This window comes from Oryzias latipes, chromosome 11 (genome assembly GCF_053564925.1).
Source record: "Oryzias latipes strain Hd-rR chromosome 11, Olatipes_Hd-rR_3.1".
Classification (NCBI taxonomy): Eukaryota; Metazoa; Chordata; class Actinopteri; order Beloniformes; family Adrianichthyidae; genus Oryzias; species Oryzias latipes.
The window spans coordinates 18,635,848-18,750,510 of NC_136247.1; the positions used below are offsets into that span (position 1 = coordinate 18,635,848).

General features: G+C 38.0%; 2 protein-coding genes across 2 annotated transcripts; one reads left to right on the top strand and one right to left on the bottom strand.

The window, feature by feature from the left end:
- Positions 1–595: 595 nt before the first annotated feature.
- satb1a (SATB homeobox 1a) lies at positions 596–16,213 on the bottom strand. The gene is made up of 11 exons (XM_011480855.4): positions 15,759–16,213; positions 15,095–15,324; positions 14,636–14,812; positions 14,431–14,557; positions 12,979–13,102; positions 11,920–12,031; positions 9,866–10,398; positions 9,084–9,281; positions 8,004–8,159; positions 3,611–3,814; positions 596–3,264 (listed from the first exon to the last, which is right to left on the bottom strand). The coding sequence occupies exons 2-11, from the start codon at positions 15,309–15,311 to the stop codon at positions 2,434–2,436; spliced, it is 2,679 nt and encodes an 892-aa protein (XP_011479157.1). The 5' UTR covers positions 15,312–15,324; positions 15,759–16,213; the 3' UTR covers positions 596–2,433.
- Positions 16,214–32,629: 16,416 nt separating this feature from the next.
- On the top strand, positions 32,630–103,244 carry kcnh8 (potassium voltage-gated channel, subfamily H (eag-related), member 8). The gene is made up of 17 exons (XM_011480853.4): positions 32,630–32,912; positions 54,748–54,981; positions 59,011–59,142; positions 62,504–62,631; positions 63,849–64,086; positions 64,186–64,343; positions 69,117–69,321; positions 71,796–72,005; positions 74,400–74,599; positions 78,336–78,585; positions 84,112–84,326; positions 85,516–85,560; positions 86,599–86,688; positions 86,802–86,950; positions 88,617–88,723; positions 88,955–89,034; positions 102,424–103,244. Exons 1-17 carry the CDS (start codon positions 32,837–32,839, stop codon positions 103,012–103,014), a joined length of 3,108 nt encoding a protein of 1,035 aa, XP_011479155.1. The 5' UTR covers positions 32,630–32,836; the 3' UTR covers positions 103,015–103,244.
- Positions 103,245–114,663: the final 11,419 nt, after the last annotated feature.

Here is a 114,663-nt window from a genome sequence, read left to right on the forward strand (position 1 = left end):
AAAAATGTTGAAGTTAATGAAAGCAAAGCATTTAAGAGGTAAAAGACAGACAACACTGGCAGCAGTAGGAGACATGTGATCGGAAAGAAACAGATAAACAGATACACGGCTGATCAAAACAATGGACCATTGTTGTGCTGGCAACGGTGACACTAATTCACCCAGTCATGTACTATAAGAGACTCTTCAGAATTAAAACACAGACAAAGACTGTCTAATTCAGTTAGTACAGCTTTTTTTGCAGCTGTTTTAAAATAGTGCCCTGACAAATGTTGGTTTTGACTCTGCTCTTCTTTCTAGGTCACATAGATTGCCATTATAATTAGTTCTTTAAACTATTAATACATGTCTGTTAAGTATACCCAAAATCACAAAATAGTCTAGATTTCCTTTTAAGACCGAAACTGTTATTTGTTTGTGTGCGTGAACATTTCGGGCCTTCTAGCTATGTTAGCCTACCATGACATGAACCTCTTGGCAACCACTGCAAATTGTCAGTTCAATTTCCCTTTCCTTCGGAGTTTAACAAAAACAGTATTTTTTGTTAAAAAAAATCAGATCCCTTGCACAGACAAAAGATAAGACATTTAAACCATTTTGTCCATTTATCCACAATTTTTATTTTGTTAAGAAATGTGATTATCTTGCATCATCCAAAACCAGTTTAATGCTTTAAAATCAAAAAGGTTTAAAGGATATAGTATATGTGTTTAACTAAATTTGGTTGTGTCAGAAATTTACATTTGCATGCATGGTTACAACTACTTAAGATAACTATAACAAAGAATACATTTTGTTCTTTATTAAGCTCAACAAAACAAGATTTGTTTTGAACAAACTTGGGAAAAAGGGGTGTTTGATTGACTTAGATGATTAATACTTTGTCTTTCTTTCATTTTCCTTTTTTTAAATACAGCACAACTTTTTATTTCTTGCATTATTTTTACACATACACAATTTCAGAGGTTACTTCTATAAATAGGAGCAGTTTTTGTGTCAGTAGATATGATGAACACAAATACTAAATTGGAGATAAATGAGAAAATCCTTTTTCCGACTGAAAAAAAACAGAGCCCAAAAAATATTTACAAGAAAAATATGAAGATGGATCGTATTTGAAAAAAAAGTCTGGCAGTGCCATTGTTTACAAGGCATTTCTGGCATAGAAGGTTTTGGAAAACTTACTGAAGAAATGTAAGCTAATTAATCTGAGGCTGATTGTATTGGTTCCCACTACTTGTCACATGTACCTATACAGGAACTATACAATAACAAATTTCGTTTTTATCACAGTTGATTCTGTCAAGTGCATTGAGGATCCTTGAATAACGGAAGAGTTTTTTTAAGTAAATACATAATACTACAGCGACTTTCACACGCACTGCACCTGGGTGGTAGTATCAGCCTTTTACAAAAAGTAGTCTAATTAAGTTTACAGCAAGTACACTATACTAAAAGCAAGGCAGTGTACCTAGAGTTTACTTTTTGTGTACTAACTATATATTGTGCCAATTTAGTCTGAGGAAGTATCCAGTTAGTCCCACACTACCAGAGCATAGTCTGCAGTAGACTTACTAAACTCATACTCAAGTATACTTAATAAAATAAACTTAAAGTGTACTGCTTTTTGCTAAGGATGGTGCCTATTCAATTTCCTTTTCCTTGTTTTTGTATTTTAGTCAGGTTTTGTGTTTAGGTCATGCATATGAGTGTTTTTGTGTATATGTGCTTTCATGTGTACACACCAGATCATAGTTTTTGCCCATCGCAGCTGCATAGGTACCGTAGCCTTTTAGGTACCGTAATTACCCCTCTGCAAATTTGTCCTTGCTTGATCCCCTGTTGTTCTTCCTCTTAGTCATGGTTCAGTCTTTTGCTTAGTCACATTTGAGTGACTAAGCAAAAGACTGATCTCTGATATGTTCAGGTTTAATTTTATAGGTTTATGTGCAGAAGACTGCTTCCTGCCTTTGGGTACTTGTAATTCCTGATGGTGGAAATACTGATGCTGGGATGACTACATGTGTCAAAAAACCTCAATGGTGCTAACAGGAATTCCAGCCTTCTTGCAGGCTTTACTATTCCAGTATTGATGGAAAATATCATGTACTCTTTAAACATTTTTATTAAAACACCTCAATATAAACACAGATCAAAACCACAACTTTTATGCCGAATCCTTTCGAAAATTCTTTGATTAGAATATAGTTTTCGGTGGAACAAAACATTAGCAAGACAAATTTTTGATATCCTCTGGTTTTCATTTTTGCAAATTAGCTAAGTCTGGCTTTAAAAGATTGAGGGTAACACATGCTTGTCACCATATTTTTACAAAAGCACAGTGAATCTCTACTAAAGGATTAAGTTTGAATTGCATTCAGACGGTTTGTGTGAAGAAGAGTGTGTTGGTGTCAATGAAAATGTTTTGGAGAATCAGATGCCACTCTCCTGCTCTTCTTTTATTTGGGGAACAGTCTGAGTGCTGACGTCTGATTCTCTGACACCAATAATCTGACCATTTTGCTTTGTTGCATTTCCATCCCTTTTCAGTTCAGGAGTAGGCAAGTCAGCACGTGAGAGGTCAGCTTTAGTCCAGCCTTTCTGGTCTTCTTGGCCACATGTTGGACTGTGGTAGTAATGTTGGCGTTGTCCTTGGTCCTGGCTGTTGAAGAAGTTAAGGATGGTGTGTTTGGGCAGGCCCAGCTGTGCAGCAAGGGTGTGAACTGCTTCCTCATCTGGATTGAGGCCCACATCTTGGATGAAGCTCTGCAGGATTACTAGGGCATCACTAGACACGTTAAGCTCATCCAGTTGGATATCCTCTTTAAAATGTGTCTTGGAACAACCAACTGCTTCGCCCTTCTCGTCACTCCTCATTCGGGTGAGTTTTGCGTAAAGTTTTTCCTTAATATTTACAATTTTCCTGTCTCCAGTGATCTCACCAGTGTCTCCCTTTACATTTACATCACCCCACTGCGCACCGCCCTTATCTCTCACTGTTCCAATGCCGCCCCAGTCCCCACCCATGTTCTCAATATCCATTGGTGACCCATCAATCCAGTCTTTGGTATCCCCTCTTTCAACACTGCAACTGCTTCTGCGCTGCAAACGTACTCGGAAATGCCCCCAGGTGGCCCCAGCCTCAGACTCAGCTGGTGATGCAGCACACGGTTGCCGTGGAGACAGGTGAGGTGATGTTTCTGGCTGAAGGGGTTGCAGGGGTTGGAGGTGGTGTTGCTGTGGCATCACAGAGTTGCGCTGGTACTGAAAAGAGAAGTAGAATTTGAGTAAAATCCAGATGTTCTAATATATGGTCTGTTAATTGTGGGCATGACTGTTCCATCATAAAAGTTTAAAAATTAATTTCATGCAAAACACTTTTGTATGTTCAAGACAAACATTTCTACAGGCAGTTATTTAATATATTATGTACTATTTCTTACATTATAAATTTGAATAATTTAAATTTGTGATTTAATTAATGAGAACTTTTATTGAATTTATATTTCTTTTTTTTAAATGTTTTTTATAATTTTATTTTATTTCATTTGTTATTCCTGTGGTTTTTCCTCAGGGAGTGTCCACAGGGAAAACATCATTGTCTTCTTACCAGTGTGTTGTCATTGTTGAGTAGTGTGAGCTTGTCAGTGCAATGCTGCTGTGAAGTCATGTTGTTGCTCTCTTGCTCATAAATAGCATCCCTTTCAGTCTGGGGTAGGCTGAGAAATCGGCGAATCATGCACAGGTTCTCCCATAAAGTGCGGTTTTCTGGGCAGGGGTCCTCTTTCCAGCGCAGAAGCTCACACAGCCAGCCCTACCGGAAGTACATGACATAGAACAGGAGTGGTTAAGATGGTTGAACGGGTTTCATCCAGACAGTTAAGGGTTTCAATCTATGCAGCAATGTATAGATTTTTTTAAAGTTATCTCTGCTACATGCAATGTTTATGGAAAAAGCTTAAGGGGGTATGGTGTAATTGATAGTAAAATACATAAAAAAGTTGGGCTTGGGGGCACTGCAAAAATCACATTTTTAATGGGTTTCTCTCAAACTCTCCATAATATTTTCTCTGAAAGGCAACATAGATTTAATCCAAATAGTGAGCACAGAATGTGAAATTATTTAAAATCAGAGCATGATCATAGTACCTGTAACTATTTTCCAGCAGGACCATCTGTTCAAGTCAATAATTAAGTAGCTTTTCAAATTACTCTCAGCCTTCATAACACTTTGAACGTTTTCTGCCATTGGATAGCAGACATGAAAAAAGCTAAACAACATAATTTTGTGTGTAATTTTAAGGAAAGGCATAACCACATTAATGCCTTTATATGTTGCCAATAGAACAAACAGAAAAAAAATTGATAATATCAATGAAATCAGTTCATATAACTGTCTTCCTGCTGAAACTTACCAATCTGTACTAGGTCCTTCAAAAATATAGTCCCTAAACTAGTTTATACTTTCATCAGTAAGCAAATTAGGTTGTTTTAAAACTATCCATCCGTCTTCAATACCCGCCGAATCCCTTTCGGGGTCACAGAGTTGCTGGAGCCAACCCCTGCTACTGCTGGGTAAAGGCGGGGTACACCCAAAACGGGTCACCAGTCTGTTGCAGGGTCACACACTCACACCTAGAGACATTTTAAAATCACCAATTAACCTGTGAAACTTTTTTTGGACTGTAGGAGGAAACCAGAGTCCTCAGAAAAAACGTACACATAAACAGGGGGAACATGCAAACACCACACAGAGAGGACCCAGTTGGGATTTGAACCTTCTAGCTGAGAGGCTCCACCGTGCTGCCTGTTTTAAAGTTATGTAGAAATTATTCGTACTTTCTCAAGAAATTATTTAATAAAAATTACTATTTTTAAGAACAAAAATAACTGCAAAACAAAAATGAAGATGAATAGGATTTTTGACCTTACAGTAGTTTTACTACTGTTAGTTACTGTTAACTAATTTTTTATCATCCCATTCTTTAACCCCTTCATGCCAAAAATTATTTTGAAATATGTAAAAAATAATTAGTGTTTTTTCCATTCAAGGTGATGCCAAACTAAGTGAAGTCCTGGATTTAATGATGCATTGCCAATTAGTGACATACAATGTGAAGGGGTTAATATATCTAATAACATATCATTGTTTTTTTGCCAATACTCTAAAACTGGTTCTAACTGTAAAGTTTGAGTCGTGATATAGAAAGGACAAATCCACTGTATCTAAAATTAGGGGTGTCAAATTATTGCATTAATCGCGATCAGTTAATGACAAATTAGTGCATTTTTTTAATAGTGTTCATCTAATTTTTAATCCATAACGTTTATCTATTATGTAAGGAATAATGCCCTTTGAGGTGTCCATTATCATAAACTGAGAAACAAAAGTATAGCCCTGATAGTGTCAGATGGTTGCTTCCACAAAGTCCATTCATTTCTGAGAATGGACACCTCAAAAGGACATTATTCCACTAATACCAATTAAAAAAATAAAATAAAATATTAGTACTTTAATCTAGTTATTATTTAGGTTTAAATTGTTATTCACAAAAAGCGGACTTGATATACGGTGCAGCGTGTTGTCGTGGTAACGACTAAAAAGCCTACATTGACCTCACTCAGCAGCAGCAGTAGAAAGTGGTATATATATTCTAGAGGTGCATGATATGAGGAAAACTATTTCGATATTAGTGATCAATATTGCGATGACGACATAACTTGCGATAAATGAACAAACAGCAAAAACAACAAAAACACTTCCATTTCACAGCAAAAGTTTGATTTAAATAAGAGTCAAAATACCTTAAATTATTTTAAGATATTTAAGGGGAACATCTAACATAAAAGCTCCATTTGATTGGTCAACAACGTTAAGGGCTCCATCTGATTGGTCAAATGCATGAAGGGATTTATTCAATTCATGAAATAGTTCAAGTTGCCTTAAGATTGTTTTAGCACATGTAAGGTTTACCGTTTATTGCAATTTTTGGCGACTTTTGCGATATGCATATTGCACGGCTTGATATCGCGATAACGATAACTTTGTGATTACTTGTGCAGACCTAATATATTCTAATGATAAGTTAAACCAAGCATAATTTCAGAGGGAAAAGTTCACCTCTTATCTTTTGTTTTTGTCCAGTCACAACAAATAAAGTCCAAAGGCTAAATAGTTTAATTCCTTCGGTATCACCTCCTCATGTCTCATCTCCTCCTTCTAATGTATTATGTTAGTGTTAATAAGTTTGTTGTCAAAATTCTTTTGGACTGATCAGACAAGTGTTCCTACTGTTTTGTGATGTATTGAAGCAGGGCACTCTGGACCTGATTTACACCTTTGTGGTGTAAATGTAAAGGTTGGAAGTCAGTTAAAATAAACTTCGTCAAGCCACTGTTTTAGTTGAATTTTGATTTTTTTACTGCGCCATAATGTCACACAATGTGACATGAAAGTCCCTGAAAATGAGGCTTTTTCACAGCAATTATTAGGTTAGATTAAAAATACATTAATGAGATTCATTAATTACAGGTTGTAATTAATTAATCGCTCAAAAAAATTAATCGCTTGACAGCCCTATCTAAAATAGCTTTTTATTTTAGTAGCCTTGGTTCAAGTGTTAAAAGATGAAGTTGGTAACACTGTACTTTCTTATCTTAAAATTTGTCTTTTTTCAGCATAAATCTTTTGGCATCATAGGAGAGAAAAAAGTTGTTCGTACTGGATAGAGGAACATTAACAAGTTATATGCATGAACTGTAACAAGATTTCACACACATATCGCACAGATGAGCACACACCTGGCCAAAACCCAACTTGAGCACACAATGCCATCCAGATGCATGGTGCAGATAGAGCAGATAGATCCAGCATGGCTCTGACTGCCAAATAACTTGGTAATGCAGAGATGGAGAGAAAGCAGGAGGGACGGAAACAGAGGATGCGTGTGGGTGTGGGGGGATGGTAAAGCACCGTACGGGAGGTTATAAAGGCTTTTTAAACGGCATGAAAAATGTGAGGTTTGCCAAAACCCAACAAAATAACCTGATGGGTTTTGGACCAGCTGTTTGCGCTAGAATGGCTATCGAAGGACCCCTGTAAGTGTTGATGTAGAGGGATATTACAGGGAAAAAACAAGTCTAAAATTGTAGATGTGCTCAAGAGGAGGAGGAAAAAAAAGAGTCGACTAAAATCCCCCCATTTCATGAAGGGAAATTATCTTCAAAACAAAAGGCAATAACAGGCTTATGGGGCTGCCATAAAAATGAGAACAATAAACACTCAAATCATGCTTTTGTGTGTTTTTGTGTTGGTGGATTTGTGCATCTGTGCACGTTTGTGTAAATTGTGTGTGCTACCATGCACTCGTACAGAACATCTGCATGTGTAAGTAAGCAGTGTGCATGTGTGTATGGCGACTATTAGAGCGATAATTTAGGCCACAATAGCAGTCTGATGCACTGATAATAGTCTTCTACAAAGTACAGCTGCTGGTTGATTATCTGGGCTTTTCTCCATACACGCACACAAACACACAACTACACCCCCACACCCCCACACACACACACATCTATCTGTTTCAGCTGTTGGGAGATAATCACAAAAACTAAATGTTAAGATTAGTTTTTTTTGGGTCTGTGAGTTTTATTTGGTTCTTGTCTTTGCCAGTTTTTTCAGTTTTAGTACCTATTTTCCTGCTCTTTTGTCATGTAAGGATTTAGATGAGAACATTTGTGATATACCATCATCAATATCTACTACGTTTATGTTTCTGGTTTTCTTCGTTCAGCGTTTCATTGTCTTCTTCAAACCTCAGACCCTTTTTGTTTCCTTGAGGATTTTAAATTCCTAATTGTTGATGATTGTTTTTGGTTCAATTCCTAAATAAATACTGATTCACACAGAATTTCATTTATCTTCCATAAGCTGCCTACTCTACTTCTGGAGCAAACTTCTACAAAATTAGTTCTGATGTGGACAAAAGTAGTATCTAATGCAATACCTGACTCTTGGAAGCAGCGACCTTTGCAAACAAAGCCTGAGACACTTTGGCTCTCTTCATTTCATGCTGAATCTCCTCGTATATGGAGCCATTGACATGGAGAACGCAGCTGTCTGTCCTCAACCCTCTCTCAGATGTAACTGGGGAAAGTCTTGCCTAAAAAAAGAGAAAAAATGTTTTGGAATATTGCAGTGTATGCAGAGGGAGGAGTCAAGAACAGCAGCTTAGACACAAGTTTGAAAAATGTTGAATACATTTAATGTAATTTTTGGATAAATTAAAATCCCCAGAAGAAACTTTTGTCCCCAGAAGAGACAAAACTTTTGTAAGACAGCCTAGTTAAATCACTATTTCTTTCTAGGTTTATAAGATCTCGTTGACACCACTGGAAAAGAAAATGACAAAATATGGGCTTTCTTTTCAATCTTATTTTTAATTGGTGGAGAATGACGGTAAACTTTGCTATAATTGTGCAATAAAATGTTTGCTTTCTAAAACTAACATCAGTGCTAACAATTGTGCAGATTTATCTCTGTACATTTGGATACCATGTTTTGTGCATCAAGTGCATTGTTTCTAGATTCACTTTTCTGGGTCAAAGATCATTGCTGCAACTGCAGAGCACTCAGGTCTGGAGGAAATATACTTTCTAGTGTATTAAGCTCTATATTCAGTGTAATTTTAGTCTAAAATTTTGTTTACATTTTTTTGGACTAATGATTATGTTTTATGACATTTAAATGTCATTAATGTCCCGGTTTAAAATGGAAGAGGCTTTTACAGATGCTTTGTAAAGCACGGTGCAGCAGAAGGCATCGTTCACTGCCAGATGCTGCTGTCTCTACCTGCTCTGCTTAGCCTGACTCTCAGACCTAATAAAGAGTGCCACAGCATCCTATTTTTACTGTACTAAGATAAAGTCGGAAAAAAACCTAAATTGTGATATTCATTTTTTATGCTAAAGCATGCAAAAATATTGAAATAGATAATGATTTGAATGCTCCCTAATGCGAATAAAAAGAAATACAAAAAGACAAACTTGACATTCTGTGAATTGCCGTCTCGCTGATGCTGGCTGACCTGTGTGGACAGTGGGGGTGTGTTATTGCAGCTGGGTGTATATCCAGTCAAACTCCGCTCCTTTTCCTCCTGGTATATGCGCTCCCTCTCAGCCTCTGGGAGCTGTAGAAAGCTGTGCATGGCTCGCAGGTTGACCAGCAGAGACTGGGAGGCATGCTTTGGATCCTCCTCTTTTCGCAAGATCTCAGACAGCAAGCCCTGGAAAACACACCCAATGTAATACTCTTGACGTGTCAAAGCATATTCAACAGAGTCCTGGAGTAACTTTTTCAAAGCATATAGAATTAAGATCTCAAGAAAATTCAAGTTTTAGCCCTTTCCTTTAAGATTGCATGTATACATTCTTTCCAGAATGTTAAAGAAGTTACTTTTGGTGCAGAACTTAGTATAGCTCCTCCAACCAAAGGTGACCCAAAAAGGATGAAAAATAAAAGTGAGAATTACAAGAATTACAAATTGAAGGAAGGAGAACGCTGTCAGAGGTGAAAAGAAGGAAGGACGCTGAGATGGAACAAGAGGTAGAGGGAAAAACAGCATTTCTCCAAGGGTTTGTGATTAGTTGGCCAAGCAGCTGCTTCAGTGCTGGCACCAGATTTATACTGCAGAGAGCTGGCACAAACATACATGCACACTCTCATACACAGGGGGGAGGGGGCACTGCGGCACAGCCAATGCCAACGTGCCAACCATCACTACCAGAAGAAAAACTACACATGGAAATAACTATAAGGAGTTGCAAGGCTTGAATTTTAAAGGCCCTTTTTCCAACCGCAGTTCCATACCTGAGTCCTGTTAAAAGCTACTCGGGCAAAAATGGCTTGAGAGATGCCCGCTCGCTTCAGCTCCTCCCTCACACACTGGTAGATGTCAGCTGGTACGTCTGCTGAGCCGACAGAAGACCCAGTTGGTGTCTGACTTTGCAGCCCTGTGGATGAACCTCCTCCAAGGCCACACTGTGGCTGCTGTGAGGTTTGGGAATCAGGGGCTTTAGAAAATACTTTGGCAGGCGTCCTTCCCACAGGAGGGTGGTTGAGATACTGCTGTGGTGCGGATGGGAGGCCCTGGCCAGCTAACATGCGGCTCACAGCAAACTGCTGGTTGAGATACTGCACCATCACCAGCTGCTGTTTGGCCATTTGGGGACTGAGGGGCTGAGTTACCAACCCAGGAGGGTGCAAACCAAGGCCAGAATGACCACAAATGTTCGTCATTGCTCCACGAGGGAAAAGCAGAGAGGTCTGGTCAGCTGGGCTACCCGTTACTGGCTGTGGCGTTAGCGTGAGGTGTGTGGACTGCTCGGAAAAACTGTCAATCTCTGGTAAGAGGAAAGACAAAGAAATGTCTGTTATTGACAGAAATGATAACTAACACATGAGTTGTGAGAGAATTTGTTTAGTAAACATGCAAACAGGGAAAATTTGAAAACTGATCAAATCTCTAAAGCTTATATGATTTTTTTAAGGATACAATTGAGTGAAAACACAATGTAATGGAATGTAGCCGCAAAATATTTACTCTGAAGTTACAGAAGTCAGATTCCATCTTTGGTACCTTTTGAGAACGATTGAGAAATGCAAATGATTTTCTGTTTATTTAATGGACAATTTTCAAAAGTGAGTTTAGCTCGGGAAGCTCATTTGCTCTGGATTTACCAGGTGATCTGCATTGCTTGGTCATAACATCTCAGAGTCTCCATCCAAACACAAGTGGAGATAAGCACAGTGTGGTTAAGCTAGGCTGTCTTTGCTTAAAGTCAAGAATGAAACTTTAGGATCTTTATCCATTCACAAAAGTCACTGTGTTGTGTATGTGTAGTCCTTTCTAATATTTAATGCAATTCCTTTTTTTCTATCATTGAAATACTACAATTACTGGCTGCAACACTAACCTAAAGCATGATCATGCTAATGCTGTGCTTAACCCTTAACATGACTCTGCCCATAGTTTTTGTAACATTCTTTTCTCTAAAGATGCGTGTTATGATTACAGCTCAAATGAAGGAAAATGTTGCTAAACACACCTATCTTTTTATTTGCAAGAATTCATATTTAACCCCTTCGTGCTGTATGTCGCTAATTCGCAACGTATCATAAAATATAGGACTCTACTCAATGTAGCATTGACTTGAATAGAAACTGTATTGCAATAACTTTTATATAATTGGAAGTAAAGTCAGCATAAGGGGGTATAAAGGAAAATTGAAATCAAATGTAAAAAATTAGTCTAAAATCATATTTGCCAGCGATAATGGTGTCAAAGCTAGATCATCACTGAAGGTGTTTGAATCTCTTCTCTGCTTTTAAAAGTGGCACCTTACTTCTATGATGCTCACAATGAAATTGCAATGCAGGGACAATGCTGGCCAAAGGCTGGCAAGATAAACTTCCATTAAAAAAGAAGACCTCTTTTGAAGATAGGTAACACTGGAGTGATCGATATCTGTATCAATGAAGTTCCTTTCATATGAACAATTCTATTTGTGACATGGGCTCCATGTAATCTGTTTCAAACAGTAAATTTAGAATGTCAGACTGCTTTTTCAAGTGCGTAACACTCAATCTTGGTTTATTGGAAGAACCTCAGGTTTACTGACATTTGTTATCTTTAGTTTATTGCGTCATATTTGTACTTTTTCTAAACCCTAAACCCCTGGCATGCAAAATACAATGGACAAAATTTAGGAGTCAGAATTATTCATATTTATACTATCATATAAATGCATAAAAATAGATTATTTCAGAAGTTTAATCTATCAAGATCACATTTACTTTTGTGAAGGATGAATTAGCATGCACAATAAAACTCAAAAGCACGCTTTATAATTAAAATTCCTCACCCTTGAAGTATTTGGACTTCTTGAAGTGCTTGTACCATCGGCCAAACTCGTGACACTTGGCAGCTGAGACGTTTGCATAGTAAGTGCTATTTACAATTGATGATATCATGCTCTGAAACAGAGGAGAAGAGCCTCTGGAAATTCATTGTTTTCTGGGTGCCTGCAAAAGGCAGTTCGGGTGCCTCAGCTGTTCTCATGTCTGATGTTAATGAACTCAGATCTGTGTTATTAAAAAGACCCCCAGGTAAATAAGATAATAAAGACAGATGAGTGTGTCAGGATGCATACGTGCATGTGTGTGTGTTAATAAAAAGCACTAGAGGTCATCGGGGACTACGGTTGTCTCTCACCCACTGACACACACTCACACTCTCACAGCTTTTCCCTGAAGACCATCATGTGCAATCTTTACATCTGATTACACCTTTCATCTTCTCATATTTATTTTAATCTGCTTCCCACAAACAAGCAAGGGGGGGTTGGGAGGGATTGATGGAATAGACGAGGGAGGAGGGACCAGCTTATATCAGATCCTAACTCTGCACAGAGGGAAGGAATTTTTAAATTTGAGACAAGCAAAGTGAGTTTTTTTTTCTGTAGATGTCCAACTTTCCCTCAGGCAAAAATAAAATACAAACTAAGTTGATAACTATGAATATTCATAAAGAGCCGCTTTCCCAATTGCTGCATGATTAATGAAAACTATTGCTTCCATTGTGTCTTTATTTGCTTAATTAAATGCATAACATGTGAAAAAAAAAGCAGACATGAAAGAGATGTACAGACAGTCTGAGACAGACAGGCTGGTGATGGAGCCAGAATGATGGCAGCCAAGACAGTGAAGCTTTTTAAGAGATATCCATCTCTCTTTAATTCTGTCTCCTGTGATCCGCTCCCACACCTTATCTACTGCAGCATCTGGTCATCTTGTGCGACTACTGGACCATATACTTGATCATAAACACTCCTACACAAACACGTGCAGAACAAAGACACACATTTTCTCCTTTTCTTTTCCCTCTTGTAAGTGCATGCTGGCTTTATTCGTGTCTGCTGTACCTGTGACAGTGGACACTCCTTGGCCAGAGAGCTCTGGTTCATTTCCTTCAGAAGCTCCTTCAGAGCATTTCTAACAGTGGAGTGACTCCACTGCTCAGGCGGCAAGTCTTCCAGTTTAGGACAGCTGGTTATAAAATCAAAGACAAAAACAAAACCCCAAATCAATTTTAGAATCTCTTATATAACACAACTCGACTACATCTTCCATTGCACCCCCTTATAAATCCAGATTATTTCCCATGTCTTTAAACTGCAACAGATCCATCAACACAATTGCTTTTTTAGTCTAACAATTTCCAATGTGACAAGCAAACTCGGCTTATTGTGTTTGATTAACAAGAAAATTGTATATAAAAATTATATGTACAATCCATGTTAAGCTGCATCTAAATCCGAACAAAAGAACTGTTGTAAATTTATGGACTAACAACACATAAACCTATACTCCCACTAGAGAACTAACAAATGAACAATACATAACTTTACAATGAAAGTGCACACTGAGGATTTAAAAGGAAAATACATGAAAAGCCCATCTGGTTTTATTAATTTTTTTCATATAGAAAATGTAAAATTTGAAAGACAAGTGTTACTTATGGCGGACCGGAAGAGACCAATTGAAATAAATATATACGCAACACTGAACCATGGAATAAATAAATATGTCATGAAATATTTAAATGTGCTTTTTAAAGGAATATTTTAATGCCACACATATATATTAAACATTTATTTATTGATTTTCAATTTTATTTATTTAATGACAATTTAAAAAAAGGAATGATACATTTATTCAGTAATTTAATGGCGTATATATTTATTTGAATGTGTCTCTTCCGGTCCTCCACAGTTAATAATCTTCTGCTTCACTCCCATCTCATATAAAAGACAACAAGGACCTAAAGATTGTATTTTCCTGAAGTACTCAGATTGAGAAGTGGGTTTATTCATTGTTTCTGGTCTGTGTGAAATTCATAAAAATAAAAACACAACTGGTTGCTTTGAGCTTCATCAGAAACAGTTGTTTTATTCTAAGATTAATGCAATTTAGCTATAGGAAACTAAAAGAAATTGAAAATTCCCTGAAATATGTTAATTTTAAAGCTTAATTTATGTTGTGTAGTAACAGATCTAAGTTTGCCTTGGAATGGCAGTTCATACATTCTTCTCTGATCTCTTCTCAACAAAGCATTTTCATCCAGATAACTATCACTCACTAGATATACTCTCTGTAAACCCTTCTTCTACAAAAAGTGGATAAGAAGTTTATTCAATAAGTTTGTCTGGCACCAGCAGTCCTTTCTCTGATGCTACTTCCTCTCCATCAGGTCATCTTGATCATCAATGCATGTCTACATTAATTGAGCTGCTGCCATGTGATTGCTTAACAAGATGTTAACATCAATCAACATTATCTGGTGGTGAGAAAGAGGTTGAATTGAGCTTTTCTACCTGTGCAGCTGTATTTTCAGGGTGATAACATGGTGAACATCCTGCAGCATGTCAGCCACCGTAGCATCCGGAGCGTCTGTTACACAGGACAGAGGTACTGGGTTCCACCTGCCAACCTGGATCAGACCTGCCAAAGGGGGAAAGCAAAGCTGAGAACAATTCAATGTTTGTGTGTGTGTAACTGTGTTTGCAGAGTGTTGTGTACCTTTAGCCTGTGCTGCAGAGCTGTGAGAATATCCCAGCGTCAATAAGGCCATCTCAATCAGCTGATTGAACAGCAGGTCTCTTTTGACCAACACAAACTCTGCATGTTCTTCATTTTTCTCGACTTCCAAAACAGTCTCCCTGTGTTCTACCACACAGAATACTGGCAGCAGGCTTCCTACGATGAAATACATAAAATATCAGAAGGTTCTCCAAAGCCACATTTTGATAATTAAATACTGACTAGACATACTTTTTTCCTCTGAGTATCATTTGTGTTTTTAAGCTTCCGAACTTTCCAAATCCATTTTTATAGCTGACTAAATTAAACTTCTAGTCTTCATGCATTACATGGGTATGTACAGTTCTGACTAAAAACAAAAACAAAAAAATTCTAAGCATTCTAAGCAAAATTCTAACTATTTAAGTATTTTTTTTTCATTCTTTAAGGTCTTAGTACCTTTGGTGTGCCAGTTTCTGCCTGTCGACCTTGCTGTGGCGGGTTTTTGTGCAATACCGGGGGTTTTGGCCACAGGACTGCCCTGCCTGCTCCACTCTGGTGTGGAGGGTCCCATCTCGTGTTGTTCCAGTCGAGCCAGCTTATTTGGACGGGGTCCAGGGTCTACAGCTAGCTCACCTCCCTCTGCTTTCTTGATTTCATTGCACAGTGGATCCATCTGTGAGCTTACACTTATGCACAGACAATCACAGATTTAAAACAAAGACCTTGACATGCCAACGGAACATTTACAATTTTACTTGATCGATTTTAACTTTTGCAGAAAAACAGTTGGTTGCTTAATTGGTCATTAAATACACAGAGCGCACGTCGCAGCCTGTTGGAAGAAATAGGGTAATATTTTTCATTTTAAAGGTAAACCTTACAAATAAACCTTGAAAACCATGAATGGGAATGACCTTCAATCCGATGCAGAACTTAGAATAACCCCCTAAATCCAGTTAATATCCCGTGAATACTGCAATCAGTTCCCCCTTACAAACCAGCTGTCACCAGCAGGCGCGCCGCCGAAAGCGACAGGATTTCTTTTCCATTTTCAGCACCTTGATGAGTGCTAATTGTCCCACGTCTGCTTGGGTTGAAGTTTGATCGAGGTTAGACCAACCTGTTTGTGCGCACCGCGAATTTCTCTCATCAATCAGCAGTCCATCCCTGCAGACAGCGGCTGGATCCATGTGTTGTGTTCGCAATCCGCTCCTCCTGGCTGTCTGCGCGCGTAACGCTCCTCCGGTGCGTCCTTTTCTTTCTTCTGAAGAACCGCTGCTGGCATCAAAAGATTGATCTCGAGCTTAATGGATGGGTGTTTGTGTCTGTATCGTTCCCTGCTTGTGGACAGCGCTGCGCTCCCCGCTAAAGCGAAAAATTGGCCTCGGCGCAAGTTCACAGCGACCACCCATCATCTCTCCGGAGCGCCGTGGCGAGCCGCGTCTGTGGATCAGGCTGCATGGAGAACAATGCGCGGACCGCTCCTGCTGGAGTGCATTTCCGACCATGCAGTAGGCTGCACCACTGACTCCGGGACAGCAGTTGTTGGTTACACTTCAAGGCGCTGAGGAGAGTGAGGCAGAGGAGGGTCCCTCCCCTCCCCCGCCTTCCTCACTCTAACACAACACACACTCATGTCTGTAGTCTCACAAACACACAGCCCCAGCTGCATTAACATATGGTGTAATAATGAATTCACTCGCGCGCTCTGCAAATGTATTAAATGTGACAATTGCGCATAAATCTATTTATTACGTTCTGCCGCATGCTGTGTACGCGCTTGTTATTGTCTTTAGGGTATTGGAGCTCTCTATGGCAACAAAGTGGAAGCAGGACAAGGTGGATGAGTCTGAATTATATTAACTTATAAGCGCACACTGGCTCACATTTGACCCAGACAGCTTTCACTATATGAGGTAAACAAGATTTCAGGTTAAAATCAGAATAGTTATATCAAAACTTGACTGCTCTGTTGGTATGTAGATACTATTTAATTTAGTTTTTAATCACTTCAATATGTACTAATAGGTTAAGCTTATAATGGGATTATGATATTAAAATTACACAAAAGTGGATAATGAAACAGAATACTACTCAAAGATACTTCTTCAAATTCAATAGACTACAGATTAGCACTGCAGCCGGAGTCCAAGTAGATAGAAGCTTAATTTAATAATAAGCTTAAAACATGACAAAGATACAAAAAAAAAGAAAACATGCGAAATGGTAAAGGGATGGAGAACAAATAGAAACCATGGACTTAAAGTTACTTAAAAGTAAATAAACAAAAATAGAAGAAGATGGTTAATTGCAAACTTAAAGCAGGTGTGTTGTGGCGTAGGGGGAAAAAAATCATAAAATAAAATAACACAATTAAATACAAAACACAACTAAAAATTAACTTGATCTATTGTAAAAGTGGTCTCCCAGCGGTATTTTAATTATGATTATGTTGTTTTAGCCAAAATTTAAAAAACAGTTTTGTTTTCTGGGACATAGTTTCTGCAGAGCAGCAGTAGTTCATTACAAATTCAACTCTGAGTTGTGGGCAAGACTGTTGGTGTGGAGCAACCGTGCCTCCACATCCTCTCCCCTTTGCTGAGAGTTCTCTGTTTACATGATCCCCCGATAGTTCATGACCAGCTACGTCAAAAATGATCTCTTTTTCTAATTGCATTCTTTCGTCTGGTCCTGATTTGAATACAGAAATTCTCAGAAATGCCATTTTGAGCTTAATGCTATTAATATATGTCCTCCACAATCAGAAAAATGCCACAAGAATTTTTAAAAACACAATTTTCTTTTCTTTTCTCATTTCAAGCTTTTCTTTTCACCTATCATCATAACAGTGGTTGACAGCAATACAGAAAATAACATTTTATAAAGAACATAGTCGATCATTTGGTGGATCATGGGTAACTTATATGACTGGTTAACAGTCTGTAGTGCTTTTTGCTGCTATCAGTTTGAAACAAACTTAAAAAAGAACATTGAAAATGTGAGGTGACATTTCTGAAAGTTGCATCCAAGCATCAGACGTGTAGATCAAATACTATATCTTCAAACTGTGTCAGGGAACTTTTTGAAGATCTCACAAGGCTAAGAGTGGTGTTGGTGCTTGAGTGAAATGGAGGCAAACGCAGTCCTGGAAGATACGACTTATAGACTCACGATTTTAGGTCTATCTTTGCTACCGGCACGTATCTGTTTGGATCCTGAGAAGTGAAAGTGAATGATTGGAGAGAGGGAGCAGCCTCTGCTGTACTACTTTTGACTAATTAAACAAAGTGAATTAGCTATCTCCCCAGCCAGAAAGAGTCACGGCTGGTTAGACATAACTCATCGTGACTAATTCAGAGAGAGATGTCACTCAGCTGGGTGAAGATGTGTCTTTGCATCATCCCACTTACACCTCTGGGTATGTTGCTGTGAGTTTTGGAAATGTTGACTTAAAGTTTAAGAAAGGGTAAAATCCTCTATTTCCTAAACATGATGTAGTCTTCACAGCATTTCTAAAGACCCATTTGGATGACAATTTTGTTTTACCACACAGAATGTGTGGTAAAACACATTAACACGATCATGTGGCATCTTTCTGATAATGGAGGGTATGTATAAAGAAAATTAAGCTTAAAATTACATTTCCGAGTATTATGTTATTTAAATTGTTATGAATCAGGAGCAGATGAAAAACTGCTGTTTGAAAAAGCTTGTAGGTGACGTTAAACCTACTACGGCAGCCACAAGCTCCCTGCTCCGCTCCCTTTTGATGCATCCACTTGTTACACGGCTTGATAGCTCCAATATTGCTTGTCATTTTTGTTGCATTAATGTTAAGTTTTGGGTGTGAGAGGCTGTAAGTTAGTGGGAGAGAATGTAAACCGACAAATGATGGGAAGGGGGCAAGCAAACTCTGAGCAAACAGTCCCACTCACAACTCAGAGGGGAATTTCTGATGAACTCCTGCCGCTCTGCAGAAACTATGTCCTAGAAAACAACACAGGTTTTTTTGTTTTTGCCTAAAAACAGCATAATTAAAATTAAATGACCACTGGGAATGCTTTTACAAAAGATGACTGGTGTAGGACTATAAGTGAGGGAAACTCGAGTATATAAGGAGAATATATAAGACTGTTTTGTTTTTAATAATCAAATATTGTGCCAAAAACTAAATGAGAAACAGTACACCCATCGTTCAGTAACATTACAGAACCATGCTTAGCCTGGAAGTAATCTCGTGTGCATCATCTGGTCTTCATAACACTGTGAACCATTAGGCCCATGGAATACACAGCTGAAGCTTCTCCATCTTGTACTGCTATACAAACATTTTATTAGTCTGTATGTGGGTTGAACTTCATCAGAACCAAAAACAACTTTCTTTTTTGAAGCCATTCAGATGTAGTTTCTCTTCTGTGCTTATAATAATGCATTCATTTTGGCCATGCTAGCTGCAGGACAGATGGTCTCCCATTTAGCTCAAGAAAGTACTTTATAATCAAATCTAATATGACTCAAAGCTGAAAAAGACCCCTAATGATCAATCTTCTACCCCCATGCTTGACATGTGTTCATGCTCACTCGATACTGTAGCTGCTTTTGCAAATTGGAGAGTATACTGTATATTCTGTTACTTTTTTGTTTCCACATTTAATCCTTCAAAAAAAATTGAATTTGTCATCATTTAAAACATTTTAGCATGCTAACTGGAACCTGTAGAATCAAACACAAATGAGGATTGTTACCCACTTTTGTTTTAGAAACATAGAAGCTAACTGTCTCACATCAAAACTCTTAAATTATTCAGGGACAGTTTAAAACCCAAACCGCACTTGTCAGGAGCAACATCTGTTCCCGTATGATTATCGCTGACGTCTCCTCTCCTCTGTGCAGAGCTTACACACACCTGAATGCTCCAGACCAGCAAACTGCCCTAACCTCAGCTTTTACAGAGTTACTCACACCTAATGATGATCACTTAATGAAGAGCACTTGATCAGCAGCACCTGGCTGCTGCTTCTCTTTCAATTGCCATAAAAGCACTAAATGTATCTTTTGATTTCCATGCAGTGTTTCTGAATAATGTCTGTTTATGACAAAACAATGCTGTGTCACACATTGTTTTATTTCTATGTCAATGGATGACTTGATTTTTTAAAAACTTCATCTTTACAGATGAGAAAAAAATTACACCTGACTTGGGGAAACAGAGAAATGTTTTTAAACAGAATCACAGGAGTGGATCAGTGAATATTCTAGGTATGCCGTCAAGTCTGTGTGAACACGTGGCTTCCCCTCTGTCACCTCCTGAACTGCTGTTTTATCACTGGCTTAGTACTCCGTCGATGAGGCTGGCATGCTAAATGATAATTAAGACCATTACACGGTCACAGAGCATGCGAGCGGTGCAGGGCACGGCTCCCTCAATTGGAGCCCTATCTCAAGGGACACCCTATTACTTGCGCAGTCGTGTATCTCTCCAAATTAGGTTAGAGTTTCATTCCACCTCATTCGCCACAGATGTGATGTGGTTATTATAAACTCATGATATGGTTAGTGAGTCTGCAGCCATTAGACGAGCAGGCATCGCAGGGAAATGGCTTCCCAACACTCAGAATGATATATTTCTGTCTGATCTCAAGTACATTCATGCACACATGTTTCCAGACAACACAAGACAGTGCAGAATTCATAAAGGACCAAAAAAATGAAGATTAATACTTGTTTGGACTGATTACAGGAGCAAGGCTGAGCACAAACTATATAGATATACTTTTTATTGTAACGGAAGAGTAAAAGAAACAAAAAGGAAAAGACATCTTCAACTTAACCTATAAAAGCCAAGACTTATATTCCTCAAATGAAAATTATGTGGGACGAACTACAGATCAAGTGGACCGCAAAACACATTTCTGATATTTTTCTGTTACACTGGTTCTTTTTGAGTTAAAATAAATATTTATTCAACTTCTTTAAGGTGAGCATTTTCCATCTCAAATTGGAGAAGAAAATCATTTATATTATTAACCCACGGATTTTGATATTCTCTCTTATGGAAGACTGGAAGAGACAAATTTTGAAATATACACGCTATTAAATTATTAAATAAATGTGTCATTATTATTTAAAATTGTCATTAAATAAATAAAACTGGAAATCAACAAATAAATGTTTAAATATATGTGGGATTCGAATATTAAAATAGGAATTATAAAGCACAGTTAAATATTTCATGACATATTTCATTATTTCATGGTCCATTGTGGGCTGGAAGCGACAAATTGAAGTAAATTTATTTATTATGAAATTATTAAATAAAGGTTATTAATTATTTGAAATAGTCATTAACTAAATCATATTGGATATCTATTAATAAATGTGTAATTATAAATGGCATTAAAATATTAAAATAGCCTCTAAAAACACATTTCAATATTTTACGACATATTTAATTATTTCATGGTACAGTGTGGGCTGGAAGGGACTAATTAAAACAATATATTTAATCTGAAATGATCAAATAAATGTGTTCTTAAGTTTATTAAAGTGTTATTAAATGTGCCATTCTTTCATAAAAAATTCCATTTTAAATGATTTAAGAAACACGTATTTATTTAAGTTTTTCAAAAATAATTTGTCGATTTAAGTAATAATTTTAAGGTCCGGTTTGCAGCATTTCTTTATTTTATTTGATAAACTGTCCCATCAAACTCAGTGGGGGGGCTGAATTCAGATCATCTCTACTTCAATGCTTTGCGGTTTTTATTCCTCATCAAAATACTTTTCAGGGACAATTGATCAGGGGAGGCACGTGAGTCAGTACCACACATTGCCTCAACCCCAGGTACGAGCCAGGACCCACTCCAACCCCGACCCCCCCCCCCCCCCCCCCCCCCCCCCACCACCACCACCACACACACCCACACCCAAGCCCAGAAAACCGCGCAGCACCCCAGCCCTCCCCACCCAGGCACTGGACCCGACCCCCCGACCCACAGAGCCCCCATCGCCCCCCACCGGGCACCGGAGGCCCCGACCCCCACCCCGAACCACGGCAGTAAGCCAAGGAGCAGCGACGACCAGGCCCCCCACCCCCTAAGTCATGGAGTTAGCTTTGGGAGACCAGAGAGACTGAATTCTTTCAAAGTTACTTGAACTCAGGTGAGCGTTTATGTTCTTCTAAAATGGATGGTGGAATGTAAAAAGAAGGAAGGAGAGTGCCCAGCCATCCCCAGACCAAGACCCCAACCAAGAGAGTAGCCCCCCCGCCAAAGTTACTTGAACTTTGGGCTGACATTTTTTCCAAGCTTATATGATCAAACAGCAGATTTCTGTATTGACTTATATTTATATTTTTCTTGTTTTTCCAATTTATTAAAATAATTTTTTTAGCAATACAAAGTTATGAAAATGATAGATACTAATCCTCCTCCTATATCGATGGCACTCATGTCACCAAGCGCACAAAGTGACGGTGAAGCCGTGATTGAAACCCTAAGCCAGACTGATAGATCGGCACATACCTGCTGCCAGAGAGCCTGGACAGGCGTGCAGAACCACAATGCATGCATGTAACTGTCGGGTAGATTACTATCACAGTGCTCACAAATGTCTGAGTTACTGAGACCCATCTTGAACATCCTCTGTCCAGTGTAGTAAATTCTGTGTAGAGTTTTGAAATGGATTAGCTGCAGATTTGGACTTTTTGTCAGTTTAAAGGTGTTTAGACAAAGTTCTGACCAGAAGCTTTCATCTGTGCTGATGCTTAAATCTGCATCCCATTTTGTTGTCGGAAGTGAAATATTATTATCTAATTTACATAAAAGTTTGTATATATTGGAGAGAGTTTTATCCATTTCTAAAATTAATCAGAGAGGTAACTGCTTCTGGTAGCTTTAAATCAATGTCTTTGTATTTAAACTTTTTAGTAATAATTGATTTAAGTTGAGCCGGTTTAGCTCGTGCTGGTTTACGGTGCCTTCCGTCCATGAAACCAGGGTTTGACTCCGGGCTGCTCCCTGTTCCCTTCTCTGCTTCTGTGCCGGTCCCAAGCCTGCTTTGAGAGGGTTGCGTCAGGAAGGGCATCCGGCGTAAAACATTGCCAAGTTTACCATGCGACTCATTTGCTGTGGTGACCCCTGATGGGAAAAGCTGAAAGGGAAACAGTAATAATTGATTTAAGTTGCTGATATTCCAAGAAGTTACTTATTCCATGTTTGTCTTGTAATTCCTGGGGAGTTATGAATCTTCTATCAATAATTACGTGCTGTAGTTGTTTTACGCCCCTGCTTGCCAAGCTGGGAAGAGTATTTTCTTTTGTTTATAAGGATGTCCGGGTTGTTCCAGATAGGTGTCATTTTGCACGGTTCAATGGATGATTTTGATATTTTGAGAAATTCCCACCAGGCTGTTAAAGTAGCTGTCACGAACTGGTGGTGGAGGACCCAAATGCAGGAGACCAAGCTTGATGACAGGAACTAAAACATTTAATTAGCAAACTGAAACATGACAAAAATATGAGGGGAAACAAAACTGTGACAAAACAGAGCAGATGACCTGACAAGGATGAACAGAAACCAAGACACTTAAATAGGCTGAGGGTAATTAACTGAACTGAAGACAGCTGTGGATCATGAACCTGAAGGTGTGACTGACAAGGAAACCAAAAACATGACAAAGAAAACCAAACCACTAAATCCTTACAGTAGCATTTATATTAATACTTTAAAAACAATCCTGTTTTTCAACTGTTTGGCTAATAAACGGTAGATCTGACAAGTTGATCTTTTCACATAACCCCTGTTCCAAGTCTAACCATGAGTTGGTTTCTGGATTATTTTTTAACCATTTTAAGATGTATTGTAATCTATTTACAAGAAAGTATTTGTGGAAGTTAGGTAATTCTAAGCCTCCACAGCTTTTTACAGATTTTAAAGTTTTTAGACTAATTCTTACAGGTTTTTTGTTCCATAAAAAGGTGTATATGAGTCTAATGTTTTGAACCATTTTAGTGGCGGTTGTGTGGGTATCATTGAGAATAGATAATTAACTTTAGGTAAGATTTTAATTTTAACCGTGGCTACCTTGCCTATAAGGGACAGAGGCAGGTTGGTCCAGCGTGTTAGATCGTCCTGTATGATTTTCAGTAATGGCGTGTGGTTAAGCTGCACCTGTTCTGATAATTTGGGGGGAAAATAGATACCTAGATATTTGATATTTCCTGATCTGACTGGGATCGTGAGTCTTTGCTCCGCATTACTGTTCAGTGGTAATAAAACAGACTTATTCCAATTAATGGAGTAGTCTGATATGGAGGAGAATTCATTAATGATTGTTGCTGTTTCATTTACAGAATGTAAATTACTTAAAAACAGTAATATGTCATCTGCATAGAGACTAATTTTATGATGGCTGTGTTTGGTTTTAATTCCTTTAATGCTCTCATTCTGTCTTATTGCTTCAGCTGGAGGCTCAATAGATATAGCAAAAAGAGAAGGAGAGAGTGGGCAACCCAGTCTGGTTCCTCTTCCGAGAAAAAACCTGTTGGAAGTCTGTCTATTAGTTCTAACTGATTTCAAGTGATTGGTCAGCCTGATAACGTATTGCGTAAACCTCCAGGAATGATTGGTGACGAGAGGGGCGGGACTTTTCAAAAACAGCTATCGGCTAAATCGCTGTACCGTCATTCTCATCAAAATGTCTTTAGCAGGATCAAATAAACACATAGAAAAACATTTCATGAACTTTCATATCCCAACCATTCAGTGCTTTATCGGGGCCTTTTGCATGAAGGCAGAGCTGATATCCCAGCGATGGTAAATCTTTTTACATCGGTGATGAACAATTCTCCACATAATGTTACACCGCTTTTTATGTCTAGGGGGGCTTAGATGAACATGACATAAAAGTAATGTTTTTTCAAACAAAAACACCAATGGACTGTCTCCATAAAATAACTGATTTATTTACAAATTAATAAATATCAAATGATAATAACCTCTTAAGGTGAAGCAAAAAGGCTTCAGGGGAACTGTCACACTGTGATGTGACAAGAGTGGCCTGGTGTACATAGGAGGCAGATGACTCTTAAGTTCAGGAACAGGTTTTATTCTCTGGTCTCACACTCTGGCTGCACAGCTCACACCTCCCCTCCACACTGAGCTCCTTCTCTTTTATGGGCTCCAGTTAATTGGCTGGCCACACCCAGGAAGGAAGTCACATTTAAACAAACATTTCAAATAACAAAAGATAGAAATGTCTTGTAAATAATACAGTTAAAGTCCTGCAAATAAAGACATACATAAATAAACAAACTGAAATCATTACAACAAAATGTATATACAAAGAAATCCAAATTCTTTCCACTTCCTGTGCCCAACTATTAAACAGGAAGTAAGGCCTTGGCCACCATTTTGTTCCTTGGGCAACAGGAAGAGAAGGTGAGAAACATTACAAAAATCAAAGAGGTGATTATGCATTATGTGTTTAAAGGTGATGAGTTATGACAGACGGGTGACAAGTAGAAAACGACTTTGTCACAGGAACTAAGGCCAAAAAATAACTAACAAAACCCCATCTAATGGAAATCTGAAATCTTACCTGTGAATGAAAGAAAAGGGAAATAAATGATATAACACAAACCTCCCTAAACTAACATAAACAGGAGAAAACATGAAAGAAAATGGCAGTTCACCCCTACAGCCTCACCTTAACATAACTACAAACAAAAGACTGCTCTGAGTGGCCCTGAACACAAAACCACAAAGTGCAACATAAAATAAAGAGTACCAGAAAAACTGCAACATGTCAAAATCTACAAAACTGGTGGCAAAGAACACCAAGCTGCAGTGGAGACAGGTTGCAGCAAAGCTCCCTTCTCACAGGCTGGAGGTCCACGTGGTGCTTTTAAAGGCTGCCTCCATCAGCTTGGGTCCAATGGAATCCACACACTTTCCAGCACCACATCTGAAAATAATCAGACACAGAGACACAAAGATCCACCAAAACAACGAAGTGCCACTATGATACAGAAAAAAATACTCAACACAGGAAAAAAAAGAACGAACAAAACCAAATACGACCACAGCCATACCACAGAACAGCTGACCATCTTCCCCAGCAGTGAAAAACACTGGAATAGAAACAGTTTTTTGGCCTTTGAGTTTCTTATTGCCATGTCTTTTCATATGTAGTTTCATTGAGGTATGAGAAAACCAAATTATGAATATAACACATTCCACTGCCCATTTTGCCATTACAAGGGTGCAAAGCATGCTGTGGACTACCATATGGACAACCATTCATCCGTGAAACACAAAGGTACACTTAGTCTTAGTTATGAATCTTAAGTATGTAAGTCAGAAGTAATTAAATATGTTCATTTCATTCCTAGAATTCACAGTCTTCAAATGTGGTTTAGGTTGCCAGGGAACATCCCACTTTCACCGTTGCTATTGTCTGGCAACATTTTTGATTTGATTTGATTATTTCAAGCATTAATAGTAGTCAATACAATAAAATGACAGATTAATCAAACTCATTACAGAAATGATGAAATGCATAAATTAAAAAAACAAACAAGACACACTTAAGCTATTTGATTCGTTACAAATAGGGATCATTGACTAAAGTCAAGTAGAGCTTCATTGATTGCTTGACTTGCTTGAGTAAGTCACAGTTTTTAAAGAAAAGACAACAGGGGATCACAGCACCCACTGGCCCCAACACAGCCTTCAGAGCCCCCATTGCAGTCCTTAGAGCCTCCATTGCATCAAAAATGTTAAAAGAAAGGTGTAGGATGCAAAAAATGAGTTGTCCTTACTGCAAATTGGATTCAAAAAAAACTTAAAAAACGCACTGCAGGAGGAAACAAACAGATAATTGACAGATCGAGTCAGTTTGTGGATGTAAAAAATAGTGTGTTTGCAGCCTTGTCTGTACATGTTGTGAAGAAAACCTGAGGCTGAGTTATAAAATTGTGCATGAGGTTGACCTGGCTCAATAGAGGATTTGCCCACAGAAGCGGATTGCAACCCATAAGTGACACCATGTCAAATATCTACTGTACTGCCCACGAGCTGTCAACCAAAATGTCACTCTGTCTGAGGAGGCATTGGAAATTCAGCCTCTCTTCTGTTCTGATAGGTCTTTTGTGGTTGGAAACGTTTGATGTTGTTTTCCATCTACTGAAGCTAAATTATTCAGCATTTGTGTTAAATAGTTTCGTTTTTACAATAATGACATGGTAAGACAATATCTAGAGTCTTTTCAATTTTTCTCAAGGTAAGCAGTGCTTCTGTCAAGCCTCTGTTTGCCATCAGTCTATTATTCTCAACAACACTTCCACAGCTTCTGTATAAGATTCAATAGCATCATTTACAGAAACTCCTGTACCTTGGGGACTGACATAGTGCCAGCATCAGCATCATAGTGCCAGCATCAGAATTGTTAGGTCCATTCTAGTCAATACCATAGCCTTCATCAGTCTGAATAGAAAAATAGCAAAAACATTTACTTCATGAAGCTACAATTGTCTGTTGGCTGTCTGTTGGCTGTCAAAAAGCTCTGTAACACTGCACTGGCTCGGTTGTTCTCAGCCAAGCGGCTAAATCCATCTACACCACCATGAACACCAAATCTCCACCTGTCAGGGACGTGTGAACATGGAGAACAGCACAATTCTATAGTCAATTATATAGATACATTGTTTATCTTCTAATATCACTGACCTGATTAACTTATGGTTGACATCTACCACATGTGATAGATGAAAGAGCCGCAACCAGGGACAGAATTTTGCCATGGTCTTACAACATGGAGCCCGAGACGTCTCATGTAGACTCCCTCTGCATCAACTCTATGTATAGAGCCTTGCAGCCTTGAAACTTAGGGCTATAAAATGAAATATATGTAAATACAATGGCAACTTATTTTTTTATTTACAAGACCATCCACTGAAGCAATTCCTTCAACATTTCCTTATTTGAATTTAAAAAACTGTCACAACAAAACACAATGTAGTGACTTGTGTCCAACTGCTCCAGTTAAAAATCACTATGCACATGTACATAGTTTACATAGTTTGAATACATACATATACAAATATATGTGCAAAAAAAAACAGTCCTTTTACTCTCCTTGAGTGGCGTCTCTCTAGAGCTCGGGTTCTCTATCAGCAGTCTGGGAGCTTGAGGATCTGTGCAGTCCCTATCACTGCACCTCTCATGCATGTTCCCTGAGAACATGCATGAGATGTTCTCAGGGATCTGCTGGAGCCACTCCTAGTTTCCAGGTTAGTGTTAGATCAATGGCAAAATTCAACTTTACCACCACTGCTCAACCACAAGAGGCAGCACACACACAGTTTTAGACTAATTTCAAGAATTAAACAAGTTTATATCAAAAAGTCAAAAGTTTGCGAAAGACCAACAAACAGCACTGTTGAATCCCCATTATGATGTGAGCTAACATGGGTGGATCGGCCACTCAGTTCAAAACACACACCAGCTTCAACATACTACACAACTTACTTATTGCATAAAAATGTAACGATAATTAAGTTGTTAGTTTCGGTTAAGGCAAATGCATGAATAAAAGTAGTCTCATACCTTAAACTGAATTGTCGCATGCGTCTGGTAATGGGCCTCCTTGATACCACGAACATCACAGCGATTTCGACAGCTGTCATCCTACAAAAAAACCAGGCACTTCAGAAATGTAAATAGGATTTCAAAACGCTAAACACCCTGTTCATGGTGTGCCTTTTGCCTGTCGAACCCTGTGACGAGAGAGACAGTGTAACACTTCTGCTACATTTTCAGTCACTGCTGGGTCAGTGTCCACGTCAGAAACTGCAGAAGTTATTCCAAAAACCTCAAACAATTCATCCATCTAGCATAATATGTGTTCTAGGTTTGGGGACTCTGATTCCACATAGTCTGCAAGTTCAAAAATGTCTTTAACCAAGTTGCTATGAATATCATGGAAATACATTGAAACCACCGTGATAAGGTTTACAGTGCTGTGGAGTAGAGATGATGATGCCCACTGAGATTGATGGGACAGTTTGACGGATAAAATAAAGAACTGCTGCAAATCGGACCCTGAAATTATTTATAAAAATCATATAATTAATAAAAAATAAAACACTAAATATATGCATGTTTCTTAAATAATTTGAAATTTAAATTTAATTAAATGTTGAAAAATTTAATGACACCTTTAATTATTTATTTCCAGTTTATAATAATTAATTGCACATTTATTTAATAATTTCATGTTAAATATATTTATTTCAAGTAGTCCCTTCCAAGCCACACAGGACCATGAAATAATGAAACATGTCATTAAATATTTAAATGTGGCTATTTTAATCCCACATGTATTTAAACATTTATTTGTTGATTTCCAATTTTATTTATCTAATTACATTTTTAAATAGTTAATGACAGATTGATTTAATAATTTAATGGGCGTATATATTTATTTCAATTGCTCCCTTCCGATCTTCCATTCTGTCTTGTCTGCTTGATATTTGGTAGACTAAACTTGAAGAATGTGCTGATGGGACATCGTCAGTCATTTGTAAATTTGCTGTCCACTTTAAAAATATCTTCATCCATCCATCCAATGTATCCATTCTCCGAACCTGCTGATTCCCTTTCAGAGTCATGGAGTTGCAAATTTCAAAATTCAATGACCTGTAAATTTCTCTGTGAAAAACCAGTGTGGCACAATACTCACTGGATGGGCAAACATATACCATAATGCATTGTGTTTGCACGGTTTATTATGAAATATGTATGGAATGCGTTAGTGTATCGGTATGCACAAGTATGTGTGTGTAAATTAGCTTATATATGTGGTGTTCAGCTGTCTGTGTGGATCTGTATGTACAGTATTAAGAACATTTGTAGGTTTATGCAGACAGGGGCTGTTCTATCTATTCATTCCTGTTTGCATGGATTTGAGTGTGTAGATGTGTATACCGGTAATTGTCCACAAAAATGCAGCCCTTTTTAAAATGGCTGCTTCCATGAAATCTTAAGAAATACTTTTGGTAGGAATAGTTTTACTAATTTATGGGTTGGGTAACTTTTGTCATATGTTTATGTTTTCTTTCTTTATATTCAATGTTTTTTTTCTGCTGCACTCTAAAACCTCTATTGCTTCCCCACTTTATCCTATCTTAATTCCTTTCTTCTTATTTGCCTCACTCCCTCTTCTTTTACTAAGTCAAAAATGACTGAATACAATTTGTTGTTCCAAATATAAAAGGGGAGTAAAACAGAGAATAAAACAGAACCCCGAATGCCACAATAAAAACTGTCCAAAAAAAAAAGAAAGCCCTCGGAGTCTGTTTGTTCAGCTGCTGGACTGGACGAATAGAAAAGAAATATGTTTGTGTATGGACAGTTTATGGTCACATCTGAAATCTGTTAGATGTTTCATGCATTAGTCAAACATGCAACAATATTCTACCTCAACAATAATCGAATTGATCAAATCTGTTTACTTTAATAAATTCAAACTGAATAAAAATATCCCTAGGGCACCATCCTTAATTGTGAGAAGAAAATATTTATTCATTAATATAATTAATTATTAGATAATTGGATACCAACTTCAATAATAGACTTTTTATGGATTTATTCATGTCAAACTGAGGGTCATTTTTACTACCTTAAGGGATTTTACTACCAAGAAAGAAGTCTCAATAAAACTGTCCTTTGAATATCTATCATGACAAGAAACAAGACAGTCACATCAAGGATAAAATATTTGACATGATGGAGGACTACATGTATTAGCAAGCAATCAAATGTATTGATTAACAGTGAGTATTCCAGTATTAGGCTATCTTGGTCTGACAGTGGAGCAGGAACTGCTGTAAACTTGTCACTGAAGGCCAGAAGGGTTCATGAGAAGGAAATCGGAAATATTCTTTTACAGAAATCACATCTATTTTGGTCCCCAAACGCACCTTAAAAAGCTAAATGTAAATTAATTTTTGGGGCATAACGATATTTGTTCCAGCATTTTTCTAATGATGATCCTTTTTTTTTTAAAAAGACATCTCAGGAAAATATGAAATTTCTCATTGACTGACAATCTAAACACTTAGTCTGGTCCAGTGCTGGAGCTAGAACATTTGATATGGGGGGAGGGTGGGGACATAAAGTTGGAAAATGTGTTTTTCTGTTTAGTCATTGATTCATTTACTTTTGTTGTAGTTGTTGTTTTTCAATTTTAAATTGTTTTTTGTTCCTGAACAGTTGTTTGTTTTTGTTTTTGGTGTGAACTTCATTAGTTATTTCTGTATTTAGAAAAAATTTGTAATGTTTTTTTATAGTTTACATGTTTTGCAGACCGCATGTTTTTTACACTTTTGCAGCTGTATTTATTTAATATTTAATATTTATTTTTTTATTTAATAAGAATCTAATTTCGATAATAATTTTTCATAATAATTTTAGTAATATTTTTAATTATCTAATATAAATGTCAATTGTGATGTCCTTTATTGATGTTATATAGATTATTTCTGAATGTCGTGTTGCTGCCACAGAAATGAAATTTCCCCATTGTGGGATTAATAAAGTCATCTATCTATCTATCTATCTATCTATCTATCTATCTATCTATCTATCTATCTATCTATCTATCTATCTATCTATCTATCTATCTATCTATCTATCTATCTATCTATCTATCTATCTATCTATCTATCTATCTATCTATCTATCTATCTATCTATCTATCTATCTATCTATCTATCTATCTATCTATCTATCTATCTATCTATCTATCTATCTATCTATCTATCTAAAATGAGAACATCAGAGTTTCAAAATGTTTTAGTATTGAGACAAATAATTTGAAGGGCAATTTAACGACTGATTTAGTTATTTTTGCAATGCCCAAAGAAGCTTGTATTGATGATTTCTTAATCTGTGTCAATAAAGATACTATTACTCAAGGATTGTGGGGGCAAAGCTTGTTGGTGGGTGGGGGGAATCTTGTCCCCCTGCAGAGATATCTACATAGGAACTTAGATGCTGATTTCTGCAAATAAGTAAGCAGTTTCTGAAGATGCAACATCACTTCATGCGGTCAGTTTGTAGTAAGCCTTAATCTCCACGAGAGGGCAGCAAAGTAAAAAAGGTGCGCTTGTTCAACGTTCTGAGCTGTTCCTTCAAGAAAACTCAAAATTAGGAAAAAAGAAAACAAATCCTGGAAAGTTTTGGAACAAACAAGAAAGCTGCAATGGACCTAATTACACTAAAGCATATTTTTTAGGGTGAATTAAAAAATATAAAAATTCTAATTTGAAGAGACACATAATTTTACACTTGATTCAAACATTAATAAATGCATATGTTTTTGAGAAATTTTATCATTTTTCTGGGCTGAATTGGATTACGTTATATTTTAATGATAAAATAAAAATAAAACAAAATACCACTAGATGACGCTAAAACGTGTTTTCCATACAATCGTCGGTCTATTGTCATTAAATTTTGTTGCTCTGTGACAAAGTGCGCATTCGTTTACTTTATTATGATCATTATTTTCGCTTGTTTTTTTAATTAACATTTTGAAGTCTGTATAGTTTCTGCATTAATGTTACTTCTTGCTGTTGCTCTCTGCCTCTCCGTCCTTTCTCTTTGTTCAGGTGTAGCGGTCTGTCTCTTTTGAATCCTTTTTTCCCATCTCAACTTTCTTTTCACTTTCATAGATCACAGAAGAGGAACTGTCTACCCTGTATTATAATGCAAATCTGCAAAGAGAATGATTTATACAAAGCAGAGGGAGTGGGGAGAACAGGAAAAGCAAGTTTATTCGTCTTCTTGGTGAGAAACTCACTGTAGTCGCAGATGCAGTTCAGACAGCTGTGCAGAGACGCTCCCACAGTGATGCCACAACATCAGCAGCTCTGAAAATCTCACGTGTTCACCGCTTTTTACCTGAACTGCAACTCTGGGCTTCCTCTCACCCTGTTTCTCACACGCGCGACAGACGCACGGCTGCGCGCATCACGCACATCCATCTACAGCCCGGGTTTGCTTTGTGCTGAGTTGACTGGGGAGCTGGTCTCACAGAGCCTCGGCGTCTTCACGGAGCAGCTCACGTATATGGACGACTTACACCCTTTTTTCCCGGCAACTTTAATGGGGACTTCCACGATCAGCAAGGAACATGCCTGTGATGAAGGGATTATTAGCGCCACAGAACACGTTTCTGGACACTATAGCCACACGGTTTGATGGCACTCGTAAGTTTTTATTCAACTATTTCATTGAATTTTCTATTTTTAAAATTTGTATGTTTCAAAATTTACCCTAAAGCCTATATAATTAAAATGGCATACTTAATGGCTTTCATGTCTTTGTTCTCCAGAATTTCCTTTTATAAAATGTGCAAATACATTTCAGTTTAGCGCTTAAATCAACATTTTCCCATTGTTTCAATGAACTTAATAGTTTGGCATTCATTCTGGGCCTGAAACAACAAAAACCAAGGCGCTTGGTATGGAGCTGTCCATGGTTCCTCAGCTTTCAGGACCACGGACAGCGACAAAGGAACCTTTGCGCGCTCATGCCGTCTGCAGATGTGCAGAACTTGTTTACAAGTTTTGTCCGGTAATAAATGCTCGTCTTCCACCTGCTCAGCAAGTTTGAGCAGCCATTAATGTCTCTGCTCGTTGACTGGCAAATCCCATTGATCACATAGGGTTACCACCCCATTCATTGAGAGTCATATTAATTAACGATAAATGGTTTGAGAGAGACTCTCTAGCCAAACTGAGAGAACACTGACATTTTGTAGTGTGGTTTAAACTCAATTCCAAGGAGGATTTATCACAAAATGGGACAGCTTCTCTTGTTGTTACAGCTGACATTTGCTGCAGGTTCAGAACACCTAAAGGCTTTCCAGTGTTACATCAAAGAAGTTGCAGTTGTTTGTTCTGCCCAAAGATATTCTGTAAAGCACAGCTAGATTTTAACGTCACATGTTGTGCTCTTTATTTCAGAACTGGTGAACTAAATTTCATCAAACCATACTCAGATACTTCAACTATTCATTTCTTTTTTCATTAGAACACAAAAGTCCAGCCATTGACTCTCACCTGCATGAAAACACCACATGGTATTGCAGCAGAATTGCATTCACACTTTTTTGTTCATCACATTTTTCCTGGTTGGGCAGAGTACAAAAAGTACAAACAGGCTATATTTGGATAAAAATAAAAAGTAAATAGACTGCCTAGCCTGAAGCTTTGTCCTTACAAAGACAATCCCTCTAGATTTGTAGTTAGTCAAGCTCCAAAGAACGAAGTGCTGTCCTTGACTGGAGGAAGGAAATTAAGGTTGGGCTTGAAGTGTAAGATGGAGAGGACTGGAAGCAACAGAGCCTGACGAGACAAATTAGGTCCGTTGGCCTGGTCAGGAGGAACTGTAAGAGAAGAGACAGTGTTTACTCCTGTGAAAGTCCATCTAACACAATCGGAAACTGATAAGTCCTGGAGACAGTGATGAATGAGGAACTCTTTATCGTCACCGGATGTGAGAGAAGGCTTGGATATTTAAAGTCAACTCTTTCACAGATTTCAATTGTTCTTCCCCTTTAAAAACATGATAATGTCGTTGATCCTTCCAGAATTTATAATGTTTATGGTTAAAAAAATGTATTCTGTTTTACAGAATAAATACTTTCCAATGTCGTTTTGAGAAGTGTGCATTTTCTTTTGGCTCCATTAATCCAAAGGTTTTTATGAGTTAGTTTTGATTTTTATAAGGTATTAGGAATAGATTAATGTTGCACTTAACAAACAGTTGCACACTTTTCACAAGTACATTTACTAAGTATTATTGTTATTTCATTACAAACTTTGGGCAATATTTGTTAATAATCAGTGGTTTCAATGCATCCCTAAATCGAAAAAAGGACAGAAAAGTGGATACAAAGAAACGATTCCACTTTGAATCAAAACAGTCTTTTACACTTATTTTGAGGATCGTCGCATTTCCAGAGATATCTTGAAAGTGTGATTGAAAGATTCTATATTGAAACAGAAATTTGTGCATGAAATGGTCAATAATCTTTGGCAGTTAGGCTCTGGGCCCGAAACATCTTGCATTTTTGTGATGACCTTGGACCATGTGAAGAGACCCCAGATCCTAGACTCTGATGGTAATTTGGAGCCCAGACCGCTCCGAATCGAGGAGGCAGGAAGAGAACAGGGCGGAGATGGATCAGCAACGTTTCTGGAATTCGGATAAACAAACCTCTAAAGGCAGGAATTTTGTTTGTGATTCTCTGTGAAGAAAGTGAGGACATTGGCTATTGGCTCAGAGTGAGGACTAGTTGATGAGTGACGAGTGAAGTGAAGAAACAACAACCCAGCGTACCTGAAGATGAGGTCGATCTTCCCTATTGAAATTGCGCCAAAGCTCCACTTACATGAAAGAAAAAAATCTTTTTTAGTAACATGATCAAAGCAAAATAAATCATGTTTCTAGTTATGTTTTTTTTATTTTAATTTTTATCTTTTTTTATTTTACTGTAAACAATGTCACATTTTGTTTTAATAAATTGAATTTATATTTGGAAATTAATTTTTGTAATTACATTTTTACCCCACAAAAAAAGTCATTGTTGACCTGTCCACCCATCCCTTCAAGGGTTGCCACAATGAATTAGCTTTCACTGATTCACACAGGTGGTTTGTGTGAGAGTTTGTTACACCGGATGCTGTAACCCTGTATTTTATCCAGACTGGGGACCAGCACAATAACCCAGTTTCCCAAACATCAACCAGTTATTTTAACTCCTAAACCTTTTTAATCCTCTAATTGTTTGTTTCTATTTGTTTATAATTCAAATTGGATAAAAACAGAAATTAAGAATTGAAAGATTTTTTTTTAAGATGAGGAAATTAATCTATTCAGGACCAAACTATATAATTGAAACGTTGCGTTGTAGAGATGGAGAAGATATGAACGCAACTGTGCATTAACATGCACGCCAAAAACGTCAAAGATAAATGTCCCAAATTGTTTCAAAATTATGTGAAAGACATAATTTGCAGTTTTACAGTAAATGATGCTAGTTCCACAACCCATTTTGATGGAATGTATTTTGCTTTGTTTAGATGCTGCTTTAGCACTTTGTCCTGATGTTATATAAAAAAAACAAGATGCCATGAATTTTTATTAATTATTTATTTGGGGTTTTTGCACCCTACAGTCAATCATTCTGTCACAGATAATGTTTTGGTAGAATAACTAGCTTTTACTACATGGTTTGTTCCCCTAAGAGCTGACCAATAGAAAACCTTCTGACTGACCATCTTGTGTCGTTAAATGTCAGAGAATCTGGTAACCCTGATAATCTTATATTTTCTAAGACAGAACAGATTATGTGAGATGGTTTCGTAAGAATGCTGCAACACCTTCTGTCAGCTTTACAACCGTGTGCCATCCATATGACGAATCTAACCGTCTGTCCATCACTGCTTTTGAAAATCAAGCATGATGCTTTTTACATTAGCACGTTGTAACCAGGCCACAGCATTTCCAAATACAGTCTCTTCAACTGGAAATGGAATTTGCTTAATTGATAGGGAAGATGCAAAATACAATTGAGTAATCACTGAAAAACTGGCTTAATACTGTAGAAGTTACTGATTACATAATTTGGTCATTTGTGATCTCAGATTCCAGTTTGAATTGCTTTGTGGCTTAAATACAGTTTTAAGGTATTTGTATTCATTTTTGCAAAATTAACATTTAAAACTAAATCATTGAACATCCTTTGTGCCTTTAAAGCAGTAATTTATTAGCTTTTATGCTGGTCAGTAGTAACAATTACATTTATGCAGTTACCGTTTTTTTTTTACAAATTTAATTCTAAAGAACAGTTTTACTGCACAATGTCTTTAATTAATTAATTCATCTTCTAATCCGTCTTTTGTCCCTTTCGGGGTCACTGTTCTGCCCGAGCCTATCCCGGCCACTTGCTGGTGAAGGCAGGGAACATCCAGGTTTCCAGTCTGTCGCAGGGTCACAATCACACACCCATGCACACTCACATTCATACCTATGGACAATTTAGAGTAACCAATTATTGTTATTGAAAGGTGGGAGGAAGCCGGAGTCCCCTGACAAAACCTACGCATGGAGAACATGCAAACTCAACACAGAAAGGTTTCAGGACCCCCAGCCAGGACTTGAACTTGGGGATTTCTTGCCTCGAGGCAAGAGCGCTAACCACTGTGCCACTATGCAGCCCATTTACAATGTCTTTTACTTTTTAAAAATATCTTAAATATATTCAAAATTAACTCTAACTTTGTACAAGAAGAAAAATGAAATGAGTCTACATCTTAAATGAGGAGAAAAAAGATTGAAATGTTAAATTTTGATAATTCAAACATGCATTTAAAGGGCATATATTACGCCTTTCTTAAGCCTTTCAGAATAAACTACATTCATATGATAATTTATTACCTTTGGCACACTAAAGAATGATTTATTTTTATTAAAGTAGGTGTGTGTTAGATGGTGGTGCTGGCAGCACAGACTCTTCCTGGAAGGGGCTGTTCTTCACTTTTCTACGTCACAATGTGAGAACCCGCCTGCTTTCGTGGGCTAGGAAAAGGTTTGGAAATTAACATTATAATAGACTTAAAAGCTCAAAAGGTTTATTTTGCATAATATAGACCCTTTCAAAAAATCAGAATTTCTGAATTTGACAAAAACAAAAAAAAAATATACTCAAAGAATTCTGAATTTATTCTTCAAATCAGTGAGAGCCTTATTGTTGCCAAGGAGACCGTGAGCATTTTGAGACTTCATTAACCCTTTAATAATGGAGCTTTAACGTACTGTATCTCTTCAACTGTTTTTACGTAATCAATGTGAATAAGCTGATTATGCTTTTCACTATTTCAGAAGAAAATTGGATCAACAGTTGAAGAGTTACAGTAGTCCAAAGAGTTAGAGCTAAAGCTATATTATAAAAGTACTTGACTTTTATTGTTTTGCAAAAAGTCTTCTCTCACTCATCCATTTTTTGGATATTCTGTCTGTCTTTACTCCAAACCAATTATGACAGTTATGAGACGTCTGAGAAGTGAGAGGACATGCAGCAAAAGACCACAGGCCAGGAGTCTGACCTTTTCCCACATGGTCTTTTAGCTCTTTGTAGATGGAGTAACTGCCAACCAGCTGATAACTAGTGCCATTAAACTAAAAGGGAAACCTTTCTGTTTGAACAAAATACTTGCTGACTGAGCCATTTCTGTCAGCCACTGATACCCCCCTCTATGAGATAAGGGTACCACATTGAGCTGTCTACTAATTTAAACAGACAGTGAAACATTCGTAAACAAAGGATAGTGTGAAAAGGTGCTGTCTGCTCCCCGTCCTACACCATTCATCCAGATTGCAATTTTCGTTGTCTCATCACAGTCTAGTTCCACCTCCACTATAGGTAATTACCATTGCTATTCCTCATGGCAAGACTTGGTGCACACAAGACGGCTGTTTAAATATCTCACAGTAAAAGTGAAAGAAAACTGTTTAAAAAAAAAAAAGATAAGACGACAGAGGAAAACAGTGCACTGCAAAAAAAGCCCCCAAGATATAAGTCAAAAAAATCCTTTCAATTAAAAGGAAATCTTCAAGTAAGGAAACAAATCTAATCAATGAGACACGTTAATTAAACTACAATTATTTTGCCATTAAAAAACTTTCTTTATAAGATTATATTTCAAACAAGAGAGAAAATGAGACAATTTTTCTTGAAACAAGGGGTCTTTTTACTTTTATTAAGTTTCATTCTGACCATTTTTTGATATATTTTCAAAGCGTTACAGGTGGTCTTTTAATTCTGGTGATGCCATTTTAAAAAAAATTTAAAATTTAAAAAAATGTTTTTTCTAGGATATAGTTTCTGCAGAGCAGCTGTAGTTTATTAGAAATTCAATTCTGAGTTGTGGGTGTTACTGTTGGTGCAGAGTAAACCATCCTTCATTTCCCATCATCTATCTGCTTATGTGCTCTACCCCTGGTAGTTGCCCAGTGCAACCCCAACATAACATTACGAGTGCAACAATTTAAGGGCAGCAATATTGGAACCATACAGCCATACAGTTTTGAGCCAGAGACCAGCTCAGAAAAGGAAAACAAAGATTTACTGTAAGCGGATGCATCAGAATAGAGTGGAGAAGGGAGCTTGTGGCTTACCAGATGTAGCTCTTTTAAATGGCATTTTTTTCATTTACTCCTGATTCATAGCAATTTGAAAACAAAAATACTCAGATGCAATTTGAAGCTTAAGTTCTTATAAATGTCCCCCATGATCAGAAAAATGCCACAGAACATGTTAAAAACACCAATTAACACAATTTTCTTTGTGCTAAGCGGTAAAACTGCTTGAGAATATTTTAAATTCTGCAATTAGTGTATTAGAATAAAAACAGACATTTACATCCTACTAATTAAATTCCTTTATAGTCCTCCCATGAAATTTTTTAAATAAAAACGTTCCCAGTGGTTTACTTAAAATCCCACAACCTAAATGTGATATTTCATGTTTATCTGAAGCCTCTGTTTCTAAAAATCTCCTCTACATGGGCATGGCCATTGGTACTGAGCTGAGTAGCTCCGTCCTTGATCCCCCCTTTCTGCAAGCTGGGTCTTGCATGAATAAAGAACTTTACACAACGGGAGGGGTACAAAAAGAGACTGAACGTCTCTGTTCTCAAAAGTTTATCTTTAGGGATAAAGAAACTGTGAAAAGTGACATAATCTTGGTTCCAAACAAATGTGTGTACAAGACCCTGCTGTTAATAAAATTACACTTGAAAAAGAACTTTGATAAGCGCGCAAAAAAATGCTTTAAAATGACATGATAACTTAGGCTACATTTCAGCAGCAAGCAGCACTGGCTGCAGCTCAGAACTGATTTGATGCTAGCACATGCAGATTGTTAAATTCCCTTGCACAGCAAATAGAATGAAAAGCCATAAAGAAAGTGACTTTAAATGCTAATTATATTTAAGAGTAGTAAACATCTCTCATTGTCATCAATACACACAGCCACAAGAATAAAAAAAAAAAACAATTACAGTAAACCCTAAAGAATTGGATGCTGGGAATTCAGAGAAGAACATTGCTCTCCCTTGGCTCAGTCAATCCACAAACCCTTTGACCTGCTATAAGACTGAGGCATCTAATTGCAGAGGATGAAAGACTGCAGAACAAACTGCTGCACTAAAAAAATATTTAGCAAAGTTTACTGCTGTGGAAGACAACCTGGACTAAAACTGTAAGAACCCTTAAGTAGAGGGCTACCAGCTATATTTTTCATTATAATTTTAAAAACTTGAGGTTTTTCCTCACACAGAGGCTTAAACTGAAAGAAATAATGAGTGCAGTTATGAGACTGTGACGGAGTAATCAATCATTATTGACTGCAGGGGTGGAGTGTGCAGACAGCGTCTCATCACTACACTGGCTCTACAGTGTCGGTTTTGTCCAAAGTATTCTTCGTGTATATTTTTCAACTCTGTAAGAAAACAAAAGAGTCTGGCATCAGTCTTGCAGAAGCTGAGGCTACCTTCTGTATGATCCAAAGAAGGTCAACCCAATTATTGTTGAGAAACAAAAGGCAATTTATTTCTCCATATACTAAATCATGTAATATTAAAGCTTCATACATTGTATAACATGGAATAAATAGCCTGATGCTTGATGATGCTGTTATCCGCTAGAGATGGTGAAGTAATCTCTATAGCTACGTTCACATCGTCCTTGGCAATGCACGTTCAAGCGGCCACTTCTAAAGAAAGGTCTATGTAAACATGTGTATATGCGCTTTTCAGGCTTCCGCATTCAAAACTCTTGTGCTGCACAAGTACGACTGTTTTCGAGCTTTACATACAAAATGCACGGCCATTGAACAGGTGTGGAATATAAAACCAGGTGTGACTTTGACCACTTGGGGACTTGGATTTGGTAGTGATGTAAGGATGGTGTCCCATTTAATTCACAAAAGTGCCAACTATTTGAAAATTGAACATGAAGAAGAAATCAATAATTGCAGTTTGTGCCCAGCTGGAAATTTATGTGAGCTGTCATATTTCGGAATAAAGCTGAGAAAGAAAATACCTGGAGCAAGGTTTGTGAGATTTGCACCGCTTCAACATTATTCAGCAAGCCTCTTCCAACTCTAGGTGACAGACATGAGCTAATAGAGAGCAGAAAAAGAAAAGAAGAAGAAAACCCCTCCCTGCTTGTCCAGTGTGAACACCATGGGCTGAATGCGTGTTCAAGAACCTGCATACAGTGGGGCAAAGAAGTATTTAGTCAGCCACCAGTTGTGCAAGTTTTCCTACCTAAAAAGACAAGGGGGACCTAGTGAATGACCTGCAGAGAATTGGGACCAAAGTAACAAAGGCTACCATCAGTAACACACAAGAATGCTGAATTGCATCTAAAGAACACCATACCTACTTTAAAGCATTGGGGTGGAAAAATCTTGTTTGGGGATTTTTTTCGGAAAACGGACCTGGAAGACTGATCCGTGTAAAGGAAAGAATAAATGGGACATGTATGGACAGATTTTGAGTGAAAACCTACTTCCCTCAGCAAGAACTTGAAGATGAAACATGGCAGGGTCTTTCAGCATGACAACAATCCCCAACACACTGCTGGGGTATCGAAGGAGGGGCTTTATAAGAAGCATTTCAAGGTCCTGGAGTGGCCCAGCCAGTCTCCAGATCTCAACCCCACAGAAAGTCTTTGGAGGGAGCTGAAAGTCTGTGTTGCCCAGCGAAAGCCCCAAAACATCACTGCTCTAGAGGAAATCTGCATGCAGGAATGGGCCAAAATACCAGCAACAGTTTGTAAAAACCTTAACACAGAATATTTTTGACTGCTGTCATTGCCAATAGAGGGGAATATAACAAAGTATTGAGTTGAACTTTTGTTATTGACCAAATATTAATTTTCCACTATAATTTACAAATACATTCTTTAAAAAATAGACAATGTTAATTTCTGGATTGATTTTTTTCCCCAAATTTGTCTCTCATATTTGAAGTATACCTATGATGAAAATTACAGGCCTCTCTCATCTTTTTAAGTGAGAGAACTTGCACAATTTGTGGCTGACTAAATACTTTTTTGCCCCACTCTACGCGGGTTCAAAGACAAAACCAAAAGCTCAGTTTATTTAAAACAGAAGAAAATATGTTTATTTAAAAAATGGTGTTCATCCCCACAACACCTGAATTTATCTCCAGCTTTAATACAACAATTTCCTGTTTTGATGAAGGCGTCAAGGCCTTAATCATTCTTCTTTTGCAACCATAGGGGTTTGCCTGTATAATTTTTTTACAAGACAAAGGTTTTGTTTTAATTCTTTAATAAGAACCCATTTTCAAATACTACACACAGTAGCAGCAATTCAGCAGAGAACTCTTTGGCTTTAAGTGCTTTTGATCAAGTATTTCATGAAAATGGTACAGAATAGCCCCAGCAGAAAAATGTGCTGTAAGGTCCCCTGACTTCAATGTTACTGTGAATGTTACTGTGAGCCCGTTGGCTTTTCAATCAGACATGGACCAGATCCAAACGATAGGCTTGGCATAACAGAAGATGTTCTGCCTTGTTAAGCCACCTAATTAGCGAGATTCTTCTCCTAATCACTGTGTCTAATGGACTGTCCTCAGCAATCGACAAACCGGGTTTCTCCAGGGGAAGTCCAGGCTTGTATGTTCATTTTTAGACTCAGTTCATTTTTTGAAGTTTAACTTCAGGGAAGCCACACGACAGACGGTTTTTTGTAATTGATACGAGGAAACGACAGACAGACTTCCAATGAAAAATGGAGGGAGTGTAAATTGCGAGCTCTAATGGCTGGTGTAATCTTTCTTTTTGCAGGAGCTGGGGGAATGTATGATGAACAGCCACAGCGGTGATTAAGGCTGTGGATTTGTGTAATGATTTTCTCTCTTAATCTGTATGATGTGAAAGGACGGTGGCGCGGGTTTGCGCTCCTTTATCAACCTATGTGCTCTCATACAGATCGTCAATACGGACTCTACAGTTTGTTAAAAACTGAGGAAGATTGAAGTATGTGACAATATCTTACAATTCTATGCGGCTCTGTCTCCACAAGACAACTGTACGGTTGTAACCTTGGTTGCTATGGTGTGTGTGAGTGGTTACTGTGGCAACTGCAGAAAGACTTTTTTTGTGGTTATGTAACAGATGAAGCAGTTTTTTAGAGGCCTGCATAAATTCAGGCAAAAAGGGTGAGGAGGTCTCTCCATCCATCTCCCCACTTCTGCACCGATTTTCACCACACTCTGTCTTTCATCATTTGACTTTTCACGGGTCTATCTTACTTGCTTTCAGCTTTACACTTCCTCCCCTCACCCTCCGCCCTCCAAACCCATCATCCCTCTGTGACAGTTATTCTCTATACATTTATATCTCATCTGCTTTCTCATCCATCTGCTCCTCTTCCGGGGTGTGTAGTTGTGCCTGTCAGTTGCTTTTTCCCCTGCTTGGTCACCCATCACAAAAATTGTTGCTGTACCTTAAATAGCACTGGGGTGAGCTTCAGAAAGTGACTGAGGCAGGTGAATGTGCACACTGGGCATTTTGTGAGCTCTTCATACACCAGTTTCTCAAGTCAGGGGTGTGAAGGAGAATCATTAAAGATCTAAAGTTGGGAAAAAGTCTTCAGCACACAGCTCCAGCTAGGAGAAAGGTGCAATGCTTTCTTTCACAGAAAATAAAGTGGCAATAAAAAAACCCTAATCCCACTTTTCTTGGGTTCCAGCATCTTCCATGAAGTCACAAAATTAAAAACGTTTTAAGCAGAAAGAAGAAAAAAGATATAAGTATGGTTTTATTTTGTTTTTATCTTTTTCTTTTTATCATCTATATGTTTACTTAAAAGAGTTATCTAAAGATTAAACTGGCCTTTCTTAAAACAATTCAATAGAATACATGATGTGTTTTTTTCCTTGCTATCAGTGAAGAATATCTGTGACCAGGAGTATTTGACTTGGTAACATTTCTTTAAATAAGTGTGATGTATTGCCCTTTTGAGACAAATTTAAAGACCTTCTCCAATGAAATTCGTGTTGTTGGTGCTTTTCTCATGATGTAGGTCACATGCAAAGAAAATGCTTAAAATTGCATTTCTGAGTATTTCTTTTTTCAAATTATTGTGAATCAGGAGCAGACACGAAAATGTAGTTGGAAAAAGCTTGTAGCTTTTACGTAGACTAGAGGCTACAATGGCCGGGCCCCAAGGTCCCTGCTCCATTCTGATTCATCCACTTGTAGACAAATAGATCCATAAACGCCTTTGTGTTCCTCGTCTGAGCTGGCATCTGGCTCAAAACTGTATGCTGGATAGCTTCAGTATCGCTCACTATTGCTGTTGCATCGCTAATGTTAGGTTGGGGGTGTGAGGGGCGGTAAGCTTGCAGGAGAGAGTGTGAACGGAGGAATGATAGGACGTGAGGGCTGGCTTAGACCACGCCAATAGCCACGCCCACAGCAGGTAAATTTCCAATGAACTGCTGCTGCTCTGCCAAGGAGTTGTAAACTGCTGCTCTGTGCCCGGGTCTCACCTCTATGTTGCCAGGCAGCACAACTGATGCTAGCAGAAATGTTCGAAGAAAGAAGAGTGGCTCCGTCCAACGTGGGATGGATGCCATCTCGCCGCATGAGTCCGGGCTTTCCTGAAAATGCACTCCAATTGTCCATAAAGCCAACGCCATTTTCTGGGCACTATCTAGCTAACCAGAGGTTAAATGATGAAAAGTGGCTGTACATTTCATCACTGACTAAGTTCGGCAGGAGACCAGAGAAAATTACAGTGTCTGACATCGACTTAGCCAGGTTACACACTGATTCTACTTTTAATTTGAGAACCTCTGATTGTCTCCGTCGGGCGTCGTTACCTGCGTGAATCACGACTCGACGGAATCTGGACTTACAACTGGGCTAACATTAGAAAGTTTCCCTCTATGTCACCAATTCTAGCCTCCGGATAACACCTAACTGTAGCAGCTGGGAGCTTTACGTGTCTAACCATAGAAGAGCAGATAGAGACGGCTCAGCGGGTGTGCCACTGAAGGGAGAGAACCTAATTGAGCAAGTCTCAAAAATTGGGGGCAAAGCTTTTTGCTGAAGGGGTATCAGCCCCCCTCCCTCCCATTACCCTGCCCCTGTGTTCACACATGGTGGGCTCAGTTGCAGTGCTGTGACAGGTGAAGTATGTGCTGAACAGTTGCTATTGTAGATCTGTGATCACACAGAACATGTGTTTTTGCTTTTCTGAGGGGCCCCAAAAGCAGGACTGATCCAAAAGCCCAAACATGTATGAGGAGAACATGCAAACCTCACAAAAAGAACACAGCCAGGATTAGAACTAGGGCCGTGCTGTGAGGCAAGAGTGCTAACCACTACACCACTGTGCTAGATCTTCTTTAATTTTCACTTAATTTGTAACCAATGTTTAAATGCCACCTGAGGTTTATTTGGTTTTGGCGTTAGAGTGTGGGTTTGTTTGTCCGTGGTTGTTAGTGTATTTTAAATGGTTCTGTTCAATTTTCTCAATCTCTCGCACTTCTGATGACCTTTTTTGAAATCTTCCCCCCTAAATTAGCATCCTTCTTTAACCCTTTTGCGTTACACACAGATTTATTTGTGTTTTTGGGTTGCCTAGTTTTACATCTCAGAGAAAAAACTAGATTTTTTTCTTTTCCTTTTCTCCTTTTTGTTCTGTAAAAAACTGTCTGACACAAGCTCTCAATTCCTCCTGTTGTTGGTAAAACTATCATGCAATCCTAAAAAGAAGCATTGCTGTAACAAGCTTCTACGCCACAGTGCATTAGTGTAGCTGTACCCATTAAAGTGTGTGAAGGGTGTAGCTTTGACCCATTTAGTGGAGTGGTACTTACCTACTGAGATTTAAATTGTTCTTGTGACTGAAATAACACAGTGTTGTTGTTTTTTCTTGTTGTTGTTCCCGTGACAATTTCTTGACCTGACACCTTTATTGCACAAAAAATATATATAATTTTACACAATGTAAATAACAATAATGTAAATAACAAGTGTTTTTACTTTAATAATATTTACATAAATGTCTGTCGTGTGACCTAATAAATCCATTTCTGATGTGTTTACAGCAGTCAAGCATTAACTTTCTGTTCAAAGTGTTTCTGCTGCCAACTCTGACAAACTCCTAATTAAAAATAGTTTTTACCAGTTCAAACACTTAATCTGACACATCTTAAATTCAAGTTGACAATCTCAATTTATGTAAGTGTTTCTTTGTAATATTTCTATTGTTTTCTAAACTTGGTCTTAAAAGTAATTCATTAAGCTTTGCAGCATCTTCCATCTCTGTGTTCTTTTTTGTTTTGTTTTTTGTTTTCTGGATCCTTTCTTCTGCCCTCTACTCTCTCCATGCCTGTGGGATTTCTCCAGCTGCTGTCATGCAGCACTGTGAGCACAACTTGAGATGATCTATGGGTTTCTACATGCAAGCAATTAGCCAGAAAAAAATCAGAAGTACCTGAAATAAGTGGAGATGAAAAGGACAAAACAGAAAAAAAATGAGAAAAATGTGTTTTTGAAAAAAGAGGCAAAGGATATTTTTAAAAACACAAAATCTGAAATGTAGCTTTGTTTTGGTTTGTAGTAAATAAAAAAACAGACGTTGTAGAGACCTTTCTAGCGAGCATAGGGGGAGTAAACAGTAAAGAAAAGAGATGGATCCTGGTGAGGAAAGAAGTCTGGGTTGAATCCAAGTATGGATAGATGAAGAGTAATTAGATAGAGGGATGGAAGGTAAAACATGGCTAACAGTGGAAGGGAGGGGAAAGAAGGGGAGAAGGTTGATGGGTTAAGGATGGAGCTAGAATGAAGGGAAATTGGTGGAGGGAGAGAGGGAAGAGATGGAGAGATAAGAGGTACAGCAAGGTCATATCTAATGCTGGTGGGAGTGCAAAGGAGAGATGGAGAGAGGGAAAGTAGGACACCAGCAGGGATGGGGACAATATAGCATGGATAATAATGGTTCTATATCACTTATGATGACCCAATAAAGTAGCAGTCTTATAGAATTCAACATATGTGTAAAAATATATTTACATTAGTATTTTACATTTAAAAGTAACTGGATTTCAAAGTAATCTGAGTATTTCGTCTGGTTATTAATGATATAGAGAAATTATGTGAGCAGCTTTTAAACAGAAAGTAGGACGGCCATTTTTACACAAATGACTATGTTACAGTCTCTAAAGACCCACTCCAATGAAAAATGTAAAAAATTTCATTCTTATGATCATGGTACACACACACACACACCCCCATATATTTATATATATATATATATATATATACACACACAAACACTGAGCATTTCTTTGCCTTCACTCTGTGGTCCAGCTCACCCCAAACCATCTCCATTGGGTTCAGGTCCGGTGACTCTGGAGGCCAGGTCATCTGGTGCAGCACCCCATCACTCTCCTTCTTGGTCAAATAGCCCTTACACAGCCTGGAGGTGTGTTTGGGGTCATTGTCCTGTTGAAAAATAAATGATGGTCCAACTAAACGCAAACCAGATGGAATAGCATGCTGCTGTAAGATGGTGTGGTAGCCATGCTGGTTCAGTATGCCTTCAATTTGGAATAAATCCCCAACAGTGTCACCAGCAAAACACCCCACACCATCACACCTCCTCCTCCATGCTTCACGGTGGGAACCAGGCATGTAGGGTCCATCCGTTCACCTTTTCTGCGTCGCACAAAGACATGGTGGTTGGAACCAAAAATCTCCAATTTGGACTCATCAGACCAAAGCACAGATTTCCACTGATCTAATGTCCATTCCTTGTGTTCTTTAGCCCAAACAAGTCTCTTCTGCTTGTTGCCTTTCTTTAGCTGTGGTTTCTTAGCAGATATTCTACCATGAAGGCCTGATTGACACAGTCTCTTGTAACAGTTGTAGAGATGTGTCTGCTACTAGAACTCCTGCCATGTCTGAGGCTGGTGACTCGGATGAATTTATCCACTGCAGCAGAGGTGGCTCTTGGTCTTCCTTTCCAGGGGCGGTCCACATGTGAGCCAGTTTCTTTGTAGCTCTTGATGGTTTTTCTGACTGCCACTCGTTTTTCTGTACTTCGCTGCTTTTTTCTTGCCATAATACAAATTCTAACAGTCTATTCAGTAGGACTATCAGTTGTGTATCCACCTGACTTCTGCACAACACAACTGATGTGTGGAGGTGGTGGAGGACCCAAAATGCAGGAGACCAAGCTTGGTGACAGGAAATAAAAAATTTAATAAACAAACTGGAACATGACAAAACTATGGGGAGAAACAAACCAGTGAGAAAACAGAGCAGATGACCTGACAAGGATGAACAGAAACCAAGACACTTATATAGGCTGAGGGTAATTAACTGAACTGAACACAGCTGTGGATCATGAAACTGAAGGTGGAGTGACTGACAAAAAGTAAAACTAAAACATGACCAACAACAAAACCAAACCACTGAATCCTTACATGATGGTCCCAACCCCATTTATAAGGCAAGAAATCACACTTATGAAACCTGACAGGGCACACCTGTGAAGAGAAAAACATTTCACATGACTAGTCATGAAAATAAAGAAAACTCTTTGAATGAGAAGGTGTGTCCAAACTTTTGGTCTGTAGTGTAGATCAAAAGATGATTGGAGTGGGACTTTAAATGGCTCAGTTTCTAAATGTCCATACAGCATTACATTCTTTGGACAAATGGTGCAGAGACCTATATGAGTGTGAGGATCTGTCAGAGTGTACAAGAACTTTGCTGTACCTTCTCTTCTCACCCAACATGGACACCACAAGCAGTATCAGCTCTTTGAAGATTTCTGTTTAAGCTTAACTTAGTTCTAATTCCAACATTGTTCGGTGGCACTCTGGGAACTTCAGTCAGTAGACAGGCTATTGTTAGGGGTCACTGACACCCCAGCAGTCCTGCTGGTACCTCTGTCCATCTTGCCTGAGCCAAACATTTTGGGCTTCACATCTGACAGCCAGTCCCAAAGCTGAGACCTGCATCCCCATCTGTTTGAGCCATTTAGTGAGCGCACTACTGCTGACTAGACATGCTTTTTTGTCCTACGCTGTCAAGTAGGAATACCACTGTTTCAGTTCCACGGTCCTCCTTGCTTACTGGAAAAAATAGCATGCATTTTTAATCTATTTTCAACATAAAATAATTTAAATAAAATGAATTAAAGCAGCCATTTTATTAGATTTACAAAAAGGGTTCGCATTCAGCTATTGTGTGGCTTCTGGTCATGCTTTCATGAGTGATTACACCTGGTTCTAGTATAAATTATCTAAATGCGTAATGTAGTTTGGGGGTTTGCATGATTCCCGGGATAGGGGTTTAAATCCCGGTTGAGTTCTTTCTGTACATTATCTCTTTTTATAAATATGTGGGTCATCTCTCATCATTTGCTGTTCAAAAACGTGTTTCTTGGATTCTATGGTGACTCTAAATTTGAAGTGAGAATGCATATTTGTGGCCCTGCGATGGATTCATGTCCTGTTGAGACTGTTCCCAGTAGACACCATTGTGGTGTCAGTTACTCCCATTAACTGTAAAAAAAGCACTGGACTGAGTGACTCCTCCCCTTTGCGTTTCAAACCGGAAGTACCCACTGGCTCTAAGAAGCCACAATCCCATGGACCTCTATTGAGAAATAAACAGATATTTCTCAGTCACTATATGTGTCAGAATAACCATTCTCTTATATCTTTATTTAAGATGTTCTTGTCAATTATAGTTTTTATGATATTTTTTTCTGTAGTTCAAGTTATTCAAATTATAAACTGGCCAATCAGATGCCTCAGTGAAAGTATGCGACCTCATGTCGAACGTTTGGAGTGTTTGATTGACAGATTCTCACAAAATGGCTATGAAGTGGTGGGGGTGTGGACTTTCAACAAGCTCAATCCTGGCGAAAGTGATTGCCACAGAAACGTTGACTCAGACCGATTTAGACCAATCTCTGCTTACTGACAATTTTTGGGCTCCAACATGGAAATGTCCATATTAAGAAAAAATGATGACTGAATTGACTTCTTTCGTTTGAACTGGAATTAGTTAAATTTTCATAGGTGACATCACACTCACTCGGTCCAGTTCTCGTATACAGTCAGAGGTTGCTCCCATAGACTGTAAATAAAGATGAACAAATGACATCACCCATAGAAAATGCCTTACCTCCAGCTCAAGCAAAACGAAGCCAGTTCAGTCGCCATTTTTCCACAATGGCTCCGCATTTGGGGCCAGACGACAGTGTGTCAGTATGAGTTGGACTGAGTCACTTTTTAATGGCATCTACTGTTGCCAGTCATGAGTGAGCATGTTCGGATTCCACAGCCCTTCCACTAAAAGCGGCTCTGGAGAATCTGTCAAACAATAGATGTGGGGGCCAGCGGGCACCACATGCTTTCACTGAGGCATCTGATTGGTAAGTTTATAATTTGAATAACTTGTAATAAAGAAAAAATACAATGAAAAGAAAAAATTTAGAATTGGCAAAAAGATGTTAAAAATAAAGTAGCAGAGCAAGAAGGGTTATTCTGACAAATAGAATGACTGAGTAATAGCTGTTTATTTCTCTCTAGAAATCAATGGGATTTGGGCTTCTTGGAGCCAGCAGGTACTTCCTGTTTGGAATGCAAGGGGGGAGGGGTCAAGCTGTCCAGTGATATACTGTCTATGGTTTCTCCCTTTCAGATCATTTTGTCAGTTTTGTTTTGTCTACCTGTAATGTTTTAGCTCTGTCTAGTTTTAGTCTTCATTAATCATTATCTATCATTTCTGATAAATAAAATGTATTTAAAAAAAATTGGAAAACGGATGGAGCTGTCAAAATTGTTATCATAGCTAACTACTGTGCAGTACCGGTAGTTAGGATTTCACAGAAATGATGTCCATCAGTATTTGTTGAACATTTTCCAAAAACTGGACAGCTGTTTTAAAGGTTTTAGTGTTTATTTGTGTGCATGGAATCAAAATGAAAGCCATTAACTCCAAACCTAAGTGAAGCGTTCAGCTCTACTTCATTTATTTTACCAGAAGTGAAGTAAAAGTAATAAAAGAAAATTAATTAGAAAGTTTTGGTGACTAAAAACGACAAAGAGAGGACCCTTTCAGGTCCTGTTTTGGAGTCCCTATAAAAAGACAGCTCATTTCTGGGGTGAAACACACAATTTATTTTTTTTCTTTTCTTTGCAGTTACGTTCTCAGAGCAAGTCGGATGTTTCAACAAACATTCAACAAAGCTTGACAAGCTACATGAAACAATTAAACGTCCAGGATGTCAGAAAGTGGAGCTGTTGGTGTATAAAATTGATTTTGGTAATGCAGCATAATTGATACAAGTGCCTTTGCAGCATCATTGAAAAGGTTATTGGTGAGCTTATGTAAGCTTTTATGTCTTACACAAATTTTTTTTCATTTCAGTACTTCTGTTTGTGTTTTTTTAATATCAAATCCTCAATTGTGGTGGTTCACTAGTGTGCAGAGGGAAGCACACGCCCTACACACCCACATCTGTACACACGTATCAGTCACATAATTTATCAGACCACAATTGTCCACTCTCTGTTAACAATGGGCACCTCACGGAAAAAAAAAATTAACTGTCCATCAGCAATGTGCACAACGCTGTCTGTAAGTGCTTGCTTATGGTGGGTGCATTTGTTTGCCAGAATTGATGGATTAGGGCAAAAACAGCTGGTGTGCTTCATCCAGGAATTTAGAGCTACAGGCAAATAGGCTGAATAACTGTGATAAACGTCAGAGCTTGTGTGATTATTTTTCCTCCATCTCATGGAACAACACAAGGTAGCATCAACAAATCTCACACCCAGATGTGGAAGGCTTTGGCAGCTAAACGACACATTAAAACGCAAAAACCAAAACACATGTAAGGAGAAATGAAAATATAGATGTCACCGTGAGGAAAGACACCAGAAAAAAATGTAACATTCTTCTCATTTCAAAGTTAGTTCCATCTATGTGGCACTTGACAGCTTTAGCAGCTTCACGCAGTTTGGTTTTGACCTCAGGATCACAGGCTGACTGATTCCTGTAGATTTTGAGCCCTGCTTGGATAGCAGACCACAAAGGAGATCTGTCAAGTCTTAAGGCTTTACACTGCTTCATAATTTATAATCTGACAGTGTAATTTTTGAAGACTTTTTGTCTTTATAGGATCTGAAGTCTTGCAAATTGACTGAAATGGTAAAAAGCTGATTTGTTGTCTGTAATGCGAGTCTTTAAACTCAGTTCTGTCTTTTGTGACCCTGACTTTACTTCTTTTTTAATTCCATTAGAGTTAGTAACTTCAGATTTTTTTTTTAATTACTAAGATAATTATTTTTTTCTCATTCCTGTTCAAGTGAAGTTAAGAGTCTAAGAGGCAGGAAAAAAACACTTTAGCTGTTATAACAATAGCTTCTGTGGTAGTTTTTATTTCCAATTTACAAACTCGTTTTCTTTCCAACATGCATAACATTTTTTTAAACATTTTGAATTCAGGGTCAGTTTCTTCAAGGGATTTTTTTTGTCAAGGATTTTTGTTTTCAAGAGCTGGATTTTTTTCTTCAGGTAAATGAGTTTCATTCATTCAGCCTACACAGGCCTTTTATCTGCCAGACTGAAGAACTGAAGATCCCATCTGTTTTCATACCTGCATGCTTGAAAGCATTGTGATCACCCCAAATGGCGCAGAGAGTGGTTCATCCAAGGTGCTACAGAGAAGCTTCTTGACCAATTTTTCTGTGCATTGGTTAAAAAAAAAGTTAATTATGAGGTGAATGCACACCAAGACCGTTTACGGAATGAACAGGCTAAATTTTATTACATGCAGCTTATGGGGTAGTCCCAACTGCACATATGGGTGGATACAGGCTGTCTGTAGGCACCAAATGAGTCACACGAAATTTAGGGTTTATGCACATTTTTTATGGGCAAGCTGCCAGAGACAGATCGTAGTGAACACTTATACAACACGTAAGGGTAAGTAAGGGTGACGTAGGTGAGATGCAGGCATGTCATACGGATTACTCATTTTTTCAACCATGCACACAGTGCAAGGAGCCCGTTAGTGCTATTCAAGTGATAAGTGCATGCTCCTTCCATGCAGCTTGACTGTTAGAAATGACAATAAGAGGGTAGTTTGTGTTGACATCCTACGGGCTTTTAATTATCACCGACACACACCGTATGTGCACCACTTGTGTACGGACAATACGGGCCATTGCATTGACCTCACTAATGACTAGTGCGGTACAAGTGCAGCATATGACAGCCTCACTTGTACGTCATAAATGTGTGTAACTTACACTATCCTGACAAATACTTCCCGATACACCTACCTCATGCACAAAAATCTTACGTTCCATTTTCATGACCTCCTTTGAGGTGGCCACACGAATTAGACAGGGGATCAGATGGGGATTCATGTGATTAAGGCTTCACAACTTTGCTGAAGAGCACAGATCACAGTAGCTGCTGATATTATGGCAGACAGTGTATCAGTTGTGTCAAGCATAGAGATCTATTCAGATAGATAGATAAGTTAAACATTACTGTGCTGCCTTTTCAGCTCTTCTGTTTATCTATCAACACACCTTCTTTATTTCTTTATTTTGGCTAAATGCAGCATATTTTGCTTTCGACATTTGGAAAAATTGTACAAGCGTGAATCCAAACCAAAAAAGGCAACAGCAAAGTGCTATGAAGTACCTTGAATTTGTTGCTACCACTAAATTTTAGCTATGGTCTGTAAAATTCAATGTTGAAAAGAACAACTTTACACAAGCATTTTCAATACATTTAAAGTCCTTTTCACAAATGATTTTGGAGATTTACCTTTAACTCTTTTTTTCTTTGACCCCATTCCAGAGGTATTAATCACATTCCAAAGCTTGTGCTTGGTCACAAGCTCCAGGCAATATAAGACAGAATGAGATTGCACATCTCCTTTGGGACAGGGCAAGGAGCTCCCTCATCTGAGGGAATCTGAAAGAAGACTTATTCTTTTTATCCAAAAAAACAGTAGGTTGTGCATCTAAGGTCTCTTCTGGGTGCTTTACAGTGGAGGTGTTTCAGGCACTGCAAACAGCCTTGAGATACACACTTTAGAATTTGACAGATTAATGAAAAAAGTACTAACCCTCTTGCACAATTTAGATAATTTGTGTTTACCTAAAATTGTGTTTGTAAGACTTTATGTGCATCTATCGGTCAAAAAGTTTCAAATGTGAGTAACATTAATGTCACTAACTGAGCCTAACAAGTCTCTGTGTTTTACATGCTTTGGCTTTAAACGTTTCTTTCTCTAAGACCCCATATTTTCAACAGTCCTACCTACAATAATTATTTTCTCCACCAATTAAGTTTGTTTTGATCAAATTATTTGCAATTAAAAAGAAGGGGTGCCCATTGTGATAACTGAATAAGAGAAATAGCTCAAAAGGAGGTTTTTTACACAATGTCCAGCATTCTAAAGAAATACCAATCAATACGTTTAGCTTACTGCACGGTTGCTTCACAGCAAGAAGGACCCCGGATAAAGTCCTGTCTGGGGGATCTGAAACAGAACACCAATTGGGGACCTTTCTGTGTGGAGTTTGCATGTTCTCCCTGTACATGCGTGGGTTTTCTCCAGGGACTCCGGCTTCCTCCCACTGTCCAAAAACATGCTTCATAGGTTAACAGGTCACTCTAAATTGTCTCTGGGTGTGAACCTAGGGTGTCCCCTGCCTTCACCCACGAGTGGCCGGGATAGGCTCCTGCAACCCCGTGCCCCCGAAAGGGACGAGACGGGTTTAGAAGATGAATGAATGTTTAGCTTAAAACTACATTTATCCTGTTAAAACCATCTCATAATAAAGAATACGTCTATATTTGAACTAACAGATTTATAAATAAGAATAAATAGAACAAATAGATGATAAAACTTAGATCCTCTGTCTTTTTCTTCTTCTGCAGACAGTAACTTCATCCTAGCCAATGCTCAGGTGTCAAAGGGATTTCCCATTGTCTACTGCTCGGATGGCTTCTGCGAGCTCACAGGCTTCTCCAGGGCTGAGGTCATGCAGAAGAGCTGTGCCTGTAAGTTCCTGTATGGACCTGAGACCAGTGAAAGCATCATTCTCAGCATTGATGAAGCCTTGGAGGAGCGCAAAGAGTTTAAAGATGAGATCATGTTCTACTCAAAGACAGGTAAACACAAAATGCTTCTTTTTTGTGTTGGATGGATTGTTGTAACTTCTGCTTTTTGTTCTCCTTTTGTGAAAACTCCTGCTCTTTGCCAGATTAGCCCTTCAACCACAGTGAGAGGATGAGCAGAAATATTCTATGAGAAAATGTGCAGACAAAGTCAGTATCATGCACAATTTCCCTTTTTATATTGTAATAAATTTGTTCTCTGTGACTATTTCTGGGGAAACTCCATTTAAATTGGCATATGGGCCACTGCATGGAAGAAATAATTACTAGAGGAAGGGATATAAAACTTATTTTATTGATCTGTGCTCATTAAACGGTGATTAAACAAATCCATCAGTGAAAATTGTCATGCACTTGTTATTTAACTTTGAGCCTCATTAAACTTTAATAGCTGTCAGCTAATAGCCGCATAACCCTGTCTCCATCAGTTTAGCTGAGCCCAGTTGTGGCATGGAGTGTGCCATAATGATTAGGAAGCTGGCCAGTGAACAAAGGGGGGGAAATAACAAGGACACAAAGAGATCAAAAGAAGGATGCCTTGACTTGATATGATAATGTTTTGATTTAAGTTTCCTGACTTATTTTTTTATTGTCATTTTAACCCCTTGACACCTATTAATGCAAAAATGCATCAATCCACTTCTGCTCCAAACTTACTCTAATTTAGCTTTTACTTAAAAGACATGAAAAGTGCATTTTCCAGAAACAAAAAACACAAGTAATTTTTTTTCATCTTTGGAATTAAACTCTAGAGACAAGAGTTTGATCAAATTTGAACGTTTTTTGTACAGTCGGTTCGAATACATGGGAAAAAAAAGTTCTTTAAATTTTCTGCTTTTTAGGTACAATTGCTTGTGGCCTGCTGTTTTCAGTTTCTGCATTACACCCACAAGCTTTTTCCAAAAGCCTTTTTTAAATCTGTTCCTAACTTTCCTCGAATAAAGAAGCATTCAGAAAAGCAGTTCAACTTACAGTTTTTCTCAGTCGCTTTAGTACAATTCTCAGATCAGAATGAAATTCCAAAAACTTTTTGTTCAATCTTCACATCATGATGTCACTTGTGCACATCATATAAGCAGTTTCTCACTTCTTTGAACAAGTTGCAATTGCTTTGGTACATCCATGCAAATGCTTATGTACAATTCTCTGCTCTTTGCTACATTATCAATTCTTTATGTCATATGGATCAAAATGTATTATGTAGTTCACTGTGCAATAGTCTTACTCCTCAAAACTCCTAGTCATTAGTTCATCGTATAAGTCATTAACTGCAAAATGGTTGACCAAGTTGTCATAATGTGACAAAAATATTTCGCTGCATTGCAAGAGAGGATATTCGCTGTGATGTGGATGAGAATTTGTGGCCTAACATACAGGAACGACAAGAGGTGTAGGAAGACCACACCAATTCCTACTGCACTGCCTGTACTGTTGTACAGAATATTGTCCTATCTTTTTTTTCCCTTTATGTTACTGTTTGCAGTGGGTTTTTTCTATGTTGGTATGACATGGTCTGTCAACAAATTACAATATGAACAATAAAAGTGTTAATGTGAATCTTGTCCAGTCTCTTGCAATCAAACATAAAAGGTGTAACTTACATTTTACAATAATTGTCATCCAAACTTTAGCCATAGTTTACATCAGAACCTCCCTCTAAAGTACACAGTTATATTGACAACATGACTAAGTCATTTGACTGTCTTGTTCGTAGACAATGACACAAGGACTTGACATTCTGATGGCACTGACATGTTCAATGACATAAAGACTTAGTTTTCAGAGATGAACTAAAGATTTTGAGCACGTTACAGGCTTTTGCAAGAAATCCATAGTGTTTTGCTGTTTGTACAAATTGTTTTGAGAAATGCACACACGTATTTGCAAACTTCAATTCTGATCTGAGAATTGTACTAAAGCGACTGAGAAAAACTGTAACTTTGTTAAATGCCCTCCGTCATCAGAAAAATTCTACAAGAATCTGTGAAAAACAGCAAAAACACAATTTTGTGGTTCTTTCAGACATTTACGTGTAAAACTTCCAAACATTGCATTTTTCATGAGGGAAACTTTTGTTTAGAGAAGATATTTACCTCCTAAACTGGGTGCTGGATCTTTAACAGAGGAGCCTGATGGCTGAAGGCTCTGAAAATAGAATGTAAACAGTGTGATACACCATTCAAATTTACAGCTTTTTCTTTGATTGATTGAAGTAGATATAGCAGACAGCTCAGTTCAGATGCACACACATATGCTTGATAATACCCTCACAGATGCAGCTCTCCCTCTCTGATATCTCACATCACAGTCATTCATCTTCTTTTTTTGTCTTTCAATTGCCTTTAGTCCCTTTCCTCCAAATATGTCTCTGTTTGGTCTTGCTTTCAGTTTTTTTCTGCATGTGCCAAACACACCTACAGCTCTGGTGCTGCCAGTTTCTCAGTACGTTGTTGGCTTTCACCCCTGCTCAGCTCTTTGGTTCTATTATCTCTCCTTTCCTCCTTTTTCCTCTCTTTCCGTCTGTCACAGCGGAGTCCTGAAAGTAAACAAGGCTGATTGACTCAGTTTGTCCTCCGTCTGTCTGCCTGAGAACAGAGAACGCTGCAGGCTCGCAATCAGGAATACTCCTCTTCACTCTGGGTGCCTGATAGTGGCATCTTGCTTCTCAGCCGTTCAGCTGTTCACTCAGACACGCACTCAAGCAAAGACAAAAACACTGAGATTGGGGTAACAAACAGGCAAGGAAAGCTTACAGAGTGAGGGTGATGGAAGGAAACTCCATGGGAAATCCCTCTTGATCAAAAATCCATATAGTAGGTTGCGAGCCTTCATCATGAGACTATATATGCTGCAGACTAAACAATTTTTACTTAAAATCTTTTTAAAAATTGTGTTTTTGGTGTTTTTAACATGTTCTTGTGTCATTTTTTCTGATGATGGATGGATGTATAAAGACAATTAGGTTCAGAATTGCATTTCTGAGTATTTCGTTATTCAAATTGTTGTGAATCTGGAGCAGATGAAAAAACGCTGTTGGAAATTATGCTGGACAGGCGACGATCTCCCTGCTCCAGGAGCTCACCAACAGGGAGGGGAAGGGGGGTGGGGTTGCTTTGCGCCAAAAATCCAGCCCACAATTCAGAAGAAGAAAACCTAGATTTTTAACCTTTGGCCATAAACAGCATAATCATAATTAGAAGACCCCTGGGAACACTTTAAAATTGATCAAAAGATGATCAGAGTGGGACTTTAAGTTGTGGCAAAAATATGTCACGCAAATTTGACTGCATAGCTACCAAGGTGTGTGTGTGTGTGTGGGGGGGGGCTCTTCATCTCACACACTTGGATTTTTATTACTAACTATAATATACTATTATTTACTATTATACTACTATTTGCCAACTAGCCATGTCGAATTTCCCAAACTATTCCAGACAAATGTAGGCTTCAGAAAAAATAAACAGATGTTATTTTCTCATTTATTTATGAAAGACGTCTTGAATAAGTTAAAGCACCAAGATAACTGTTGTGGAGTTTAAATCAAAGCAGAAAAGAAAACATTTCCCCACAAACCTGTGGAGGACTGCACATGGGTCTAAATTCATGTAAAAAAATTATTATTTTTTTTACCATTACCTATTTTTCTTGCAGAGAAAATCTTTTGAAAGGCTTTTATTTAAAAGGAAACAAGACTTCAAAGATTTGTTCATCCCTTGTTGTGCTTGGGGAATGGTTAGCCCGGTCTATTTAAAGCCTCTGCTCTCCCCCATCCCCTTGTGACCCCTAAGGGTTAGAAAGCCCACTGATGAGTTGAGGAGTCGATGGAACCGTTTATTCACTCCCAGCGCAAACAAAGCCAACATACAGTACAGACCAAAAGTTTGCACACACCTTCCCAATCAAATGAATGGGAAGGTGTGTCCAAACTTTTGGTCTGTACTGTATACACATTCCAAATCAACCTAGAAAATTTCCAAAAGTTGCATTTGATGGCATTAAAAAAATGTCTCTTTGTACTTTCAGCTGTGCTGTTCTGGTGCCTGTTGGACATAGTTCCAATCAAAAACGAGAAGGGAGATGTGGTGCTCTTTCTGGCTTCCTTTAAGGACATTACTGACACTAAAGCCAAAGCCATCCACGAGGACCGGAGGGAAGGTAATACTAATCATGCAATATGGTTATCTTTTCTCTCAGTCAGATGTAAAATTCCTCAAAGAAAGATTAACTTTTATAACAAAAATCTGGTAATCTTTCAAAAAATATCATAATTATTAAATATCAGAATGGGGGGTGGGGGGTGGGTGTATTTGCATTTACTCCGCACTTGAGGCGTCTAAATCTTAAACATCATGCTCTTGTTGGGAAATTTGTTTCAACAGTCACCCATTAACTATCCTGACACATCAGATATATGAATGTTAAAAATAATTTGTTTTGTTGGAGCTCCTTCATTGATTATAAGAATCACATAAAAAAGTTCTAGTGGTAAAGAACTTTAGTCAAAACCTATGCGTTTGTCATAACTGCCTTTACATGTGGAAATGGGTTGTCTGCGGATGAACTCTGTGCAAACCTGCAGGGCATGCAGATTGGCCTCAGGAATTATAATCAAGGTTGTGTACCACTTGGTGAACTCGCAGGGCAAAAATGTTCATGAACATTTTTGTCTATAACCATGCTGTGAGTGACAGGTCATAGCAAACACTTTGGGTCTATTCAGACTGGAAAAATTAGTTAGTCCAGACCAAGGGATCTTATTTTGGTCCGGATTGAGTCCTGAACCTTGCCTTTGGTTTGTATTCAGACTACTGTCAACCTGACATTTCTGTTTCGAACCAAAGAAAAAAAAAAAAAAAAGAAAAAAAAAAGCACTATAGATCCTTTCAGTCATTGTTCAGGAATTACGAGGGCGGGGCAAAGCAACCAGAGAAAGAAAATGGCGTATGGCGTATACTTATGTATCGCCTTTCTTCCTACAAGGACAAAGCGCTTTACAGTCACAGACCCATTCACCCAGTCACACACACATTCACACACTGGTGGCATAATGGAAGTCCTATGCTTTGCAATCCCTGTCTGGATAGTTCACTTCAACCTTCAACCTTTTATATTTTGCTCACCAATTATGACTCCATGCCTGACTCCCCAGCTGACTGCTGGCCTGACCCGCCTGCCCTCTTGGCGGACAACTTGACCAACCCTGACGACTTGCCCGACCCGCTGGAGCTCGAGGACTGGCCGAACCCATGCCAGTCCCAGACTCCATGCCTGAACCATCAGCCAACCACTGGCCTGACCCGCCAGCCGATTGCTGGCCTGATCCGCCAGTTGATTGTTGGCTTGACCCGCCTGCCCCAGACTTCATGCCTGACCTGCCTGCCCTATGGACTGATTACTCTACCGAATCTGACGACTGGCCCAACCCGCCGGCACCTGACTACTGGCCCGAGCCGCCGGCACCTGACTACTGCCCGGCCCGCCGGTGCACCCTGCCACACTGGCCCTGAACTCTGTGCCTGATCCAACACCGATTTTGGACTCCCCGCTGGCACCTGAACGGCCAAGGCACCCTGACTTAGCCAGACCCGCCTCGTCTGCCTCGCTGGGCAGTGCGGCCTCCCGGCCGTCCTCCGGACCTGCCTCGCCGTTCAGCGCGGCCTCCGGACCGTCCTCCGGACTCATCGTCTCGGCCTCGCTGGTATGCCCAGCCCTGCCTCCATTTGACCGTCAAAGTTCGTCCTCCGGGCCCCCTCCTCCTTAGTTGACCTTTGGAACCTCGATGCCTTTCCTTGAGGGGGGGTACTGTCATGGTTTGGGTGTCTTTGCATAAGTTTTTGCTTCCTTTTGTTTCTGTCATGTTTGAGTTCTGTTTCCTGTCTTATTTTGGAAGGTTTCCTGTTTTGTGGTGCTTTTGAGTTTTACTTCCCTGATCCCAATCTCTCCTGATCATGTTCACCTGTGTTTTGTCAGTCTTGTTTTTATTTAAGTCTTGTCTCTGCCTTGTGCTGGTCCATACCGTCTCTTCCCTGTCTGTCTTCTGCCATGTTTTCATGTTTAGGCCACAGTAAGCTTAGTTTTGTTTCCCTGCTCTGCAGCGCTTTGTGTTAGTTTAATAAACACCTTGCCCTGCACTGTGTGCCTCCCGTCTCTGTCGTCACGCTCACCAGCCCTCCTTACCTGACAGCAAGCTCCTTTCGTGTCTCTTGCGTGCAGTTTGGCTGTTAGAAATGAGGAAATGACCATCCAAAAACAGGCATATGTGACTAGGGCATAAGAACTAGCATCAAAAAGTCACTCAGTAATCACTGTGACACATTAAATATATGAAATTTAAAAGCAATTTATTTTGTCTGAGTTCTTTTATTGCTTATAAGAATGAATAAAGAGTTATTTTTGTCCACAAGGGCATGGAAAATTTTAGTTATAGCTTAAGAAGTCTTTTAAGTCTGATGGGACCCACAAAGACTCTCTTTTCCTGGATATCATGAGTAAATTGTGGAAGAACCCAATGTGTGGGGTGAACACTTTCCGACTTTCTCTGTTTCCTTTTCTGTCAAAAGTTTTACCTTTACTAAAAACATAGTCTACACTATGTCCCTAGTTTTTAGTGTCATTCGTCCATTTCTCGGCTCCTCCATCACCTCGATTTGTCATTACACCCTGCTGTTTTTTACCATAACTCACCATTCTCACATCTCCTGTCTATTCTACAAGTGCCCCTCCACCACCACCTCCTTCTCAAATAGACTCTCACCTCACTAGTGCTTCCCTGACACCCCCCCAATAATGGCTGAACAACCGAAGGGAAATTCATTAGATCTAAAAATAAGCCCCACACTGTTTTATGGATGGGCCCTGTCTGTCCACCTTGTGGGGTTCATGTGAGCACGTTTTCAAAAGGACACTCAAAAGGAGTTTCACTTCTACTCCCCAACTGTGTTACTGTCTTTGACGTCACTTATACCACAAAAAAACAAGTTTTTTACCTTTGAAATTTCCAAAAACTTACTACAAAAACAAAGCTTTGTCCCAGCTTTGAATTTCTCAGTCTGCACTCATCCCATCTGAACAGTCTGCCTCAACAATATACTCAAAGAAACACAGAACTGTGCTTGCTGCAGTGTTCACTTCAGCTGCAATCCACAACCACTTAACTTTCTTAAAACCGCCACCCTGCCAAAGTAGTAAAGAGTTCTTTTTTTGGATACAATACACAATACTCCCCATTATGACAGAATGACCAAAACCTGCTTTTGAACAATGCCAAAATAGACAGCGAAGGTTTTTTTTTTCAACTATAATTTTAATATCATGTTTAAACAAATGGGACAGATTGCTCAAAAATGGTACAATTTTTTTTTAATTCTTATTTTTATATGTATTCTCTTTTCCTATTCAGGACAGAACGTTGGGCATTTGATCAAACGTAATGACAGTTTTATACGTCGGGAGCAAACCCTATGGGAGTAAAGAGTTGTTGATGGGTGTGCATCAACCCGTGTGTGTGTGCTTACAGAGCGGCGGCGTGGAAGGGTGAAAACAGGCTCTCCCTTCAGCACAGCTCGGCTGCGGAGCGGCACTGTTCTCTATCACATCTCTGGTCACTTGCACAGCAGGGAGAAGAGCAAGATTAAACTCAACAAGGTATTACTCCACAAATGGGGACTTTGTAAAAAAGAAAAAGAAAAAATATATTTTACTACAACTTACAAAAAAATTAATGATAAATAAATGAGACAAATGACAGGAAGGATTCTAATTGGTTTGCCTAATCCCCTGTAGACTAAAATAGAAATCTGGTTTGTGCTTTGAAAAACTGGTAATTAAGAAAAGTACACACAGTAACAAAAATTAACTAAATAAATGTATCTGTTCCATTTTTGAAGCCAGCATTGCATGAAGTTAGCAGCACTTTCAAAAGTAACATCTTAAAAAAGTACCGTATTCTTTTTGCGGTTTGATAACAGCAGATGGATTGCTCAGAGTTAAAGTAAATAGCAAAGATATCCTCAAATGTATCTCAAGTAACCATCCCTTACTAGAAATAGAAGGGATTGAGAAGCATCATTAGGTACAGCTTTTTAAAATGAAGTGTATGATCATCTCATTAAGAGAAAATCTTTTTTGAAGCAACAAGTGCAACAATATTCAAAATTTGCTATCAACAACCACCACCTAATTCCTGAAATCAAATTATTTTAACGACACGCAGTGGACAAGGATCACATGTTGTCAAGCATCTAAATAAAGTCACTGGCTGCGTGCCTTTGAACATATAAGTTCATTTTAACTGAAAAGCAGCCGAATGTCTCTGACCTGCAAAATTGTTAAATTAACATACTCCGAAATATGTCTTGGTATTGATGTATTTACACTGATTTAAAAAAAAATCTGCTTACATTTGAATTCATTACTTGTAAAAAGTCATATATGTATTTTGATTAAGTGGTTAAATAGTTAAAATATTCATTAATCCTACTCTTTCTGTTTTTTTAAAGGGTGTACAGAGAAACAAGGTCCGCGCCCCTTTATTCCCTATATACCAGCTACTATAAATGTGTGAGCTTTTTTGTCAGACACTTAGGAAAGTTCAAAAACATATTTAAATAACGTATATACATTTAATTAGGTTTTAAATAGCCAAATAACTTATCTTTCTTAAAATCAGTTCTGTTCCCTTCATAAGGACTGCAATTTAGCTTTTTAGCTCAAAGCTTTCTGAATGAACTAAAAGAATACTGCTGTATGTATACTCCTTTGTCTTCATTCATTCATAAGAAGTTATCTAAACAATGTTCTCAGACATTCTTGGCTTCCGTTTGTTTATTTTTTGAAGCAGACTACTTTTCTTATCTGTCCAGAATGTGTTTGGTGACCCACCTGCTCTGCCTGAGTATAAGGTAGCAGATGCCAAGAAGTCCAAATTCATCCTTCTACACTACAGCACTTTTAAAGCAGGATGGGACTGGCTGATCCTGCTAGCCACATTCTATGTTGCTGTGACGGTTCCCTATAACGTCTGCTTCATTGGTGATGATGATGACCTGACACGCAGCACGACTGTGAGCGATATTGCTGTGGAGATCCTTTTCATTATAGGTATGTTCTTGCTAGGAAACAGTTTTCCTTGATTTGAAGAATTGACTCTGTGGGAAAACCCACACCTTAAAAACAAACTGTTGTTTTTCTATCTTTCAGATATTATTTTCAATTTTCGCACTACTTATGTCAGCAAGTCCGGTCAGGTAATCTTTGACGCTCGTCAGATATGCATCCATTACCTGACCACATGGTTTATCATCGATCTGGTGGCTGCATTGCCTTTTGATCTGCTCTATGCTGTCAGAGTGAGCGTGGTAAGTAGATTGGATATTACTTTCACAGAATATATTTCTCTCTTTTTAAAAATCATTTTGTACATAAATCTTTAAATACATTTTTAGCTTGGACTGCATAGGCAAAATGTGGGGAGGGGGAAGGTATGTCATATATTTTTCAAGCTGTAGTAATAAAAATAACTGTGGAAATCTAACACATTCAATAAATTCAAAAAAATCTACTCCAGAGTTTTATTAATGAATAATATGGCGAACGCCAAAGTGTAAATCATTGCATCAAATTTTAAAATATGTAATTTCTAACATTTTTTTTAAATAAAATATTTACAAAATCTAAAAAAAAAACACAGGCACAAAACCTAAAAATTTTTTTTATTTTAAAATAATTCTTTATGTCTCCATAAGTGGATGTAACAAGTACCAAGACCTGTTTAGAACTGCTTAATAAAGCAGCTCTACTCAAAGCTTTAACTAAACTCACCAAGTATTGGGGGTTTTTTTTCGAAAAAGGGACTGGCATGTTGCTCCAAAACAGCCTATTAATTTGTTGTTCTTTAAAGAGCGGCAAGCATAGCAAAAATCATTTGGATTGTTTCCAGAGCTCCAGTATGGCTTTAATTTGGTGTGGATTCCATCTTCAGTACAAAATAATCAGGCCTGTATCATTAAAATCTTTGTTTCTACTACAGGAGTCGAATACAAAGCCTCATAAAAACAGTTGTGAGGAAAAAAAAGTATAGATCTCAAGCAATTAGGAAGACTTTCTTGACATTTTCCTGTTTGAATGATACAACCAATCGTAAGGCTACATACACTATAGGGAGTCTTTTTTTTCTATTCTATCATAAAAGTTTGTGCTGTCTGGGCCCTAATGTACAGAAAGTGAATACTCTGTATTCGATGGCCTATTAGACTGGAGCACACACATTCAGCCTAACATATTAAAGGAACTGAAGGATTTACAAGCAAGTCATACTACTCACGTCTGAAACTCTTTGCTTACCAAGAGTTGAAACCTACCTTTTTTATTCCTACAATGAATGCATAAATAGAAAGGGGGACCATCTGGTTTGTTAGAATATGGTTTGTTGATATAAAACCAATCTCTGTGATTGTGTGGGAGTGCATTTGTGCTCAGTGCATCATTGGAAGGGCAACTTGCACATCTGTAAAGATATTATTAAAAGTGAGGACCCAAACTTTTCTCTACAAAAACTGTATGTGCTTTTCACCACTTCTACATAGTTCCACACATAAATGTTTTTAGGTTTTATGTACCGTATATGTGGCTGGATAGCTGAGTCGGTTAAGTGCAGGACTTGTGCATGTGAAATCAAGGTTTGTTTCCCAGGGGGTGCAATGAGCTTCATCTAGTTTGGGTCCTTGAGCAAGACCCTTCACCCTACTGCCTAACTGTGCAGTCGCAAGAGGGGCCACAATTCTGGACCTCCCTCTGCTGCCCAGATAAAAACAGGGTTGTGTCAGGAAGGGCATCCGGCATTAAAATCTCTGCCAAAACCACCTGTGGTTTCAAAACACTTTCCAATGAGTTACACGCATTGCTGCTTCAATGTGAAAAAAATGAAAAAACATGACAGAATATGATAAACAATTGGAACGTCCCTCTTCAAAAAATGTAAGACATTTTTTCCAACTGTTCTGTACATTGAAATTATAAAATTTGGTCAGGAAAATGTTGAAATCATAAAATCAATTATAAAAGTAACTAAAAAACTAACTTTTTTTCCTATCAAAGTATAAAGGTGGCGAGCTGTGACAGGCTGCCCCAGGTAAAGACACCAGTTTGGTTCCAAAAGTCTATAAATGGAAATACCAAGGAATCCCAGTGGATCAGGCTTTAGGCATAGGTCTACTGGGCCATAGATTCTTTACTGCCACTGGGGAGAGGTAGAATAGCTGGTATAACTGCAGCACGTTCTGCTTGATACCCCCTCTGAGGACAGAGCATTCAGAAAGTCTGCTTCCAGGGCAAAAACCATCGTTCACCAAAATGAGCCTGGAGGCCTCAGCAGTGGTCGTCCCTTATGTCTTTAGTCATACGTCTTTGTCAGTTTTCTCTTTCTGGCAAGCTTAATTGTGTTTCAAGGGACATTTCTGTGGTAGTTTGGAGTCTTGGAAGATTCTTGGGGTCAACATCTTTTTGCTGAATTATGTCTTAAAAGATTTCAAACCTATGACTGAATGACCATAACAGCTTTGCAAAAACGGAAACCTGAATTTTTTATTGTTTTAGCTACTGAAAGTCATTGCATGCTTTGAAGATCGAAGCCTTCTTGGTTTAATACCATTTATGTTTTTGAGCCGACTGGTACTGCCACTAAAATAAATAAAAATCAACTGACCTGTCATGTTGTTGTGATGCGGTTGTAGGGCTAAAGGCATTGCTGGAGGCAGAGAAATAATTGCCATTTCTGCTACATTACAACCTTTCTAGTTTACATGCTGCTTTAAAAAGGATGCAATAATTTAGCCGAATGCCCATTTCCCACCTGATAAGCGGAGGGAAAAAAAACACAGTATATATAAGGAAAAGAAAGGCAGCAGGAGCTGGATGTGTAAGGGGGGCTGATATATGCTGGAGAAAAGATGGAGCTTCTCCCCAGGGCTCAGTAGGCGGCTTCATTACCCCTCATGCTCCACCATCTTTATTTCTCATAGCAAGGGTGTGCAAAAACCACCATAAAGCATGTTAAAGATGTGTGCAAGAGCATATCTGCCCGCCCCAACACCATCCTCTTGCCTGTTTTTACAGATTGTCACAAATGTGCACATGCAGAGTTTTATACCTTTAAAGACTTAATATGATAAAAATTGTGTTTTTTGTGTGTTTTTAACATATTCTTTTGGCATTTTTCCTCATGATTTAAGTCATATGTAAGTAAAATTAAGCTCAAAATTGTGTTTCTGAAGATTAAAGGACCTGAAGCACAAACATGTTAGTTTAAGGACCCAGACAACACAAACTTTCATGATAGGATCAAACAAAGACTCCCTAAAGTGTAGTCTTAGGATTATTGTATCATTCAGATAGGAACATGTCAAGAAAGTCTTCCCATTGGCTTAAACCAGAGCTGCTTCACCAACAATAAGAATTAATACACCGCACATAAAAATAGACATAGAGCATTTGACATTAGAAACAAACAAGCAAATCATTCCTTCTTGATTGATCTAATTTGAATTCCTGTATTTAAGAACCATTCATTACATCTTTCTAAAAATTATACTTAAGGGAGTTTTCAGCCTTTAACAGTTCTAATCATTACATTTGAGAGACCCTTAAGAATAAAAAAAATAATTTTTGTTGTGAAAAGTCTCTTTTTTTAACTGAACGTAGGAACTTTTTACTGTCAATATGATTTCATTCATTAGTTGTGTTGCTCAGAACTACCAACGTCTGGTTTATACAGAAGTGTCTTCATGCACTCAGGCTGTAACTAGGTAAGCTAAAGTTAGGTGTATTTTCTTTTAAATAATGGACAGCAAGGTGGAGAAGTAGCATGTTTAATTGTGAGAATCGTTCATCCAAAGCCAGTCATTCCCTGTTGTTTTTATTGTTTGCACTTTTCACCAACCCTGGAATAAGCAGGTAAAACAAATGTATTTGTGTTTCAAGATTGAGGAATATGTGGGTTATTTCCAAGGACAGCCAGGAGGCTTGTCAGACAGCTTTGTGACTGCAGAGAACTGAGTCGACAGACAGTAGCTGGCCTGGCTGTTTGAGGAGTATTCCACAGTAATATTCCTCACAGCAGTTTGTTCTGTATGATAGGGCATGAGATCTCTGAAAGCAGGGTAGGCAGACTGGACTCCATTGTGTCCAACAAAATGTTGCTGCAAATAGCTGCCAGGACCTGAAGCAAACACAAGAACTCACAGGGAATTCAGACTTCTAGAGAAACTTTTTGGGTGAATTTAAAACCTCGACCATAACCTTAGGCCTAAGGGTTTACCAGTTCTCATTTAGACATACTGAGAGAGGGAAGGGAAGGGGAGGACTACACAGCTATTCCACTATAGGGCTCTTAAACAGCCATGCTTTGGACTGATGACCTGTCCAGGTTGAACCGCACCAGGACAGGCTCTGGCATCCCCATGACCCAAAAAGGGATGTAGCAGGTTAAAAAAGTGGATGGATGAATAGGCTCTTGAAGATCCCCCAAAAAGTGATTTTCATTGAACTTTCATTCTTCATCAAACTGATTTAGAAAATATAATCTGTAAAAATTTTCTTAAATTCAGTTTTGTATTAGTGTGCATTTTTTATTTTTTTTTTCTAAAATATTTTTTAAATTGTATTGCTGGGTCATTTGTTTTCTAGATTATTGGTGGCATTCTTAACCTTAATCAGTATCTTTCATAGACCCACTCTGACCATCTTTGGATCTATTGTAAAAGCGTCATAGAAGTCTTTATTTATGATTATGCAGTTTGGTGTCTGAGTTGTGGGTAAAACTTTTAGGGGGGAGCAACCCCCCCTTCTCCCATAACTAAGCTATCTGTTTACACGCTCTGCTGCTCGATTACAACTCCTCAAACCCTCAACCTAACATTACTGGTGCAATAACAACAGCGATCAATATTGGAGCATTTTTTTTGTCACAAATGAGCTATTTTTTTCATCTGCTTCTGATTCACAACAATTTGAATAAAGAATTACTCAAACTGCTATATTAATCTTGATAAAAGATAAAAATCCAACAAACGTGTCAGTGTTTTCTCATTTTCTAATTTGTACATTTGTATTTTTCTGTTTGCTGTTTTTTCCAGGTGTCCGTGGTGCACCTTTTAAAAACAGTCCGCCTGCTTCGTCTGCTCAGACTCCTGCAGAAGATGGACCGATACTCACAGCACAGCACTGTCGTCCTGACTCTGCTCATGTCCATGTTTGCCCTCCTGGCCCACTGGATGGCCTGCATCTGGTATATTATTGGCAAGATGGAGATAGAGGCCAACAGCTACAACTGGGATATTGGTGAGTTGAGAGCAAATAACGCCAGGCGTTATTTTTAATCTGAGAGCACCTGTGACCTTCCTTTATGGTAAAACTTGATTTGTTGTTTGTTCGCCTTGTTCCTTTAAGCACAGCAGGTGTTCTGCTGCAAACAGAAGTAATTCAGCAGATTACTTTGTGCTTCAATATAATACAATCGAAAGAATAAGGCAGGCAAAAGATAGAATAGAATAGAATAGAATCTTTATTTCTATAGCACTTTTCACAGAGCAAGTCACAAAGTGCTTTACAAAGAGCATAAAAGTAAATAATAGTAAAATAAAACACAGTAAAACGTGGTAAAACTAGGACTAAATCAACTAAAAGCTCTCCTAAATAAAAACGTCTTGACCTGAGATTTAAAACACTCAACGGAATCGATCTGACGCAACGACAATGGGAGGGAGTTCCAAAGAACAGCTTGAAATGACAGATCTCCTCTAGTCTTATAGCGGGTTTTTGGAACGCTTAAAAGATTCTGGTTGGAAGACCTCAGTGATCGGGCCGAAGAGTATGGGGTTAAAAGGTCAGATAAGTATGTCGGAGCTTGACCATGCAAGGCTCTAAAAACTAAAAGTAGAATTTTAAAATCAATTCGAAATTTGACAGGTAACCAATGTAAAGCAGACAAGAGAGGAGTGATGTGTGTCCATTTACTTGTTCCTGTTAAAAGCCTCGCTGCAGAGTTTTGGACAAGCTGAAAACGGTTTAGGGAACGTTTGTTAAAACAGGTAAAAAGAGAGTTGCAGTAATCTAAACGAGAGGAAATAAAAGCGTGGATAATTGTTTCCAGGTCTGATCAAGACAAGATACTTTTTAATTTTGCCACGTTCCTCAGATGATAAAAACAGTTTTTCACTATCTGTTTTGAGTGACTCTCCAGAGACATAGACTTGTCGAACAACACCCCAAGATTTCTGAGGCTTGACTGGACAGAAGAGCTCAGACACCCAAGGCGTTGACTGATGGACGGGATTTTATGTTCAGGGGCAAAAATAAGTGTCTCGGTTTTCTGAGTATTTAGGACTAAATGGTTACTGTTCAACCATGTTTTAATGCTCGTTAAGCAATTCAGCAAATTTTGTAGTTTTTAGTAATCATTTTCCGTGAAAGAACAGTAGAGCTGGATGTCGTCTGCATATAAATGATATGAGATGTGGCTAAATTGATTAATAAGTTTCCCAAAAGGAATCATATATAAAATAAATAAAATAGGGCCTAGTACAGAACCCTGGGGAACGCTACAAGTTATTTCTCTAATTTCAGAGCTTGAAGAACCGACAGCCACATTAAATGTTATTCCATTAAGACACGATATAAACCAATTTAAAACTGACCCAGAGAGACCATAGTCATTGTGAAGACGTTCAATTAAAATGTGAATTGATATGATTGGAAATGTTATACAGAATTGTATATAAACATTAAGATTATAAAAATATGCAGTATGTCCTATAGTTGAGTAGAAATTCCAAAAGCAACTGAACAAGTCTTTTTCAACAAAAGAAGAATAGAATTATAATTTGAAATGCATACAGTATACATTTTTCAAAATAAAGCAGAACTCCAGAATAAATGTCAGCAGAACTTATTTTGGTGAGGGTAGGGCAGATTTTGGTTTTACACGCACCCCTGCTCTTGATGAGCTGCAATCTTTTTTACTGTTTTCTTTAACCCTGAAATTGCAGTCCAGCTCAGATAAAGCAAGAAAGATTCCTTTCTAATATCACCGCCTTTCATTGTCACAAAACAGCATTCTGACACAGGATCAATGTTTTGTGTCCTAATTATTCATTTCTAATGCTGAGGTGAGTTTTGAATCCTAGCACCCATGAAGTGTTTCCATCCAATTACCATTCATCAGTGTCTGCAAGAGACTCATGGGATGAACTTCATGTCTCCACACAGTGTTGGGTATGAGCTCCTGCTATCATGCATCTGCTCTGCTTTCCGTGTTGAAGCTCAGAAGTTCCTCTGAGTATAGCATGAACGAGAGACAAACGAAATGTCCAGACTTTGAAAACTGTCTGGTAAAGTCACAATTAAATTGATTTTTAAAAAACCTACGCAAGATTAAAATGACACACCAGGAAAGTTTTAAGACTCCGATGATCATCATATTTCACAAGTTCTTGTGCCATTTTTCTGATGAAGGAGGACATATATAGAGAAAATTTAGCTTAATATCGCATTTCTAAGTTTTTCTTTATTTAAATCATTGTGAATCAGGAGTTTGAAAAGAGCTTTGCCTTTCAGTAACTATGTCCTAGAAAACAACTTTTTTTTTGTTTTGGCTAAAAAGGACATACCGGTAATTATAATTAAAAGACCTAGGGAAACACTTTTACAATAGATCAAAAGATGATCGGAGTGGGTCTGCAAGGTTTTCATTTGCTTTGGTTAGCCATCTAAGACTGTGAGACCGTTTACCTTGCATTGATGTCCTTTTGAAACAGGATGGCTCCATGAGTTGGGTAAACGTTTGGAATCGCCGTATCACGCCATGGCTGAAGTTAATGGGACCACCAGCGGTCCCTCAATCCGGAGTGTGTACATCGCATCGCTGTACTTCACCCTCAGCAGTTTAACCAGTGTGGGCTTTGGGAACGTGTCGGCCAACACTGATGCAGAGAAGATCTTCTCAATTTGTGTCATGCTAATAGGAGGTAAACAAACATAACAGACTTTTAAAAGTAAATACAACTGATTTATAAACATTTAGTAACATTAATGTGCTCTGAAAATGGTATTGTCACTCATTACCTCCCACCATTATATAAGGTAATCCAAAAAGCCAGAAAACATAATAAAAAGTTAAATTTGTTTGGTAATAAAATGTTAATAATCATTGTAGATTCGGACAAAAACTAAATTTTTTTAACCAGCTCCAGGGTGTCAGAAGCCACAGACACATCACATGTAAGAATGCAAACTTAAAAAAAAATCCAAAGTATCATTTGATAAACAAATCTTTTTTCCCTTTCCATTATTATTTTTTGTAGGAACCCCCTTTTTATTGCTATAAATTAATTACAACAGTTGAGTTTCATTTTGTAAGTATTAAATTCTGTTCATATTTACATTAAATTATTAATAATTTTAGTTTATTTGGTTTAAGTTCTTACTGTTTAATAACCCCTCGTGTTTGATTGTTTTGTTTTGTTTTAATCTAGCATTGTTTTATTTTTGCTAGTTTTATTCTAATCATGTTGTAATGGAATTTTCCAGCTGTCATAATTCCACCTGTTTTCACAAATCATCATCAGAACTTTATGTTAATAATTATTTTATCAGTCAGAATATTAAACTCTTTCAGTTACAGCCTGCAATCTTTGCTTGCCAACACTGCTTCAGTTCATTCAGATTTCAATTTTTTATGTGTTTTATTTTGCTGTTACAGTTCAGTTTTGTTAGTAGTTTTTTCTTTAATTGTGACTTCAGTTTATGTAATATTTATTTTGTTTTTCTATCAACCCTTTTCTGGTCTTCTGTATTGAGATCCTCCTCAAACCATAGACCTTTTTTTTTCTAGAAAACTTCTTTTTACATTTTGTGAAGATTTTGGAATCCCCAAATATTTTCTTTTTGGAACTGGTTCTTGGCAAAGAAGAAAATTATTAGCATCACTTCAGCACATTTAATGAATGCTAAGCTGTGGACTTTGTTATGAATTATTGTTTTGTTTTTTTGACAGTAAGGAGATGTTTTTCTATGTGAAAATGTCTAATAATGTTTTTCCATGAAGCCTGTTTTTTAAAATATATTGCAAAAAATTACTAGGAGTGGATAGACTTGATGTAATAAAGTCAACAAAATGCTTCCTGAAAGAGTCTCATAAGTTGATTTATTAATGTACTAAACAGAAACACCACTCAAAAAAATCTGAAAGTAGAGAAGTAAAAAATACTCTGTTATCAATGATGACCTTGCTGAAACATGATGTGAATGATTTGGGCAGATAGTTTAGATTGCATTAAAGAAACCTACAGTAAGATAACATTTACTGAACTATCATGATTTCTTCTTTATGGTCTTTTTATGCATCATTTATGTTAGGAGGATATATTTACATGGCTTGCATTTGTAAAACTCACCAAAGGTATTTTTAGATTTAGCTTTTTTCACAGCCGTTAAGTCCCTTTCTCTTATATGAGAAACAGCAGGGTGTGTTCTTATGTAAATCTGATGCTAATGAGGAACAAGAGACGAATCTTTTTGATTAAAAAATATCCAGGTTTATACGTCCTTTAAAGGGGCCAACAAATCTGTAATAACGCATCCGGAATATTTCAGGAAAATGGTACTAAAATCTTTTTAAGACATTTATGAAGAAGTCCCACTGAGTTAAAAGAGCTGCAAAGTTCCTTTCATTTCTGAACTAACCCTTAACTTCACACTTCTACATGATTTCCTTTCCTAAAATTCTTTTTTTTTTTTGTCTCGAACTGAGAGTTGAAAAGAGTGATCACTGGTGTAGCAGCCACGCTTTCATGTATAGCAGTGTGTGACGCAGCTGTGGCACTGCTGAACACTGAATGGGATTAAGAGAATACATTATGTGTGGCTGTGGAAAGGGCAGCTTTCTCAAACTAATCAAATAAAATCCAGTCGGTCCTGACACTGATGTTCTTTTCTGGGTAGAGCAGAACTACCAGACATACATTTAATTGAAACATGTTCACCTTGTTTTATCAGAAGAATCAAATAAAGGCAGTGATGCATGACAAAAATTATTGTTATTCTATTATTCCTAATTGATAATACTGAACCAGTTTGTGTGACTTAAATCTCTAAAAGAGTTCTTTTTTTCTACATTTCTCTTAGTTTTCCTACAGCAGTAGGTGTTGTAAAGCCCTATCTCGTTTTTTTTCACTTGTTGAGATCCCTAATGATAACACATAAATATATTTTTTCTATGCCAGAATTGCATTTGTGTATTTTTTTGTTTTTGTTTATTTTACTCTTCCACTATTTTATCCATTTTTTATTCCACCATCTTTTTCCTGTCTAACCTTTCAGCACCTTTACTTTAGCTCTCTTCTTCCTCCTCTTCCCTGCAGCACTGATGCACGCCTTGGTTTTTGGAAACGTAACAGCCATCATCCAGAGAATGTATTCCCGCTGGTCCCAGTATCACACTAGGACTAAAGACCTCAAGGACTTCATACGTATCCATCACCTGCCTCAGAGCCTCAAGCAGCGAATGCTGGAGTACTTTCAGACCACCTGGTCAGTCAACAACGGCATTGACTGCAACGAGGTAGAGAAATGAAATCATCTAATCTCTTTTATCTTTTAAATGTGGGTGTTTGGTGTGCTTTTAAGGTAAGATATGATAAGATAAGAAAGGACTATATTGATCCCCGGAGGGAAATTCAGTTGTCACGGCAGCCAAAAACAAGAAATATAGCTGTTAGAAAAAAACAAAGTAGCACTGAGTAAGAATAAAATAGTAATAATAGAAAGTGGAAGTAAAAGTACACGTCATAAATAACAAGTTAAATAATTAGATAAATAACAGCAGCGGTTTCAGTCCCAGAATGTGTCATTGTATAGTCTGACTGCTGTTGGGACGAAGGACCTCCGGTATCGTTCCTTTTTGCACTGGATGTGCAGCAATCTTTGGCTGAACGAGCTACTCATGGTCCTCACCATTACATACCGAGGGTGAGAGGGGTTGTTAAGAATGCTGGACAGCTTGGTCAGCATCCTCCTCTCACCTACAGAGTCCACTGAGTCCAGGGGACAGCCCAGGACAGAGCTAGCTCTCTTCACCAGCTTGTCCAGTTTATTTTAGTCCCTTTCATTCATTCCTCCACACCAGCAGACCACAACATAGAAAGTTGCTGTCGCAACGACAGTTTCATAGAAGGTCTTGAGTGTAGCCTACACACACCAAAGGACCTCAGTCTCCTCAGGAGGTGGAGGCGACTCTAGCCCTTCTTATGCAGGACCCTTGTGTTATCTGACCAGTCCAGTTTATTGTTGATGTGAACACCCAGGTACTTGCACACATCCATCCTCTTGATGTCCAGTCCCTGAATGACCACTGGAAGAGACTGAGAAGCCTTTTTGCGGAAGTCAACCACCAATCTCCTTCGTTTTGGTGGCATTGATGTGAAGGTGATTGAGTTCACGCCTGTCCACAAAGTCCTTGATCACCTTCTTATATTCCAGATCGTTTCCCTCTGACACGCGTCCAACAATGGCTGTGTCATCGGAGAACTTCTGGAATGGCAGCTGTTTGAGTCATAGTGGAAGCCAGATGTGTAGAGTGTCAAAAAGAAAAGGAGAGAGCACTGTCCCTTGTGGAGCCCCCGTGCTGCAGACCACCTGGGCAGACACACAGTCTAGGAGCCTCACATACTGAGCTTTTACGTCACTTTGCTTATTAGCCATCATTTAATAGGGTTTATCTTTGTAAGAAGTTAAGTACAGGATCAGTCATCCATGATTTGTTGCAGGAAATTCTGCAGAACCAAACTCCACTTAAAAATGTCAGCAGTGGCAGCGTTAAAGACAATTTAAGCTTCCCCTTGTGTTTTTTAAATTATAAAAGTTCAGCATCCACAAAATTTTTAGCAAAAAACGGGATTAATATGAAAGGGAAATGTACTGGATGTTCCTAGGTTTTGACAAAGTGAATCCCATTAATTTTCACACAATAGTGCAATATTGCCTCTTCTCATTTGACCTGGGATCCACCTGGGGGAGCAGTGAGCTGCAATCACAACCATACTTGATGGTCAAACCCCTCCAATCCAACTGCTTAATCCTGAATATCAAACAGGGAGGTACTGTGTCCCATTTTTAAAAGTTTGGCCCAACCTGGGATTTGATCTTTCAGGCTTAGGGCCAAAATTCTACCATGAGGTCACTAGTGTCATAATAAGAAGATATTCCCAATATCATTTGCTCATCCATCTAAATGATAAGGTGTCCTTAACACTTGGCCTGGTCACAGCTGCATAAAATCAAGCACTGCAGACTGTTTTTACAAACATTTATGAAGGAATGGGCTGCTCAGTGAATTCCAGCGTGGAACTGCCATAGGATGCCTCCTGTGCAACAAATCCAGTCGGGAAATTTACTCACTCCTAATTATTCCACAGTCAAGTGTCAGCTGTATCACAACAAAATGGAGGAGTTAGGGAACAACAGCAACTCAGCCATGAAAGCGGTAGGCCAGGTAAATGACGGAGAGGGGTCAGTGAATGTCGAAGCGCATAGTGCATAAAGGTTCTTCATAGTCAATTGCTACACAGCTCCAAACTTCATGTGGCCTTCAGATTAGCCCAAGTACAGCAAGCAGAGAGCTTCATGGCAGTTTCCATGGCTGAGCCGCTGCATCCAAGCCACGAATCACCAAGTGCAATTCAAAGCGTCAGATGCAGTGGTATAAAGCACGCCGCAACTGGACTCTAGAGCAGCAGAGACATGAGTGAATCACACTTTTCCATCTGACAATCTGATGGACAAGTCTGGATTTGGAGGTTGCGGGGGGGGACGGTATATTTTAGACTGCATTGTGCCAAGTGTGAAATTTGGTGGAGGAGGAATTATGGTGAGGGGTTGTTTTTCAGGACTTGGGCTTGGCCCCTGAGTTCCAGTGAAAGCAACTCTGAATGGGATACCAAAACATTTGGACAATTCCATGCTACCAACCTTGTGGGAACAGTTTGGAGTAGGCCCCTTCCACTTCCAACATGAGAAAGCAAAGTAAGGTCCATTAAGACATGGTTGACAGAATCTGGTATGGATGAACTTGACTGGCCTGCACAGAGTCCTGACCTGAAGCCGATAGAACACCTTTGGGATGAATTAGAGCGGCGATTGAGAGCCAGGCCTCCACCAACATCAGTGTGTGACCTCACCAATGCGCTTTTGGAAGAATGGTCAAAAATTCCTAGAAACACACTCCTCACTCTTGTGGACAGCCTTCCCAGAAGGGTTGAAGCTGTAAGTTGATATATGAGTCAAGGCAGGTGAGCCAATACTTTTGGTAATATAGTGTAAGTTCATCAATGGAAATGCACTGTTCAATGCGGCTTTCCCCCAAAAAACGTGTTCACTAAAAAGTGCCTCAGGAATACACCAAATGATATTTCCCAAAACAAAAAAGGGAACAATGAATCAGATGGCAGTCACTGTAACAGACCAGCCTGGCCAGTTTACAGCTGAGAATCCCACAGGTCGCATAAGGTCACATCTCATTAGCACACATGATGTTGTTTGCCTTCATTACACCCCAACATAAGAGGAAGACATCACTTTTCCCACATTCTTGATAAATCATGTATAATTGTGTTCTTGACACACAAATATTTGTGAAATCTTGTGCATAACATTTAGCTATCATGGCTGAAGTGCCTTAGCCACATTAGAACAAAACCTGACTTTTGGATTTTTGAGAATAAGGAAGGATTAGTGTGTGAAGTACACCACACAGGCAGTCAAACTGAAGTCAACTGTAAAATAAAACTAGTTTGCACAAGCAAAATGCAGGATGAACAGCACCTTTCTTTGACAAGCTCAGAGAAACTGTCACTTGAGTGGTGGCTCATCCTTCCAGGGTGTCCATGCCTGTGAGACAGCTGTCAGAACTCAGACCCAGGCCAAGATGGAGTGAAGATGACGAATCCCAGACAGATGAATTATAGATGGGTTGTTGATTAAAGTCAGCCTAGCCCTGATGCCACAGTACAAGTCTTTGTGACCGTGAGCTCCAGGTTTTTGTCTTTTCAAAGTGATCAACAGATTAACAACTGGCAATGTTTTGCCTTTTTTCCAGCTTTGACAGGAAAATTTCACTTGGTACGTTTCACAGCTGTATTCACAGGTTAGAACACAAAACAGGGGCAGTGAATGCTGGAAATTAAATTACTGAGTTTCAGAGTGGTGTTTTCACACCTGTCATGCTTCCAACACTCCTTTCTCCTTTCTCTTTCTTCATCCCTCGATTTCATTCTCTGCTTCCCCCCACGCCATCTCCACAGCTGCTGAAGGACTTTCCAGATGAGTTGCGATCCGATATCACCATGCATCTTAACAAGGAGATCCTGGAGCTGTCGTTATTTGCCTCTGCCAGTCGCGGCTGCCTGCGCTCCTTGTCACTGCACATCAAGACCTCCTTTTGCGCCCCTGGAGAGTACCTGCTTCGACAGGGTGATGCTCTCCAGGCCATCTTTTTTGTCTGCTCTGGCTCAATGGAAGTGCTGAAGGATGACATGGTGTTGGCCATTCTGGGTAGGTTAAAGGGATAAGGAGGGGATTATCGTTTTTTATAGCAAAACTCTTTGGTTCATGACAAATGTCATTCTTGCAGACCTATGTCTAGTATAATACCAGACCTTTTTTTACTTGTACATACAGAGATTAATGGATCACTTGAACCGCTAACTCGCCCACACATGTCCAGTTTATTAATCTATTAACATGCTCTTTCTCCCACAACATTATAACTCTCTGCTCTGTTTGTTTAACTGTCGAAGTTGAATGGTTTTAGTTTCAATGAGTTTTTAATTTACTTTTTCAAAAATTTTTGGTTGTAGAGCTGCACAATGTGAGGAAACCTCATAGGGCAACAATAAGTGATCAGTGTCGCGATGACGTTATAGCTTGCGTGACTTTAACAAATAGCAGCGCAAAAAACAAATCATCCAATATTTCCATTTTTCGCCAACCCTTTCATTTAAATAAAAGACAGCATATTTTAAATTAAACTTGTAATGACTCACATCTACATGGGAGGTGAGCATCTAACACAAAAGGGCTCCATTCGATTATTTAGTGACTGAAGGGGTGCAAATGCATAAAGGGGTTTATTAGATATTTAATGCTTCAAGCTGCCATGAGATTGTTTAAGCGTGTGTGTAAACATTTAAGGTCACCATTTAACGCAGTTTACTCTATCTTTTGCGATACGCATAAAGCACAAGCTGACACCGTGATAGCAATTTAAATTTTTTATATATTGTGCAGGCCTAATTGCTTGTGTCAGAACTCTCTTGCTAGTTATCATTTAGTAAACTACATGGGGCATTTGCCGTTTTTTTGTGGTGTCTAAATGTACAATTCCAAAATCCAGTGCCCCGGAACTTTCCCAGTGTCTGCAGAAAACTAGTGTGAATTAATTGGCAAATAAAGACCGCAATGTATTGCGCCGCAACACTTTGTCATTTGAAAAAAACGTATTTAAATTTTTTTGTATATATCATCAGTTTTTTTGTCATCAGAACACAGTGAATTCATTTGTAAACTGTTCATACTTATTAGGTTTTTACTTCAGCAATTGCATAATGAATGCGTTGAAAAAAAGAGGGTGCATTTGTCCAAATTGCATTCAAATTCCCTTGATTGACCTGCACCATAGTCTTTTAGGGGTTAAGGAGTAGTAGAGGAATTCAGACATAGGCATTTACTTTATTTTAAAAAACATTTGCATGAAAGGACAAAATATGTGGATAAATTGAGGAACCAAAACTGATATTTTTGCATTTGTTATTTGGTAAACATTGAAATTATGAATTAGGATGATGCACATGGGAACCTTTTTTCCCCTCATTTTTGTGATTGTGCTTTTTAGCTGTTTCATTCCAGAAAACCAACCAGTCTGAAAACTTTGATATTACTCAATATTTCTCAGGTAGGTTTTAGGTTTAAACCCAAAACAGCAAATTGTTAATAAAAACAACGTGGAAAAAGAGTTGTAGAAATTGCTGTGCATAAAATTTCAAACTGTGTTTGATTTTGCAAAAGACTGCAGTCTTAGGTGCAGGCTCATGACAGAATATGCATTTTGCATCACCAGATAAATTAGACTGAAAATGTTCTCACCGAGCATGAAATGTCAAAAAAACAACTTTTTTTTTCCTTCTGCTAAAGACACAGAAGTCATTCCTGTAGGACAGGGTTGTAATAGTATTCAGAAGTACAGGGGGGCACAAAGTATCAGGTAAGTCATCAATTTTGCAAGACGACCCACTTAAAAAGATAAGATAGGTTTCATCATAGATACACTTCAACTGTGAGAGACAAAATGTAAAAAAAGCAATCCAGTGAATCACTTTGCTTGATTTCTTAATATGTTGTTTGTATAATTATGCAGAAAAATACCTATTTGGTAACTAAAAATAAATAAATAGCAACATTACAGGCCTTTCTCATCTTTAGAAGTGGGACAATTTGAGGGATGGATGACTGACAAATACCGTTTTGCCCCACTGTGACTTCTATTTTTGTTATAACATTCAAACATTGTATATTGTCACAATATACCAAAACGTACACTAGACCTATAAAAGCACAAGGAAATCATGAGACCACATATTAAAATCCATAAAAAAGGTTGTAAGCTTTTAATGTTTACACATTTAAACAACCACTTGGTATATTCACCATTAAATATTTCTTTCTAAATTTTTACATGTCTTCTTACGTTACTTTGTTATGTACATTAAATTACTTTTAGGAGCGGTGTGCTACTAATTTTTCTAATCTTTGTCATTTTATTCCATAAACCCTAGGTGGACAGATGTAAGCATTTACTTTTTTCACCACCTTAGCACTTATGGGTGCTGTTTCTGCCTTGCTTTGTAGAATTTTCCACGCTGACAGATGAAAAGAGTTTTGAAGTCTAACATTCTGACTGTCACTAATGGCTTTTGCTCTCTGACCTTCATGACGCTGAGCTGTACTGCAATCTGGTAGCAGTGTGAATGCCAGTTTTTGACACAAAACTCCATCTGTCACTTATTCTTTTTTTGACTTGCTAATTCTAATAATCTTTGCTTTTTTAGAGTACATTCCTGTTCCCTACTTTTATCAAAATGCAAAGGGTGTGTGGAATGCATGAAGATGTGTGTGTGTGTGTGGACATCAGGGGATTTGGCAGGTGGAAAGTCTTTCTATGTGTCTGCTTGCTGACTGTGTGTATAAGGTGTGGCTGATATTGAAAATTTCTCCCAAAAGAAAAACTTCCTGGATAGAGATCAGTGGAAATAGACAAATATGACAGATATAAGATATGATTGGGAAAAATCTGAGAGAAGGTGGCCTTCTCTAAGGCAGACTGTGTTGTGTTAAATCTTAAAGAAAGTTAAACTGTGTGTGAAGAGATAGTTTTGTAAATTGCCAGAATGAGAAACAACAACAATTACTGAATATATGAAAGGGAAAAAGATGCTTGATCGCACCTTACCCAGCATAGTTTCCAGGTCACAAATAAGCTCTTTTTCAAACAGCATTTTTTTCTTCTGCTCTTGATTCACAACAATTTCAATAAAGAAATACACAGAAGTACATTTTTAATCTTTATTTTCTTAATAGATATGTAAAGAAGTTAAGCGCCAAATAAAATGGCGGAAGAGACTATAATAAAGAAATGAATAAAGAGAAACAGGAAAACAATGGGTTAAATGTTTCATAGCAATTAACCCATCGTCTTTAAAACTATCATATTTAAGCTTTGTCTCCTTGAGATACATCAAATGATGACTTTACATTTCAAGGTTTATGAATTCCTTGACAATAATTAGGATTTATTTAACTCAATTGCCCATCAACACTACATCATACTATTTTTAATTAAACATTTATTTCATTCAATAACAATACAAAACATCAATACAGTACAGATTAGGAGTTAGGATCAGGATCAGAAAGACGGAAAATGAACTGTATATTATCTGCCGCTATCACTCATCAACAAAAGTAAATCAAAGCACATCAATGAAAATGAAACTGATCTTAACATGAATGTTAAGCCCAGTCTACATTTTAAATAAACATTAATACATACAAATGTATCAACACAAACCCTCATTTACACAAAGGTTCATTGGCATCATCTAATTAAAGTTGTATAAATTATATTTGCTTGATAAATACTTGTACATACTATTTATAATATTTGTTTAGCATCTCATTTTAATAAGACTCGTAAACGCAGCAATTTATTTTGTATTTTTAGTTTCTTTGTCCAATTTAATCCAAACGATAGGTCTGTATACTGAAACAGACCTCTTCAATGCCTTGGTTCTAAATCTATTTTATGTTATTTTATGTAAATTTGAATTTGTCTTAATTTGTGTGCTTTGTTCATACATTTGAGAATGTTGAAATCAACTAGGTCACTAAATTTAGATTTTTTTCGTATTGCTGAATAGTGTTCCTGATGGGTCTATATATTTACTTCGTGTAACATTTCTTGTTGCTTTTTTTTGTAATGTTAAGATTAAGGGCTAAGTATGTTTTATAAGTAGTACCCCAAATCTCTATACAGTATTGCAGGTGTGGAGCAATCAGAGAGTTTTACAGTACATGCAATGCATTATGGTTAAGGGACCATCTCAGCTTGTGTGAAAATGGCAAATCCTTTGGCTATTTTTGTTTTTATACTACTACTGTGAGGTTTCCAAGAAAAATATTCATCAATTACAACCAGAAACTTTATTTTATTTACCGTATTAATGTTAGTGCCCCCTATATTTACAGAAATATTATTGTTTTTATTTCTATCACTGAATAGCATAAAATATGAATTTTCACAGTTTAAATATCAAAACATTATTTTATCTTTAGTACCTCTGTTTGTTTCACTTTAGTTACTTTGCATTGTAATGACATCACAACAGGTAATCTGCAAAAAAATATACATTTTAATAATTTAAATGTGCTGGCAATATAATTTATGTAAAAAGAATAATAACAATTATAACAATAATAACAAATAATAAATGATTTGGGACCTAAGACTGATCTCTGAGGTTCCCCAAACATTATGTTTCATAAACTAGACTTTATATCATCTATTTGTACATACTGCTGCATCTTTAAATAACTAGAATTTTATTGAGTGCCAATCCTCTAATACCATACAAGCTAAGTTTTCTTAAAATAATTTATGGTCAGTGGTGTCAAACGCTTTTATGAGATCAGGAAAACGTTGACTAGTTTTCATTTTTTTGTCATTACTGCTACCTGCAGTAATGCCACTCTTTATTTGGGATTAGATGATGATTCAAATAATACACAAAACAGAGGATTCGGATTACAAAAGTTTACTTTGTATTTGAGGTATCATTTTTTTCATTTTTTTTGGTCTTTTGTTTTGTGTACAACAAAATTTTCCTGGAAAATATTACTTTTAATTTAAACATAAAGATAAATAATATTAGCAATGCCTTTAAAAATGACGATAAAGCTTCCAGACTGGGTTTTCTTTTAGATAAATAGCATTTCTAGCTCCCAAATGATTCATAGATTGGCAAATAGTCACTTATTATTCAAAATTCGTATTTCTGTGAACAGGGAGTGAAGAAAATTGTCTGTTTTTAACGGAACACTTTGAAAGGCCTTTAATAAGCAGGGTAAACTATTGCTGAAGACCCTTTTTTAAAGAGAGAGAAGAGGGTTTTAGATCCCAGGAACATGAAGAAATGACAGATGAATAAAATTCTTTCCAGTGATTTGCATAATAATGAATTTCTTACTAACTAGTGCTTTTGAGAGCTGAGAGCCACATGCATTTTAACACAAGGCCTTGAGCCAAGTGTTGAAGGGATAAGAGGTTTTCATGATGTCCCAGCATTATTCTACTCTAAAACCTCTCACACCTTCCACCATGAGTGTCCCCTCAAAAACCCATCATCAAATGGAAATTGTGAATCATGAGTGTCTGCATTAGAAAATGTGTCTCCAACTACTATTACCATGAAAACATCATGCACTAAACCCTTTTCTAACCCACCTTCTGTGTCTTTCTCTGAGCAGGTAAAGGGGACCTCATTGGGGCAAACCTGTCCTTAGATAACCGAGTAATAAAAACCAACGCAGATGTAAAAGCCCTGACCTACTGTGACCTGCAGTGCATCAACCTGAAAGGGCTCTACGAGGTTTTGGATCTCTATCCCGAATATTCTCACCATTTTGTCCAAGACATCCAACAGGATCTCACATACAACCTGAGGGAGGGACATGAGACGCAGGCGAGTCCTTCCACTGAGTGTTATTGTTTAACTACAGTGTAGGTAGTGATCTAAAGAATCTGTTACGAAAGACTTTATTACCTTACTTTTGTTAGAAGATTTAAGGGAAATACATTACAATAAATTAAAATATAAAATGGTTTTTATGTTTAAAGCCCCTGCAATCTGAAAACCTAAGTCTACTTTTAGACATCCATTGATTTTTTACCACTTGTGTAGAATTGGGTGGTGGGGGCAGGATCCTAAGCAGAGATGCCAGACCACCCTCTCCACAGACACCAATCAACCTATGAAACATGTTTTTGAACTGTGGGAAGAAACCAAAGTGCTTGGACAGAACCCAATGATGCTCGTAGAGAACATACAAACTCCACACAGAAAGGTCCCATCCCAGTTTCACACAAATAATTCATGGCTAGAGTCACCATTAGGTGTGAAATCTGTTTAGACTTAGAAGAATAGAATAGAATAGAATAGAATAGAATAGAATAGAATAGAATAGAATAGAATAGAATAGAATAGAACAGTCTAAATATGTGTATATAAAGTATGTTATGGCTTGTCAGGGCTTGGTGAAGAGTTGGATACAAATAGCTATCTGTGTGCTTGTGAATATGTGTTTGTGTGTGTACCTGTGTGTTTGTGTGCGCAAAAGTGTAAGTTGTCGGTGTAAGAGATGCAGAAACACCTGACTGTAATTACAGTGGCAGAGCCTCTGCAATTGCCCTTGCTAGTTTGCCCTCTCCCTGGCTGTAATGCTCTCTTTTTCTCACACATGAACGCACTCACACACCCCAACACCTACACACACACACACACACATATGTGATAAATGCTCCTGGCTTTGAGGAGAAGCTAATGTGTCGAGAGTTCTCTCCAAGTGGAGTTTTAAATAAAGATTGGTGAAGATTGGTTCAGGACTGAAGGATGTTTTGAGCTTAGATGTTGAATTTGCTCTGTTTGTTCTTTGATACTCTATCATTTTACCCTTTTTTGTTGTTTTGCTTTTTCCGCCTCACTGTACAAAATATCCTTTAAAGAGCAGCTTTTTCTCGCTTCAGAATGTGATTTATAGTGGAAGCTTGTGTAATTACATTGCTGTAAAATTGAAGCAGCGAAGAGAAGGGCTGCATGTGGAATCTGCTTTTTACATGTTGTATTGTTAATCCTCTGTTTGGCTGCATTCCAGGTTAAAGTCAGACTACCAACAACAACAACAACACCAGAAACTCAGGTAAGAGCACTAAATTGATTTTTGACATCATGAAGCCTCTGTGTTTGTAGAGAATGCAGCAATTTATCTCTTCTTTTCATTTGTTTTTAAAGTCTCTTTATATTACTTTTAACATTGAAAAACAGAACAAAGGGAAAATTTATTTAGTAGAATTTTTTTTTCTTTCTAAAAGACCTTCAGTGTGCCCTGCAGCAGACATCTATCATTGATAATAGACACTATCACGCTTTTACCCCCTAATAACTTTTTGTGAAAGTTGAGAGGAAAATGATAAATTCCTCCCAAAATTAGCTGCAGTCATTAAAGCGTGGTTGCAGTAGAATAGAAGGCAACTAAAGGTTTTATATGCTGTCAAACTGCTCAGATATTTTACAGCAAAATCGATGAATCTGTGCGAGCCATTAACCTCACACGGCGGTGTTTTTGGGTCGGTGACAGATGGGTCACAGGCCAGTAACCACCGATCAATTGGTGAATGTGGATCTTAACTGCTCTTATGAGCTGAATGGATCATTGTCTCACTGTTGATCACTCCCTGACACTATAGCCATATCAAAATACAAATTACTGACAAGTAGATTATGTTTTTTGTGTTTATTATGACAGTGTGACACTTAAACTCTGTGACTTCGGCTCACAGCAATGAACTGAACTGAATTTTATGCCTTTTGGAAAGGTTTTCTTGCCTTTCACTGGAAATACTGTAGCACAAAAACAGCCTTTGCTTCTTAAAACCCCCCAAAAACCAAAGCAATAGAAAACAATGGATTAAGGATGACCAGTTATCAGTTAAACGACTGTAGTTTACTGAAATACTGATACATATTTCTGATACAAATATGCATCCAACTACATCAGCTCCAAAATTACCTTCATGCAGCATCTACCCGAAAGCAAAAACATTGGTCATTTTTTTTAAAGCTGAAAATAAATTCAGCCAACAAGAACAAGGGGTTACATTTGTTGCACAGCTCTGTAGGTAAATGTTCTATTTTTAAATCCACATGATTCATTTTTTTAATTTTGATATTTTTTCAGTTACGAGTGAGCAAGAATGGGAGAGCAGTTCAGGGTCACATCACTGAGACTCAGGATGAAGAAGATGCAGATATGGAGGAACGCCATCAGGTTCAAAGTCCTTCAGCTATACGTTGTATATGTTGTATATAAGTACTACCGGTACACTGATCTGTGATTTAAAGGGAAGTAATGCTAGCTCTATGTCTATGTTGATGAGGCAGACAGGTGCAGCAAGTCCCCGGTACACAGGTGAGAAGTCCCCACTAACTTCCTCCAGCCAGACGACAATGGCACAGATCTTAAGCAAGTCTCAGAAGAAAATTCAAGAAAGTACCTTCACCACTTTGGACCCATGCAACCTCAGTCCCAGGTTACTTTTTTCCAGTCTGCTCTTTCCATGCCTGAATCTGTTTTTGTCTTTTTCAATTAAAAGAAACTTAAGTCAAATAAAAGAGGACTCAATGGCAAATGAAAAAGGAACTTGTCTAACTCCATATTCCTGCTTGGGCTCCTGTTATACTGACTGTTGTTTTTTGTTTTTTTCAATCTTATTCACAGATATAATTAAGATATAATGGTTTGGAGAAAATAAAAATAATTTTCATCAATACTAAAATAAAATTGGTTAGTTTTTAGGTTGTGACAATAAAATTGCTTGATTTAAATTATAAAGTGTAATTAATTGCAATTTGGTTTCTCTGTAATTATGATATAGAAAAATCTAAAATTGCAGATAGAAATGGACAGACCATGGTCATATGAACGTTTTGTTTGTTTGCTTGTTTTAGACCTTCTAACAACCAATTTTGAGCCATGTAGTTGTCTCTGTCTGGGCAGGATATGATATCACTTTTCCCAAATAACAATCCTAATTTTTTTTAACTTTTCACACAAAAAAGGGCATGATGGATGGAGAGGACAGAATTAGAAAGGTTATTATACAGCTGAAGATAGTTGCTGCCAAAAGAGCTTAAGGTTGTTGGTTTTTTTGGGATTCATTATTCTAAAATACAAAATGAGATGTTCGGGTTTAATTAAAAAAAATCCAGTATGTCTGTCTTGGACTTTAAATCTCACTACAGAGATTTAAAATGTGTGTTTAGTGGGATCTTTCTAATTAGAATAAAACCTATGTGTAAAGCTCTCTAGCTTTTAGCTGTAAAGCTCACCTGGTTTTAAAGCTTGTGGTCAAACCTGCTTAAAACAGAATAGTGGTACCCAGAGTTGTGCTGGGTCACTCCAAACCCTCAAAACTGAAGTGAGCCCGTTTGATGTCTGTGATTCAGGTGAAATAAGCTTTGATCCCAACCAGCAACTGATGAAATGGTTTTTGATTTAGATTGCTTCCCAATTTTTTTAATCAAATGTTTAGCATAAAACAATTTTGCATCTTCACTGCTGCTGCTGTCCTGTTTGGTTAAAGTTTTTTCCTGGAAAAACACTAGTCTACAGGTTTTCATGGCATTAATTATGTCTTTTTACTTATACCAGCAAACCAGGATGTCATAACCTCTTTTGTCCACCTACTTTTCTCTGTTGTGTCCTGAGTTTAGTAGCATTTATTATGCAAATGTGCACTTAAAGCAGAAAAATACCGTAGAAAATAGATTTCTTTGTATTTGTACCCCGCTAAAGCGACTCAGTTTTGCAATTTATATGACATTTAAGAAACTAGATGCCTTTAGAATGCCAACTTGGAGTCTTAAACCATGTAAACACAACCACAGTCTTGAATCAAGAGAATATTTTTTAGTTTAGGAGTTGTTTTACTCTGAAAAGAATAGTTTTTTTTTTCCGGATGTCATGAAAAGCCACTTAATTTGCTCACGGACGCTTTTCTTTCAGGAAGGAGTGCTCATTTTAAGCACAGCCATTTGTGCACAATTAAAGAGAAACACACTGAAGTTATTAGTTATTATCAAATAAAGTTTGATTTGATTATAAAATAAAGTTTGATTAAAATAGAATTTTGGTTCCAGATGTCTTTGAAATCTTATTTTGTTTCTGTGGCTTGAAAAACATTTGTTTCTCTGCAGGATAGTGGATGGCACTGAAGACAGCGAGGATAAGGAGAGTTTTCATACGTTCTCCTTCTCTACCAGCCGAGGTTGTCCTGTCAACACACCGACTCGTGCAACTGCAGGTCCTTTCATCCAAACTTCATCATATTTTAAATATTTTCGGGGCTGCAGACCATTTAAAAAATGTTAACATGAAAAACCCTGCAGTGTTTTAGAGTAATGAGGCAGATCACGGTAATATACTGAATGTCACCACCTCCAGGGTCTTTAATCTGCTTCTTTTTTTGTTTTGTTTTTTGCCTTAACTTTGTGGTAGATATTGAAGTTAAATATAACTTGCAAATTTGCCACAGATACGCTGCACATCAGCACAGTAGAGTTAGCAGCTAAAGCAGAGGAGACCAGAGGACAGCTGCACAACCTGGACCAGCAGGTAACTGTCACTGCGTACTTTCTGCCATCTTCACTGCATGTTACTTTAATAATGTGACTTACAAGTACATGATGTGGACCAGCAGTAGTACTTATGAGAATCAAAGATAAGTCCTACTAGAAAGTCTTTATTTAAATCAGGTGTTACATTCCTGCTCAAACTTGAAAACTAAATTAATTTCCAAGTGTGGATTTATGCAGAATCCAGAATGCAGAACTGGCTTCTAAGAAACTGCACATTGACATGAATGTGAAACTAAGTACAGCAGAATTTAAAAATTTAATCCAAGGAAAAATAATACAATTATGGCAAAATGGTGGGAGGAAGAAAGGGAGGGAAGATATGGGATGCCGAGGACAGTGGGGAACAATGTGTGTGAAGGAACAGGGAAGATCAATTAATACACAGATTGGGACACACTTTTTCTGAACCAACATTTCAGGACATGGGACAAGTATGCAGAACAATGGAGAATATGGACAATATTTAAAGATTAAATTGGAAAAATGAAGATATTTGCTGTAATATACACAACATATATTGCAAAGAAAAAGAGTTGCTTTTTAATCTCTACCCTTGTTTCTGAAAAAAACAAAGATGTTAAGATAAAACGTAGGTGGTACTAAGGGAGGGCAGAGAAAGAGTTGGGGGGGGGAAAATATCCTGATTCACTCTCCAGACTGGATTGTGGTGGTTAAAAAGCTATTTGCCAACCTGCCAATAAACCACAGAAGAAGAAGAGGAGGAAGAGGAAATGTGGAACAAAAAAAAAACCAGCACTCTGTGGCATAGTCACTTATTCAAAAATTGGACACTATCCTTAGAAAAACGTAGAACTCTTGAAGTTTATTTCATTAAGTGTGCTTGACTGTAGGAATGAGTATAGCAAGTATACTTTAGACCAGCCTTCAACACTCAACAAGCTATTCGGGTTGCTTTCTCACTAACCACAACGCAATAGGAGCCACAAAGTCTTATTTAACCCTTAACAAAAGTACTGATTTGCATTTATGTTAACGATACTGTTATGATCAATTTAAATGAACTATTTTTTTTTGGCACAAGTATAACATGAACATAATGAAAAAAAAATGTTTTTTTCAAAGTATGAAATAGTTTATAACTTTTGACAGAGGTTCATGACTTTCTTTCAAAATGAAAGACACCCTGTACCATATAGGATCATCTCGATGCAGCAAGTTCAGTAGTAGGTAGTGTAATGTCAGCAGTGAAAAAGAAATATGCTTAGTTTGTTTTACCAGTGTTGGTGCATCTCAGCCAGAAATTTGAAAACCAGAACTAGCTGAAAATGCATGATAAAGAAGAAAAAAAGTCATATGTGAGTTCTGAAGTATAAGTTGCACTTTTGGGAGAAAAGTGTAGCGCTTCTGAGCAAGTCCGCCAAGCCCAACATAATGCTGCTGCATTCAGTACTTTACTGATAGACACATCTACAGTGTCCCATCATCACCAAACGAGTGGAAGAGTCTTTGCTTACATTGTTGCTGTGGTCACATTTCTTTATAAATAAGGGGGAAAAACTTGAGGCAGTTTTGTAGAACATTTCATTTATTGACATTTGCAGTCAGACATTTATCCACACATTCATAGGTCAACATTCACTGTTGTCTTTTATGAAATTTAGTATTTTAAACATCGAATTTATATTTTTAACTTATCTTGCAAATAAAAAGTAGTGGTCTCTCCATCACTATGCTAAACCGTCATGAATAGGTTGATGAAAAAGACAAAACCAAAATAAAATAGTTCACAAATACTTTTAAACATGACAAGTCCAGCAGATGACGTGAAAACCAAACACTTAAATACAGAGAACTAACTAAAATGAAAACAGCTGTGAATAGTTGACAACCTGATCCTGGGGGGTATTCCAAAAAGCAGGTTATGTGAGTTGCCACGGTAAGTTTGAGGCTAAGGAAGCGGATAACCTCACCTTTTGTTCCAAAAACAGAGATATGTTTCAGGGTATGATTTGTTCCCATAGCAACTCATGCTCTGAACATAACCTGGTCTGGAACACGTTTAGTTGAAGGTTAGTTTATTTTCAGAGAAGTGAAGCAGCACGATGTGTCCATTTGAAGATGATTTAGTGGATGAAGAAGCTCAGATAATACTTTTTCCACCATGAGAGGGTGATAAGACCACGTATGGATGTTGGAAAGATAAACTTTTTTACATTGATCTAACTTAATTATTTGCTTCAGTTAAGATAAATATATTTTTTTTTAGTTCAGTCAACTTAAAAATAACACGTACTCATCAGACATTTATTTTACTTTGATTCAAATTGATTAAATTAAGTAGGTGTAACTTTGGTGCTGCTGTTAGATCGGGAGCGCTAGGAATTGTGGGATACCATTCCATTTGCCTGTCTGGACAGATTTGTGTTTAAGTGTGGGTTTTTGACCAAATGTCTTTAGTTGTAGCTGTTTTACTGTGTATTGCTGAGTTATTTTACCCTGTTATGTTTAATTCTTTCTGCACCATTAATGAGAGGGAGGGAGAGGATGATGAGGTTATTTAGCACCACTAGTGCAATAATGTGATATAAGAACTGAAGTTAAAGTCAGTCATGAAAACTAAATGCAAAGTATGTCTTGTAAATGCACATTGTGTCAATTATTTTAATTTTATAAAAATGAAAATATCTGCGGCCTCAAACTTAAACATATGAGAGTTCAAGAAGTACAATAAATTAATATGGAAAAACTTTACTTGAATTGGAGTGATATGACATTTAGTTAGATAAATATGTAAATTTGAGTTGTATTAACAACTATTGAGTCGGATAGACATAAGAAATTAGGTTGAATAAATGTAACTCATTGATTCATTTAAGTTTTATATATATATATATATATATATATATATATATATATATATATATATATATATATATATATATATATATATATATATATATATATATATACATCACAATGTAATTGGAAATAAGATCAGAAACTTGTGTGTTTACTCTGTCTGTTCTTTTTCTCCAAGCAGAAACTCTTTCTTTTGCTGATGATGCAGCCGTATTACTTTTTTGATGGGTGTATAATCTGCATACGTCGTCATTAAAATCTCAGACTCCGTCTCACTGAAGTATAGTGCTCTCTTTTGTTCTCCACGTGTTTCCATGGTGACTCGAGTCACCATGGACCATTCCATTAAGAATGTCTTTATGTTCTTGCCGTGCACACGCATTAACCCAGGGTTACAAACTCATACCCGGTCTTTTGGAACCGACATACCCAGAGTAACCAAGTTCAGGCGGACTTCAGCCAGAGTTCAGGGTTAAAGTCAGGGTAGTTTAAACGTGCTTTCTGGAATACCTCCCAGGTGTGACTGACAGTTGAACCAACTAAACCACAAAGCAGAAGACGGCAAGAATTAAGAAATCATAATGGACATCAAACAAAGCAAGATATAGGACACAATCTTCACCGTAAACAATAATCATGTCTTCGTATATCTTGCACATTTGTACAGAAAGCTCCAGATTGTAGGGATTTATACATGAAATCAAGGGTGTTTGCACACACGTGTTGCAGTACACAGTTTGACAGGCAGGGAGGTACAATGACATTAAACCTGACAAGTGAGGAGGAGTGTTGATGTCTTCCTGCCACAAATATGGGTTCATGTCACTGGATGAGTTGACTGTTCCACGCAAAAATAGAAGACAAAATTGATAGAAATAAAGTCTTCTTTTGCCTTTCTTTCCCCTTTTTGTCCAAAGCAGACGGCATAAATAAAGAGATAGAAGACAGGATGGAAAAAACAACATGATCACTCTTAAAAAGATTTGCCCTGATGTGCTTTCTCTGTCTCTGTGGGTTACCAGTGTTCGACAGGAAGTCCCTCAGCATGTTTTTTGGTAAATCCACATTTAGATCTAACTACAATCAGCACCACAGGAGGTGAAAAGTGGTGTTTGATTTGAGCCCCATCAGTGCCTCATGCAAAAACATACACAAACATGACGAATGAGGACAGTGAACATTCAACAGCAGTGGGGTGCCAGATGTAATCGGTTCCGAAAAGATTTTAAAAGTCCTTTATCTTCTTGGTGTGAAAAAATAGCTTTAAAAAATGTATCACATTTATGCAATCATTTTAAATCAATCTCCGTCTATGTTCACACACAGCCGTATTCCTTCAAACAGCAAAAAGCTTTAGGTTTCTTGAAAAACACCCATTCTCTGAGTGCCAAGAGTGAGATTTCTGGTTATTAGAAAAACAGATTATATTTTTCTTAAAACATTGTTATTGTATTTGCTAATTTTACTTGTGTGGCAGGAAAAAAAAACGTTGATTGATTGATTGATTTATTGCTTTATGCATTTTTGTGGCAATATTCAGGGTAAATCCCTTTGCCCTCCAACCTGAAAATGAAGTGTTGCATTTTATAATTGTGGCATTAAAAGGCCATTTGGGCAACACAGGAGAATAAAGCTGGTGCTTTATCCTGTAAAGACAATAACGTTTTAGTACAGCATACCATATTTCTCAGAGTAAATATCAGGGTTTTCTGCATAGTTTGGCAAGGGAGGCGACTTACTCAGGCCCAACTTAAATGTAATTCATTTAGTGTTCTTTTTTTGCTATGCATTTTTTTTGCTGCTGTGACTCAAACTCTGGAGCGACTTGTAGTCAGAAAACTGAAATTAAACTAAATTAAATTATTTGTCTCACTATAGATTGCTACAGAGTATAATTTTCTTTGACCCAGTTTGAAGACTTGCTGTCCTGCAGTACTCCGAGGAGGGAAAAAATAAAAATACCAAAATGTCTCCATTTAAATGAGAAAAATACCGTAGACTTCAGGGGGGTATTTACAGAAAGCAGGTTATGCTAGCTCCCACGGTAAGTTTGAGGCTAAGGAAGTTGATAACCTCAGCTTTCGGTTCCAGAAATGGAGGTATGTTTCAGGGTAGGTCAAGTTGCCATGGCAACTCATGCTCTGAACATAACCTGGTCTGGAGCAGGTTTAGTTGAAGGTTACTTTGTTTACAGAGAGGTGAAGCAGCGTGCCGTGTCCATTTGAAGATGATTTAGTGGATGAAGAAGCTCAGATACTTTTTCCACCATGAGAGGGTGATAAGACCACATATGGATGTTGGAAAAATAAACTTTTTTACTTTGATCTAACTTAATTATTTGCTTCAGTTAATATAATTAAAAATCTTTTTTTTGTTAAGTCAGTTTAAAAATAACAGGTAGTTTTCAGACAGTTATTTTGCTTTCATTCAAATTAATTCAATTAAACTTGTAGGTGTAACTTTGGTGCTACTGTTAGATCGGCACCGCAAGGGATTGTGGGATATCATTCCCTTTGCCTGTCTGGACTGATTTGGGTTTAACTGTGGCTTTTTGACCAAATGTGTTTAGTTGTTTAGCTGTTTTACTGTGTTTTACCGTGTTATTTTGCTCTCCTTTACTCAGGTCTCTGCACCATGAGGGAGAGGGAGGGAGAGGATGATGAGTTTATATAGCACCCATACAGTGAAGTTATACATTAACAATGTTGGTGAATTCCTAAATGAATATGCGCACACATTACAAACTGTTTTGTTCTTTTTATTGTTATAAAAATGAGGATCTGCCAGCTCAAACTTAGACATATGAAAGTTCAAGAATTTTAATTCATTACGGTGGAAAAGAAATTACTTGAATTGGAGTAATATGACATTTAGTTAAATAAATATGTAAATTTGAGTTGTATTAACAACTACTGAGTTTTAATTACTTCTTATCAATAGAAGTAATTCATTTAAGTTGGCAAAATTGGATAAGTTTTATATATATATATATATATATATATATATATATATATATATATATATATATATATATATATATATATATATATATATATATATATATATATATATATTTATATACATATATATATATATATATATATATATATATGTGTGTGTGTCACATGAAGATGGAAATAAGATCAGAAACTCATGCGTTTACTTTGTCTGTTCTTCTACTACAAGCAGAAACTCTTTCTTTTGATGATGCAGCCATGTTACTTTTTTGATGGACGTATAATCTTCATACGCCGTCATTAAAACCTCAGACTCCGTCTGAAGTATAGCGCTTTCTTTTTTTTCACCACGCATTTCCATGGTGACTCCGGAAATCGGCGATCTATTGAGAATGTCTTTATGTACCTGCTGTGCACGAGCATTAACCCAGGGTTACCAAGTCGAGCGTAATTACGCTAACTCATATCTGGTCTTTTGGAACCGACATACCCCGAGTAAGCAAGTTCAGGCGGATTTCAGCCAGAGTTCAGGCTTAAAGTCAGGCTAGTTTAAACACGCTTCCTGGAATACCCCCCAGGAGGAGATTGTCCAGATTCTTCACGTTTGTTTGGACTCTAGCTTCTTCTTCTGTGTTGCTTTCAGTAGTAAATGCTGATACACACCTACAGTGCCCTCTAGCAGTTGCTTGTGGGAAAACAAGGAACCAATGAGCATCTTTTTTTCTTTTTTTAAATCACATATAAGTCGCACCCCCTGGCCTTACTATATAAAGAACCACGACTTATAATCCGTTAAAACAGTTGAAAAAAGTAATGCTACCCCACCAAGTAATATAAAGCGAATGAGAGCAGTTTCTCAATAGCCTCACTTATAATTACAAGAGGAAACAGAAGATACACACTGAGAGGGATCCACACTTGCATTCACAGCAATAGTGACCCACTTTTTTAAGGAGCAGTAGCTTACGTAGCAAAAGCAAATACTCCTACATTATTCTGAGTATAAACTTGAAGCTTTTATGATCTTTTTTTTGTTGTTGTCTTGATTAGTTGTGCTGCAGCAGAAGTCTGGGTTTTGACGTTTTTGTATGAAAACCACACTGAAATAATGAAATGTAAATACTCTCTCAAGCTGTTCAAATTTGATTAAACACATGCAAAGAAACACATAAAACCCTGATTTATTTGGTGAACATTCACATAGTTCAGAAACATCAGGATGCCAGCGCAGTGAAAGGAACAAAACGTTATTTGATGAGATTTTTACAAGTGACAGAGCTTGTCATAACACAGGCAAAACACAGCAGGAAGTTTGATGATGGATCTTCTCCACCACTTGTAACCTACTGCCTCAATATTAGAGTGGAGCCAGTTATTATAATAATCATGCATTTTGTGGTACAAGAACCAAATTTGGCACCTTAGGATCTCCTCTTTTAGAAAAGCTCAATAGTCACAAAAATTCAAGATTTAAAAAAGTATATACAGTATGTGATTTAAATAAAATGTTATTCTGTTGGTAAGGTTTAAAGACTGCGCATGACCAGCCCATATTCTTGAGACTAAGGCAAATAGACAATTTATTATTACCATAGCAATTGAGCGTATGGCTGCCATCTTTACAAATGGCCACCATTCTTGATTTTTCTAATGGCTCTTCTGAAAGAGAAACTGGACTAACAACCCATTCATTAAAAACAATTATGGTACATCAAGCACAAATTGGGTAATATTTGCTGTAAACTTTGACAATGCATATGTTCTTGCTAAAATGATAAATGCATACTGGATGGTGTTTAATTGCACGAATCGTTTCCAAACACCAAATTTCCAATACATATTTATTTAGAAAGTAGCACTTTTACTTCAGAAAGGGTTTTCACTTTATTCAATAAAACAGGACTGGCAAACTCTGCCTTTTTTAATCTCTCCCTGACCTGCTTGCTGCTGATTGGCTGACTCAAGAGATTCCACATCCTGAGTGACTGAACACACCTGATCCAGTTAATCAGCAGCAAAACGTCCAGGGAGAACTGGAGGCTGGCCAGCCCTGTAAAGGATTGCGCCTTTTTTTTCTACAGTTACTGTGATTTTATAGAAATAATTAGACGCTCTAAGTTGGAAGCTTTAGAAAACATGTTGTGATGGGAAAAACAAGCTCCTAGCAAGATCAACTTTTCAAACACCTCCTGTAAAGTGGAAGAATGTGTTTTGTAAAAAAAAAATCCAACAAGCCTTAGGTCCCAATATAGTTGCAGCTTTTGTGAAAATAAAATTGTCACAATACTGTTATATTAGTGAATTTGTTTTTTGATGCTTGTCATTTGTTTGCCCTTTTTTCTCTTAGTGGTTGAATTTGGATGATAATACTTCAACTGAGGTATTATGTTGGTTTTCTAGTTGTGCTGCAGGAATTACTTAACTCTAATTAGTTTGGAACTGGCATCACTTTATTTTTTAGTTTTTCTAAGCTTATTGGAATTTGGCATTGCATTTGGCCACAGTCATTTTGGGCCGAGCAGTAGGGAACAAAATGAGAAAGGGAAAATCACAGTAACCAAAAAAGCGATTTACAGAGTTACTGCTCCTTCCCATCAAAACAAGTCAGCTGAGGTCCCTGAAGGTACATTCACACTTGGACCAGGAACCTATTCCTGAGATAATTTTTAGTACATGCAAACCTGCACCTTGACTTGAGTGTCTTGGTTTTCCTGAATGTGACTCTGATATGGTGAGTGAGCCAGAGCTGTACATTTCAATCACATACACCCTTAGTCATCCTTACAAATACTCAAAGATAGACTTACTACATGTCAATGAAGGTGATATGAGCCTCAAAGTAACTGCAATCCTTTAAAGGCTGAAAGTAGCTCTTACTCTTGTAACTGAAATACTTTTCCAGGTGCCTTGATCCACTCCTTTCTTCTTTCATGCCTGATATGTCAAATGAATGTTTTCAGACTTTCCTGTCAAATTTAAAGAGTCTGTCAGCCCTTTCCTTAGTCTGAAAACACCCTGAGTGAGGGACAACATTCAACTGAAAAATACACTGATGTGGAAATCAAAGACTGGGGAGACCTGAGAACAACTTATAGTGTTCTCTGTTGAGGAATTGGAGCATGTGGATCAAAATCCCTGCTTCAAGACCATTACTGGTATATTAATGATCAAGTATAACAATTATTGGAAGTTCTACCTGTAGCGGCAGTTGTCTGGGGGCTGCTTTGTCTGAGCATGACCACAAGGAGTTGAGTCAAAAGTGTGAGGCCAAGAGTTGTGATGACAGCAGCTCACTGTCCTGCAATACTCAGCTTTTCTATTTATATCACAGCTATTTTGGACTGATTTAAAAAAAAAAACATTTTACAGCAGAAACAAGGCACTTAAGGCCTTTGTTATTTAGACTTTGTTGTTTCATGCTATGTGTTATTTATAAAAGCTGTAGTCATGTTTGAGAAAATTGACACTCTAGTGGTGAGTTGGCTTAGAGCAACCACATTGATTGACCACTATGATCCCCTTTTGTTATCCTCATCCAGCAGCTGGAGCACTTTGCATTTGTTACTGTGCACTCCTCCAGGGGCTGATGTGCCTCAAGTTTTAAAGGTCAACGTCATCAGACACATGCATGTACGAGGGGAAAGGTGAACAGAAGCAGATGGTTGGCAGGGCTTCATGATCATGTCCTTACAGAACATGACACAGACAGAAACCAATCTTTTTTGTGGCTAAATAGAAGATTATTTTTAATGGAAAATATCAAAAATCTCTCATTTTGAGAGCGTTTTCAACAGCTTCACAGTGGTTTCGCCTCACAGCAAGAAAGCCCTGGTTCAAATTCTGACAGGGACCTTTCTGAGTGGAGTTTCTGAGTGCATCTTCTTGTATGGGTTCAAAACCAGGTTTTCCTCCCACATGCTTCACACGTTAATTGGTGTCCCTAAATTGTCCAAAGGTGTGCATGTGAGTGTAAGGCCTTGCAACAGACTGGTGACCTGTTCAGGGTGTACCCTGCCTTCAACCAACAGTAACTAAGTTGGCTCTAGCAGCCACTTGAGCTTTAAAGAGCTTCAGCAGGATCTGAAGATGGATTTCCACAAACAGAGAAGCTTGTCAATCTATAAAGCCACATGCACCCGTATGGGTCAATCCCTAAATGGGTGCTGCAAGTTTTTGGGTTGTCCAGGCATGTAGAGAGTTGTAAAAAGGAGTGGCAGGATCTTAAGAGTGTTGCAGATGTCTCTTGCAGGTGCTTGAGACTAGTGGGACCACCTCGTAAAAGTGGAACGTACCATTGTTGTGTTTGATATGTGTATTTGTGAAGTATTTGTACAGTAGTGTAAGTTACACACACTTTACTTTAATTCAATTCCATTTTATTTATATTACCCAATATTACAACACAGTTGTCTCAACGCGCTACACAGGTTATTGTACAAAACATAAAATCCGTCATAAAATACAAAAGCTGATTGCTAAACTAAACTAAGCTAAACTAAGCTAAACTAAGCTAAACCTTAGACCCTCCTTTTAAAAAAAACTGCTAAAAAAATGCTCTGTGTGATGCTGTCACACAGCACCCTGTACGTAGTACTCCAGTCATTAGGGAGGTGCTCACTGCTTCTTACTGACCCCGTGCAAATACTGTGTGCATGTGATACAGAAGTGTCTGTAAGATGTTTGTATGTCATCACAATCTAAAGTTTGATTGTCCAATTTCCTCATTTCTAACAGTCAGGGTGAATGCAACAGATGTGCGAGGACCACATGCTTACAGTTTTTCTCAGTCGCTTTAGTACAATTCTCAGATCAGAATTGAAGTTTGCAAATACATGTGTGCATTTCTCAAAAAAATTTGCACAAACAGCAAAACGCTACGGATTTCTTGCAAAAGCCTGTAATGTGCTCAAAATCTTTAGTTCATCTCTCAAAACTAAGTCTTTATGTCATTGAACATGTCAGTGCCATCAGAATGTCAAGTCTTTGTGTCATTGTCTACGAACAAGACAGTCGAATTACTTTGTCATGTTGTCAATATAACTGTGTACTTTAGAGGGAGGTTCTGATGTAAACTATGGCTAAAGTTTGGATGACAATTATTGTAAAATGTAAGTTTCACCTTTTTTGTTTGATTGCAAGAGACTGGACAAGATTCACATTTACACTTTTATTGTTCATATTGTAATTTGTTGACAGACCATGTCATACCAACATAGAAAAAACCCACTGCAAACAGTAACACAAAGGGAAAAAAAAGATAGGACAATATTCTGTACAACAGTACAGGCAGTGCAGTAGGAATTTGTGCGGTCTTCCTACACCTCTTGTCGTTCCTGTATGTTAGGCCACAAATTCTCATCCACATCACAGCGAATATCCTCTCTTGCAATGCAGCGAAATATTTTTGTCATATCATGACAACTTGGTCAACCATTTTGCAGTTAATGACTTATACGATGAACTAATGACTAGGAGTTTTGAGGAGTAAGACCATTACACAGTGAACTATATAATACATTTTGATCAACATGATATAAACAATTGATAATGTAGCAAAGAGCAGAGAATTGTACATAATCATTTGCATGGATGTACCAAAACAATTGCAACTTATTCAAAGAAGTGAGAAACTGCTTACATGATGTGCACAAGTGACATCATGATGTGAAGATTGAACAAATAGTTTTGGGAATTTCATTCTGATCTGACAATTGTACTAAAGCGACTGAGAAGAACTGTAACACCTGAACAGTACAAACAAGCTTCCGAAGGAGTGCACAGGATTCAGAGGGGTCGAAAAAAAAGGAAATATCTTTGGGACATGCCTGTATCTCACTTACTTCCATCTCACCTTACTTACCATAACGCGTGTCTTATGTGTTCACTACAACCTGATGCCAGCAGCATTAAGTAGACAAAACTGTGCTTATACATTTTTGCCTTACAGTTTCACTGGGTTACAATCCTTAAAGTTTCTACTGGCAACCTGCATTCGCCGCACAGATTTGCTAATTTTTCTCTCCAGACATCCCATATCTACCCATATGTACAGTTGTGACTTAGACTTAGAATTTAATAGCGCAGGTCAGAAAAGTAATAGCGCAATTACTATAGAATGCAAAGACTGATCACAAACGTAAACTCAACTTTATAAAGAATCATACAAAGACAAGGTAAATACATGAAAGACCCTGCTTGTTTTTCAGAAATCCCTGCCTCACTTTCTGAGGCAGGGCACCTGTCTGAATCAAGTGTCTTTTACCAATAAGAAGCAGCAGAGGCAGGGGTGGATGGAAAAGAATCAAGACATAAGCCCTGGAAGACTTTGGGTTTAAACACCACTAGATCAGAGATGCGTGCTGTTGTATAATAGTAAAAAAAACTTCCATCACTTTTTAGCATTTATGCAATTGAAGACACATTTTTGTTGCTTTCATGGACTTGCCACAACAGATAATAATAATTTGAATTATTGTAAAAGGAACTCAAAAGATAGAGAAGAGCAATGAGGTCCAGGGATACATGATTTTAATCCCAATAATGTAAAAAAGGAAAAAGTATATGTTTTTTCTGTTCAAAGTGATGCTGGAGTCCTGGATTTAAAGACCCACTCTGATGAAAATTTTATTTTTGGTGTTTTTGACATGTTCTTGTTGCATCTTTCTGATGATGGAGAACATAAATTGTAAAAAATAAGCTTAAAATTGCATTTCTAAATTTTTCTTGATTCAATTTATTGTGCATCAGGAGCAAATGAAAAAAATGCAGTTGGAAAAAGATCACATTTGTGACGTAGAAAATACAGTGGGTGGGCTACAAGCTCCAAGCTCTAATCAACAGGGAAGGGAGCACTGGGTCTCCTCTGAAGATAAAAAAACCATGATTGGAGTGGGTCTTTAGATAGATAGACAGACAGACGGACGGGCGGACGGACGGGCGGGCAGAAAGATAGATAGATGGATAGATAGATAGATAGATAGATAGATAGATAGATAGATAGATAGATAGATAGATAGATAGATAGATAGATAGATAGATAGATAGATAGATAGATAGATAGATAGATAGATAGATAGATAGATAGATAGATAGATAGATAGATAGATAGATAGATAGATAGATAGATAGATAGATAGATAGATAGATAGATAGATAGATAGATAGATAGATAGATAGATAGATAGATAGATAGATAGATAGATAGATAGATAGATAGATAGATAGATGACTTTATTAATCCCACAATGGGGAAATTTCATTTAATGGTATGTTGTAGTCAAAAATGTGAATTGTGATATAAAAAATCTAAATTTGCCTTGACAAATGTGACATTAGGATGTTTTACAGAAATTGTTGCTAATAATTAATTTTAAAAAGTATCACCATGAATTGACGAAGTTTGCCATTACAGTATTTAACATATTTGTGAAAATGAAACATGTTTTTCTCTTTTTACTTTTCTCTTTTTACTTTATTTTATTAGCGTGTACATATGAGATTTTCCATTAAAACATATCAGTAGATCTTTAACATGAGGCCATGAAAAAAATTGTGAGGTCTTCTGAGAGATCATCTGTTTGTCTCTGCAGGTGGGGACCCTGCGGAAAGAAGTAGCCGACCTTGGACAGGTCATGAAGAGAATGGCCCAACTCATGGAGACCCTAATTCCATCAGTACAGCCGCCTACAATAGTGTGTCCTGCACATTATTCTCCGGCACACCACATGTGCTTGCGGCCTGCCACACCGACTCGGTCTTGCCCTTCACCATCCCCCTCTAAAACTGCCTCCATTTGGACAGAAGCACCAATGCCACTAACTTCTCCATCCCTCGCGGCCGCACAGCAGCATAGTGTGATGTGCCACACAGACTTTTTAATACATAGACCACAGAGCCTCCAAGCTGCATGTCCCGCCATGCCTAGCTCAGCTTCACCTTTAACTCCTGACTCTTATCAGCTCCAGCCGGCCTCTGTCATCTCAGAGCTTCCTATGCCTTCATCGTCCTGCAGTTTGCATGATATCCCATGCTGCGAGGTTCAGGCTCCTACCCCTATAATGTCAAGTGTGGACAGTTCACCTCCGCAGGACGGAGGACAAAGGGGGCTTTATCACAGTTCTGGATCCTCTCCTCAAACTGGACTTGGATTGGTTCATCGCTGCCCAAACCAAGGTTTGTAGCAGACCTTTAAAAAGTTTCCTAAGGACATTTCCAATAAAATCTTTGGAAACACACTCAGCTCAGAACTTTAATATCACTGCAAGACATGGCAGAGATGCAATGAACATTTCTGTTTTTTTTTAAAGGCACGCTTTTCAAAATGTATTTGCATGAAAGAGGGTTTAGGTGTTAGCTTTACCTTGTAGAGGCTTAGTTTTAATATAAGAAAAGATTTGGGAGCAGTATATTGAGGCTCCTTCAGAGAAAGCACTCTGCCCTGATGGAGAATGAGACAGAAACTTTGAAAGAAAAAGTAGTTTTTGAGCACTCCTTCTTGCTTCCTTCCGACCCTCTTCTTCTCCTTCCTTTTACCCCTTCTTTCCTTGCTTATCTAACCAATGTCGGATGCTCTGGACACCGCGGAACAGTGCACAACTTGTTAAAGTGGGTTCGCAAGTCAATGTGAGGAGAGAAATGGGGCGTACTGTGCTATTTACTGCTGGACCTGCAGGCAGAATGGGTAAAGGATGGAGGAAGCTGGCTGTGGAGGTGGCGGTGGGGCACTTTAAGCCTTGGGCATCGCAACCATGCTGTCGTCTGTCAAGCTGAACACAGGGGTTCGTTTTCCCTCTCTGTCTCTGTTTTGCAGTTGTTCTCCCCATGCACCTCACATTGGTTCTCCACTCTCTGTGCATGCCTTTCGAGTAGTGCCTGTAGCCCCACATTGACATGCTGCATGTCAGCCCGTGGAGATTCAGCTTGCCATTTACCTGTCTATTTAAAGGAAACGTGGTTCAATATTTTAATGGTTGAACTTGGAATTTACAGATGCCTACTTATTGAATGTGAGCTCCGTTTAAACAGTGCTGCTATTTTAGGCACACAGGAGTTTCCCCCCCTCTGATGTAAAGTGGCCTGGAGCAAATATTACTGATGCTAAATTGGTCCACGTTGCAAGCTGTTACCCTGATAATCATCCTGGGTTACGATCTCCTGGATCGATTTTGTTAGCTGTTAAGAATAAAGGCAATATTCCCACATAAAAAGCACAACAGGGAAATAAAGACACTTTTATATTTCTATGAATGTATCAATACTAAAGATGTATTTTTTATTTTTTACCTCAAAGAATGCAGTAGTGTGATGTCGGCAAAAATATTGCAGCTGTAAAAGAATTTATGGCCGGTGTGTTAGCTGTTGGCATTGAATGCAGTCAAACCTTTTGTCCAGCAGATCTACTCTTCTCTTTTGAATTCCTGTAGATTTGAGCCTTTTACTCTGCTAATGGAATGTACTGTAATCAACCTTCTTTTCCCCTTTTTGATATTTATTAGATACAAAAATTGATATGCTAATAAACAAGAAATATGACTCTTCTGGTGGCTTCTTTATTCATCATAGGTTGACATAACCTTGTGTATATTTTTCTTATTTTTATATTAAATCCACTTCTAATATTTCACACATGTGCAATGGAAATGGTTTTATCAACAAATTGTAGAATATTATGACTAGAAAAAAACTAGATTAGTTTCAGGAAGGGAGACAGATATGAACACATTTTGAACATTTGATTTGTTTTCGTTTTTGTCACAGGCTCATTTTATTTAAAATTCTGTTTTTGCAATTGATGAAAAAATCCTGAACCAAAAGACCCAAAAGGATCATTGCATAAAGGTAATAATCAAGCCCTCGAGCAGCACTGAACACATTATATGAACTATGTAACTGTTTTGTAATCTGTTAACTATTCATTATATTATGTTTAATAGTCCACCATCTGCTATCTGACTGGGTCCTGTGAAGCAATTAACCCTTGTGCCATCCTAGGGGGTCCAGATGACCCCACCCTTCCATTGACGTGTTCTCCCTACCATGACAAAGGTGGATAAAGGTGAAGGATTTCATGTAATCCATGGACACCAGTGAAGATCACAAATCATTGAAGAAAAAAGGTTCAGTGCACTGTCAAGTGGGTCTAGATGACCCAACTCCCAACGTTAAAGTGCCTAGGATAACACAAGAGTTAAAGACCCACTCCGATAAAAATTGTGTTTTTGGTGGTTTTAACATGTTCTTGTGGCATTTTTCTGATGAAGGAGGACATCCAGGAAGAAAATAAAGCTCACAGTTGTATTTCTGAGTGTTTCTCCATTCCAGTCATTTAAATCAGGGGCAGATGAAAAAATGCAGTTTAAAATAAGATTGTATTTGTTTTGTAGAATACATTGAGCAGACCTCAAGCTCCCTGCTCCACTTCATTCTGATCCATCCACTATTAGACCACTAGATCCATGTACTTCTTGGTTTTAACTGACATCTTGCTCAAATGGTAAATGGCGTATACTTATATGGCGCGTTTCTACCTTCTTAGAAGGCCCAAAATGCTTTACAGTCCCAGTACCATTCACCCATGCACGCACACATACAGTATTCACACACTGTCAGGCGCCTTTGCAGCCTGACATTTTTTTTGCTCGCCATTTTTGTTGCACCGGTAATGTTAGAATGGGGGTGTGAGGGGCTGAAAGCTAGCATGAAGTAGGGCTTGTAAACAGATGGGTCACAGGAAGCGGGGTAGGGTTGTTTCTCACCAATAGACCCGCCCACCACTCAAAGGCTAATTTTAACCTTTGTGCTATCCGAGGCACTTTAACATTGGGAGTTGGGTCATCTAGACCCACTAGACAGTGCTCTGAACCTTTTTTCTTCAGTGATTTCTGATCTTCACTGGTGTCCATGGATTACATGAAATCTTTCCACCTTCATCCACCTTTGTCATGGTAGGAATAACACGTCGATGTAAGGGTGGGTTCATCTACGATAGCACAAGGGTTAATGAACTACTCTGCTGCTCTGCAGAAACTATTTCGTAGAAAACAACACAAGTTTTTCTTTTATTTTGGGTAAAAACTGCATCATAATAATTAAAAGATCATTGGAAATGCTTTAAATAGATCAAAACATGATCAAAGTGGGTCTTTAAAAGTATTTAGAAAGAAAAAGACAACCAGGCTGAGGTTGCCTTAGCTCCGTTAGTAACAGGCCTCTTTTAGAAGTAATATTAATAAAAATTTGATCAATTTGATCAATCTAATTAAAAGAAACTTTTAGCTTGCTGTGTAATTCTAAAACTAGCATTAAAATGTTTTTTAAGTAACTCATAAGTATTAGTTCTGGTACACATTTTTTATTCCTTTTATAAAGGTTGAAACAGCTACATATACATAGAATTATTTAATCTTTTTCTCTTTTTTCATAACTGCTATCCATTTTTACGCTACAGTACACTAGTGTTGCTGATTTCTTAACAAAAGGGTGTTAAATTGACTGTGTGTCCTCCACCTTGCATTTGGGCTGTGTTTTTCTGTATAATGGTAAATTTGCTTTGTCTCTGTGTGGTTGTCTGGTGTTGTCTGCTGCAGCTTAGGGAAAAGTACCATGTTCTTGTAAGCAGGACTTGAAAGCTGGCAGAGGAAGTGTGCTGGGGAAGAGCCTGGTCCACCTATCAGTGGTTCAACTGTTCTCTCCTGCTGTCATCCCCTGTGTTTTTGACGTTTCGTCTCTGATGCTGAGTGAGATTGCTACATTTGATCAATCATAATCCTCATAACAGCTCAATCGTGTGTTTATTGTGTGCTAGTGTTTAGTGTTTTTTTTTTACAGAAAATGCAGGCCAGAACAGCTGAAAATTAACTTCCAGGTGGCTGTTTCCACTAAGAAGGATTGTTTGTGTATTTAGCTGCACATCTGTGGGAATGCTGTAATTTATCCTATGGTCTGGAGACCCTTCCTTCTTTAATGGTGTGCAGACAATCCCAACCATGACCGTTTATGCATCGTTTTATCCACCTGCTCGCAAACTCATCTTTTATTCACCGCTTTGCTACTTTTTCTGTCATTAGCAATCTGAAGGCCGTCTGGCATCCTGCCTTGCACTCTGCTTCTTTTATCTGGAAATTTTTACGAGAAGTGTTCGGATCCAATAGATTTTTAAGAAGCGCTCATCTTTCAACCAAACACAAACTTGACTTTCCGTTTTATATCCCATACATCACTGTGAGTTTCAATTGGACTCCCTCTGCATTGTTTGGCGATGGCCCTGACCCAAATACAGCAACAATTCATCCCCGTCCCCCGCATTCACAGGGATACAGAGCACACACATGAATTCATTCTTCTATTCAAATGAGCACATCGACCCAGTGAAAAGAATCTCTTCCATCGACCCAGATTTTCCCTTTAAAAAAACCAACAACAACACAATTTGTTGGAGTGAGAACTTTTCTTTCAGGTAATAACTAGTTGTGTTTTTGTCCAAGCATTCAGCAGACCTTCTTGCTCCTAGGGGCTAAAAACACATCATTGTTTTGGTTCTGTTGGTTTTTCACCGAGCATGTGGTGCATTTATGTGTTTTACATAAATATATATATAAAATGATTTAGTACTGTACCATCAATCTTGTTAGCGCTGATGTAAAGCAGGAAGGCAGGGGGAAGCTGCTGGACATTCAGTGTGTTGTGATGAATGAGTCTCGTCTGCTTCTGGGGTTGGTATGACTGGTTGGAGGGGTGGCAAAACAGAACGTGTCAGAAGTAGAGATTAATGGCGGTGTCTGCCTTTCGAGGTGCACTCTTGGCTGTGCCAATCAGCAAAGGTTGTTGGGACACATGTTGAAATGCTAAAGGCAAAAGCTACATTCACATCACCCTCAGCAATGCTTGTTCAAGCTACCACTTCCAATAAAAAGTCAATGTAAATCCGGGTATATACATGTTTCGGGCTTCACCATTCAAAACTCACCTGAAGTTGCGCATATTTTTAAGCCCGTTTTTAGGCTCTGCATATGTGTGGCCATCAAACACGCGTTGCAAGTTGAGCTAGTTGAACTTTAACCAATCAGGGACTTGGATGTGGTAGTGACATTTGGGTAGGGTCCCTTTTCTTTCATGGAAGTGCCAACCATTTATAAAGTTTATCATGGACGAGTAATTAATTATTGTGATTTGTCCCCTGTTGGGATTATATGACACAAAGTCAGTCACATATCGAAATAGAGCTGTGAAAGAAAAAGCTTGAAGCAAGATTTAAGGGAGTTGCACCAGTCTGACATTTCGCACAAAGCCTTTTCCAACAGTAGGTACATGCACTAGTATTGGGTAACGACAGTCCAGCATCTTATATATTATATATATGCTAAAAGCACGTTCAAGAACCCGTGATCAGCGCATTCTTGAAGGCGCAACACAAGCTTGTTGTTTACGTTGCATAAAAAAAAATCCAGATTTTCTATGTAAAGGCCGGAAAGTGATCAGTGGCTGTCAGTCATTGTAAATGTAACATTCATAAACGGTATATTTCTACTTTTAAGTTGGTGGAATGGAGCACTTTTCAAACATTTGTTATTTATTATTAATTGTTTTTTTGTTTATCGATCCAAATCCAATTCCATTTTATGAAATTGCAGCACTTGTTTTATGAATTTAAATATTTCTTATTGCAATAAGCTTCACTGTCAGGGGCCAGATTGAATGGACATAATTGCCAGGTAACAAGAACTGTGTTTTCCCTGATCGTGTAATAAGTTTGTATTGCTTACGCATACAATCTTACAAACTGTGAGAAGAACGACCAAGAGAGTCTTTCACTTGCAGACTTTACTAAGACATGTTACAGCTGGCTAGACAGCTTAAATAACCCACAAGAAGATACGTATTATGACTATTGACTTCCTTTTATCGTCTAACTAAATAGTGTTTTTTCTGTTTTTAACAGAAAATGTTTTGTTTATTTTTCCAAGTATCCTATCTGTTCAAGGGATGCCATCTATTTTTGAAAAAGATCACTGCTGTACCTCGTCATATAAAATACAACAATTTAGAAAGTCTTATTTTTTTACCAATAAATGAAGCGTTCACATGCGTTCACATTGTCCTCGGCAAGCCACATTCAAGCGTCTGCTTTCAAATGAAAAGTCTATGTAAACGTGCGTAGATGAACATTTTGGGCTTCTACAGTCAAAACTCTTGCGTTCACAGTCACAAAATTCACCCACACACCCATGAACACACTGATCGGAGCTCTGTTGCTTCATAATGGTGCCAATGTGTAACCACTATAAGAGAGAAAGATTGAAAGAAGATTATTTTACTGTAATTTCCTGGCAGTCAAGCTGTGATTATTGTTGTTCTTTTTACTATCTTTTATTTGGAAAATCATTTTCACATGTTGGAGGTATTTAGATGTTGCAGCTTTCCTTGTTTCTTGCTCCAGGTTGCCATTTGCCTGCGAAATTCCAAGGTACTTGTAACTGTCCTCAATGTCTGCTATTGGACCTTCTGGGAGTGAGACCCCTCCTGTGTGGACTACCTTGCCTCTCTTTGTCACCATCCGGCTTCATTTCTCGAGCCCGAATGACATCCCAATGTCAGTACATTAGATCCTGAGGGTGTGGATCAGAGAGTCAGTGTCATCATCAGTCACCTATAGATAGATAGATAGATAGATAGATAGATAGATAGATAGATAGATAGATAGATAGATAGATAGATAGATAGATAGATAGATAGATAGATAGATAGATAGATAGATAGATAGATAGATAGATAGATAGATAGATAGATAGATAGATAGATAGATAGATAGATAGATAGATAGATAGATAGATAGATAGATAGATAGATAGATAGATAGATAGATAGATAGATAGATAGATAGATAGATAGATAGATAGATAGATAGATAGATAGATGGATAGATTAGTGATCATGTAAATTTGCATACAGACCAATGGCAATAAACAATTAATAAACATGACGTTCTGAAAGGGCTGATGTTTCTCTGCAAATGCTGGAACTTTTAACACTAATATGGAGATTTGTCTGATTCTGACAATGCTAGTTGCTTTTTAAAAATTCTATTTTTGTTTTTTTCATGAGGCTTATTAATCATCATTCAGCATGCCTGTACAATCCACACACCCAATATTATTTTTCTCAGTTCATTATCCGGAAAAGCCTTTTTTTTTTTAGCATTTGGTGTTTGACAGCATCCTTGCTGAACTTGGAGTCTTTTTTTTTAATTGCTGCCAGTTTCTGTCATATTTTAATGCACTTGGTTTCCTTTTTTATTTGTCAACCCTGCTCCACAAAGGCCTAATTGCTCTTTACAGATCATTTGAATCAACGAGGTCTGTGTAAGCCTCTCTGAGGTTTGCACTTTGCACAAGTGCAGACACCTCTTTTCTGATACAACAGATCCATGGATTTTGGTGAAGAAGACCCTGCTTCCTCTCAACCACAGCAGCTGATGCTCATCTGAGTCACTGTGGTTCTCCGGAAGATGTTTGCAGTGTGGAGAGAGTATGACATGCCCAGCAGCCAGCTGCATTTGATGTGGGTGTTTACTGTGTTTATCACACTCATCCTGAGCATGAAGAGGAGATGGAAAATGCAGAGGGGGGCATGCAAAAGGTCAGACAGCATCAGCGAGGGACAGTTTCAGGGCTGAAGGGAGATGAATTAAGGGGTGGAAAGAAGGAAAATATTTGCTTTTAAGTGCGGGAGAAAAATTCTACAAGACCAGAAAATATTTATTACCTCCTGCAGCTTTCTGCTTGTCAGATCAATGAAAGACTTCACTGGGATCCACCACGATGTAAGTGTGCCATGGCTACTTTTTTTTTTAAACTTTTTCTCTCATTTTAACTTATCTCTACAACCTTTCTCTACAACCTTTTTAACTTGTTATAATGTAGAAATGAACATAAAAAGGTGTTTTAAGGCATAATTTGAGCTTTATTTTTGACAAAAATCCACCAAAAGAGGAACTAAAGAAAAACCCTGGCTTATATTGGATTTAGGTTAAGAAATTTTACAATGATATCTCAAAAGGGCACACATATAGCTACGCTGAACAGAGTTAGTTAACATTCAATCTATTCATTTTCTGTACTTGCTTCATGCTGTTCAGGGTCAAGTGGGAGGGGGGAGTGCTGGAGCCGCTCCAAGCTGTTGTCAGGCGAGAGGTGGCGCACGGAGACAAACAACCGAGCATGCTCACTCTCAGTTCTGATTTAAAATCACCAGACAACCTAATCTGCTTGTTTTTGGGACTCCAGTAGAAACTGCACACAGAAAATCAGAGAAAGAAAAAGCTGGAGTCTGAACCTGGAGCATTGTGTTTGCAGGCAAATGCCTCATCATTCAGCCCTTATCATGTCTCACTGCAGAGCAGTTTTTACTCAACCTTTCATTTGTTACATCCTCCATAAATTTTTCGTATAAAAAAAGTTACTGGAGTTATCTTCCAGAGTACAAATACACAGAGATCTGGATTTACAGATCTGGGAGAGGTTTATTTCCACAGAGTAGCATTTCTAATCGAGGAGGCGGTTTCCAGACACAGCTGTAAAGGTCAAACTGGTCACGTTTTACTGAACACTTCATCTTAAAGTGAGGCTGTTTCATTTAAATACCCTACAAATTTTCCTACTCTTGGAAATTGTGATTTCATCTATAAAGTCATGTCTGTTTTCAATTTTGCCCAATTATCAAAGCTCACAATCATCAAATGTAGATTTTCTGTCTTGTTTTCTTGCACACAAAGATTAATCTTTTGGGGCAATAATATCATGCAGAAAGTGGGACTTTCTTTATTCCATGTTTTTATTTTAGTAACTTGAAAAAAAACATAATCTTAATTATTTTGATTAAACTGTTAAATGTATCAAATTATTTCTTTTTTTTCTGCTTAAAAATATGGAATTTTGAGGCTAAAAAGGTCACTGCAGCCTGTTTAAAGTGTTAATTTTCTCAAAAATACAGATGTTTCAAAGAAATGATTTAACTTTATGAACAAAATCTTATAATATGAAATTAAAAAAATGTTTAAAACCCGGTTGTAATAATCAATTATGCTCTTTTGAGCACTAAAAACATTTACATATAGATGATATTTTTAAATGTCTGATTTAATGTCTAATCAGTTTCTAAATCCTTAGGGTCACATGGTTGCTGGAGCCTATCCCAACCACTGTTGGGTTAGGGTTGGATGCACCCTGGTACACCCTGGACGGTTCGTTGGTCCATTTGGCTATTTGACAGTCAATATTTTCTAATTTAACAAACAAACAAATGGTAACTCTAGAGGGTGAGGTAATATAAATGCTTAGATGTTGTAATTCTTGATTTGTTTTATCTGTATCCATACAAGTTGTAATTGTGAAAGGAATAGCAGTTATGATGCTGTATGCAAAAGCACGGGCTCCGGGCAAAGTGCAAATTTTATTGATTTTTGAAGAACAGTTCTTGTCTGGTTGGTCTTCTTCAGTGAAATGTGGTATGCTTTGAGAGAAATTCCTCCCCTCCTTTGTGGCAGCCCAAACTTAAATACATGGGCTGCTGACATAATAGAAGACGACCTTCAATATGATCAGATTCTGCCTCGAAGCTGCAGACACTCCATGAGAATTGAAACGTTTTTGTGCTTGTTTGTGTATTTAACTGGACTAAGAGCTCCATGGGGCTCAGAAGCATTTATGTGGGACAAACAGGGGGACATACTGCTACAATCTGGGGCCTTTAGAATACCAGGAAGGCCAGTTGATAATCACAGATTTAAATTGTTGTGAGAAAGCTGGTTTAGATCATTTAGATTTGATTTTTGAAAATTGTGTTATGTTCACAATAAGGCTTAGTGTGGTTGCTGGTGAAACTTGAGACAAAATGAGCTAAATCAGCTGTTACAGTGAAAGGTGTTGAAGGATGATGGCTCCCTCTGCTGTCTTTGCTTTAAATTACAAATCATTTTTAAAATTCTACTTCAATGTTTTTTAGTTTGTAACAGCCTTATATACTAAAGTATGGCATTACATTATAGATGAAATCTGAAAAAGATCTTCAAGGGATACTAGTTTCTGATGTAGCTGTCATGTTTTCAGATCTCTGACACAACAGAAGTCAATATATAAGTCACAAACATTATCATTCATGCTTTAAAATCTCCTATTCAATATCACTTACATGGAATCATGCAGATAATTTCTTTATGCTGATTTATGCATTAGACACAAAGATGGTTTGTGCATAGCCAGACTCCACTGTGTGAGGAAGCTCAGGTTCTTGTGGCTATAGCTCTATTTGCAGTTAAAGATGTTGAACTGTTTCAGAAAGCAGAAAAAACTGATTTACCACTTCAAGAAAAACATCCCTGACTTCCAGTTATTCTGTGTAGCATTTTTGGTGACATATATACTGATGTTGACCACATCTCTAAAAATTTGCTAAAGTAACGACGCCCGACGGAGTTCTCAAATTAAACATAGAATCGGTGGGTAAACCTGCTAAGTCAATGGCAGACACTGTAATTTTCTCTGGTCCCCGGCAGAACCTAGTCAGTGGCTACACACCTTATCATTCAAAGAATTTTCTTTATTTTCATGACTTTGAAAATTGTAGATTCACACTGAAGGCATCAAAACTATGAATTAACACATGTGGAATTATATACATTACAAAAAAAGTGTGAAACAACTGAAAATATGTCATTTGTAGGTTCTTCAAAGTAGACACCTTTTGCTGTGATTACTGGTTTGCACACTTGATGAGCTTCTAGAGGTAGTCACCTGAAATGTTTTTCACTTCACAGGTGTGCCCTGTCAGGTTTAATAAGTGTGATTTCTTGCCTTATAAATGGGGTTGTGACCATCAGTTGTGTTGTGAAGAAGTCAGGTGGATACACAGTCCTACTGAATAGACTGTTAGAATGTGTATTATGGCGAGAGAAAAAAGTAGCGAAGTACAGAAAAACGAGTGGCCATCATTACTTTAAGAAATGAAGATCAGTCAGTCGGAAAAATTGGGAAAACTTTGAAAGTTTCCCCAAGTGCAGTCACAAAAACCATCAAGAGCTACAAAGAAACTGGCTCACATGTGGACCGCCCCAGGAAAGGAAGACCAAGAGTCACCTCTGCTGCGGAGGATAAGTTCATCTGAGTCACCAGCCTCAGAAAGGGCAGGTTAACAGCAGCTCAGATTAGAGAGCAGGTCAATGGCACACAGAGTTCTAGCAGCAGACACATCTCTACAACAACTGTTAAAAGGAGACTGTGTCAATAAGGGCTTCATGGTAGAATATCTGCTAGAAAACCACTGCTAAAGAAAGGCAACAAGCAGAAGAGACTTGTTTGGGCTAAAGAACACAAGGAATGGACATTAGATCAGTGGAAATCTGTGCTTTGGTCTGATGAGTCCAAATTGGAGATTTTTGGTTCCAACCACCATGTCTTTGTGCGACGCAGAAAAGGTGAATGGATGGACTCTACATGCCTGGTTCCCACCATGAAGCATGGAGGAGGAGGTGTGATGGTGTGGGGGTGCTTTGCTGGTGACAGTGTTGGGGATTTATTCCAAATTGAAGGCATACTGAACCAGCATGGCTACCACAACATCTTGCAGCGGCATGCTATTCCATCCGGTTTGCGTTTAGTTGGACCATCATTTAATTTTCAACAGGACAATGACCCTAAACACACCTCCAGGCTGTGTATTTGACCAAGAAGGAGAGTGATAGGGTGCTGCATCAGATGACCTGGCCTCCACAGTCAACAGACCTGAACCCAGTGGAGATGGTTTGGGGTGAGCTGGACCACAGAGTGAAGGCAAAAGGC

What these genes read in the sequence shown, in the direction of transcription:
- kcnh8 (XM_011480853.4), top strand. Translation starts at nt 32,837, where the DNA reads ATGCCTGTGATGAAGGGATTATTAGCGCCACAGAACACGTTTCTGGAC. An exon ending in CATGTTCTACTCAAAGACAG is followed by an intron (nt 54,982 to 59,010) that starts GTAAACACAAAA and finishes TTGTACTTTCAG; the next exon opens with CTGTGCTGTTCTGGTGCCTG. An exon ending in CATGGTGTTGGCCATTCTGG is followed by an intron (nt 78,586 to 84,111) that starts GTAGGTTAAAGG and finishes TTCTCTGAGCAG; the next exon opens with GTAAAGGGGACCTCATTGGG.
- satb1a (XM_011480855.4), bottom strand. Translation starts at nt 15,311, where the DNA reads ATGGATCCACTGTGCAATGAAATCAAGAAAGCAGAGGGAGGTGAGCTA. An exon ending in CTGAAAATACAGCTGCACAG is followed by an intron (nt 13,103 to 14,430) that starts GTAGAAAAGCTC and finishes TTTTATAACCAG; the next exon opens with CTGTCCTAAACTGGAAGACT. An exon ending in TCGCTGCTTCCAAGAGTCAG is followed by an intron (nt 3,815 to 8,003) that starts GTATTGCATTAG and finishes TACTTCCGGTAG; the next exon opens with GGCTGGCTGTGTGAGCTTCT.